A 140,135-nucleotide genomic window follows, 5' to 3' on the forward strand; every position below is an offset into this window, starting at 1 on the left:
ATGTTCCTCCTGCCACACAGAACAACCTCCTCAGTCTGTGCTTATTCTTCTAACCTCCTACATTCAGCTACCAGGCAAGAGCCAAAGGCAGGTCCACCCTGCTGATCCTAGGGAGAGCCAAGTCCCTCCCTTTCCAAGGCATTATGTAATTGAAAAGCCATTGCTCTCTTTCGGTCATAAATATCTGGGAGGGGGGGGGGGGGGGGAGGGGAGGGGGTGTGGAAATCATCATGTGGGACATTAATATATATATATTTGAATTAAAAAAGTAGAAAATCATTATTTTAATCAGATTTTCCTTCTTTCTCTCCTGTTTCTGTCATTTCCAGGCTGCCCATGGGGGAAATAAGGCTACTCATCTACTGCCACACTAAACAGCATGGTGGCTGGTTGCCTTGTCCAAAGCTCACAAGCCAATTAAACTCATTCCAGTGGTGAGAGGCTGGAATGGGCTGTCCAGGGAGGTGGTTGAGGCCCCATGGCTGGAGGTGTTTGAGGCCAGGCTGTGTGAGGCTGTGTGCAGCCTGCTCTAGGGTAGGGTGTCCCTGGGCATGGCAGGGGGGCTGGAACTGGCTGCTCCTTGTGGTGCCTTCCAACCCTGACTGATTCTATGATCATCTAGTTCCAACCTCCCTGCCATGGGCCAGGTTGGATGAGACTCTGGTCAGCCTGCTCTAGGGTAGGGTGTCCCTGGGCATGGCAGATGTTTGGAGCTAGATGATCCTTGTGGTCCCTTCCACCCCTGACTGATTCTATGATTCTAAACCTTCCCCACCTGGGCAGCACAAGACTGAACAGGCAGGCATGGCACTGATGCCTGCCTAAGATCTCCAGTGCTCAAAATACCTTGGCAGAAAGAAATGCTAGTCAAGGAGCTTTGAAGTGGAGGGCAAGGCATCACCAAGGTGTTGTGTACCATAGGAGGCACAGGTAATCTTTTCATCTATACCCTTAGTCACAGGCTGGAATACAGAGAAGAATAAGAAAGCATATTTGATGAACAAGTGGCTCAGAGGTTGGTGCATCCAACATAACTTTGGATTCTTTGATATTGGGGAACTTCATCTTGCCACAGGTCTGCAATCAGCAGATGGGACACAACTATCACAGAAGGGGAGAAGGACCCTGGCACATGAGCTGGCTGGGCTTGTTGAGAGGGCTTTAAACTAGAATGGAAGGGGGAGGGGGTTAAACATGACAGCACCAGAGATAAATCAAAGGGAATTGAGGAAGGTAGGCTAGAGCTAGGAGTAAAAGCAGCAGCCCAGCTGAAGTGCATGTACACTAATGCACGCAGTATGGGTAACAAACAAGAGGAGCTGGAAGCTCTGGTGCTGGAGGGAAACTATGATATTGTCGCCATCACTGAAACGTGGTGGGATGGCTCACATGATTGGTGTGCTGTAATCAATGGCTACAGACTCTTCAGGAGAGACAGGCAAGGGAGAAAGGGCGGGGGAGTGGCTCTGTATATTAGGGATGCTCTGGATGTCATGGAGGTAGAAATCAGGGATGATCAAGTTGAGTTATTATGGGTGAGACTTAAGGCGAAGGCCAACAAGACTGATATCCTGGTTGGAGTCTGTTACAGACCACCCAACCAGGAAGAAGAGGTTGATTTATTACTCTTTAAGCAACTGGAGGCTGCCTCAAGATCACCTGCCCTTGTTCTGGTGGGCGACTTTAACCTACCAGACATCTGCTGGGACTTAAACACTGCAGAGAAGAAGCAGTCTAGAAGGTTTCTGCAATGTGTGGAAGACAACTTCCTATCCCAGCTGTTACGTGAGCCTACCAGGGGGGCAGCCCTGCTTGACCTGCTGCTCACAAATAGAGAGGGGCTGGTAGGGGATGTGGTGGTTGGAGGCTGCCTGGGGTCCAGTGACCATGAAATTATAGAGTGTTCAGTACATGGAGAAACCAGGAGGGGCATCAACAGAACCTCCACACTGGACTTCCGAAGGGCAGACTTCAGCCTATTTAAGGAACTAATTCAGAAAGTTCCTTGGGAAATAGCCCTTAGAAACAAAGGGGTCCAGGAAGGTTGGACCTGCTTCAAGAAAGAACTCCTGAAGGCACAGGAGCAGGCAGTGCCACTGAGCCGGAAGATGAGCCGACGAGGGAGGCAGCCAGGCTGGATGGGCAGGGAGCTGCTGAAGGAATTAAAGATTAAAAAGAGAGTGTATCACCTTTGGAAAAGAGGGGAGGTGTCCCAGGAGAAGTTCAAGGAGGTTGCTAGGTCTTGTAGAGGAAAAATTAGAGAGGCAAAAGCCCACTTGGAGCTCAGGCTGGCCACAGCTGCCAAGGAAAATAAAAAGTGTTTCTTTAAATATATGAATAGCAAGAGAAGGGCCAAGGACAACCTCCAGTCCTTGTTAGATAGAGAGGGGAATAGAGTGACAAAGGATGAGGAAAAGGCAGAGGTGCTTAACACCTTCTTTGCCTCAATCTTCACTAGTGGGACAGGTTGTCTCCAGGACAGCTGGACTCCTGAAGTGGTGGATGGAGTCAGGGACCAGTACAGTCCCCCTCTAATCCATGAGGAAGCAGTAAGGGATCTGCTAAGTCACTTGGATCCTCACAAGTCCATGGGACCGGATGGGATCCACCCTAGGGTGCTGAGAGAGCTGGCAGCTGAGCTGGCCAAGCCACTCTCCATCATTTATCAGCAGTCCTGGCTCACTGGAGAGGTCCCTGAAGACTGGAAGCTGGCCAATGTGATTCCCATACACAAGAAGGGTCGTAAGGAGGAGCCAGAAAACTACAGACCTGTGAGCCTGACCTCAGTGCCAGGCAAGGTCATGGAACAGGTCATCTTGGGTGCCATCACAAAGCACCTACAGGATAGCCAAGGGATCAGGCCCAGCCAGCATGGGTTTAGGAAGGGCAGGTCCTGCCTCACCAACCTGATCTCCTTTTATGATCAGGTTGTTACCTGCCTGGTGAATGTGGGGAAGGCTGTGGATGTAGTCTACTTGGACTTCAGCAAAGCCTTTGACACTGTCTGCCACAAGAAGCTCCTAGCCAAGCTGGCAGCTCATGGTTTGGACAGATTCACTCTGTGCTGGATCAAGAACTGGCTGGATGGCAGAGCTCAGAGAGTGGTGGTGAATGGTGCCACGTCCAGTTGGCAGCCAGTCACAAGTGGTGTTCCCCAAGGATCAGTGCTGGGCCCAGTCCTGTTCAATATCTTTATTGATGATCTGGACGAGGGCATTGAGTCCAGCATCAGTAAGTTTGCAGATGACACCAAGCTAGGAGCAGGTGTTGATCTGTTGGAAGGTAGGAGAGCCCTGCAGAGGGACCTGGACAGGCTGCATGGGTGGGCAGAGGCCAATGAGATGAGATTTAACAAGGCCAAGTGCAGGGTTCTGCACTTTGGCCACAATAACCCCAAGCAGCGCTATAGGCTGGGGACTGAGTGGCTGGAGAGCAGCCAGGAGGAAAGGGACCTGGGGGTACTGATAGATAGTAAGCTGAAGATGAGCCAGCAGTGTGCCCAGGTGGCCAAGAGAGCCAATGGCATCCTGGCCTGCATCAGGAACAGTGTGGCCAGCAGGACAAGGGAGGTTATTCTTCCCCTGTACTCAGCACTGGTCAGGCCACACCTTGAGTACTGTGTCCAGTTCTGGGCCCCTCAATTCAAGAAAGATGTTGAGGTACTGGAACATGTCCAGAGAAGGGCAACAAAGCTGGTGAGGGGCCTGGAACACAAATCCTATGAGGAGAGGTTGAGAGAACTGGGCCTGTTTAGCCTGGAGAAGAGGAGGCTCAGGGGTGATCTTATTGCTGTCTACAACTGCCTGAAGGGACATTGTAGCCAGGTGGGGGGTGGCCTCTTCTCCCAGGTAACCAGCAATAGAACAAGGGGACACAGTCTCAAGTTGTGCCAGGGTAGGTATAGGCTGGATGTTAGGAAGAAGTTTTTCACAGAGAGAGTGATTTCCCATTGGAATGGGCTGCCCAGGGAGGTGGTGGAGGCACCGTCCCTGGGGGTCTTCAAGAAAAGACTGGATGAGGCACTCAGTGCCATGGTCTAGTTGACTGGCTAGGGCTGGGTGATAGGTTGGACTGGATGATCTTTGAGGTCTCTTCCAACCTGGTTGATTCTATGATTCTATGATTCTATGAAAGTTTCAGGAGACAGAGGACTGAACTCTGCTCCAGAGTCCTCTGCCAGTCTCCAGCCCCATAGAATCATAGAATCATAGAATCAAGCAGGTTGGAAGAGACCTCCAAGCTCAGCCAGTCCAACCTAGCACCCAGCCCTGGCCAACCAACCAGACCATGGCACCATGTGGCTTATGAAGTCCTTTGTGGTGTTAATTTGTTCCTCCCATGGAGACCTGTGGAGGCAGATGAATGATTTGTCTTCTCTGCATTGATTTAACCTCTCTCTGGAAACCCCAAGTCTTGAAGCCTCACTGCATCTTCTCAGGCATGGCAGAGTGCCATCAGCTCATGGTTCACATCACATTTGGCAACACAGGCATGAGTCCAACACTCAACCTCCCCAGAGAGGTATCCTGCAGGCTCACAAGTACACACACAACAGCTTAGACACACACACACACAGAGCTCACAGACACAGTCAGGCACAGGCACGTTGACAGAGCCACACAACTTTCAGCTCCTGCTCCTCCCCAGGGCTTGGGCTGGTGCTGCCTGGTCCAAGTCAGATTCACTCAACCACAGGGCTCTCTGCTCAGACACGTGGCAGAGAGCAGAGCTGGGCTGGGGGGATGAGCTGGGAGACAGGACCACTCTGACACAGTCAGGAGGGGTGCTGGCACAGAAGGGAGAGTCTAGCTTTGGGTGTCAGGTGTCCAACGATTGCCATGGGTAGACCTCTTGAGTCCTTACCCTTGTTGGGCTACACCACAGGTGCCTCTCTGCCCTCTGTGCCATGTACAGGCAGATGTGCAGCTGTGTGCACTGAAAGGCAAGAAAATACAGCATCCATCTCACAGCCTGCCAGGCAGGGAGGGCATGCTGTGTGCTTGCCACGAGTCCAAAGCTCTTCACAGCAGCCTTGCTCCCTTTGAGAGTCACACTTCATGTTCATTACACTGAAGTTCCTCTTCTGCTCTTGAAATTCCTCTCTCTGATGGATGTGTTGCTACAGAGGCTCCAGGATTTGCTGGTGCTGCTGTTGGGGGAATATCAGCCTGGGGTGATAGATCTGAGGTGTCTTGGGGGGGTCAGCTACCTCCTTTGCCTTACTGCTTGTGGAGTTAACCAAGCAGTGTCTTGTGGTCACTGCTGACACCGACATCAGGACCGTGTATTGCTCTGAATGGAACTCCTAGGGCACACAGAGGACTTGGGAGCAGTTGGAGTCTCTATAGAAATGTGTCTATGATCTGTCCCTAATCTATACCACAGGCAAAATTAAGCTAGAGTACACTAGACTCAATGGAGCAAGTCAAACAGTGCATCTTCTGGCTGCTTCTTGGGGCTGCATCCTGTTTAACCCATGGTACCTCACTGATCATTTCCCTGCTGGGAGGGCTCCTTGCCAATGGCAATCAGCTTCCCCCTGAAACAACCCCATGGCTGCTGTGCTTGGGCCAGCAGGGGCTGAGGGCTGATGCCTGAGTAGGCACCAATGGAGAAGAGTGATCTGTTTTCTGAAGAGATGGCTCTAGCCTGGGCAGAGGTAAAGGGGGAGAGAAAAGGGATTTAGCTTTGATTTGTGACTGATCTATGACTCCCTCCTTTGATTTTTGAGCACCACCTACCACACTGGAGCTGGGTGCTCTTGGTTATTGCAGGAGGAAGCACAGGAGGAAGACCTTTGCACTTTGGGTGCACATGTTGGATCCAGATGCTCTTCACGCTTCCTCCACATCTCCTTGATGAGCATCTTTGGGCCATATCAGTGCCCAGCTCAGCTGTTCTACCCTGCCACCAACACCACCCGTGAGTTCCCTGTTTGCTGCTGTTCCCCTAGCTCCTCTTTGGCCTTGTATTCTTTTGCCCAGCCATCAGGCAGAGGGAGCCCTGGCACTGCACAGTCCCCTCTCTCCTTCCCCCCCCCAACTTCCCCTCCTGTTTCCCCGTCTAGCACAGTGAGAACCGGCGGGAGTTGATGTTCATCTTGGTGACTCCGATGAGCTTGAGTGGCGTGGAAAGGCTGAAGGAGTTCACAAGGGGGAAGTCACAGAAGAGGTCAGAGAGCTCGTCCCTCTCCTCCAGCTCGAAGGTGGCATCGTTGAGCATGCGCTGGTGCAGGTGGCAGGTCTGCTCTATCTTCAGCTTGTTGATGTCGCTGCGGAGGCGCATGAGCTGCCTGGCCAGCTGCTGGTCCTGCAGGCGCATCTCTGCCTGCAACACAAGACAGAGGGTGGGCACAGAGCAGGGCATCAGCAAGGGCACAACCAGCTGCTCCTGGTGCTGCTCCCTGCTGACTGGAAATGATGCTCACAGATCGTAGAATCAAGCAGGTTGGAAGAGAGCTCCAAGCTCAGACAGTCCAACCTAGCACCCAGCCCTCAACAAGCAACCAGACCATGGCACTAAGTGCCCCAGCCAGGCTTGGCTTCAACACCTCCAGCCACAGAGACTCCACCACCTCCCTGGGCAGCCCATTCCAGTGCCAATCACTCTCCTCTGTGTTCAACATTCTTCAGGCCACACCTTGAATGCTGTGTTCAGTTCAGTTCTGGGCTCCTCAATTCAAGAGAGATGTTGAGGTGCTGGAAGGTGTCCAGTGAAGGGCAACGAAGCTGGTGAGGGGCCTGGAGCACAGCCCTGTGAGGAGAGGCTGAGGGAGCTGGGGGTGTGCAGCCTGCAGCAGAGGAGGCTCAGGGCAGAGCTCATTGCTGTCTGCAGCTGTCTCCAGGGAGGCTGTAGCCAGGTGGGGTTGGGCTCTGCTGCCAGGCAAGCAGCAACAGAAGAAGGGGACAGAGTGTCAAGCTGTGCCAGGGGAGGTCTAGGCTGGATGTTGTTAGGAAGTTGTTGTCAGAGAGAGTGATTGGCATTGGAATGGGCTGCCCAGGGAGGTGGTGGAGTCTGTGTGCCTGGAGGTGTTGAAGCCAAGCCTGGCTGGGGCACTTAGTGCCATGGTCTGGTTGCTTGTTGAGGGCTGGGTGCTAGGTTGGACTGGATAAGCTTATTCGCCTGTGGGATAGTTGCCTGCTGCCCACACTGCTCCTGAGCCAGCCCAGGATGCCATTGGCTCTGCTGCCCACCTGGGCACTGCTGCCTCCTCTGCAGCTCCTCTCTCCCAGCACCCCCAGCTCCCTCTCTGCCTGGCTGCTCTCAGCCACACTGGCCCCAGCCTGTAGTGCTGCTTGGGGTTGTTGTGGCCAAAGTGTAGAACCCTGCACTTGGCCTTGTTCAGTCTCATCCCATTGGCCTCTGCCCACCCCTGCAGCCTGGCCATGTCCCTCTGCAGGGTTCTCCTAGTTGTAGAGAATGAGAAGGTCTCCTGTCAACTTTCTGTCCTCCAGTCCCCTCAGCTGCTCTTCACCAGACTCATGCTGCAGACCCTTCAAGAGGTTCAAAGCCCTCTTTTGTGTCATGCTGCAGACCCTTCAAGAGGTTCAATGCCCTCTTTTGTGCCCTTCAAGGTGCCAGACATTGGTGAGTTTGAGATGGAAAGCATCCATCTCAAAGGCATATTTTACTACTGGGCCAAAGTAAGAACTCTCCAAAGATGTCCCAGATCATAGCAGAATTTTTGTGCTTCAGCCACATTTAGGAGGAAGAGGATTCTGGAGGGCTTCATTTTAGAACTTGTAAAGCCTGAAGAGTGTGAAAAGCAAAGAGGCAAATAACAGCCTGGCCACTGCAGTCCTCGGGGCTGTCACCACACCATGCCTGTGGATGGCTTTACTTTCAGCACTGGAGAAGAACAGCCATACTGGACAGCACAAAGGCAAAAGAAAGGCAGGAGAAGGGAAGTGCTCCAGCCCAGCCCTTGGGGCAGTTCAGCACATGCTGAGTGCTGCAATTTGCTCCTCCACCTACACAGAGCCTCTCAGCACAAAAACGAGAGCAGGAGTCTGCATGCCTAAATAAATCATCTTCTCAGGGCCAGACTCCCAGCAGGTCCCAGCTGCCACTGGCTGGAGCTCAGTGGGCATATGTCACTGCTGCAAACCATGGCCAGAACTTGGTGTGCAGAATCAAGCCCTGGGACAGGTTGTGTGGGGTGAAAGACCAAGAACAGCAGATGCACAGGAAGACCTTTGCTTTGTCCTTTCTCTTCACTTCTGAATGTGAGGAATCATAGAATCAAGCAGGTTGGAAGAGACCTCCAAGCTCAGCCAGTCCAACCTAGCACCCAGCTCTGTCCAATCAACCAGATCATAAAATCATAGAGTCAAGCAGGTTGGAAGAGACCTCCAAGCTCAGCCAGTCCAACCTGGCACCCAGCCCTGCCCAATCCACCAGACCATGGCACTAAGTGCCCCATCCTGGCTTGGCTCCAACACCTCCAGGGACAGCTGAACCTGAACCAGAGCAGACTCTCAAGACACAGAGAGAAATTCCTTCTATCATTGCATTTTGTGTGGACTAAGAGAAATGCTTCAGGTTTAATAGATGACTTTAATTTGAACTTGGACACTCCTGGCCTAGCAACTCACCAGGCAACTAACCCATGCCCATTGTGTAGCAGCACAGGATCATAGAATGGCTTGACTTGGAAGGCAACTTTATAGGGCATCTAGTCCAACCCCTCTGCAGTGATCAGCAACAGAAGAAGGGGTCAGAGTGTCAAGTTGTGGCAGAAGAGGTCTAGGCTGGATGTGAGGAGGAAGTTGTTGTCAGAGAGAGTGATTGGCATTGGAATGGGCTGCCCAGGGAGGTGGTGGAGTCTGTGTGCCTGGAGGTGTTGAAGCCAAGCCTGGCTGGGGCACTTAGTGCCATGGTCTGGTTGCTTGTTGAGGGCTGGGTGCTAGGTTGGACTGTCTGAGCTTGGAGCTCTCTTCCAGACTGGTTGATTCTATGGTTCTATGGTCTGGTTGATTGGCCAGGGCTGGGTGCTAGGTTGGACTGGATGAGCTTGGAGGTTTTTTCCAGCCTGATTGATTCTATGATTCTAGGGTTTAGCTGATAGGACAGGGCTGGGTGCTAGGTTGGACTGGATGAGCTTGGAGATCTCTTCCAACTTGGTTGATTCTATAATTATATGATTCTATGTTCTTCAGCTAGTTCAGGTGGCTCAGAGCCTTCTCCAACCTTACTTGCAATGTTTACCAGGATGAGACTTCCACCACCCTCCACTGCAAACAGTTTCATCCTTCTGTCTAACCAATTTTCCCCTCTTTAAGTTTGAGGCCATCCCCCCTCATCCTGTCACAAGAGGCTGTGCTAAAAGATCATCCTCATCTTTTTTACACACCCCCCCCCCCCCCCCTTTAAGTAGAGAGAGGCTGCAAGAATGCCTCCCTGGAGCCTTCTCTTCTCCAGGCTGAACAACAGTCATGGCCAAAGGGAAGTTTGTGCATATCACTTTCCTGCCTCTACTGGTTCTGGCTGGGATGGGTTTAATTCCAGCATTGGGTGGTCCTGTACAAACTGCCTGTTGGGAAGAGTCCCCAGCATGTGCAGACTCCTGAAGCTCTGTTTGGCAGGGTGCTTGCTGCCTGCTACGTGCCAAGACCGTGCTGGGGCCACACTATTGAAACAACCCAGCCCAACCCTGCTGGTAGCTGCGATGAGGGTTGCACAGTGTGGGTGATGGAGCTGCACACCCTGCATTGTAAAACATGGGCTGGTTGACTTCTTCCCTGGATCAAAAACTCTCCACATGTGCCAGCTTTCAGTCTGTCACTGGGGATGGGTGAATCCTACACACACTGCACTGTCTTCTCCTGAAGGGCTGCATAGAGTGGGGGTGAATTCGCCCTAGAGCAGAGGACAGAGTGGCTGAGGCAGACTTCAACCCAGTTATGACAAGTGGATTATTTTTGTCTGAGCTTCAGAAAGCTGCCTGGGACACTCACCACCTCCTCAGGGCAAAGCTGGGTTGTGTGACCCTCTCATGGCTATTGTCTCTTGCATTAAATCAGGCCAGAAAGATTTGATTGCTTACTTAGAGTGACCTTATTCAAGGTGTGGGGAGTTGGTGTCCTGCCTGGCTGCCCCAAGCAGGATGCTGTCTGAGGGATGCTGCCCTTTCTGGCCTTGCCTTCCAGCTTGAATAAATATCAGAGAGTCAGAGAATGACAGGGTTTGGAAGAGACCTCTGGAGATCATCTGATCTAATCTCCTGCTAAAGCAGGTTCATCTGTACCAGGTTGCACAGGATCACGTCCAGATGAATTTCTAATCTCTGCAGAGAAGGAGACTCCACAACCTGTCTGGACAGCATGGCCCAGGGCTCTTGCACCCTCACAGGAAAGATATTTGTCTTTCTGTTTCAATTGAACCTCCTGTGTTCCAGTTTGTGCCCACTGCCCCTTGTCCTGTTGCTGGACACCACTCACAAGAGTCTGCTCCCACCCTTTTGATGTCTGCTCTTTGGATATGGATCAGCATGGATAAAATCCCCTCTCATTCCTCTCCTTCAGAATAAACAGATCCAAGTCTCTCAGCCTGTCATAGAACCACAGAATCACAGAATCATAGAATCAAGAAGGTTGGAAGTGACCTCCAAGATTGGCATTGGAATGGGCTGCCCAGGGAGGTGGTGGAGTCTGTGTGGCTGGAGGTGTTGAAGCCAAGCCTGGCTGGGGCATTTAGTGCCATGGTCTGGATGATTGGCCAGGGCTGGGTGCTAGGTTGGGCTGGCTGAGCTTGGAGCTCTCTTCCAACCTGCTTGATTCTATGATCCTGGCATTGCAACTAGATGACCTTTGAGGTCCCTTCCAGCCTAAACCATTCCATGATTCTAGAACCACATCCTGCTGTGAAACCTTCCTGATTGCTTTACTCTCACACCACAGGCACAAACAAGGAAAAACCCTGGCTGTGTTGAGACCACAGAATCATAGAGTCAAGCAGGCTGGAAGAGACTTCCAAGTTCATCCAGCCCAACCTAGCACCCAGCCCTATCCAGTCAACCAGACCATGGCACTAAGTGCCTCATGCAGGCTTTGCTTCAATACCTCCAGGGATGGCAACTCCACTACCTTCCTGGGCAGCCCATTCCAATGTCAATCACTTTCTGTGTAAATGACTCTATTTCACTTAAAGTCAGAGCTAAATTTGCTGGAGTGAGCATGGCAGAACTTTCCCCATAGAATCATAGAACCAAGCAGGTTGGAAGAGACCTCCAAGCTCATCCAGCCCAACCTAGCACCCAGCCCTGGCCAATCATAGAATCATAGAATCATAGAATCAACCAGGTTGGAAGAGACCTCCAAGATCATCCAGTCCAACCTAGCACCCAGCCCTAACCAATCAACCAGACCATGGCACTAAGTGCCTCATCCAAGCTTTGCTTGACCACCTCCAGGGACAGTGCTTGTTAATTCCTTGCAAGGGAACTGAATTTCACTCTTGAAGGGTAATGTGAAATGCAGCCTTTGTTTTCTTTCTGTTCCAGCATGCCATGGCCTCACTGTGGTCTTGCTGTTTTCTGGCAGCTCCTACCCAGCAACAGCACTTCCAACGTAGCTATTTGGCTGTGGTCAGTCAAATCCATGCCCTCTCTTTTTTGGGGGGGAAATTGCTCTAAATTACATGAGTCATGCCCAGAGCCAGCAGTATAATTAAGGGGCAGAAAAATGTAAAGCAAGGAGCAGTTGTGGTCTGGTTTGTCCTTTTTTCTTCTCCAATTTAGACTTCTAGGCTAAGCCTGGCTGGGGCACTTAGTGCCATGGTCTGGTTGATTGTTGAGGGCTGGGTGCTAGGTTGGGCTGGATGAGCTTGGAGCTCTCTTCCAGCCTGCTTGATTCCATGATTCTAAGGAGATCTCCCATGTCCCACCCTAGTTGGAAAACATCTCCCATGTGCCAGTCTGGTTGGATACTCTCTCCAGGAGGCTTTGGGGTTTGATTTGTTTGATTTCCCACCTGGCTGTTAGCCAAAGCTCTCCTTGGTTGGATTTGGTGGCGTTTGTTTGATTTTCACTCCTCCCCCTCCCACCCCCACAGCACCTGAGGTCAATTGAAGTCTCCTCCCACCCCAGCTGTGGCCATTTTGCCCTCCCTGCTCAGTGCCCTTTATAAGCAGAGCAGGAGGAGCCCAGCCCCAAGCTGGGCCCATTGTGGGCCAAGGGATCCTCTGCTGGCATCCCAGGTGAGTGCCCATGGGTGAGCACCGGGGTGTGGTGGAGGCTTTCAAAGGCCGGGGGGCCTGGCTGGCCCCCCGGCTAGCTAGGGCCACCTTATGACTACTGACCCACTGCAACATCCACCTTAGCTCACGGGTGCTGAGTCTGTGCTGTTATTGAGGCTGATTTTTCTGTAGGAGATTGGATCCTCAAAGGTTTTGCTCTGGGTTCTGCGATGGATGCAAAGATGGAGCAGGAGCACAAATCCTGATTCTATGATTCCTTGGGCATTTGGAGACTTGGGATTTATATGGAGAGCACTGGGAATTGGAGAGTGCATCACAGATTTTGATCTCAGATCTGGAGCTGAGATTCTCCAAGAGACTTTAGAATCATAGAACCAAGCAGGTTGGAAGAGACCTCCAAGCTCAGCCAGCCCAATCTAGCACCCAGCCCTCAACAAGCAACCAGACCATGGCACTAAGTGCCCCAGCCAGGCTTGGCTTCAACACCTCCAGCCACACAGACTCCACCACCTCCCTGGGCAGCCCATTCCAATGCCAATCACTCTCTCTGACAGGAACTTCCTAACAACATCCAGCCTAGACCTCCCCTGACACAGCTTGAGACTGTGTCCCCTTGTTCTGTTGCTGCTTGCCTGGCAGCAGAGCCCAACCCCACCTGGCTACAGCCTCCCTGCAGGCAGCTGCAGACAGCAATGAGCTCTGCCCTGAGCCTCCTCTGCTGCAGGCTGCACACCCCCAGCTCCCTCGGCCTCTCCTCACAGGGCTCTGCTCCAGAGCCCTCCCCAGCCTTGCTGCCCTGCTCCAAACACCTTCCAGCACCTCAACATCTCTCTGCAGTTGAGGAGCCCAGAAGTGGACACAGTAGATCAAGAACTGGCTGCAGGGCCGGGCCAGAGCGTGGTGGTGAATGGTGCCACATGCAGTTGGCAGCTGTCACTAGCACTGTCCCCCAAGAATCATGAGATCATAAACTCATTTAGGTAGGAGAAGACCTTTCAGAGTGTTGTGTTGCTGGTTGCCTGTCAGAACAGACCAACCCCCTGGGCAGTCCACTGCACCTAGTTGAAGCTGTCCCTGCTCACTGCAGAGGAATTGGACCAGGTGAGATTTAAAGGTCCCTTCCAACCCAAACTGCTCTATGATTGTGTCATCCTATTATATGAACCACAAGTGCTGTCCCAACCTCATGGGACCCTGTTGCAAGCATTGCTGCTGTCAGTGCAGTTTCAGATGCTGGTGGGATTCACAGCAAGAGGAAGCAAGCCATGTGCCATGAGTTGTTTCCAATCATGTTGCATCAGGAACAGTGTGGCCAGCAGGACAAGGGAGGTTATTCTGCCCCTGTACTCAGCACTGGTCAGGCCACACCTTGAGTACTGTGTCCAGTTCTGGGCCCCTCAATTCAAGAAGGATGTTGAGGTGCTGGAACATGTCCAGAGAAGGGCAACAAAGCTGGTGAGGGGCCTGGAGCACAAATCCTATGAGGAGAGGCTGAGGAAGCTGGGCCTGTTTAGCCTGGAGAAGAGGAGGCTCAGGGCTGATCTTATTACTGTCTACAACTACCTGAAGGGACATTGTAGCCAGGTGGGGGTTGGGCTCTTCTGCCAGGCAACCAGTAATAGAACAAGGGGACACAGTCTCAAGTTGTGCCAGGGTAGGTATAGGCTGGATGTTAGGAAGTTCTTCACAGAGAGAGTGATTGGCATTGGAATGGGCTGCCCAGGGAGGTGGTGGAGGCACCGTCCCTGGGGGTCTTCAAGAAAAGCCTGGATGAGGCACTTAGTGCCATGGTCTGGTTGATTGGTTAGGGCTAGGTGCTAGGTTGGACTGGATGAGCTTGGAGCTCTCTTCCAACCTGGTTGATTCTATGATTCTATGTAGGCCAAGTAACAAAGCTTTTCCATTCCAGTTAGGTGAAAGGATGAACTGGAAAGCGTGGTCTTGGTGTCTGCTTGCTCCTACACTTACAAAGAGCACTTGGAATCATCCTCCACTCCTGCAAACAGCTCCTCCAGCAGTCTGGCCTGACTTATTCACCTCATGTGAGCTACAAAAAGGTGAGCTGTACCCACACCTCCCGTGGGAATTATCTCTCCTGGACTGGTTGAGAGCTACTTGGGTCACTGCAAGCCAGCCCAGGCCAAATTTGTGCCAAACCCATGAGAGCAAGACACCACCTTGTGCTAGTTTGAAGCAAGCTGGAATGGTTTGGTAAAAGAACTAGATAATGGGCAGTGAAATGAAAACAATTTTGTCTCTTCTCTCACAGTCATGCTGAGAACTCTGGGAAGAAGAAGTAAACATTCTTCATTTTGTCTCTCACTCTGCCTTTGCCTTCAGACCTAGTCACATCTCCTTAGAATCACAGAATCAAGCAGGTTGGAAGAGACCTCCAAGATCATCCAGGCCAACCTAGCACCCAGCCCTGGCCAAGCAACCAGACCATGGCACTAAGTGCCCCAGCCAGGCTTGGCTTCAACACCTCCAGGGACGGTGCCTCCACCACCTCCCTGGGCAGCCCATTCCAATGCCAATCACTCTCTCTGTGAAGAACTTCTTCCTAACATCCAGCCTAGACCTACCCTGCCACAACTTGAGACTGTGTCCCCTTGTTCTATTGCTGGTTGCCTGGGAGAAGAGGCCACCCCCCACCTGGCTACAGTGCTCCTTAACCCCACTGCCACTAACCTTCCTTCTTAACCTCTTGGCTGCACCTCTCTTCTTCCTGGGAACTGGGGTAAGGTTGAGAGGGGCTGGAGAAGGTGTTGGGGTGGTTTGAGAGCCCCTCCTGGGGACTCAGGTTTCTGGGAGGGGAGTTGTGCTTCTGTATTGTCTACCCTTTGTATATTTCTGTTTATAACTGTATATATTGTAAATAGCTGCCTGTATATTGTGCTGCTTGTAAATAAATGGCTTCATTTATATTCCTGGAGTCCTTTCTGAGTTAGCTGGGGCAAAGACAAAGTGTGGGGGGGTGGGTAAGAGCCCATACCATCACACACCTACGTGATGAGTTTCTAATATCCCTGCCCTGCCTCTGCTTTCTCCTCCTAGCCTAGGTGTAGCTTTTTAATCACAGAAGCAGAGAATGGAAGGGGTGGAAGGCACCACAAGCCCTTATTCTGCCCCTGCACTCAACACCTTGAGTGCTGTGTCCAGTTCTGGGCTTCTCAATTCAAGAGAGATGTTGAGGTGCTGGAAGGTGTCCAGAGCAGGGCAGCAAGGCTGGGGAGGGGCCTGGAGCAGAGCCCTGTGAGGAGAGGCTGAGGGAGCTGGGGGTGTGCAGCCTGCAGCAGAGGAGGCTCAGGGCAGAGCTCATTACTGTCTGCAGCTGCCTGAAGGGAGGCTGTAGCCAGGTGGGGTTGGGCTCTGCTGCCAGGCAAGCGGCAACAGAACAAGGGGACACAGCCTCAAGCTGTGCCAGGGCAGGTCTAGGCTGGCTGTGAGGAGGAAGTTGTTGTGAGAGAGAGTGATTGGCATTGGAATGGGCTGCCCAGGGAGGTGGTGGAGTCCCTGACCCCAGAGGTGTTTAATAGGAAGCTGGATGGGGCATTGAGTGCCATGGGTAAGTTAGTGAGAAGGGTTAGGTGCTAGGTTGGACTTGGTGATCTCAGAGGTCTTTTCCAACCTGGTTAATTCTGTGAGGCTGTGTTAGAATGTCTGTCCTCATCTTTCTTATAGGCTGCCTTTCAAGAACTGAAATGCTGCAATAAGTTCTCCCCAGAGACTTCCCTTCTCCAGCTTGTGTGTCTTGTCATCCTCTCTGTCAAACTACCACTTCAGAGCTGCCAAAAATAAACACAGGTGCAAGATAGGACCCAAGGCTGGGAGAGGGTGACAGAAGTGTGAACTGGCTTCTGAGGAAGCAGGAGCCCACAGATGATAAACCTGTGTAAGGTGGATGAGGAGGGATCTGAGATAAGGTCCTAACCTTATGCATGGAATATTGTTTTTTAGCTGCTACAGGGTGAGAACAAGAGGTTCCCACAAGAGTTTGAAGCACTTGGGGTCACCATGGAAAAATGGTTTGGGGGAAGCAAACTATGTGTGCAGAGCAGGGCAGCAAGGCTGGAGAGGGGCCTGGAGCAGAGCCCTGTGAGGAGAGGCTGAGGGAGCTGGGGGTGTGCAGCCTGCAGAAGAGGAGGCTCAGGGAAGACCTCATTGCTGTCTGCAGAGAGGCTGTAGCCAGGTGGGGTTGGGCTCTGCTGCCAGGCAAGCAGCAAGAGAAGAAGGGGACAGAGTGTCAAGTTGTGGCAGGGGAGGTCTAGGTCTCTTCCATCTAGCAGGCTGGAAGAGAGCTCCAAGCTCAGCCAGTCCAACCTAGCACCCAGCCCTCAACAACCAACCAGACCATGGCACTAAGTGCCCCAGCCAGGCTTGGCTTCAACACCTCCAGCCACACAGACTTCACCACCTCCCTGGGCAGCCCATTCCAATGCCAATCACTCTCTCTGACAACAACTTCCTAACAACATCCAGCCTAGACCTCCCCTGCCACAGCTTGACACTGTGTCCTCTTCTTCCCTTGCTGCTTGCCTGGCAGCAGAGCCCAACCCCACCTGGCTACAGCCTCCCTGCAGGCAGCTGCAGGCAGCAATGAGCTCTGCCCTGAGCCTCCTCTGCTGCAGGCTGCACACCCCCAGCTCCCTCAGCCTCTCCTCACAGGGCTCTGCTCCAGGCCCCTCCCCAGCCTTGCTGCCCTTCTCCAGACACCTTCCAGCACCTCAACATCTCTCTTGAGTGGAGGATCCCAGAACTGGACACAGCACTCAAGCAGTGGCCTGAGCAGTGCTGAGCACAGGGGAAGTTTGGATTAAATATTAGGACAAAATTCTTTCCAGCCAGTGAAAGCCATGGAGAAGACAATGACTGATTGTTGCCTTTTCACCCAGGGCTGAAGGCAGGTAGGAACAAGGACCTGCTTGTTTCCTCAGATCTGCTTTTCCCTTTTTTTCTCTTTCCCCTTTTTACCTCTCAGGGGCAGGAAACCTCTTACCAGTTCCTTCCTGAGCCACGTCAAAGCCTCGTCGATGCTCTCAAAGCCTCCTATTCTGCCTGAGGTAACAGTTGTCCTGTCCTGGTTGGGACTCCCACTGAGATGCAGCTGGACCTTCCTCAAGGGGACAGTCTCCTCCATGGCCTTTTTGGCCTCAGTCACCTCCTCCTCTCCCGATGGCTGGGGGCTCTTCCATGCCTGCTCCTCCAGCTTCGCCTTCCACTCCAAGTAGGATGGGCGTCTGGTTTCCAGCCTCAGCTTCTCTGTCAATGCCTTGAGGCTCCTCAGGTGGTCATCAGGAGGAACAGCACCTCCAGAGCCAATGTCTGCGTTGCCAGGAGCCTCTTCTATTTGGATTTTGGGTAGAGACATTCTTCCCGGGAGTCCAATAGCATAGGAGGGTGCCACAACCTGCCAGGGATGGAGGAGTTAAAACCCTCAAGGCTGGATCAGCTCCGGCAGCTTGAGGAATGCAGCCCCTCAGAGAGCAGCTGTGGTGATGGCAGCTCCTGCTCAAACACTGCACCAGCCCTGGATGCACACCTGGAAGGAAAACAGAGGGTTGGTTCCCGGTCAGAGAAGGAAAAGGGAATGACAAGGGAGAAAGAGCTCTTGTTGCAGTGGAGGGAGCGAGGGCTTTGGGAAAGGCAGAGTACAAGGTGCTCCTAGGGTGTGTTGCTTTGCCTCAGCTATCTGGCTGCTTTTGGGACAGGAACAGACAGGTTCTGGCTTTTAAGGAAGCTCTGGTTACCTGCATCTCCAGTTTTAACTCAAGGGGCCAGGAAAGGGTTGCCAAGGATGCCAGGACTTGCTCACAGACCCCTCTGGGGCTCTATCACAAAACCTGAGGTCCTCTGGAGCCAGCAGTGGTTGCTGCTGGGGGTCAGGGTGTCTCTGCATGCCTGCTTTCTCATTCTCTGGCTGACAAACCTACACAGCATCATGGAATCATAGAATGCTTTGGGTGGGAAGAGACCTTTAAGGACCATTTATTCCTATCCCTATGGGCCAAGCTTCCACTCAGGTAAAACAGGACTAGGTGAAGTAAGAGAGCCCAAAGATCTCCAAGGGGTTTGAGCCAGAAGGAGAGCTGAGAAAAGTGGCTCCTTCATCACCACCACCACTCTGACAGCCCCTGCCCCTCCTCCCAGCTTTGCAGGTTAATTTTTGAGGTCTAGGTTTACTAGAGATGCCAATCCACAGCCAAAAGGTTCAGGTTCCTCCTGTCCAGCAAGCTCAAAGGCAGGACCATGGTCCTCAATCAAGTGTAGAAGTTGCTGGGGTGCTGGCATGATTAGGGCCCAGAGGACTGTGGTGACACTTGGGAGCTTTGGGACTTGTGGTTTCCAACCCTGCACATATCCAGGCTTCCCACTGGGAATGGTCCCAACAGTTCCTTTGAAAACACAATGGTGGAGGATTAGCAGAGAGAAGCTGGTAGGAAGCTCCCAGCTTCCCCTCCTGCCACTGCATGGGGGATTGCAGGAGCACAGGCTCACAGGATGTCAGGGGTTGGAAGGGACTCAATGAATCACAGGATAACAGAATTGCTTAGATTGGAAAAGAACTTCAAGCTCATTGAGTCCAATCATTAGTTTCACACTGACAAGTCCTTGACTAACCCAAATCCCTCAGCACAACATCTCATCACTATGAATCACTCTGGTTGGAAAGGAATTATAGAATCATAAAATCAAGCAGGTTGGGAGAGACCTCCAAGCTCATCCCACCCAACCTAGCACCCAGCCCTGGCCAATCAACCAGACCATGGCACTATGTGCCCCAGCCAGGCTTGGCTTCAACACCTCCAGGCACACAGACTCCACCACCTCCCTGGGCAGCCCATTCCAATGCCAATCACTCTCTCTGACAACAACTTCCTAACAACATCCAGCCTAGACCTCCCCTGCCACAACTTCAGACTGTGTCCCCTTGTTCTGTTGCTGCTTGCCTGGCAGCAGAGCCCAACCCCACCTGGCTCCCTTATCCTGCTGGCCACACTGTTCCTTATACAGCTCCCCTGCCACAGCAGGACCACAAAGTCTAGCTCAGGTCACACAGGAACACATCCAGACAGGCCTTGAAAGGCTCCAGAGAAGGAGACTCCACAGCCTCTCTGGGCAGCCTGTGCCAGGGCTCTGGGACCCTTACACTCAAGAAGTTCCCCCTTGTGCTGAGCTGGAACCTCCTGTGCTGCAGCTTCCATCCATTGCTCCTTGTCCCAAGGGAAGCTGTGCCCAAGCTGAGTTACTTAAATATGGGACTTAGGGGGTCAGAGAATCCAAACAACTCTGCAAGAGCCAAGCTCAGGCAGCTTTTGTATTCATTTGCCTGTAGGATCAGATAAGAGACTTTCTCAAGCTCTTGTGCTCCTCTGTGACTAAGCTAGGAATAGACCCAGAGCTCTCATCTAGACAGACAACAGAAAACACCTTGGCAGCTTGGCAGCATGACATCAAGCTAGCAGCAGGTGTTGATTTGTTGGAAGGTAGGAGAGCCCTGCAGAGGGACCTGGCCAGGCTGCATGGGTGGGCAGAGGCCAATGGGATGAGACTGAACAAAGCCAAGTGCAGGGTTCAGCACTTTGGCCACAACAACCCCAAGCAGCACTACAGGCTGGGGCCAGAGTGGCTGAGAGCAGCCAGGCAGAGAGGGAGCTGGGGGTGCTGGCAGAGAGGAGCTGCAGAGGAGGCAGCAGTGCCCAGGTGGGCAGCAGAGCCAATGGCATCCTGGGCTGGCTCAGGAGCAGTGTGGGCAGCAGGACAAGGGAGGTTCTTCTGCCCCTGTGCTCAGCACTGCTCAGGCCACCCCTGGAGTGCTGTGTCCAGTTCTGGGCTCCTCCATTCAAGAGAGATGTTGAGGTGCTGGAAGGTGTTTGGAGAAGGGCAGCAAGGCTGGGGAGGGGCCTGGAGCAGAGCCCTGTGAGGAGAGGCTGAGGGAGCTGGGGGGGGTGCAGCCTGCAGCAGGGGAGGCTCAGGGCAGAGCTCATTGCTGTCTGCAGCTGCCTGCAGGGAGGCTGTAGCCAGGTGGGGTTGGGCTCTGCTGCCAGGCAGCCAGGGACAGAAGAAGGGGACACAGTCTGGGGTTGTGCCAGGGGAGGTCTAGGCTGGATGTTGTTAGGAAGTTCCTGTCAGAGAGAGTGATTGGCATTGGAATGGGCTGCCCAGGGAGGTGGTGGAGTCTGTGTGGCTGGAGGTGTTGAAGCCAAGCCTGGCTGGGGCACTTAGTGCCATGGTCTGGTTGTTTGGCCAGGGCTGGGTGTTAGGTTGGGCTGGCTGAGCTTGGAGCTCTCTTCCAACCTGCTTGATCCTATTCTACCTTTGAGCAGGGACATAAGCAGCTTTTGAGCTGGATGCACTAAACCAGAGCAATAGGAGTTACTCAGCCATTCTTTCCCCTGCTGTTTCTGCCCACAAAGACGTGTGTAACTCTGAAATCCAGACCATAATTATGCCTCTCAAACCTTTTCAGTGAGGAGATTCAGTTTAAAATAAACACTAGGAGAGAGTCAGATGGATCCCTTAATTGTGTGCAGGCACATGAGCTGAAGGAGGAGTTGATAACACAGAGGCAGACAGTCTGGGGGTGGAGAATTAGTCATGGTGTGGTCTGGTTCCTGCTCCTATTTACGTTAAGGAGAGCGTTAGGGTGAGGGGGAGCAAACACAGACACTGTGGCAGGTTGAAGCCAACAGCTCTCATGCCTGGAGCAGCAGCAGCAGCAGTTTGCTTTCTTCCACTGAGGAAAAAGCTGGGTGCAAAGGAAAGCAAGAGGCCTGCCCTGTCACAGAGTCAGCTCCTGCAGCACCTCTTGCACAGAGCTGAGGGCATGGTGATGGTTTTCACTTGCCTCCAGCTGCAGCGTGCCAAAGTCAATAGAGGAAACCACTTAATGCCTTTAAAGACCTCACCTTGGAGCATTTCTTGCTGCTCTTCAAGGGGGTGGCCATGACAGGCAGCCCAATAGAACTTGCTGCAGCTCTGCACTGGGCTACTAAGTGCCATAGAACGTTTTAGGTTGGAAGGGACCTTTCAAAGGGCATCTGGTCCAACCACCCTGCAGCAAGCAAGGCCATCTTCATCCAGACCAGGTCACTAACCCCTAGCAAAGGTAACATCTTTGTTGTAAGGCTGACTTTTGTGAGTGATGACATTCCTGGTCATTGCAGAGGGGTTATAAGATAGGGTTCAAAGAGTGGTGATCGATGGTGCCAGGTCCAGCTGGAGAGCTGTGACCAGTGGAGTCTCCTAGGGATCAGGACTGGGTCCAGTCCTGTTCAACATCTTCATTGGTGACATTGATGAGGGCACAGGCAGACAGAGTCTGCTCAGCAGGTTTGCTGATGACACCAAGCTGGGAGGCTTGGCTGATCCAGCTGAAGGCTGTGCAGCCATCCAGAGAGACCTGCACAGACTGAGAGCTGGGCAAAGAGCAACCAGATGAGGTTCAACAAGGACAAGTGCAGAGTCCTGCACCTGAGGAGGAAGAATAAACTGCACCAGTACAGGCTGGGAGGTGACTGCTGGAGAGCAGCCCTGTGAAGAGGGAGCTGGGAGTGCTGGTGGAAAACATCCACGGCACAGCAATGTGCCCTTGTGGCCAAGAAGGCCAATGGGAACCTGGGGTGTATTAGGAGCAGTGTGCCCAGCAGATCAAGGGAGGTTCTCCTTCCCCTCTACTCTGCCCTGGTGAGACCTCATCTTCAGTGCTGCCTTCAGTTTTGAGCTCCCCAGTTTCAGAGGGACAGGGATCTGCTGGAGAGGGTCCAGTGGAGGGCTATGAGGATGATGAGGGGACTGGAGCACTGCCTGATGAGGAGAGGCTGAGAGACCTGGGGCTGTTTAGTCTGGAGAAGACTGAGAGGGGATTTAATCAATGTTCATAAGCATCTGAGGGCTGGGGGTCAGGATGGGGGGGACAGGCTCTGCTCACTGCTCCCTGGGATAGGACAAGCAGCAGTGGATGGAAGCTGCAGCACAGGAGGTTCCAGCTCAACACAAGGGAGAACTTCTTGAATGTAAGGGTCCCAGAGCCCTGGCACAGGCTGCCCAGAGAGGTTGTGGAGTCTCCTTCTCTGGAGCCTTTGCAGGCCTGTCTGGATGTGTTCCTGTGTGATCTGTGCTAGACTGTGTGGTCCTGCTGTGGCAGGGGGTTGGACTTGGTGATCTCCTTGGGTCCCTTCCAACTCCTGACATCCTGTGAGCCTGAGCCTGGGCAGTTTATGGCCTTCCAAAAGCACTTCTGTCCTTTCCATGCCTCGGTTTCACTCTCACTCAGTGGACAAGTCATGCAGCTGGCTTCCAGGAAATGAAGCTCTGAGGTTCTTCACAGATGTAAAGAACTAACCTTTAGTGCCCTCAGATCTCTCCATTCCATCTAGGTGCCCATGTTGTCATGGCAATGGCTGCACAGTCGCTGCCATAGAACCATGGAATGCTTTGGGTGGGAAGGAACCTTTAAAGGTCATCCAGCCCAACCCCTCTGCACTGAGCAGGGGCATCCTAAACTAGAGCAGGTGATCCCCATCCATCCTGACCTGCAATGTTTCCAGGGATGGGGCATCTGCTGCCTCTCTGGGAAACTTGTGCTGGTGTTTGAGCACTCCAGTCACAAACAATTCCTTCTTTATCTCTCCTCTGAATCTCTCCTCTTACCGTTTAAAACCATCACCCCTGGCCACGTCACCACAGGCTCCACTAAAAATAATTGTCCCCATTTTACTCAGAGGCCCTTTTTAAGTACTACAAGGCCACTATAAGGTCTCTCCAAAGCCTTTTCTTCTCCTGCCTGAACAACTCCAACTGTCTCAGCCTGTCCACACAGCAGAGGTGCTCCAACCCTCTGATCATTCTTGTGGCACTTGGTTTTGTGGGACGTGGATCCCTTGCTCCAAGGGCTTGCATAGGTGTCCCTGTGTGGGTCATGCAGACACTCCTTGATCCACAAAAGGAAAGCCCAGGGCAAACTCCACCTGCTAACATCAGCATCAAGCTCTGTATGCCCAGTGGTAGAGGATAACCCTGAGCCTGAAACGACAGGCTGAAGGAATGCTAAAGGTGGAGTGAGAGGTGGGGGGATGGTGCCTGGTGTGCCCTCCCTGGGCTAGGAGATGTGTCTGTGCTTTCCTTCTCCAGCAGCAGAAAGAGATGAAGTGGGGATGGTTGACTCCCTTGGAGGTCTGCAGTGGCTTGGCAGTGGGGCAGTGAAGAGGAGATGCTTGTGCAAGGGGGTTGCCATAGCAATGCAGTAAGAGAGGGCTCTGGCTGCTGCGTGGTGGTGGATAGAGGCTCCAGAGCATCCTCTGGGCAGCAGAAACACAGCAACCCTGGGCAGTGGGTGAGGGAAGCAGGGGCCCATACAGGTCAACACTGTAGCTCCTTTTCAGAGAGTCTGTACACCACTCACTCCTTTCCCCCTGCTAAAATGACCACACTCAGGAGGGGAGATGTTGTGCTGTGTGGGCTTCTTTACCATGAGGTCCTCTGCTGTGACCCTCCCCTCCGTGCAGCATGGCTGCATCCTGCAGCTCTTCAGAAGACTCCTGCAGAGAGCAAATCATTCCCTCAGCCAGCCCCCCAGCTCAGGGGAGAGCCAGGCCACTCTCCCAACCAGTCTCTCTCTGCAGCACCCAAAAACTGCCTCTCCAGTAAAATGATCTGGTTTCCAAATGCTTTTCTTGCCCATCCCAAACTAATCTTCAAGCTTCCTCCCCACAAAAGGAGAGTGGCTGAGAGCAGCCAGGCAGAGAGGGAGCTGGGGGTGCTGGCAGAGAGGAGCTGAAGAGGAGGCAGCAGTGCCCAGGTGGGCAGCAGAGCCAATGGCATCCTGGGCTGGCTCAGGAGCAGTGTGGGCAGCAGGACAAGGGAGGTTCTTGTGCCCCTGTGCTCAGCACTGCTCAGGACACCCCTTGAGTGCTGTGTCCAGTTCTGGGCTCCTCAGTTCAAGAGAGATGTTGAGGTGCTGGAAGGTGTTTGGAGCAGGGCAGCAAGGCTGGGGAGGGGCCTGGAGCAGAGCCCTGTGAGGAGAGGCTGAGGGAGCTGGGGGTGTGCAGCCTGCAGCAGAGGAGGCTCAGGGCAGAGCTCATTGCTGTCTGCAGCTGCCTGCAGGGAGGCTGTAGCCAGGTGGGGTTGGGCTCTGCTGCCAGGCAAGCAGCGACAGAAGAAGGGGACACAGTCTCAAGTTGTGGCAGGGCAGGTCTAGGCTGGATGTGAGGAGGAAGCTCCTGGCAGAGAGAGTGATTGGCATTGGAATGGGCTGCCCAGGGAGGTGGTGGAGTCTCTGTGCCTGGAGGTGTTGAAGCCAAGCCTGGCTGGGGCACTTAGTGCCATGGTCTGGTTGCTTGTTGAGGGCTGGGTGCTAGGTTGGGCTGGATAAGCTTCCAACCTGTTTGATTCTATGATTCAAAAGATGCAGTGCTGAGGGAACATGGTTTAGTACCAGACTTGGCAGAGGTGGTTGGACTTGAGGATCTTAAAGGTCTTTTCCAACCAAAATGATTCTGATTCTACATCTGGTGGCTTTACCTTCAGGTGTCCTTGCAGAGCTGTCCATGCTGGCTGTGGCTCTTTAGACACACACAGAGCAGACTTCCAGCCTTACACATGACAAGAGCCCAGGGAGGAGACCTCGTTTCTGTCCCTGGGCTGATCCAGCTTGCCATGGGCTTGCAGGGGTTCGGTGGTCACAAAGCCACACCACACAGTGGGCTGAGATTTGTGTACAGCACACAGCTTAATGGGCTCCTGAGCTATTCCTGTCCATTTACTGTCATGAATAAAACCCACAAGACTTCCCAGACAGCTGGAATGCTAAGGTCAGCATGGGGAAGCAGCCCCTCCTGCTGCTTTGGCCCTTCAGATGTGGACATGGCACAGTCACAGATACATGGGGAAAAGTGGGGCTTTCAATTCAGCCATGACCTGGAGCAGGGTGAGGGTTTGCCTTGGCACATCCTTCTGCCCAAATGACTTCCAGAAAGATCCTTAAACACAGCAGTGAAGAGAAGAGAGCAGCAGGGAGCTATAGAAAACCTGCCAGCCTGACCAGAGGAGCAGAGCAGAAGTGAAGAAGGGAGAGGGGCCCAGTTTGCACTCCTTGCCCTGAGGCACTTCTCCCTGGCTGATCTCCAGCCCCACTGGTAGGGTCAGAACCCATTTCAAGAAGTTAGACTGTACCTTCCTGCCTAGCTACATTTCATCCCTCCTGCATCCCCTGCACAAAGCTCCTTGCAAGGAAGCAGGGCTGAGAGTACTACCCTACCAGCTGCATTTGCAGCTCAGCTCAACTCCCCTCCATCAGCAGATTTCCAGCTGGTTTGTGGGAATCCTGCAGGAAGATGGATATTGAGAGATACTTGGCACCTCTGCAAACCAGTCTTCCAGTAAGAGGGAAGCTGGACAGGGGTCAAGCCTCTCAGCCCAGCAGCCAAGTCGAGGCATGATTACTTTGAGAGGGGAAGAGATTCAAGCAGCAGCAACAGAGGCGATGCTCTCGGTGATGACACTGCACCAACACAGCTCCATCACTCCACGGTGGCGTTAAGCTGATGGTTGGACTCAGTGATCTCAGAGATCTCTCCCAGGCCAAAACAATTCAAGCACTCTCTGATTCCCTCCACCTTAATCGTGCTCTGGTAAGGACTGCCGAGGTGAAACGAGCCATGAATTACGGGAAAAGAGTTGCTTCTCCATGCACTGCCCCAGGGGCTTAGCAGGTTTGGGGAGCCAGTCTTGGAAGTGGCTATGCCTAACCTGACCCCAGAGATGCCTCCAAAGGACCTGTGGCTTGGCAGAGCCACTTCTTTCCTTTATTTTCCCTGCTGGAAACCCGCAGCCGGGTTTCAGCGAGGAAAGAGCAGACGAAGCAAGCAGGGACCTCTGTGCTGGTGGAAGCAGGGTAAAGAGAAGGGCTGCGACGCCTTGGGAAGGAGCCAGGTCAGGCTAAGAAATGCTCCCTTCCCAGGAGACTAGCAGGAGGAGGTTATTCCCCCCTAAATGCAGCACGGAAGACAGAAGGGTGTGTTTTCAAGGGGGGGGAAAAAGGAAAAGCAAACCCCAAACAACCTCTTTTTGCTCTCCTGGGCTTCATTCTGCTCAGCACTGAGCTCCCCCCTGCAGAGGCAAGCTGCAGGGGCCAGCTCCCGTTCCAGACTCCGAGTTAAAGCGCTCGGGGGAGCGGGGACAGCCCCGCGGCGATGCCTTAATCCCCTTTCCACGCTGCCTGTCCCATCCAATTGCCTGCCGTGGTGCTGCCCCAGCAATGATCGCAGCACCTCCGTCCTCAGACCTGCTTCCCTCCCAGCGCTCCGCTCTTCAGCGTTATTTAAGGCGAGCTGCTTTAAACCAGCTCCTGACTCCCTTCCCTCCCCCCCGCCCCCGAAAGGCTGACTATTAATTAATTATTTCTGTTCCCCCTGCAGTGTCTCTGCTACGTTTTCCAAACACCTAATGGCTGCAGAGCTAATGCAAGCCTAGAGCCTGGGGGAAGCCAGGGAGAAGCCCAATCTCTTTTGCTCATACAGGTCCCCTTCATGAGGTGGCACCACTGCAATGGGCATTCAAAAGCAGAGGAGACCTAAGATGCAAATCACAGCGACAGCCTCAGCATGCTGAAATGATGGCTGGCAGGGGGAAAAAATAGATCCACAGCAGCCAAAACGGGCTCATTCCCACTGGGAAGTGGGGAGTCCAGGGGCTGAGCAGACAAAGCCAAAGGCAGCAGCTGGATGTAGCTTCTCTCTGGAAACAAGGCATTTGGTTTGCATCCATTTTAACCCCTTTCTGCTGAGGTCTCCCGTGTAGAAAAGCTCTGTAGGGCAGAGCAGTGCCAAATAATAGAGGAAAGCATCACAGGGAAATAGGAAGGGCTCTCCCTAGCCCCGTGTGGCTGCTCTTCGGGGCTGAGATGTCAGCCTGCGTGCACAGGGCAGGCTGCAGGACGCGGTCAGCGCGGGTGCAGCGCTGCGCACCGCACCGGGGCGTGCTGGCTGGGAGGGCATTTGGGCTGGCAGGGTGATTGTGGCCGTTAGCCCCAGGCTGTTGCGAGGGCTCTGAGGAAGTTCTGGGTGCTTTTGGGGGTTTTCTTTGGTGTGTTTGGTTGTTTTCTTCTCCTCCCCTCGCCTCGACGAGAGCTGCAAGGGCCAGACGTGAGCAGGTGGAACCTGCTCTGCTCAGCGCAGGAGTGCCTGCTTCACGAATCAAAGGTAGCTACGCCCTGCGAGGCCACCAAGCTTCATCCCATTATGTCTGCACTGCACAAGCTGACAAAGTGTCCCAGGGCTCTTGCAAATCTTGGGGAGGGGGCAGAGGGAGCAACAGGTGATCGTCCCAAAACCTGGCCAGACTCTTCCCCGTTACACCTTACCCAGAGCGCAGGAAAAATCCCCCTGAGGATGCCGAGGACCCTGACACCGCTGCCAGCCAGAGCAAAATCCTTAAGCCTCGTTGTAAAGGAGGATTCGAAACCCTGCCCTGATCTCCAGCCTGTCCCAAAGAACGGGGAGCCACCATGCCAGCCATCTGCGGGGGCTTTCAGCAAGGCAGGAGATGGTGGCTGGACCATGCCAGCCCCTGACCCCACGGCAGCAGGGGCGGCACATCAGCCCCCAGCGCTCAGCTCCGGGGTGCATCGAGGTCCCCACCTCGGCGCTCCCGAGGGACCCGATCCTCGCTGCTGCCCTTCGCACGGTGCCAGACAAGCCAGGGGGTCCCCTCTAGCGCTGTGCTTCTCTCGAAGGGCTTCCACCCCGAGGGCAGGGGTGTCCCCAGGGGGCCTGCGCTGCCCTCCAGCCCCAGCACGGCCAAGCCGACGAGAGCAACAAACTCACCGGGGGTCGAGTCAGCGGGAAGGGCGCACGGACATCTTGGCTGCCTCCTCCTGCCTTCTGCATCCAACTTGGTGTTTGCAGAGCGGTGCCACCAGTGCCTCCAGGAGACTGGCTCATCCTCCTCTCTGCCTTGCCTTAGAAACCTCTCTCTCTCGGTGGGGTTTTTCTTTATTTCTTTCTTTCTTTTATTTTATTTAAGGGACTTTTTTTTTCCCTCCTCCAGCGGTTGCGTCAGGCTTGTTGCCTGGAGACAGGCGAGCTATTCCAGTTCGAGCTTTTCAGTCCAGCTTTCCCCTCTCCCTCTCTCTCTCTTTCATTCATACCATCGAGCCCTGAACCTACCTCCCACCAAGCAATAACCCTGGAGAGACCTGAAAGGGAGGAGCTGCACAGCCTGGGTCCTAAACATCCTCCGACTCCAGCACCCAGCCGAAGGAGGAGGGATAGCGATGCCTTGGAAGGAGGTAGCAAGGATGAGGCGGTGCTGTCGAGGGCAGGGACCCAAAAAGGCTTTGGGCAGGGAACGCCTGAAGAGCTGATGTGCTCCCGAAGGAGCCTTCCTGACACGAACCGGGCTGCTCCCGTTGCACGCCATGGAAAGCTATCAGCCCTTCGCCAAGGAGCCTGGGGTTCTTCTGGCACTCGGGAGAGCTTTGGGATAACGTTTTCCAGACGCCACGGCTTTGCCCGAGGGTCAGCGTGTGAGTGTGGAGCGGAGTTTTGCAAGGCAGCATCAGCATCTCCAGGAAGCCCTGGGGTGGGTATCTCCGGGCACCGCGGCTGCTATTTGCTTGCGAGCGCGATCCACCTCTGGACAGAAACCAGCTCCGAAAGCAGCCTTTGCCTGGATGTTGTGCTGGGAAAGCGCCTGTGGCTCCCACGGATCCCCCAGAGGCGCTGGAAATCATTTTAACTGCTTCCAAGACGGTACAGATAGAGGCATGTGTCCCAGCTGCTGGTTGACTTGCGGCCAGAGGCAAAGGCAGGGGACAGGGAGAGTTTCGTTCCTTCACCAGGAGCTGAAAGTTAACCCCTAGAAGCCTGGGGACAGCTCTCAAGAGCATCCCACCCACCTGTCCCCGTGCGCGGCTGCCGCACCTCTGGCGGCTCATGGCCATTGGCTGTGTTCCTGAACCCGGTGGTGAGAGGGGTTAAGCGCTGCACATGGACACCTAACCTTCCACGTCCTGTCCTACGCTCAGCCTTTGTGAGAGAGCCTCCTCACAGCCTCCTTTTGGCTTTGTCACCCTTCCCTTCTCCCGTCTAAACCATCCCTCCTCTCCCCCAGCAGCAGCCAGGAGAGATTTACAACCCCTTCCTGAGTCCAACAAATCACATCACAGGGAGGGGATTTCCCACCCCTCTTCCAATGCCAAACAGGGTGGGAGTGCCCCAGGACCCCACTCCCACTCCCCAGTAATCTGCATGCTGTGTCTGTGCAGCAAGGAGCAGAGGGTGCCTTGCAAGACACAGCCATGCAGATTCAGTGAGGGAAGAGCATAGAATCAGAGAATCAGTGACTGTGGGAAGGGGCCACAAGGAGCAGCCAGTTCCAACTCCCCTGCCATGCCCAGGGACACCCTACCCTAGAGCAGGCTGCACACAGCCTCAGCCAGCCTAGCCTCAAACACCTCCAGCAATGGGGCCCCAACCACCTCCAGCCATGGGGCCTCAACCACCTCCCTGGGCAACCCATTCCAGCCTCTCACCACTCTCCTGCTCAACAACTTCCTCCTCACCTCCACTCTCACTCTCCCCACCTCCAGCTTTGCTCCATTCCCCCCACTCCTGGCACTACTCTGATGTCCTGACAAGTCCCTCCCCAGCTTTTTTGTAGCCCCCTTCAGATGCTGGAAGGCCACAAGAAGGTCACCTGGGAGCCTCCTCTGCTGCAGTCTGCACAGCCCCAACCCTTTCAGTCTGTGCTCACAGCAGAGCTGCTGCAGCCTCTGAGCATCCTCGTGGCCATCTCGATGAAGTCTCATCTGGACCTTCTGAGATGCCTCTGTATCATCTGAAACAGACAAAAATGGCCATTCCTCTAACAAAAACCATCCCTAGAAATACTTAGCAGAGTTGTAGCCATGTTGCTCAGTGAAATGGTTCAGTGGTGGACTTGGAAGTGCTGGGTTAACAGTTGGAGTCAGCCTTAAAGGTCTTTTCCCACCTAAATGATTTCATGATCTCATGACCCTTGGGAACACTGCTAGTGACAGCTGCCAACTGCATGTGGCACCATTCACCATCACTCTCTGGATCCGGCCCTGAAGCCAGTTCTTGAACTACTGTGTCCAGTTCTGGGCTCCTCCATTGCAGAGAGATGTTGAGGTGCTGGAAGATGCTTGGAGAAGGGCAGCAAGGCTGGGGAGGGGCCTGGAGCACAGCCCTGTGAGGAGAGGCTGAGGGAGCTGGGGGTGTGCAGCCTGCAGCAGAGGAGGCTCAGGGCAGAGCTCATTGCTGTCTGCAGCTGCCTGCAGGGAGGCTGTAGCCAGGTGGGGTTGGGCTCTGCTGCCAGGCAAGCAGCAAGGGAAGAAGGGGACAGAGTGTCAAGGTGTGCCAGGGCAGGTCTAGGCTGGATGTTGTTAGGAAGTTGTTGTTAGAGAGAGTGATTGGCATTGGAATGGGCTGCCCAGGGAGGTGGTGGAGTCTCTGTGCCTGGAGGTGTTGAAGCCAAGCCTGGCTGGGGCACTTAGTGCCATGGTCTGGTTGCTTGGCCAGGGCTGGGTGCTAGGTTGGACTGGATGAGCTTGGAGCTCTCTTCCAACCTGCTTGATTCTGTGATTCTAAACCATCTGCATCTTCCCCTTGCCTCCTGGCTTTGGAGGTTTTCTCCTTGCAGGCAACCTTTCCACAGAGCATGGAGAAGCTGGACCTTCCAGAAGGGGAGTGTGGCTATTCCTTAGGGCCATGTGCCAGAAGCATCTTGCAGGAGCATCAATGGTTCCTTCTCAGTTGGTCACCCAATAAATGCATTTTCCCCAAAGCAAAGCCTCTGAGGCTCACTCTGCCCAGGCTGAGGATGTGGAGAGCAGGCTCTCAGCCATCACCATCCTATCCTCCACTCTCTGCAGAGAGGCTTGTCCCAGGAAAAGTCCTCTGGCTCTGCTGGAATGCCACCTGAGAGCCAGCCGACCTGGAAATGCGGCAGAGGCACCTGCAGAGGGCAGCAGGTCTCCAGCTAAAGTCGTCTGCTCCTTACCCCAAGAAAAGCAATGCAAGACCTGCAGGTGTGCTCACCTGGATGCTCATCTCCACGTACCACTGCGGGACCTGGGACTGGCCTTTTGCCCTGTTGCTCTGTTGTTTAATCTGGGGCAGCTTCTTTAAGGGATGGCTTTTCCCAGGTGGGATGGCACAAGGTTTTCTGAGCAACAGAGTGGAAATAGACCCCTGCAAAATTTCCTCCTGCACCCATCTGTTTGGCCCTCATCTGCTGTTGGATGATGATGAGGCAATGGCATCCTGGGCTGGCTCAGGAGCAGTGTGGGCAGCAGGACAAGGGAGGTTCTTCTGCCCCTGTGCTCAGCACTGCTCAGGCCACCCCTTGAGTGCTGTGTCCAGTTCTGGGCCCTTTAATTCAAGAGAGATTTGAGGTGCTGGAAGGTGTTGAGAGAAGGGCAGCAAGCCTGGGGAGGGTCCTGGAGCAGAGCCCTGTGAGGAGAGGCTGAGGGAGCTGGGGGTGTGCAGCCTGCAGCAGAGGAGGCTCAGGGCAGAGCTCATTGCTGTCTGCAGCTGCCTGCAGGGAGGCTGTAGCCAGGTGGGGTTGGGCTCTTCTGCCAGGCAAGCAGCAACAGAAGAAGGGGACAGAGTGTCAAGCTGTGCCAGGGGAGGTCTAGGCTGGATGTTGTTAGGAAGTTGTTGTCAGAGAGAGTGATTGGCATTGGAATGGGCTGCCCAGGGAGGTGGTGGAGTCTGTGTGGCTGGAGATGTTGAAGCCAAGCCTGGCTGGGGCACTTAGTGCCATGGTCTGGTTGCTTGTTGAGGGCTGGGTGCTAGGTTGGACTGGCTGAGCTTGGAGCTCTCTTCCAGCCTGCTTGATTCTGTGATTCCATTCTATGATTCTATCTCCTCCCACCCTGCTGCAGTGATGTGTGTGCTGGGACTGAGTCTTTTCCCATGGAAGGGCTTATCCATCACTGCCTTTAGGCCTCACTTGGAGTGTGGTGCAGAGTAGCTGCCACTCAGTGGGGTGTGACACAGAGAGGAACTGGGCTCTTGGGAATCTGGTGTAATGAGGCAGAGAGTACTGGAGCTGTTTCAGTGTAAAACAGGCTCAAGCAAAAGGGAAGATGTGCCTTGTAAATCGTTTCCCATGACTGCAGTAGGACAGTTGAAGCACACACAGGTGGATGGACCTTGGGTGGACACTGTCAGCTCAGACTTCAGCTACACCATTCTGTGACAACCTCCAACTGATTATTTTGACTACCTGAGTCAAAGAAGGGAAAGGCAAAGAAACCCCACCTCAGACACCTGCTTTAAGTTAGGGTGACTGAATGATGGATAAGCTGCAGCACCCCTGTCCTCATCACACCCCTCTGTACCAGAGTCAGACTCTGCTCACTCCCATGAAAAGAGCTGAGTGAGATCTCATAGAATCCACCAGGCCAGAAGAGACCTCGAATATCTTCAGGGATGGGGCCTCAACTACCTCCCTGGGCAACCTGTTCCAGTGTTCTGCCACCCTCATGGTAAAGAACTTGTTGCTAAGATCCAATCTGAATCTCCTCTGACCAATCTGAATCTCCTCTGACTTCAAACCATCTCCTCTCATCCTATCACTGCAGGCCTTTGCAAACAGTCTCTCTGTAGCCTTCTTGTATCATAGAATAATAGAACCAAGCAGGTTGGAAGAGAGCTCCAAGCTCAGCCAGCCCAACCTAGCACCCAGCCCTGGCCAAGCAACCAGACCATGGCACTAAGTGCCCCAGCCAGGCTTGGCTTCAACACTTCCAGGCACAGAGACTCCACCACCTCCCTGGGCAGCCCATTCCAATGCCAATCACTCTCTCTGACAACAACTTCCTAACAACATCCAGCCTAGACCTGCCCTGGCACACCTTGACACTGTGTCCCCTTCTTCCCTTGCTGCTTGCCTGGCAGCAGAGCCCAACCCCACCTGGCTACAGCCTCCCTTCAGGGAGCTGTAGACAGCAAGGTCCACTTCAGGCACTGCAAGGCTACTATTAGGTCTCCCTGGAGCCTTCTCCAAGCTGAAGTACCCTAGCTCCCTCTGCCTGTCCTCATGGCAGAGGTATTCCAGCCCCTTGATCATTTCCATGGCTCTCCTCTGGACCTGCTCCATCAGGTCCATGTCCTCCTTGTGTTGAGGGCTCCAGAGCTGGACGCAGTACTCCAGGTGAGGTCTCACCATAACAGAGTCCATTGGCAGAATCACCTCTCTCAGTCTGCTGGCCACACCTTCAGTTCAGCCCATTGAACAAGTCCTTAACATGTGAAGATCTGACAGGTTCTTAACATGCAGTGATGAAGAGATACCAGAATGTGCTGCCAGCTGCCTCCTGTAGCTCTTCCCTCTAGGACCTAAATGGCATCGCCTGCCTTGTGCCCACTGGCAGAAGGCAGCTAGCTCCCAGGAGGAACACCACCACCCTCTTCAGATGAGCTTTCAAGCAGAAGCAGAACCTCAAATGTCAAGTGAGGAAGATTACAGCACCGTAACCTCGATGATCAGAAAAGGGGAAACAGCTCAGACTAGACCCTGAGTGGTCCCCCTGAGGATTAGTCTCATGCAATAAATATCTTCACCCCTGCTATTGGTCCAGACTGCTGGTAGCTGTGAATGGCCCAATCTAGAAAAGCCAAGGACCTGTCTTTCCCCTCCCATTTGCAGACCAGTTGGTGGCTTCAGCAGACGACTTTTGACTCACAGCAGCTTGAATAAGAGCGATCCAGGGCACAGTTTGCAGCAGGAAGGTAGGGGGTTTTTTATAGCCTGCTGAACCTTTGTGGCTGAGTTCTTCAGAGGCAGACCCTGTGCTACCATTAGAGCTAAATGAGCAGTGTGGTTCTACTACCAGCCCTTCATTGCTATAAATGCAACACACCACTTCTAATTGTCATTCAGCTGCTGTTGACAGGAAACCACTAACAGCAGCCAACCGACGACGCCAAGGAGAATTAGGCTTTCTCTTTCCCCATGCTCTAAGGATTGAAGCTTCTCAAGGCAAGCTTATGGTCTTCAGCACACAACCTGCCAGGGATTGCTGTTAGCTCTGGTGGACAGCTGGGATTGAGCAGGATATGATTTAACCCGAAAAAAAAGGAATCACCAGGTAAGAGGAAATGATTTTGCAGCCTTTTTGTTCATCTCCTGCCGCCTGTTTGTTGCCTGCAGCTCCTCTGGGTGCATCACCTTGAGTATTGTGTTCAGCTCTGGGCTCCCCAGTTTAAAAGGGACGTTGAGATGCTTGAGCGTGTCCAGAGAAGGGCGACGAGGCTGGGGAGAGGCCTTGAGCACAGCCCTACGAGGAGAGGCTGAGGGAGCTGGGATTGGTTAGCCTGGAGAAGAGGAGGCTCAGGGGTGACCTTATTGCTGTCTACAACTACCTGAGGGGTGGTTGTGGCCAGGAGGAGGTTGCTCTCTTCTCTCAGGTGGCCAGCACCAGAACGAGAGGACACAGCCTCAAGCTGTGCCAGGGGAGATTTAGGCTGGAGGTGAGGAGAAAGTTCTTCCCTGAGAGAGTCATTGGACACTGGAATGGGCTGCCCGGGGAGGTGGTGGAGTCGCCGTCCCTGGAGCTGTTCAAGGCAGGACTGGACGTGGCACTTGGTGCCATGGTCTGGCCTTGAGCTCTGTGGTAAAGGGTTGGACCTGATGATCTGTGAGGTCTCTTCCAACCCTGATGATACTGTGATACTACTATGATATGGTACTATGATACTATACTATGATACTACATCTCCTTAGAGCATCTATAGCTCATAGGATCAGAGAATCAGTCAGGGTGGAAAGGGAGCACAAGGAGCAGCCACTTCTAACCCCCCTGCCATGCCCAGGGACACCCTACCCTAGAGCAGGCTGCACACAGCCTCACACAGCCTGGCCTCAAACACCTCCAGCCATGGGGCCTCAACCACCTCCCTGGGCAACCCATTCCAGCCTCTCACCACTCTCCTGCTCAACAACTTCCTCCTCACCTCCAGCCTCACTCTCCCCACCTCCAGCTTTGCTCCATTCCCCCCACTCCTGCCACTCCCTCACAGCCTCAAAAGTCCCTCCCCAGCCCCCTTCAGATCCTGGAAGGCCACAAGAAGGTTCCCTGGGAGCCTCCTCTGCTCCAGCCTGCACAGCCCCAACTCTTTCAGTCTGTGCTCACAGCAGAGCTGATGCAGCCTCTGAGCATCTCCTGGCCCTGCTCTGGACACACTCCAGCATCTCCACAGCCCTCTTGTAATGGAGGCTCCAGAGCTGGCTGCAGTACTCCAGGTGGGGTCTCAGCAGAGCACAGCAGAGGGGCAGAATCCCCTCCCTGGCCCTGCTGGCCACACTTCTGCTGCTGCAGCCCAGGCTCTGCTTGGCTTTCTGGGCTGCAAGTGCACACTGCTGGCTCCTGTTGAGCTTCTCCTCTAGCAGCACCCTCGAGTGCCTCTCCTGAGGGCTGCTCTCCAGCCACTCACTGCCCAGCCTGCATTTGTGCTTGGGATTTGGCCCATCTCTGTCTATTGTGTATGGACTGGTGATAATTAAGCCCTTAAAGGTTTGGAGTAGTATGCTCAAGGGAATGGACTCTACTGGTGCTGACAGGGGCAAGGTGCATCCTTTTCTTTCCTTCTGAAACTGAAGCACTCTCCAAGGTGGGACTGATGCTTTAAGTCAGAAGCTGACCCAGCAGGCTCTCTGTTTGGCACAATCCTACCTCTTTCTCTTAAAAAATCCCATAAATTTAGATGAAATCCCCTTTGAAAGTGAGGAGTGAATGAGTTTCTTCCAGCTGAATTCCTCAGAAAGGAGAAAGCAAAACCAGGGATCCAATTCCGAATGTAAGGGGTGAAAGTTTGGATGCTGAGGCTCAATCTTTGCTGTGTATCTTTTGGAGAAGAATGGAGGCTTTAATTCTCCTGCCAAGCAGCACACCTGAGGCTGAGGATCTTTCCTTTCTGGTTTTTTCACCCAGCAGATAGGTTGGATGGTATCCTTGGAAGCAGCATTTTGCTTTCACTAACTTCTCCATTTAAGTAGTAGTAGGTTAAGAGTAGCTGAGAATGAAGCTTCTTGGCAAGCTGGAGATCTCCAGCAGGATGAAAGGGCAGTTCAAGGCACTTGGTGCCATGGTCTAGCCTTGAGCTCTGTGGTAAAGGGTTGGACTTGATGATCTGTGAGGTCTCTTTCAACCCTGATGATACTGTGATACTGTGAAGGATGCACTTAGTGCTTCTTCCTCTCATCTACACCACCTCTGCAACTTAGCTAACATTTAGGCCAGACTCAAATTTCTGCAGCACTCTAATTTGGAGCATGTGTATCTCAGAAGCCATCTCCTTGTCTGCTGTGCCTCTTCTGGGAGGGAAGAGCAGTGGGAGCATCTTGTGAACGAAGCACCTTGGGCATGAAGCACCTTGGGCATGAAGGACCTTGTGTGTGAAGCACCTTGTGCATGAAACACCTCCTGTATGAAGCACCATGTGCATGAAGCACGTTGTGATTTGCATCTCAGGCCTCCTCAGCAGTTTACACAGGGCTCTGTGGCCAGTGATGCCTGGCAAGGACTAGGGGAAATGGAGCGAAGCTGGAGGTGGGGAGAGTGAGAGTGGAGGTGAGGAGGAAGTTGTTGAACAGGAGAGTGGTGAGAGGCTGGACTGGGTTGCCCAGGGAGGTGGTTGAGGCCCCATGGCTGGAGGTGTTTGAGGCCAGGCTGTGTGAGGCTGTGTGCAGCCTGCTCTAGGGTAGGGTGTCCCTGGGCATGGCAGGGGGGTTGGAACTGGCTGCTCCTTGTGCTCCCTTCCAACCCTGCCTGATTCTATGATTCTATGATTCTAAGGCAATGCTCTTCAAGATGCTCCAGGTACCCTGCTTGTGCAATAGGGATGTTTCTTTCCTTTATGGCAGGGTTTCTGAGGCATTTAATCAATGACAGACATGTAAAAGTGCAAAATTAGGCACTTAGTGCCATGGTCTTGTTAATTGGATAGGGCTGGGTGCTAGGTTGGACTGGCTGAGCTTGGAGGTCTCTTCCACCCTGCTTGATTCTGTGATTCTATGATGAGTTGGGTGCACTGTCAGCAGTGAAGATTCCTGATGCACAGAGAGCACACACATGAGCTCCCTGCACTGGTACTTGGTGGAAGAGAGAAGGCAGATAAAGATGAAGAAGAAAAAGGGGACAGCTGCAGGGTACTGAACACTCCTTCATTAATATGCATCATTAGTCATTCTGTCAAGGTGTAAGCCATTTTTATGATAAGAATTGAATCATAGAATCATAGAATCATAGAATCAGGCAGGTGGGAAGAGAGCTCCAAGCTCATCCAGTCCAACCTAGCACCCAGCCCTGGCCAATCAACCAGACCATGGCTATAAGTGATAGAAACGTAGAATCAACCAGGTTGAAGTGATGGAATCATAGAATCAAGCAGGTTGGAAGAGAGCTCCAAGCTCATCCAGCCCAACCTAGCACCCAGCCCTCAACAAGCAACCAGACCATGGCACTAAGTGCCCCAGCCAGGCTTGGCTTCAACACCTCCAGGCACAGAGACTCCACCACCTCCCTGGGCAGCCCATTCCAATGCCAATCACTCTCTCTGCCAGGAACTTCAACCTAACATCCAGCCTAGACCTGCCCTGGCACAGCTTAAGACTCTGTCCCCCAGAGCTTATGATTTCTTGCCCATGTTTGGTTTTGTCTCCCAGACTTCCCACAGCATTTTCACTATAGTGATATACAAAAAGCTGAGGGGGAAAAACAACCCCAAACTTCTGGCCCATTTTTGGTTCCTTCTGCCAAAATAGGGCAACAGCTGCGCCTTGAGGGTTATGAAGTCAAAGGCTGAACTTTGTGATGGTGGAGGAAAGATCTGAGATTAGGTGACCTTTAAAGATCACTTCCAACTCAAAGTGTCCTGTGCTTCTAAGGGAAAATTGTGCACAGTTGCTACTGGCATTTATTTATCTGCTTTACTAAAGACTTCTATGTTCTGCTCTATCAGCCTGGGGGGTTCTGGCATCCATTTACACCCTGAAGTCTCAGCTGAGCTGCTGGACTCACCAATCCCTGTTAAAGGTTGTGGAGTCTCCTTCTCTGGAGCCTTTCAAGGCCTGTCTGGGTGTGTTCCTTTGTGATTTGTGTTGGATTGTCCTGCTCTGGCAGGGGGTTGGACTCAGTGGTCTCCTTGGGTCCCTTCCAGCCCCTAACATCCTGTGAGCCTGTAAATAAGCCCATGATAGTCCAGCTGAGCATCCCAGTTCTGCACAACCTGGCCTGTGCATCCATTTCAGACAAGAAGAGCACAGAATCAGAGAATCACAGAACGTTAGGGGTTGGAAGGGACCTCTTGAGCTCACTGAGTCCAACCTCTCTGACAAAGCAGCATCACCTAGGGCAGGTCACACAGGAATGCAGCCAGAAGAGTCTTGAAAGTCTCCAGAGAAGGAGACTCCACAACCTCTCTGAGCAGCCTGTTCCAGGGCTCTGTCACCCCAACCATAAAGAAGTTACTCCTCACATCGAGGTGGAACCTCCTGTGTTCTAGCTTGTACCTGCTGTTCCTTGTCTTACCACTGGGCACTGCCAAAAAGAGACCATCACCTTCACCCTGACACCCTCTTGCCAGATGTTTATAGCCATTGATAAGATCCCCTCTTAGCCTTCTCTTCTCAAGACTAAAGAGCCCCATTTCTCTTGGTCTTTCTTGATAGCAGAGATGTTTCAGTCCCACAGTCACCCTCCAGTGCTCTCCATTGGACTCTCTCCCTGTCTCTCTTGGATTGAGGGAGCCCCAAACTTGACACAGCTTGTTTATTTCTGCTTTGTGACTTTCCTCTTGACTGATGTTTTAGCCTTTTCTTCTCCTTCATGTGCACACCTGAATCCAAAAATGGTCTTGAGGCCATATTTAGGTTGAGAAGAGGCAGGGTGCAGAAACAGACCACTCTGGATTTAGAATCGTAGAACCAGTCAGGGTTGGAAGGGACAATGAGGAGCAACCAGTTCCAACCCCCTGCCATGGACAGGGACACCCTACCCTAGAGCAGGCTGGCCAGAGCCCCATCCAGCCTGGCCTTAAACACCTCCAGGGATGGTGCCAATAGGTTGGACTGGATGAGCTTGGGGACCTCTTCCAACTTGGTTGATTCTATGATTCTATATAAGTAGGTCAGGGCTGAATGATAGGCTGGACTGGATGAGCCTAGAGGTCTCTTCCAACCTGCTTGTTTCTTCACAGAGAGAGTGATTGGCATTGGAATGGGCTGCCCAGGGAGGTGGTGGAGTTACTGTCCATGGAGGTGTTGAAGCCAAGCCTGGCTGGGGCACTTAGTGCCATGGTCTGGTTGCTTGTTGAGGTCTGGGTGCTAGGTTGGGCTGGATGAGCTTGGAGGTCTCTTCCAACCTGGTTGGTTCTATGATTCTATGATCCTGTACAAGTAGGGAGTGCCCCAGGACCCCACTCCCCAGTGATCTGCATGCTGTGTCTGTACAGCAGGGAGCAGAGGGTGCCTTGCAAGACACAGCCATGCAGATTCAGTGAGGGAAGAGCATAGAATCACAGAATCAGTCAGGGTTGGAAGGGAGCACAAGGAGCAGCCAGTTCCAACCCCCCTGCCATGCCCAGGGACACCCTACCCTAGAGCAGGCTGCACACAGCCTCAGCCAGCCTGGCCTCAAACACCTCCAGCCATGGGGCCTCAACCACTTCCCTGGGCAACCCCTGCCAGCCTCTCACCACTCCCATGCTGAAGAAGGGCTCACAGCACTTTCTGAGCAGGCACATATGGACACAAGATAACTCCCCCATTTTTTGGCTTCTCTCCTTCCCCTCCACATTTCCCTTCTGTCCACCATAAAAAGGCCTTTTCCTTGCTGCTCTTCCACTCCTGACAAGACTCTGAAGGCAACCAAGCGTTGAGTCCATGTGGGTGAGCTCCACCCTTGCCAATCATTTCCTGCAAGCCCACAGGTTTCATCTGTGGGCAAGAATTTAGCACGACAGCTGGGGCTAAATCCAGCCCTAGCCCTTGGTAGCCCCAAAGTTTCCATTCCCAGCCTCAGCCTGTGTGGTGCAATCAGCTTCCTCGTTAGCACCGTGGTGCAAGAGCAGAAGTAGCTGAGTGGGTTAAAACAGGATTCAATTCCCTCTAGACAGAGGTCTTGGCAACAGATAATAACCTCAGGCTGCTGCTGCTTGTGGTGGAAGAGGTAGCTGCAGCGCTGGGCATCACTCTGAAACTCAGAAGACATCTCCATGTGAAACAGGATCTACAGGGGCAGGGTTACTGCCTGAAAAAGGGATAAGTCCCGGAACTGGACACAGCACTCCAGGGGTGTCCTGAGCAGTGCTGAGCACAGGGGCACAAGAACCTCCCTTGTCCTGCTGCCCACACTGCTCCTGAGCCAGCCCAGGATGCCATTGGCTCTGCTGCCCACCTGGGCACTGCTGCCTCCTCTGCAGCTCCTCTCTCCCAGCAACCTGCAGGTCTGCAGCTACCTGAAGGGAGGCTGTAGCCAGGTGGGGCCACGAGATGTCCAGGCTGGAGGAAACAGAGGAGGTTTGTGAAGGATGGGATGTGCCCCAGTTGAAATGCAGAGGCAGAGACAAGGTTTCTTAAACACCAAAAAGCTTCTCTGGGGTGCAATAAGCAGACCAGGCCATATCTAAACCTTTTAACTTCTTGCTTCTGAGCTGCTTGAATTGTGGCTGTTGCTGGAAGGGTCTGTGCAGGAGCTTGGCTGAAGCTGCTGGGTTTCCCCACTGCCAGCATCAGGACCAGGTCTCAAATCAGAAGCAGGTTGCTCTCTGGAGCTGCCATGCCAGCACTCTGTTTCCCAAGATGACTTGGCAGCCAGCAGCCTATCTCTAAGCCTTTGCTGCACCTCATGGAGCTGCACCTCACGGTAGCTCCTCCTTCCCACCTCAGCAGTGGAGGACAAGCAGCCTTCTAAAAAGCAGCTTCCCTTTTCATAGGAATAGGAAGTGAAGCTTGCTTAGCAAAGAGAGGGCAGGCACCTCAGATGTGCTCCCCACCAAAGGACCAGCCACTGCCCTAAAGCAGGAAGTGCTCCAGCTAGACCTGAAGATGTCTTCTCCTTCCCCAGCCCCACTTTCACCACCTCCATCTCTGTCCCCTGCCCTTAGCTGGAGGAAAGATGAGCAAAAAAACCAATGCAGACTGGCAAGGGAGAAGTCTGGAAAGTCTGCAGAGGCTTCCTCATTTCTGCACCTCCTTGGTATGCAAAGGGCAGGCCTGATGTCTAAAAGCAGGTTGGATGAGGCACTTAGTGCCATGGGTGAGTTAATTACAAGTGTTAGGTGCTAGGTTGGACTGGATAATCTCAGAGAGCTGTCCCAACCTGGTTGTATCTGTGATTCTGTGAGCTAACATAAGAGCCCAGATGCAGCCACCTACTTTTGACAGGAGCCACAATATTGCCTGCTTTAGTAGCCAAAATGCTGCCTGGCAGAGCTCAGGAAGTCCAAGGTCTCCAGATGGAGGTTGGTAGATTGGTTATAACACATTGGCAGCTCCCAGGAGCAGCTCCTCACTGCAGTTAAGCTTTTCATCTGAGGAAAGGGTGGGCTGCATGAGGCACTTAGTGCCATGGTCTGGTTGCTTGGCCAGGGCTGGGTGCTAGGTTGGACTGGATGATCTTGGAGCTCTCTTCCAACCTGCTTGATTCTATGATGCTGTGACTCTGCAGTACACCTGGTGAGGGGTGATGGAGTGGGTGTCTGTTCTGGATGTCTTCAGAATCACCTTCTGCTGACCTTCAGGCATGAGCCCTCAGTACTTGCAGACCCCTGTTTATGACAGAGTCATCCTTGCAGCCCTCCAAGAGGCTTTTGTCCTTTGCCAGGAGCACAGAGCAGCCCAGAGCCAGGGCTGATTTCCATGAAATCCACCCCCTAGTGGAAAGGACACAGAGAGAGTGATTGGCATTGGAATAGGCTGCCCAGGGAGGTGGTGGAGTTGCTGTCCCTGGAGGTGTTGAAGCAAAGCCTGGCTGGGGCACTTAGTGCCATGGTCTGGTTGATTGGCCAGGGCTGGGTGCTAGGTTGGAGTGGATGATCTCGGAGGTCTCTTCCAACCTGCTTGATTCTATGATTCTATGACACTTCATGGCCCCAGGAGCAGTGTCAGGGCATCAGGCACATGCATCCTGGAGTAGCTGCTCCCATCTCACACAGCCTCACATCCTCAACCAGCCTCGACTTATCCTTGGGTCTTATGGGTGGCAAAGGTGCTCAACCCTGACCTTAGCCTTTGTCAAGCCTTTCCTCTTATAAACACCACCACCAGCCTGTGGGCAACCTTTAAGTTGTGCTTCACACTTTGTGGATGTCAGCTGATGTTTGTCCTCGCTGAGAGCAGCCCACGTACAAGACACATGAGCTCATTCCAGCCTCAAGCTGCCTGAGGCCGAGACCCTTCCCTCCTCCTGCCCCATATAGCACCAAAAATACATCATGCAATTGCCCACAGAGCTTTGCACAGTGGTTTTGGGAGTCTCAACTCTGCAGTAGCTTAAAGGGATACACTGAAAACATCCTGCAGCAGCCAACTCTGCTTCTGGGCATCCTCCAGAAAGCTCCAGGAGTCTGTAGAAAGAAATCCTGACTTCTTGTGCAATATCTGTCTCCCAGGAGGGAGGCATTTCAGCCTCCCTACTCAACCTGCTGAGACAGAATGAGAAAGTCACTTCCTCAGTGTCACCCACGAGTCCCTGACCAGGCCTCCTTGCGTTAGACCATGCTGCCATGGTTCAGTAGGTTCATAGAGGGTTGGGGCTTGCTGGACCTGTGGTTGGATGGAGGCAATGCCAAGCACAAATGCAGGCTGGGCAGTGAGTGGCTGGAGAGCAGCCCTGAGGAGAGGGACTTGGGGGTGCTGCTGGAGGAGAAGCTCAACAGCAGCCAGCAGTGTGCACTTGCAGCCCAGAAAGCCAAGCAGAGCCTGGGCTGCAGCAGCAGCAGTGTGGCCAGCAGGGCCAGGGAGGGGATTCTCTCCCTCTGCTCTGCTCTGCTGAGACCCCACCTGGAGTACTGCAGCCAGCTCTGGAGCCCCCATTACAAGAGGAATGTGGAGATGCTGGAGTGTGTCCAGAGCAGGGCCAGGAGGATGCTCAGAGGCTGCAGCAGCTCTGCTGTGAGCAGAGCCTGAAAGAGTTGGGGCTGTGCAGGCTGGAGCAGAGGAGGCTCCCAGGTGACCTTCTTGTGGCCTTCCAGCATCTGAAGGGGGCTACAAAAGGGCTGGGGAGGGACTTTTGAGGCTGTCAGGGAGTGTCAGGAGTGGGGGGAATGGAGCAAAGCTGGAGGTGGGGAGAGTGAGGCTGGAGGTGAGGAGGAAGTTGTTGAGCAGGAGAGTGGTGAGAGGCTGGACTGGGTTACCCAGGGAGGTGGTTGAGGCCCCATGGCTGGAGGTGTTTGAGGCCAGGCTGTGTGAGGCTGTGTGCAGCCTGCTCTAGGGTAGGGTGTCCCTGGGCATGGCAGGGGGGTTGGCACTGGCTGCTCCTTGTGCTCCCTTTCCACCCTGACTGATTCTGTGGTTCTATGATTTTATGATTCTATGATTCCATTACTCTATCAGAGGCATTTCATTTGAGAGAGCTCTTCTCTTCTCTTCTCTTCTCTTCTCTTCTCTTCTCTTCTCTTCTCTTCTCTTCTCTTCTCTTCTCTTCTCTTCTCTTCTCTTCTCTTCTCTTCTCTTCTCTTCTCTTCTCTTCTCTTCTCTTCTCTTCTCTTCTCTTCTCTTCTCTTCTCTTCTCTTCTCTTCTCTTCTCTTCTCTTCTCTTCTCTTCTCTTCTCTTCTCTTCTCTTCTCTTCTCTTCTCTTCTCTTCTCTTCTCTTCTCTTCTCTTCTCTTCTCTTCTCTTCTCTTCTCTTCTCTTCTCTTCTCTTCTCTTCTCTTCTCTTCTCTCTCTTTGTTCCATCCCAGAAAGGAAAGGTCACTGCAAACCCAGTTGGCCATCTCCTAACACCTGCTGGCCTGCACAGTGGAAACACAGCCCATTCTCAGCCCTCCTGGCTGCTGGTGATGACAGCTGTTGATGGCCTCTGGATTTTACTGAGGGTTGTGTCTGAATTCCCCTCGGAATTCTCACCTTCCTCACTGCTATTTTCACTGGCCAGGTTGTCCAATTGTTGGCAATTTCCACACACCCTCCAGATGATTGATTTTATATTCCAAATAGAGCAAGGAATCCCTGGAGGGGGAGGGGGGAGGAGGAAAGAATCAGTCCTGACACGAAGACCTGATTAAAAAAAGAAAGCCCATTAAAAGCACCTGAGAAAATCAGGCTGCTCCTGCAGCCTGGGGCTGCAACAGTGAGAGCAGCTGGTCCCATGGATGCTGTGGCCCTGGTGGGAACCAGAGGTCTCTAACAGAGGAGTTCTGCAAAGTCCCTCAGCCCCATGGAGCACCTGTCATGGGTCCGGCCAGCGCTTCGCTCAGCCTCGGATCGTGTCTCCAGGAGCAGCAGCGTAGGATGCAGGCAAGTAGGGAACATCCTGCAGTCCATCCACATCCCAGCCCGAGGCTGAGGAGACAGCCAGCAGCTTTTCCTCTGCCCTCTTCCTCTCTCCAATCCTGCCTGTAGATGATGCCCAGCATGCTCTGTTTCCCTTTCTGTGGGGATCCCCAGCCGGGATGGTTTGCATGGATGCTCTTCCCTTGGCTTGCTGCAACAGGAGCAGAGGACAAATCAGTGCCAAAGGTGCACCCTCCTGTCCTCCCCTGTCCTCCAGGGCCTGAGGGGGAAGGGAGGGTTTGTTGCTGTCTACAACTACCTGAAGTAAGGCTTTAGCCAGGTGGGGTTGGGCTCTTCTGCCAGGCAGCCAGCAACAGAGCAAGGGGACACAGCCTCAAGCTGTGCCAGGGCAGGTCTAGGCTGGATGTTAGGAGGAAATTCTTGCAAAGAGACTTCAGAGAGCATCAGGGAACCAAGCAGAAATCCATATCTTGAGTGCTGTGTCCAGTTCTGGGATCCTCCATTCAAGAGAGATGTTGAGGTGCTGGAAGGTGTTTGGAGAAGGGCAGCAAGGCTGGGGAGGGGCCTGGAGCAGAGCCCTGTGAGGAGAGGCTGAGGGAGCTGGGGGTGTGCAGCCTGCAGCAGAGGAGGCTCAGGGCAGAGCTCATTGCTGCCTGCAGCTGCCTGCAGGGAGGCTGTAGCCAGGTGGGGTTGGGCTCTGCTGCCAGGCAGCCAGCAACAGAACAAGGGGACACAGCCTCTAGCTGTGTCAGGACACGTTCAGGCTGGCTGTTAGGAGGAAGTTGTTGTCAGAGAGAGTGATTGGCATTGGAATGGGCTGCCCAGGGAGGTGGTGGAGTCTCTGTGCCTGGAGGTGTTGAAGCCAAGCCTGGCTGAGGCACTTAGTGCCATGGTCTGGTTGACTGGATAGGGCTGGGTGCTAGGTTGGGCTGGATGAGCTTGGAGATCTCTTCCAACCTGCTTGAGTCTGTGATGATGATTCCATGATGATTCTCTGATGATTCTCAAAGGCCAAGGCTGCAGTAGGACTGTAGAGAGGATGATTGGTAGCATTGTAGAATCTTCAAGCAACCTAATCTAGGTTGGACTGGATGATCTTGGAGCTCTCTTCCAACCTGGTTGATTCTATGATTCTGGTACTGGAATATTTTTGTCATTAACACATTACTTCATCAGCTCCCTTCACTGTCCCATTGCTCTGCATTCTCACCTTTTCCAGCTTGCTCTTCAGGAGTGAGGAGATTCTTTCCTCCTCCAGTGCCTGCTCCTTTCCCCAAAAGCATCCTCATTAAAACCAAGTAATTTGTGACCTTCTTTGCAGGATGGGGTTGCTTGGGAGCAAGAACCAGTTGATGCCCAATGCATCTGGAAGCAACCCAAAACCCAAGAGCAAACCTCCTCCTGCCCCTCCCAAGGTAAGCCTGCAGTTGTATGTCCTGTGGGGATCCTCCACACATCAGTCAGTGTCTGGAGTGATGCAGGCCACACTGGTGTGTGCCAGCAGCAAGCTGAGGACTCTTATTTCCTAAAGCTTGGCCACCACTTGGGAAATGTTTGTTCCAAAGGTGGAAAACAAACCTTTATGTCTGGCTTACCCCATGAGCTTCTGTCCAATCAAGCTTTTCTTGCTCTGGGGCTTGTTGCTCTGCCAGAAAAGATGCCACTTTCTTTTTGGAGTTGTGTTGTGGCCAAGAATGGTCTGAGCAGGCTGGTGGTAGCCAGCAGGAGGAGGGAGGTGGTCATGTTCCTGTGCTTGGACTGGTGAGGCTTCATCTTGAATGCTGTGTTCATTTTTGGGCACTTCACTGCATAAGGGCTATGGATGTGCTGGAGAGTGTCCAGAGCAGGGCCAGGAGGATGCTCAGAGGCTGCAGCAGCTCTGCTGTGAGCACAGACTGAAAGAGTTGGGGCTGTGCAGGCTGGAGCAGAGGAGGCTCCCAGGAGACCTTCTTGTGGCCTGCCAGCATCTGAAGTGGGCTCCAAAAAAGCTGGGGAGGGACTTTTGAGGCTGTGAGGGAGTGGCAGGAGTGGGGGGAATGGAGCAAAGCTGGAGGTGGGGAGAGTGAGAGTGGAGGTGAGGAGGAAGTTGTTGAGCAGGAGAGTGGTGAGAGGCTGGACTGGGTTGCCCAGGGAGGTGGTTGAGGCCCCATGGCTGGAGGTGTTTGAGGCCAGGCTGTGTGAGGCTGTGTGCAGCCTGCTCTAGGGTAGGGTGTCCCTGGGCATGGCAGGGGGCTTGGAACTGGCTGCTCCTTGTGGTCCCTTCCAACCCTGCCTGATTCTGTGATTGTGTGATTTTATGATTCTATGAAGGACACTGAGGTGCTGCAGCATGTCCAGAGAAGGGCAGTGAAGCTGCTGAAAGGTCTACAGGACAAGTCTTATGTGGAGTGGCTGAAAGAACTGGGATTGCTTAGCCTGGAGAAGAGTAGGCTCAGAGGGAGACCTCACTGCTTACTACAACCAGCTGAAAGGAGGTCAGCATGAGGTGGAGGTCAGCCTCTTCTCTCTTATATCAGGGGACAGAACAAGAGGAAATGGCCTGAAATTGTGCCAGGGGAGGTCTAGGTTGGATATTAGGTAAAAATCATTTAGTGAAAGAGTGGCCAGGCACTGGAATAGGCTGCTCAGGGAGGCAGTGGAGGCAGTGGCCATGGAAGTGTTCAAGAAACTTGTGGACATAGCACTTTGGGGGCATGGTTTAATGGCCATGGTGGTGCTGGGTTGATAGTTGGGCTGGATGATCCTAGAAGAGTTGCTCTGCGTCTTGTTGAGCCTGGCCCAACAGTTTGCATGGAGAGGGCTGGAAAGCAGGGCAGGAGGCAGTGTGAGAGGTGCAAAGGCCACTGGCTCACTTGGACACTGGGGAGGGTCCTGGAGCACAGCCCTGTGAGGAGAGGCTGAGGGAGCTGGGGGTGTGAAGCCTGCAGCAGAGGAGGCTCAGGGCAGAGCTCATTGCTGTCTGCAGCTGCCTGCAGGGAGGCTGTAGCCAGGTGGGGTTGGGCTCTGCTGCCAGGCAAGCGGCAGCAGAAGAAGGGGACAGAGTGTCAAGCTGTGCCAGGGGAGGTCTAGGCTGGATGTTGTTAGGAAGTTGTTGTCAGAGAGAGTGATTGGCATTGGAATGGGCTGCCCAGGGAGGTGGTGGAGTCTGTGTGCCTGGAGGTGTTGCAGCCAAGCCTGGCTGGGGCACTTAGTGCCATGGTCTGGTTGCTTGTTGAGGGCTGGGTGCTAGGTTGGGCTGGATGAGCTTGGAGCTCTCTTCCAGCCTGCTTGATTCTATGATTCTGTTCTATGACATCCTCTGAGCTGATCCCTCTGTCTTTTAGACAAGGCTGCTGCCCTCAGCAGCCTGCAAACCAGGCTGGGGTTGCTGACTTGCAAGCAGAACAAAGATGAGCCAGATTCAGGCTGCAATTCAGCATTTCAGACCACAAAGGAAACATTATCATCAGGAAGGACAGCAGGTTCACTACAGACAGCCTGCAGCCAGTCTGTGTTGGGGTGGGCTGAGAATGAGAGACACTGAACGTTTGCTCCTCCCTTGGAGGTCATACAGCCTCTGCTTGCACGGACACAGGTCTGCATTCAGGGAACCTCAGAAGACCTCAAACTCCTGGTTTAAATGTTGGAAATCACTTTATCTGTCTGCTGCTCTACAGAGGGCAAAGAGTTGTCTCCTCCTTTCTCACCCTCAGCAACAGCCAGCACAAGAACTGTTCTAGGTGTGATTGCCATGTGAAAATTGCCTTGGGTCTTGAGCTCTGAACGGGGCAGGAGTTGCTTCTCATCACTCTCCTGCTCAACAGCTTCCTCCTCACCTCCAGCTTTGCTCCATTCCCCCCACTCCTGCCACTCCCTCACAACCTCAAAAGTCCCTCCCCAGCCCTTTTGCAGCCCACTTCAGATCCTGGAAGGCCACAAGAAGGTCCCCTGGGAGCCTCTTCTGCTCCAGCCTGCACAGCCCCAACTCTTTCAGTCTGTGCTCACAGCAGAGCTGCTGCAGCCTCTGAGCATCCTCCTGGCCCTGCTCTGGACACTCTCCAGCATCTCCACAGCCCTCTTGTCCCAGGGGCTCCAGAACTGGATGCAGTACTCCAGGTGGGGTCTCAGCAGAGCACAGCAGAGGGGGAGAATCCCCTCCCTGGCCCTGCTGGCCACACTTCTGCTGCTGCAGCCCAGGCTCTGCTTGGCTTTCTGGGCTGCAAGTGCACACTGCTGGCTCCTGTTGAGCTTCTCCTCCAGCAGCACCCCCAAGTCCCTCTCCTGAGGGCTGCTCTCCAGCCACTCCCTGCCCAGCCTGCATTTGTGCTTGGCATTGCCTCGATTCAGTGACTGTTGGTCACTGCTTTTCCATCTGTATAGAAGCACCTAGAAGGGGTTAAACACCTCCTGTAGTCACTGGGTACTGTACCCTGAGCTGATCCCAGGACTGGTGTTCGAAGTTCAGTAGATGCCAATAGAGCCAAAGGTCATTTCCATAGTGTCAAACTCTTAGCCCAGAAAATGAGATGGTTACATCCCAGTTGCTGATGAGATAACTGATAATTGACAAATGAGATGAGGTTTTCTTGTGCCCTCCCAGGATCTGAAGGGGGTCTACACAAAAAGCTGGGGAGGGACTTTGGAGGCTGTGAGGGAGTGGCAGGAGTGGGGGGAATGGAGCAAAGCTGGAGGTGGGGAGAGTCAGAGTGGAGGTGAGGAGGAAGTTGTTCATGATGAGAGTGGTGAGAGGCTGGACTGGGTTGCCCAGGGAGGTGGTTGAGGCCCCATGGCTGGAGGTGTTTGAGGCCAGGCTGTGTGAGGCTGTGTGCAGCCTGCTCTAGGGTAGGGTGTCCCTGGGCATGGCAGGGGGGTTGGGACTGGCTGCTCCTTGTGGTCCCTTCCAACCCTGACTGATTCTATAACTCTATGAGATAGTTGATAAGTGAGATTATCTATGGATAATTGGCCACCTGCAGGGTCTGGACCAAAGCAAAATCAGGATGATGATAACATTTTAGAAGTGTGCCTAGGAGAGCCACAACACTTTGCTGCTGTGGAACTTGCCAACAGAAACACTTCTTAATTTGTTTTGATTTTGTTTTACCACATCCCTTGAGCAAAAGCTATGCCATGAGCCTTGGGATCATCGTGGCAAAGACTATCCTCACCTTCCTGCCACAAAGCATCTGCCAGTTGTCATTTCTCAGTGAGACCTTTCATGGCTCATCCCCCTCTGATCTCAAAACTGGCATCAGTGAGCAAGAGTGAGATGGATCAGGGTCTGTGTGGGTGGGTAGCAGCTTTTATTCAGAGGGAGCCAAGGATTACTCCAGCCAACAGTCAAGAAGCTCTGGACACAGCCCAGCAAAATGTGCTGAGACCACCACACATATGGAGTCAGATGCTAGGGATGGCAACTGACATCCTCTGATCTGTGCACCTGAGAGCAGGACCTCTGCAGACACAGCAAGGTAATAAATGCATCCTTTTTTTTTCCTGCTCTTTCTACCCCAGGGCAGACAATTTATCAACATCTCTCATCTAAACCAAGCTTCTGTACAAGGTAAGAGTTGTGTATTTTTGCTGAGCTGCTGGTTGGTTGGTTTGTTTTCACCTTCCCCTGGGGTCGTGCTTGTACTCAGCACTGCTCAGGCCACCCCTTGAGTGCTGTGTCCAGTTCTGGGCTCCTCCATTGCAGAGAGATGTGGAGGTGCTGGAAGGTGTTTGGAGAAGGGCAGCAAGGCTGGGGAGGGGCCTGGAGCAGAGCCCTGTGAGGAGAGGCTGAGGGAGCTGGGGGTGTGCAGCCTGCAGCAGAGGAGGCTCAGGGCAGAGCTCATTGCTGCCTGCAGCTGCCTGCAGGGAGGCTGTAGCCAGGTGGGGTTGGGCTCTGCTGCCAGGTAAGCAAAAACAGAAGAAGGGGACAGAGTGTCAAGCTGTGGCAGGGGAGGTCTAGGCTGGATGTGAGGAGGAAGTTGTTGTCAGAGAGAGTGATTGGCATTGGAATGGGCTGCCCAGGGAGGTGGTGGAGTCTCCGTGCCTGGAGGTGTTGCAGCCAAGCCTGGCTGGGGCACTTAGTGCCATGGTCTGGTTGCTTGTTGAGGGCTGGGTGCTAGGTTGGAGTGGGTGAGCTTGGAGGTCTCTTCCAACCTGCTTGATTTTATGCTTCTGTGATTTGCAAGGTGTTGGTGGCCCAATAGCAGCTCTTGACCATGAGCCATTGTGTTAACCTTTGGAGGTCCCTTCCAACCCAAAGCATTGTGTGGTTCTGTGACTCTGTGTTGCAGAGAAGCACTTTCTGTGTCATTAGATTTGCCAGGTGCTGAGCTGATCACTGTGTTTGGGAGGATCCAGCTAACATCAGTGTTAACAGCTGCCAGCCTCCCCTCTTCATCAAAGAAATTAAGAGGGAAATGCAGATATTCTACACTGGCTGAACAAAGTGAGACCTGAGGCATCAAGCTCTTTACCATGAGAGTAGTGGAATGCTGAAAGAAGTTGCTCAGGGAGGTATTTGGGGCCCCAGGGAGGTATTTGGGGCTCCAAGGAGGTCGTTTGGCCCCCAAGGAGTTAGTTGGGCCCCCAGGGAGGTAGCTGGAGCCCCATTCTTGCAGATACTCAAAGTGTGGCTCGACAGAGCTCTGAGCAACCTGTTCCAGTGGAGGACATCCCTGCTGACTGCAGAGGGGGTTGGCCTGGCTGACCTTTGGAGGTCCCTTCCAGCCCAGAGCATTCTGTGATTCTATGAACTGGCTGAGATTTCCCTGCCTGCTGGCCTGCCTGCAGGGTGATAACCCGTGGAGGTGACACCCAGTTAGCTGAAGAGTTCAGAGGGGGAATAGCAGGCACCAGAGAGACTACAAAGAGAGCAGGAAAAAAGGGGAGAGCAGAAAATAAGGATGCACTGCTGCCTCCATCCCCCCCTGCAGTTATCTGTGGGTTGCAGATGGTGTTTGGTAGATGATTGTCTGTTAGCAGGAAGCACTTTGCTGCCTCTGCCCAGTCTCTGCCAGCAACTTGTGTGTGTGTATATATATGTATGTGTCAAAGGCATTCTGCAGATTAAGGGGAAAGAGAATCATAGAATCACTCAGCTGGGAAAAGACTTCTAAGATCATAAAGCCCAAGCATAAGCTTCATATTGCCAAGTGCATCACTAAACTGTGTCAGCTCAGATAGCTACACACCTTTCAAATCTCTGCAGGGGTGGTGACTCCATCACTGCCCTTGGCAGTGTGTTTCAGGGCTTTTGGTGGGGAAATGTTTCCTTAGGCCCAGCTGAAATCTCACCTTGCACAACTTGAGGCTGTACTGTCCCTGGAGGTGTTGAAGCAAAGCCTGGATGAGGCACTTAGTGCCATGGACTGTTTGAATGGATAGGGCTGGGTGCTAGGTTGGACTGGCTGAGCTTGGAGGTCTCTTCCAACCTGCTTGATTCTATGTTTCTAAGAGACTCACCCCCACCTATCTCCAACATCCTCTCATCATAGAATCATAAAATCAGTCAGGGTTGGAAGGGAGCACAAGGAGCAGCCAGTTCCAACCCCCTGCCATGCCCAGGGACACCCTACCCTAGAGCAGGCTGCACACAGCCTCACACAGCCTGGCCTTAAACACCTCCAGCCATGGGGCCTCAACCCCCTCCCTGGGCAACCCATTCCAGCCTCTCACCACTCTCCTGCTCAACGACTTCCTCTTCACAGCCACTCTGACTCTCCCCACCTCCAGCTTTGCTCCATTCCCCCAGTCCTGCCACTCCCTCACAGCCTCAAAAGTCCCTCCCCAGCTTTTTTGTAGCCCCCTTCAGATCCTGCAAGGCCACCAGAAGGTCTACCCTAGATCAGACTGTGTGCAGCCTGCTCTAGGGTAGGGTGTCCCTGGGCATGGCAGGGGGGTTGGAACTGGCTGCTCCTTGTGGTCCATGCCAACCTTGACTGCTTCTATGACTCTCTGTTCCTCCATCATTGCTGTTTGCTGTGGGGATGACATTGGTGTAGCTATTCCACCATGCAGGTGTTTCTGTGAAAGGAAACCCTTCCCCAGAAGCTGCAGTTGCTTGTGCCCAATTGCTTTCCTGACACATCACAGTATCACAGTATCATCAGGGTTGGAAGAGACCTCACAGATCATCAAGTCCAACCCTTTACCACAGAGCTCAAGGCCAGACCATGGCACCAAGTGCCACGTCCAGTCCTGCCTTGAACAGCTCCAGGGACGGCGACTCCACCACCTCCCCGGGCAGCCCATTCCAGTGTCCAATGACTCTCTCAGGGAAGAACTTTCTCCTCACCTCCAGCCTAAATCTCCCCTGGCACAGCCTGAGGCTGTGTCCTCTTGTTCTGGTGCTGGCCACCTGAGAGAAGAGAGCAACCTCCTCCTGGCCACAACCACCCCTCAGGTAGTTGTAGACAGCAATAAGGTCTGCCCTGAGCCTCCTCTTCTCCAGGCTAACCAATCCCAGCTCCCTCAGCCTCTCCTCGTAGGGCTGTGCTCAAGGCCCCTCCCCAGCCTCGTTGCCCTTCTCTGGACACGCTCAAGCATCTCAATGTCCCTCCTAAACTGGGGGCCCAGAACTGAACACAGCACTCAAGGTGTGGTCTAACCAGTGCAGAGTACAGGGGCAGAATGACCTCCCTGCTCCTGCTGGCCACACCATTCCTGATGCAGGCCAGGATGCCACTGGCTCTCTTGGCCACCTGGGCACACTGCTGGCTCATGTTCAGGCAGGTATCAATCAGCACCCCCAGACCCCTCTCTGTCTGGCTGCTCTCAGCCACTCCGACCCCAGCCTGTATCTCTGCATGGGGTTGCTGTGGCCAAAGTGCAGCACCCTGCACTTGGAGCTATTGAACTCCATCCCCTTGGACTCTGCCCATCTGTCCAGGCGGTCAAGGTCCCACTGCAGAGCCCTTCTGCCCTCCAACCCAGCCACATCTGCCCCCAGCTTGGTGTCATCTGCAAACTTGCTGATCTCCAATCTGCCAATCCTCTCCTCCCTCCGCTCCCCAGCAGGCATCACCAACTCTTCACAGCGCTTTTATCAACCTTCCTAACCCTGCACAGCAGAAGCTGTCTTCACGGGGGTGGCTTCTACTTCTGCTTCATGCCAGAAGGCAGAAGTGGAAAGGTGCTATAAAAAAATGCCTTCAGCACCACGTTGGCCACTTTCAGCTCTCAGAAACATTTGGGCTCTCCGGGTTCAGTTCCAGTTTCGGAAGGATCTTCGCACCGATGCTCTGCTGAGCTTCTGATTCCTCTCCACCGCTTCCTGAATTGCCACAATGCCTCTGTCCTGCGGGGAAAGCATGGGCTGGGAGGAGCCCTGCAAGAGATCTGTGCTGGCTGAGGTGGCCTCAGGAAAGGAGGCAATGCAAGGGAATCAAGAGGGAAAGCCCCAAATCCAGGCGGCTTCATCCCATCCAACACCCAAACAGCTCAAGCGTAGCCTTAGGAGCCCTGCAAGCTCAGGCAGGCAAAAGCAGTGGGGGCAGAAGTGCAGCACCTAATAGGAAAGCAAAACCTTTCCCTTTCTCTCCTTGCTTTTGCTGCTTTATCTTATTTCATTTTGCTTTGTGTTTTGCTTTTGGTTCATTTTACTTTGGTTTTGGTTCTATTTATTTATTTAGTTTCGTTTTATTTATTTTGTTTCATTTAATTTTGTTTGGATTCATTTTATTCTATTTTGCTTTATTTTGCTTTATTTATTTCATTCTGTTTTGTTTCATTTAATTCTGTTTTGATTCACTTCATTTTATTTTATTTTATGTTACTTATTTGCTTCTGTTTTGGTTCATTTTATTTTGGTTTTGTTTTTTATTTATTTATTTTATTTCATTTTGTTTATTTTGTTTCCTTTTATTTTGTTTTGATTCATTTTATTTTATTTTCGTTTATTTTACTTTATTTATTTTATTCTGTTTTGTTTCAATTTTTTTATTCATTTTGTTCTATTTTGGTTTATTTTACTTTATTTATTTTATTCTGTTTTGTTTCATTTTATTTTGTTGTTTTAAATTTATTTATTTTATTTAATTTTATTTATTTTGTTTCCTTTTATTTTGTTTTGGTTAATTTTATGTTATTTTCGTTTATTTTACTTAATTTTATTCTGTTTTGTTTCATTTTATTTTGTTTTGATTCATTTTATTTTATTTTGATTCATTTTATTTTATTTTCGTTTATTTTACTTTATTTATTTTATTCTGATTTGTTTCATTTAATTCTGTTTTGATTCATTTCATTTTGTATTGATTTATTTTACTTTATTTATTTTATTCTGTTTTGTTTAATTTTATTTCATTTTGATTAATTTTATTCTATTTTGATTTATTTTACTTTATTTATTTTATTCTGTTTTGATTCATTTTATTTTATTTTGATTCATTTTATTCTATTTTGGTTTATTTTACTTTATTTATTTTATTCTGTTTTGTTTCATTTTATTTCATTTTGATTCATTTTATTCTATTTTGGTTTATTTTACTTTATTTTATTCTGTTTTGTTTCATTTTATTTTGCTTTCATTCATTTTATTTTATTTTGGTTTATTTTACTTTATTTATTTTATTCTATTTTGTGTCATTTTATTTTGTTTTGATTAATTTTATTCTATTTTGCTTTATTTTGCTTTATTTATTTTATTCTGTTTTGTTTCTTTTTTTAATTCATTTTATTCTATTTCGGTTTATTTTACTTTATTTATTTTATTCTGTTTTGATTTATTTTATTTTATTTTATTTTACTTATTTTATTCTGCTTTGCTTCATTTTATGTTGTTTTGATTAATTTTATTTTGATTGATTTTATTTTATGTTATTTATTTTATTCTGCTTCATTTTATTTTGTTTTATTTCATTTTATTTTGATTCATTTTGGTTCCTTTTCTTTTATTTATTTAGTTCTGGTTTGTGTCATTTTATTTTCTTTTGTTTCATTTATTTTGTTTTATTTTATTTCATTTTATTTTATTTCAATTCATTTTGGTTCATTTTCTTTTATGTTATTTAATTCTGGTTTATTTCATTTTAATTTGCTTTGTTTCATTTATTTTGTTTTGGTTTATATTGGTTTGTTTCATTTTATTTTATTTTGATTCATTTTGGTTCATTTTCTTTTATGTTATTTACTTAATTCTGGTTTGTTTCATTTTATTTTGGGTTTGTTTCATTTTATTTTGTGTTTGTTTCATTTTATTTTAGGTTTGTTTCATTTTATTTTGTTTAGTTTAATTTTATTTTCTTTTGTTTAATTTTATTTTCTTTCATTTAATTTAATTTTAATTTGGTTTATTTATTTTGGTTTATTTTATTTTGGTTTGGTTCATTTGATTTCATTTTGTTTCATTTTGGTTTATTTTATTTCATTTTGGTTTACTTCATTTTGTTTCATTTTGGTCTATTTTGTTTCTCTTTGTTGTATTCTATTTTATGTTACTTATTTTGTTTTATTTTGGTTCATTTTACATTTTTTTATTGCAGTTTGGTTTGGTTCATTTTTGTTTATTTTATTTTGTTTCATTGTGTTTTATTTTATTTCATTTCATTTTGCTTTGTTTCATTTTATTTTGGTTTGGTTTAGTTTATTTTCTTTCATTTAGTTTTGTTTTCTTTTATTTTATCTTGTTTTGTTTTATTCTGCTTTATTTTGTTTTGTATTGTTTCATTCAGTTTAGTTTTGGTTTGTTTTATTTTGTTTCATTTTACTTTACTTAGTTTTATTTTGTTTTATTCTGTTTTAATTTATTTTGTTTTGTTTTCTGTTGTTTTGTTTTATTTTATTTTGATTTGTTTTGGTTTATTTTATTTTATTTCACTTAGTTTTATTTTATTTTGTTGCATTTCATTCTGATTTATTTTGGTTCATTTTATTTCGTTTCATTTTATTTTACTTTGTTTTATTTTATTCTGTTTTATTTTATTTTATTTTGGTTTGCTTTGATTGATTTTATTTTATTTTGTTTCATTTCATTTTGGTTTATTTTATTTTGTGGCATTTCATTCTATTTTGGTTTGTTTTGTTTCATTTTGGTTTGATTTATTTTGTTTCATTTAGTTTTATTTTATTTTATTTCATTCTATTTTGTTTTGTTTCATTTTGCTTTGGTTTATTTTGTTCCATTTGGGTTTATTTTATGTATTTTATTTCATTTCATTCTATTTTGTTTCATTTTGCTTTGGTTCATTTTGTTTCATTTAGTTTTGTTTTATTTATTTTATTTTATTTCATTTTATTATATTTTGTTTTGTTTCATTTTGGTTCATTTTGTTTTGTTTCATTTCATTTAGTTTTGTTTTATTTTATTTCATTTCATTCTATTTTGTTTTGTTTCATTTTGGTTTTGTTTATTTTGTTTCATTTAGTTTCATTTTATTTATTTTATTTTATTTCATTCTATTTTGTTTTGTTTCAATTTACTTTATTTTGTTTTGTTTCATTTAGTTTCATTTTATTTCATTTCATTCTATTTTGTTTTGTTTCATTTTGGTTTTGTTTATTTTGCTTCATTTAGTTTTATTTTATGTATTTTATTTCATTCTATTTTATTTTGTTTCATTTTGCTTTGGTTTATTTTGTTCCATTTGCTTTTATTTTATGTATTTTATTTTATTTCATTCTATTTTGTTTCATTTTGCTTTGGTTTATTTTGTTCCATTTGCTTTTATTTTATGTATTTTATTTTATTTCATTCTATTTTGTTTCATTTTGCTTTAGTTCATTTAGTTTTATTTTATTTCATGTAATTCTATTTTATTTCATTCTATTTTGTTTCATTTTGCTTTGGTTCATTTAGTTTTATTTTATTTCATTTAATTCTATTTTGTTTTGTTTCATTTTGGTTCTGTTTATTTTGTTCCATTTGCTTTTATTTTATGTATTTTATTTCATTTCATTCTATTTTATTTTGTTTCATTTTGCTTTGGTTTATTTTGTTCCATTTGCTTTTATTTTATGTATTTTATTTTATTTCATTCTATTTTGTTTCATTTTGCTTTAGTTCATTTAGTTTTATTTTATTTCATGTAATTCTATTTTATTTCATTCTATTTTGTTTCATTTTGCTTTGGTTCATTTAGTTTTATTTTATTTCATTTAATTCTATTTTGTTTTGTTTCATTTTGGTTCTGTTTATTTTGTTCCATTTGCTTTTATTTTATGTATTTTATTTCATTTCATTCTATTTTATTTTGTTTCATTTTGCTTTGGTTTATTTTGTTCCATTTGCTTTTATTTTATGTATTTTATTTCTTTTAATTCTATTTTGTTTTGTTTCATTTTGGTTTTGTTTATTTTGTTCCATTTGCTTTTATTTTATGTATTTTATTTTATTTCATTCTATTTTGTTTCATTTTGCTTTGGTTTATTTTGTTCCATTTGCTTTTATTTTATTTCATTCTATTTTGTTTCATTTTGCTTTGGTTCATTTTGTTTCATTTAGGTTTATTTTATTTCTTTTATATTTACTATATTTTTTAGTATTTTATTCACAAGGGAAGCAGAAATGATCTGCAAAAAGCATTCAGTGATGCTTGGCAGAAAGCACTCTGGCAGTGCAAGCCTGGATGCTCCAGGAGACACCTTCCTGCCTTTCATCCCTGGAGGTCTTTAAGGCCAGGCTGGATGTGGCTCTGAGCAACCTGATTTAGTGTGAGGTGTCCCTGCCCATGGCAGAGGGAGGCAGTGGAAGCCTCATTCATCCCTGGAGGTCTTTAAGGCCAGGCTGGATGTGGCTCTGAGCAACCTGATTTAGTGTGAGGTGTCCCTGCCCATGGCAGAGGGAGGCAGTGGAAGCCTCATTCATTCCTGGAGGTCTTTAAGGCCAGGCTGGATGTGGCTCTGAGCAACCTGATCTAGTGTGAGGTGTCCCTGCAGGGGAGATTTGAACTAGATAATCCTTGAGGTTCCTTCCACCCCTGACAATTCTATGATTCTATGATAATATAATCTCCACCTGATGTAGCTGAAGAGGTCCCTGCTGACTGCAGGGAGGTTGGGATGACCCTCCCAACCCCAAACTATTCTCTGATTCGAATCACAGAATCATAGAATCAAGAGAGAGTGATTGGCACTGGAATGGGCTGCCCAGGGAGGTGGTGGAGTCTCTGTGCCTGGAGGTGTTGCAGCCAAGCCTGGCTGAGGCACTTAGTGCCATGGTCTGGTTGCTTGGCCAGGGCTGGGTGCTAGGTTGGGCTGGATGATTCTGGAGGTCTGTGACATAGAATCATAGAATCAAGCAGGTTGGAAGAGACCTCCAAGCTCAGCCAGTCCAACCTAGCACCCAGCCCTCAACAATCAACCAGACCATGGCACTGAGTGCCCCAGCCAGGCTTGGCTTCAGCACCTCAAGGCATGGCAACTCCATCACCTCCCTGGGCAGCCCTCTTGCTGACAGCAGCAAATGAGGCTTGTGTGTCACTGCCACTGTGGTTTTGAAGGCATCCTTATCTAGGACACATTCACCTCGGTGAACCAGCCCATGCCATGCAGAAATGGGAAGCTGGGCCCATTTTCAGCTGGATTTATAGCTCAGTGCCCCCAGCCAGCCCACACATCTGGTGCAAGTTGTCACTGACCAATTGATGGTCCTCTGGGGGACCCTGGCACCATCGCAGCCTGGCTCCAGAGCGAGACTCTTGCAAAGCTCTTCCATTCGCGATGGGGCAGCACTGGCTGAATCACTTCTGTGAATCCCTCATGCTGGCCCTCAGCCTGTGCAAACAGAGCTGGTATCTGACTTCCCTGACAGCAGCTCCAAGCCAAGCTGTCTTTGGCTCACAATCAAAGTCTGCAGGCTGCTAGCACTGTCTGCAAAGCCGTCGCTCCCAGCAGCCCCGAAAGCTTCTCTGCAGAGGAGCTGCTCATGACCTAACTTGATCAACTAGGCCAAGAAAGTCTTATCAGCTCTGCTTCTCAGTGGGGTGACAGACCCAGAGACAGGAAGAGTCACTTTCGTCATGAGCCTGCTGCAACTCCTGCTGGCTTCAAGCAGAAAGAGCTTTTCTTCTGGCTCACTTAAGTGTGCAGTGTTTCTCAAGGTGTACCCTGAGAAGGGGAATAAAAGGCAGTGGTAACATTTATTCACCACAGAAAACCTTTTTTTCTGTCCTTGCTATATTTGCTTTTCTTCATTCCCCCTCTCTCCTGTTTGGTTTTTGTCTCTGTGATGGTTTGGGTGTTACCTGCCCCTCCACTCTTATGAAGGAGGCTCAGGGGTGACCTTATTGCTGTCTACAACTACCTGAGGGGTGGTTGTGGCCAGGAGGAGGTTGCTCTCTTCTCTCAGGTGGCCAGCACCAGAACAAGAGGACACAGCCTCAGGCTGTGCCAGGGGAGATTTAGGCTGGAGGTGAGGAGAAAGTTCTTCCCTGAGAGAGTCATTGGACACTGGAATGGGCTGCCCGGGGAGGTGGTGGAGTCGCCGTCCCTGGAGCTGTTCAAGGCAGGACTGGACGTGGCACTTGGTGCCATGGTCTGGCCTTGAGCTCTGTGGTAAAGGGTTGGACTTGATGATCTGTGAGGTCTCTTCCAACCCTGATAATACTGTGACACTGTGATACTGTGAAATCACCCAGACTAGACTCAGCCCAGCTGAAAATTAAGATGAATTGTAGGATAGAATCACAGAATCAGTCAGGGTTGGAAGGGACCACAAGGAGCAGCCAGTCCCAACCCCCTGCCATGCCCAGGGACACCCTACCCTAGAGCAGGCTGCACACAGCCTCAGCCAGCCTGGCCTCAAACACCTCCAGCCATGGGGCCTCAACCACCTCCCTGGGCAACCCATTCCAGCCTCTCACCACTCTCCTGCTCAACAACTTCCTCCTCACCTCCAGCCTCACTCTCCCCACCTCCAGCTTTGCTCCATTCCCCCCCATTGCCATGCCCAAACACTTGCAGACCCCAGGGGCAGCCTCTGGTTGTGCAAACTCTTTGAAGCCCTCAGAACACTCTCCCCTGTGCTGAGCATCCTCTTGCCCGTACACAGGAGAGTGAGGCTCCGATGAGAGCTCTCACGGATCTCCAATTCCTTCTCCCAAGCCTGAAGGGAGCTGCTCAGGGCTGGGGCTTCCAATGCTACATTTCCTCCCACGCTGACCCGACAGCAAAAGCCAGGCTGCCCTGGAGACTCCTCATCTGGAATGACAAAGGGCCACGCTGGCTCTCCTGCTGCTGGCACTGTTTGCAAAGGTCACAGAGAGGCTGTGGCTTGACAGCCTGCTCTGAAACAGGCTAACAACAGACTGCCTGTGCTCTCCGGGCGCGAATTAGCCTGTGCACTGCGTAAACCCTGCCTCCAGCACAGGCTCTTCTCTGCCTGCCGTTTTACTCTTCTTCTTCTGGCCATTTCTTTGCCTTTGCCTTTGCCTTTGCCTTCCCCTTTTCCTTTCTCTTCTCCTTCTCCTTCTCCTTCTCCTTCTCCTTCTCCTTCTCCTTCTCCTTCTCCTTCTCCTTCTCCTTCTCCTTCCCTTTCCCTTCACCTTCCTTTTCTCCTTCCCCTTCTCCTTCTCCTTCCGTTTCCCCTTTCCCTTTCTCTTCTCCTTCTCCTTCTCCTTCTCCTTCTCCTTCTCCTTCTCCTTCTCCTTCCCCTTTCCCTTTCCTTTTCCCTTTCTCTTCTCCTTTCCCTTCTCCTTTCCCTTCTCCTTTCCCTTCTCCTTTCTCTTCTCCTTTCTCTTCTCCTTTCTCTTCTCCTTTCTCTTCTTCTTCTTCTCCTCCTTCTCCTTCTTCTCCTCCTTCTCCTTCTCCTTCTCCTTCTCCTTCTCCTTCTCCTTCTCCTTCTCCTTCTCCTTCTCCTTCTCCTTCTCCTTCTCCTTCTCCTTCTCCTTCTTCCCCTTTGCCTTTGCCTTTCTCATCTCCATCTCTTTCCCCTTCTCGTTTCCCTTTCCCTTCCCTTTCTCCTTCCCCTTTCCCTTCCCTTTCTCCTTTCCCTTCCCCTTTCCCTTCCCTTTCTCCTTTCCCTTTCCCTTTCCCTTTCCCTTTCCCTTTCCCTTTCCCTTTTCTCTTTTATATTTTCATTTTTCTTTGTTTTTTTTCCTTTTATTTTTTTCCCTTTTCCTTTTACACTTCCTTTTTCCTTTCATTTTTCCTTTCCCCTTCTTGCCTTTTTTTTGTTGTTCTTTTTTTTCTTTGCTTTTAAATTTTCCTCTCCCTTTCCTTTTCTGTCTTTTTTTTTCCACTTTACTTTTTCTTCCCTTTTTTTTTTTCCCTACCACTGTGCTTTGGTTTGCTTTTACTGTTTCTGTGTGCATGCTGATCCTCTTTTCAGAGCCTGAGCTGCTCCTGCATAGCTTTTCAGTTCTGCTTCAGCAGCTGTGAGCCTCCAGAGCACAAGGGAATGGTTGTGAAGCCTCGCAGAGAGCAGCACCAGCACAGCCTGTGCAGGCAAAGGCAACACTTCATCAAAACCAAAGCCCAACTTTTATCCCAACACTGCCAGGTCACCACTAAACCACATCCCTCAGCCTCTCTTTAATCTCCTCGGTGATGCTGACTCCACCAAGTGGTGGAGCAGCCTGTTCCAGGGCTTGACAACTCTTTTGGGGAAGAAATTCAGCTCCAGCCCACAGAGGGCTGCTCCAGCATGGATTAGCAACCTGGTAACACATGTGCCAAGTGGTGGGTTTGTGATCCACAGCATGGCTAGCACGTACCAGAGCATGAAAGTTCATCTTGCTGTGCCAACATTTAGGCTCAATCAACGTGGCTGGATTAAAAGCCACATGGTAAAGTAAGGGAGGAGGAGACAGATTGGCTCAAAACCTCAGTCCAGGTGGGTTGCAAGAGAAACAGTAGATCCAGAACACTGCTTTCATGCTCTGAGGAATGCAAAGTGCATGGGGCCAGTGAAAAGGGATCCCTGGAAGTGATTCTGTTCTCCTCTTTCTGGAGAAAAGAAAGCTTAGAGGAGACCTCACTCTCTACAGCTGCCTGAAAGGAGGTTGCAATGAGGAGGGGAGTTGGGTCTCTTCTCCAAAGTAACAAGAGGAAACAGCCTCCAGATGAACCAGGAGAGGTTTAGGTTGGATATTAGGAAAAAAAAATCATCATGGAAAGGGTTGTCAAACCCTGGAACAGGGAAGTGGTGGAGCCACCAGCCCTGGAGGCATTTAAAAGATGTCTAGATATGGAAATGGTTTAGTGGTGACTCAGTAGCTCTGGGTTAATAGTTGGTCTCTTCCAGCCAAAACAGTTTTGATTTGATGGATTTCAGCCAAATGGAGCAGTCAGATCCTACAGAAGTGATGATTTGAAGGTGACAACTTAGCTTTAACATGGTGGCATGTCTGCAAGTGTACAAAAGGGATGGCAAGACACAGAGCACCTGTAGATCTGGGGCATTAAATCCCAGAAATGGGCTCAAATAACTGAAATGGAGATAACTTTATACCTTTTTCAATCAAGAAAGACTCAACTCCTAGAGCTACCCTGGGAAACTACGCTACAGCACTTTTAACTTACCACTGTGTAGAACTCAAGCCAAGCACTGAGAGGTTATTCAAGACCCTTCTTATTCCACACAAACCATTTTCACCTGCTGACACGCTGGATTTTGTGTGTGGAAGGGGATCTGGAGTGCTTGAAAAACACATACACAGCAAACCCTTTGGTGGATCAGCTTAGCCCCCAGGCAGAGGCAGGAAAGCTGGGGGAGTGGTGGTGGTGGTAGGGGGGAGAAGCTTGGCTTTTGGGGGATAGCCTCTGCTTGTGGGGCATGAAAAGTCCTGGCCACCCCAGTGTGAATCACCTCCTCATCAGGGACCTCACTGGACTCAGTGTTGTTGCTTCTTCTCCCAGATAGTTTGATTGTGGTTGCACTGTATGACTTCAGTGCCTCGAGTGACCGCGACCTGCAGCTGGTCAAGGGGGAGAAGCTCCAAATCCTCTCCAAGTAAGTGACCTACTGCCAAAGAGGAGCTCAAAGATGAACATGGTGGAGCTTGGAAAGGGTAGACCTTGGGATGAGACACCAATTTTCAACTGGTCAGGGCTGAGCCTGTGCTTCAGCTTTGTCCAGAGTGTGGCTCTGGGGACTTTCATTTCTCTGCAAGGTGTCAGCTGCTTGCTTAGGCTTGTCCAGGCTGCTTTCAAGTCAGATACTATCCCTGCCTGGGTACTGCTGAGATGGTTTTTTAATTGCTGGGTGCAAAATTAGCATGAATAACAATAACCTAGCTCCTACTTCATATGGTGTGCTAATGGTGCTATTTAAAAGGATGTGGGTTGGGTGTAGTCAGAGGAAAGGACAGAATTTGGTGGTTTCATTTCACTTTCTTCTCAAACTCAGGAGAGAAGAGGTTGATAGTTCATTTACACACTCCACAACAGAGTAGATGCAGATTTCAGGGGGTCATCTGTCCTTCTAGGGCTGCTCCATACTTGACCTCTCTGTAAGGTGGTGTTCAGAAGGGATATTTCTCACCCTGATGTTGCTGGCTGGGATCCATGGGGCAGGAGAGAGTTCTGGGTTGATTTTGGTGATGGCTGATGGAAGAATCAGTGGTAGGGGAGTAAAGCAGTGAGGTGGAAGGAGCAGATAGGGGAAGCCCTGATGGCCCCATGCAAGAGGCAAAGTAAATCCATGGTAACTCAAATTCCTCTCCTCTGACCTGGGACACAGAGCAGTGGTTGGAGGCTGTGATCACTTCGTGGTAAGACATTGTCAGCTCCAGAAGTCCCTGAGGGACCAGCACTGGTGGGGAAGTAAAGAGGGACCTGTAGAAAGGTTTAAGGAGCATTGGCCTGTTTGCAGTGAAAAAAAAAAACCCAACCCATAAACTCTGGCTTAGGTTGTGATGAAACCTCCTCCAGGCACTCACACTCTCCTCTGCTTGCTTTGCAGCGAGGGGGACTGGTGGTTGGCCAAGTCCCTGAGCAGCGGGAGGAAAGGCTACATCCCAAGCAACTTCGTCGCACAAGTAGACAGCTTGGAAGAGGAGAAGTAAGTCTGCAAGCCCATCAAGGCCAAACACTGCTGTGCTGTTCTCTGAGCAAGCTAAGGGAACAGCTTTACCTGCCACTGCAAGGATGTCACTGGCCAGCAGGGCCAGGGAGGTGATTCTCCTCCTCTGCTGTGCTCTGCTGAGACCCCACCTGGAGTACTGCAGCCAGCTCTGGAGCCTCTGGGACAAGAGGGATGTGGAGATGCTGGAGAGTGTCCAGAGCAGGGCCAGGAGGATGCTCAGAGGGCTGCAGCAGCTCTGCTGTGAGCACAGACTGAAAGAGTTGGGGCTGTGCAGGCTGGAGCAGAGGAGGCTCCCAGGTGACCTTCTTGTGGCCTTCCAGCATCTGAAGGGGGCTACAAAAAATCTGGGGAGGGACTTTTGAGGCTGTGAGGGAGTGGCAGGAGTGGGGGGAATGGAGCAAAGCTGGAGGTGGAGAGAGTGAGGCTGGAGGTGAGGAGGAAGTTGTTGAGCAGGAGAGTGGTGAGAGGCTGGAATGGGTTGCCCAGGGAGGTGGTTGAGGCCCCATGGCTGGAGGTGTTTAAGGCCAGGCTGTGTGAGGCTGTGTGCAGCCTGCTCTAGGGTAGGGTGTCCCTGGGCATGGCAGGGGGCTTGGAACTGGCTGCTCCTTGTGGTCCCTTCCAACCCTGACTGCTTCTATGGTGCTGGGCCATCTCATTTCAACTACACTGTCACCTAGTAAAGCTGGACCAGATGATCCTTGGGGTCCTTTCCAACCTGGCATTCTGTGAAATAAAGGCCAAGTGACTGAACCGTGGTGTTCCTCTGCTGGAACTCAGACTGTTGTGAGACAGCTCAGATTTACCCTACTGATGAAGTGTTGTTGCAATAATAATCCTGCTCAATAGGAGAGGAACCACAGAGTCAGACATTTGGTGCCTGCACTTGGCTGAGGAGCCACTGGAACGAGGCTACCATCTGCAGGTTTATGACTGAACAGCTCTAAATCAGAATCCTGCCTAGATTAGCCACACATCTCATTTTTTAACCCTGGGCTGGCTCAGGAGCAGTGTGGGCAGCAGGACAAGGAAGGCTCTTCTGACCCTGTGCTCAGCACTGCTCAGGACACCCCTTGAGTGCTGTGTCCAGTTCTGGGCTCCTCAAATCAAGAGAGATGTTGAGGTGCTGGAAGATGTTGAGAGAAGGGCAGCAAGGCTGGGGAGGGGCCTGGAGCACAGCTCTGTGAGGAGAGGCTGAGGGAGCTGGGGGTGTGCAGCCTGCAGCAGAGGAGGCTCAGGGCAGAGCTCATTGCTGTCTGCAGCTGCCTGCAGGGAGGCTGTAGCCAGGTGGGGTTGGGCTCTGCTGCCAGGCAAGCAGCAGGAGAACAAGGGGACAGAGTCTTAAGTTGTGCCAGGGCAGGTCTAGGCTGGATGTTGTTAGGAAGTTGTTGTGAGAGAGAGTGATTGGCATTGGAATGGGCTGCCCAGGGAGGTGGTGGAGTCTGTGTGGCTGGAGGTGTTGAAGCCAAGCCTGGCTGGGGCACTTAGTGCCATGGTCTGGTTGCTTGGCCAGGGCTGGGTGCTAGGTTGGGCTGGATGAGCTTGGAGCTCTCTTCCAGCCTGCTTGATTCTGTGACACAGTCGATTATTGCCACTCCCCAGCAGATAAAAACCGTATTTGCTGCTACAAATTCCTCTCAGTTTCAGATTGTGGCAGTGACAAAACAAAGCACCTGGAAAGAATCCAGGGTTGGTAGAGCCCTTTCAAGGAGTGATTCTGCCTTTCCTCTCTGGTTGTTAGATCCCTCTCAGGGAATGATTGTGCCTTTCCTCTCTGCTTGTTAGATCCCTCTCAGGGAATGATTGTGCCTTTCCTCTCTGGTTGTTAGATCCCTCTCAGGGAATGATTGTGCCTTTCCTCTCTGGCTGTTAGATCCCTCTCAGGGAATGATTGTGCCTTTCCTCTCTGCTTGTTAGATCCCTCTCAGGGAATGATTGTGCCTTTCCTCTCTGCTTGTTAGATCCCTCTCAGGGAATGATTGTGCCTTTTCTCTCTGCTTGTTAGATCCCTCTCAGGGAATGATTGTGCCTTTCCTCTCTGCTTGTTAGATCCCTCTCAAGGAGTGATTTTACCTTTCCTATCCCCTAGGTGGTATTTCAGGACCCTGAGCAGAAAAGATGCTGAACGGCTGCTGTTGTCTCCTGGTAACAAAGTTGGCTCCTTCCTGGTCCGAGAGAGTGAAACCAGCAAAGGTGAGATCCACAGAGCGAGGGAAACTCCTTCTCACTGCCACAGCTTGGAGAACCTTCCAGCAGACCTGAGCTGCCAAGTCCAGCTGCATCTGTGCTTCTTGTGGCTGCCAGAGCAAAACTGTACTTGCTAGGCTCAGCAGAAGTTAGCTGGGACTGGGGTGGAGGGGTTGGGAGGTGATGATGTTGCTCATGATGCTCATGTGCAGTTCAGGCTGCGGTAAGGGCGGCTCTTGGTGACAGAGATGCAGCGAGACAGATAAGCAGAGGAGGCTTTTCAGACTGGTGTGTAGGGCTTTTCTGTTCTCCCCAAAGAATTGTTGCTCTTTGGCTGAAAGGGAGTCACCTCTTCTCTCTTGAGGAAGTGCTTCTCCTCCTCTGCAGCTGAAACTTGCAGAGCTTTGGATCAACTCTTTGTGGTGTCTTCCATCTCTACCACAGTGTCTCTCTCTCTCTGTCTCTCACTTGGGTATCGTCAAACTGGGAGCAGTTCTGCAGCCCCCAGCACAAGCAGGACATGGAAGTGTTGGAGCCAGTCCAGAGGAGGCCACAAAGGTGCTCAGAGGGCTGCAGCAGCTCTGCTCTGAGGACAGGCTGAGAGAGTTGGGGCTCTGGAGCCTGGAGAGGAGAAAGCTTCCAGGAGCCCTTGGAGTGGCCTCCCAGGATCTGAAGTGGGCTACAGAAGGGCTGGGGAGGAACTAATGACAAGGTCTGGTAATGACAGGAGGAGGAGGAGGAGGAATGGGTTTGGACTGGCAGAGGGTAGATTGGAATTGGATGTTAGGCAGAAGTTGTTTGCATTGAGGGTGGTGAGACCCTGGCACAGGTTGCCCAGGGAGGTTGTGGAGCAGAGAATCAGCCAATGTGATCTTTGAAGGGAGGCTGTAGCCAGGTGGGGTTGGGCTCTGCTGCCAGGCAAGCAGCAAGAGAACAAGGGGACAGAGTGTCAAGCTGTGGCAGGACAGGTCTAGGCTGGCTGTTGTTAGGAAGTTGTTGTCAGAGAGAGTGATTGGCATTGGAATGGGCTGCCCAGGGAGGTGGTGGAGTCTCTGTGGCTGGAGGTGTTGAAGCCAAGCCTGGCTGGGGCACTTAGTGCCATGGTCTGGTTGCTTGTTGAGGGCTGGGTGCTAGGTTGGGCTGGCTGAGCTTGGAGCTCTCTTCCAACCTGCTTGATTCTGTGATTCTCTTCACTAGCTCCAATGACAGGTTAAGTGTTAATGTTGGCAGTAAGCAGCTGCTAAGTGGACAGAAGGCTGCCTAGTGCTCGTTTGGCCATGCCTTCCAAAGCCAGACCTCTTCACAGGGAAGGCAACTGGATGAAGTCCAGCTTTCCCACTTGTAGGTGTCCTTCCAAGAGTCCTGAATTGCATCAGTGCCCCCTGCTACAGGCTATCAGAAACAAAACTTGCCTCTGGGAATATCTTACACCAAAAGTTCTGGGTTGGGGTTTTTCCCCCCCCCACATTCTGCAAGTTTCTGCTGCTCTGCATCACCACTCCAAAAGATGTGAGATGGTCTTCTAATGGGTCAGTGGGAGAGAAAGGAGGCAGCCCTGCAGGAAAGCAGGTGTTTGGGGTTCAGCCACATGAACAAACAGATCAGGTCTCTCCTTTTCTTCTGATTCTCAGCCTTTAGGCACACATAGAATCATAGAATCAAGCAGGCTGGAAGAGTCTTCCAAGCTCAGCCAGTCCAACCTAGCACCCAGCTCTCAACAACCAACCAGACCATGGCACTAAGTGCCCCAGCCAGGCTTGGCTTCAACACCTTCAGGCACAGAGACTCCACCACCTCCCTGGGCAGCCCATTCCAATGCCAATCACTCTCTCTGACAACAACTTCCTAACAACATCCAGCCTAGACCTCCCCTGGCACAACTTGAGACTCTGTCCCCTTGTTCTGTTGCTGCTTGCCTGGCAGCAGAGCCCAACCCCACCTGGCTACAGCCTCCCTGCAGGCAGCTGCAGACAGCAATGAGCTCTGCCCTGAGCCTCCTCTGCTGCAGGCTGCACACCCCCAGCTCCCTCAGCCTCTCCTCACAGGGCTGTGCTCCAGGCCCCTCCCCAGCCTTGCTGCCCTTCTCCAAACACCTTCCAGCACCTCAACATCTCTCTTGAGTTGAGGAGCCCAGAACTGGACACAGCACTCAAGGGGTGGCCTGAGCAGTGCTGAGCAGAGGGGCAGAAGAACCTCCCTTGTCTTGCTGCCCACACTGTTCTGGATCCAGGCCAGTCCTTGCTCACTGCAGGAGGATTGGCCTAGGTGAACTCTAAAGGTCCCTTCCAACCCAAACCACTACCTGGTGAAGCCATCACAGACTCACAGAGCCATGGATCACCAAGCTGGAAGAGAATTTGAGGATTGTGTAGTCCAATGTTTCTTGGCAAAGCAGGTTCTTGAGAAGTTGGCCAGCACCTTGTCCAGCTGAGTCTTACAGGTGTCTGAAGTGGTGCCACTTCCTTGGGGAGATTCTTCCAATGGATGGCTGTCCTTGTGACACTTTTTCCTCTTGTGTCCCATTGGAATCTTCCCAGCAGCACCTCATAGCCATTACTCATTCTTCCAGCATGACCTGTTGTAAAAAAGAGCCTTCTCCATATTTGTAGCCACCTTTTAAATGGTGGAACATGATGGCAAGGGCTCCTCTGAGCCTTCTTTTCCCCAGCCAGAACAACCCTGTGCTCTCAGCCTTTCCTCACATGGCAGCTTCCCAGTCCTTGGCAAAGTGGCTGAATCCCCATCCCTGGAGGTGGTTCAGAGATGTGGAGTTGTGGTGCTGTGGTCTGTGATTTAGCACCAGCCTTGCTAGAGTTACAGAATGGTTGGACCTGATGATCTTAAAAGTCTTTTCCAACCAAAAACATCCTGTGAGTATAAAGGAAGACAAGGCAGATAGTCCAAGTGCAAGGTCCTGCAGCTGGGTGGAGGCAATGCCAAGCACAAATGCAGGCTGGGCAGGGAGTGGCTGGAGAGCAACCCTGAGGAGAGGCACTTGGGGGTGCTGCTGGAGGAGAAGCTCAACAGGAGCCAGCAGTGTGCACTTGCAGCCCAGAAAGCCAAGCAGAGCCTGGGCTGCAGCAGCAGAAGTGTGGCCAGCAGGGCCAGGGAGGGGATTCTGCCCCTCTGCTGTGCTCTGCTGAGACCCCACCTGGAGTACTGCATCCAGCTCTGGAGCCCCTGGGACAAGAGGGATGTGGAGATGCTGGAGTGTGTCCAGAGCAGGGCCAGGAGGATGCTCAGAGGCTGCAGCAGCTCTGCTGTGAGCACAGACTGAAAGAGTTGGGGCTGTGCAGGCTGGAGCAGAGGAGGCTCCCAGGGGACCTTCTTGTGGCCTTCCAGCATCTGAAGGGGGCCACAAAAAAGCTGGGGAGGGACTTTTGAGGGTGTGAGGGAGTGGCAGGAGTGGGGAGAATGGAGCAAAGCTGGAGGTGGGGAGAGTCAGAGTGGAGGTGAGGAGGAAGTTGTTGAGCAGGAGAGTGGTGAGAGGCTGGACTGGGTTGCCCAGGGAGGTGGTTGAGGCCCCATGGCTGGAGGTGTTTGAGGCCAGGCTGTGTGAGGCTGTGTGCAGCCTGCTCTAGGGTAGGGTGTCCCTGGGCATGGCAGGGGGGTTGGAACTGGCTGCTCCTTGTGCTCCCTTCCAACCCTGACTGATTCTGTGACTCTATGATTCCCTGAGTAGGCTGTCACTTGTCCTCACAGTATGTCCTGCTGTTTACTCTCCAGATTCCTATTCCTTGTCAGTGAGGGATGTTGACTCTGCCCATGGGGACATCATCAAACACTACAGGATCCGTGCCTTAGATGGGGGGGGGTACTACATCTCCCCCAGGATGACCTTCCCCAGCCTGCCTGAGCTCATCCAGCATTACAGCCGTGAGTTGTTTGCCTTCCCTGATGGCTTTGTCTGCTAGCAGAAGGTGGACATGTGTGCAGGAAGAGGAGCAGCTCACCAGCTGCCACCACCACTCCATTCCCTCTCGTGGGCCAAGCCTGCTCCCTCAAGCAGAATTTGCCATCCCTATGCTGGCTTTCATCCTAGGGCACTGGGAGGGTGCAAAGCTGCCTACAGCTCTGCAGCCAGGGAGCAGCTCCCATTAGGAAAGGGATACTGAGGAGGCATGTCTGGGCAGCAGGGTTTGGATCAGCTGGGCAGGAGGATTTGCTCTTCTTTGAGGTTTTTGCTTTCATTTACCCAGCTTTATCCTCAGGGCCTGGGTCCAAGTAGCCAAATGTGTGATTGTGGAGGTATAAAAGAGCCTTGGAATGGTTTAGGTTGGAAGAGACATTAAAAGTCACCTAACTGCAACCCTCCTGCCATGGCTTTCCCCTGCATTGGAGGTCAGCTCTGCTGTCTCTGCCAGGCTGGCTGAGGCTGTGTGCAGCCTGCTCTAGGGTAGGGTGTCCCTGGGCATGGCAGGGGGGTTGGAACTGGCTGCTCCTTGTGCTCCCTTCCAACCCTGACTGTGAACTGTCTGGTGCTTTGTCCTCATGCAGAGAAAGGGGATGGCCTGTGCCAGCGGCTCACTGCCCCCTGCAAATCCCTGGTGCCCCAGAGGCCTTGGGCACAGGATGAGTGGGAGATCCCACGGGAGTCCCTGAAGCTGGTGAAGAAACTTGGCAGTGGGCAATTTGGGGAAGTGTGGATGGGTAAGTACAACTCTCACCCCACAGGAAGCTGGGAAGCTCTTTTGCTGGGACAGGACCAGGCTGGCTGGGGGGATTCTGAAGCAGTAACAGGTTTGTAGGTGCTCACACAGCAGTATCACAGTATCACAGTATCACAGTATCACCAAGGTTGGAAGAGACCTCACAGATCATCAAGTCCAACCCTTTACCACAGAGCTCAAGGCCAGACCATGGCACCAAGTGCCACGTCCAGTCCTGCCTTGAACAGCTCCAGGGACGGCGACTCCACCACCTCCCCGGGCAGCCCATTCCAGTGTCCAATGACTCTCTCAGGGAAGAACTTTCTCCTCACCTCCAGCCTAAATCTCCCCTGGCACAGCCTGAGGCTGTGTCCTCTTGTTCTGGTGCTGGCCACCTGAGAGAAGAGAGCAACCTCCTCCTGGCCACAACCTCCCCTCAGGTAGTTGCAGACAGCAATAAGGTCTGCCCTGAGCCTCCTCTTCTCCAGGCTAACCAATCCCAGCTCCCTCAGCCTCTCCTCGTAGGGCTGTGCTCAAGGCCTCTCCCCAGCCTCGTCGCCCTTCTCTGGACACACTCAAGCATCTCAATGTCCCTCCTAAACTGGGGGGCCCAGAACTGAACACAGCACTCAAGGTGTGGTCTAACCAGTGCAGAGTACAGGGGCAGAATGACCTCCCTGCTCCTGCTGACCACACCATTCCTGATGCAGGCCAGGATGCCACTGGCTCTCTTGGCCACCTGCTGAGTGCAGGAGGGTTGGACAAGATGACCTTTGGGGATCCCTTCAATCCTGTAGGTGCCATTCTGCAGCTCATGTGTGCACAGAGCAGGAGTTTTCTGAACTAGGTGCATGAGAGAGGTGTTGAAGTAGCTATGGAATCACAGAGTGGCCCAGGTTGGGAGGGACATCACAGACCATCTACTCCAACCTCCCTACCATGGGCGTGGATGACTCTCAATGAGACTCAGCTGCTCAAAACCTCATCCAGCCTGGCCTGGAACACTCTCAGGGAGGAGACATCCACAACCAGATGGATCCCAGAATCCCACCTCCCTGGTATGGAAGAACTTCTTAAGATCCAGTCTGAACCTACTCTCCTTCAGCTTAAAACCATTCCCCACTTGTCCTGTTGCTAGACAGCCTTACTAAAAGACCCTCTCCAGCCTTCCTGCAGGGTTTATAAACATCTGAGAGCTGGTCAGGAGTGGGGGACAGGCTCTGCTCACTGCTCCCTGGGATAGGACAAGCAGCAATGGATGGAAGCTGCAGCACAGGAGGTTCCAGCTCAACACAAGGGGGAATTTCTTGAGTGTAAGGGTCCCAGAGCACTGGCACAGGCTGCCCAGAGAGGCTGTGGAGTCTCCTTCTCTGGAGCCTTTGCAGGCCTGTCTGGATGTGTTGCTGTGTGCCCTGAGCTGGATTGCTCTGGCAGGGGGGCTGGACAGGATGATCTCTTTGGGTCCCTTCCAACCCCTGACATCTGTGAGCCTGTGATCCCTTCAGGTGTTGAATATATAATCTCTTAAGATGTGCTCTTGCTCTGGGAATCCCAAGCATGGCTGTAGGATCCTAAGGCCAACACAGCAGAGTACCTGTGTGACACTACCCCACTTCTTCTGCTTCCCTGTTCCACTTCACAACCCAGATCTCATTCCCTTGCACCTCCCTGCCCACTGCTGTTCAGTGGGAGAGGATATGGGGCGAGCTCAGCTTCCTCTGCTGTCCTCCCTGTGGTTGCCTGTTGCCTTGGCAGTTGAGATTGTGAATAGGACCAGACTGTGTCAACATCCTGGCTGCAGACTCCTGCACTTGGATTATTGGAGACCTTAGCTGGTGGGAGTGCCCAGAGCTTTCACCCAGACAGAGCCTTGCAGGGCTGGAATGACTGTGTAGGGATGGGCTGATTGCCTGAGTGTCCCTCTCCCAGAGCAAGGATGATCCCTGACAGAGTGAGTGAGGAGTGACTGAAGGAGCTGGGGATGGTTAGTTTGAGGAAGAGGAGGCTGAGGGGAGACCTCCTTGCTGTCTACAACTGCCTGAAGGGAAATTGTGGAGAAGCTGCTGCTGGGCTCTGCTCACAGGGGATTGGAGACAGAAGAAGGGGAAATGGCCTCAAGCTGAGGCTGGGGAGGTTTAGGTTGGACATTAGGAAATAGCTTTTCATGGAGAGAGTGGTCAGGGAGTGGAATGAGCTGCCCAGAGAGGTGGTGGAGTCACCCACCCTGGATGTGTTTAAAGGTGGTTTGGATGTGGTGCTTGGGGATATGGTTTGAGGTGACTCTTGCAGAGCAGGGCTCTAGGTTGGACTTGGTGACCCTGAGGGGCTTTGCCAACCTGCATGTTGCTGTGGTTCTGTGAAGCCAGATGGATTCAGTTGTTTGTCTCACACCTACTGGCTGCTCAGAGCCCACTGGCATTTAGATTGACCATGAATTTCTTTCTGAGACATTGAAAGCTGTTGCTGTGGTTTTCTGCTCCCTGACCCAAAAGCTCTTCAGCCCCTAACTGCATAGCCTGATAGAGCCTATAGAGAGCTCAAAACTCCTCAGTGCATCATTGTCCATCTCTCTGCAGGCTACTACAAGAACAACATCAAGGTGGCTGTCAAGACCATGAAAGAGGGCAGTATGGATCCTGAGGCTTTCTTGGCAGAGGCAAACTTGATGAAGAGGCTGCAGCACAACAAACTGGTCCAGCTGTATGCAGTAGTCACAAAGCAGCCCATCTACATCGTGACAGAGTACATGGCTAATGGTAAAGAGCATCCCTGAGGCTTTGGTTGGGTTTCCACAAGGTCAGGCCAACAAGCCCACTGGTACCTCCATATATACAATGAGGGATGGGGAAGGAGGGCACTGGACCAAATCTGCAAGCAGAAAGATTAAGTCATCCAGAAGTTTGTTTGTAGTAATGGAAGGGACTTTTTGGGCAGTTAGATCCTGCCTCCTGTGGTCAGAAAGCCATAGAATAGAATCATAGAACCAAGCAGGTTGGAAGAGACCTCCAAGCTCATCCAGCCCAAGCTATCACCCAGCCCTATCCAATCAACCAGACCATGGCACTAAGTGCTTCATCCAGTCTATTCCTGAACACCTCCAGAGACAGCAACTCCACCACCTCCCTGGGCAGCTATTCCAATGGCAAATCACTCTCACAGTTCAAAAGCTGCTGCACAGGATTGTAATGCTCCCTGTGAAGAGGATTGAAAGTTCTCACCACCCCCCCACTGATCTTGCTAGAAGTTTGTTTCAGATTTCAGAGGAGGAATGGGGGGAGATTGAAAGTGGATGTCAGGCAGAAGTTGTTTGCAGTGAGGGTGGTGAGACACTGGCACAGGTTGCCCAGGGAGGTTGTGGAGCACAGAAGCACCCAATGTGATCAAAGATCACATTGGGTGCTTCTGTGCTCCACAACCTCCCTGGAGGTGTTCAAGGCCAGGTTGGATGAATCCTTGAGCAACCTGTTCTAGTGGGAGCTGTCCCTGCCTATGGTGGGGGGTTAGAACTGGCTGAGTTTTGAGGTCCCTTCCAACCTAAACCATTCTATCATGGTCCTGTCACAGCTCCACATCTCTCATCTGTGCTCTGTCAACCCCGATCTCATCTGAGTGAAACAAGTGACTGTAGGAAGAAAGGACTGACAAGGAGATGAGCCACCAAATAGCACCAAGAGATAAATGTCCCTTCTCAGCATTATCCAAGGTCCCCATAGCTCTGCTATTTGCTACAACCCTTTGGCAAGGTTCCAAGCAGCACCAAGGAAAGCAAAGCACAGACTTAGTCAGATGGCTTATAACAGTGTCTCCTCTTTTGCAGGGTGTCTGCTGGATTACCTGAAGACAGAAGAAGGAAGCCAACTGAATCTCCCCAAACTCATTGATATGTCTGCCCAGGTTAGTGAGCAGCCTCTGGGGAGCTGACACAAGCCAACACTTTGTCATTGCCTCAGTGAAGCTGTGAATCATAGAATCATAGAATCAAGCAGGGTGGGAGAGAGCTCCAAGCTCAGCCAGCCCAACCTAGCACCCAGCCCTGGCCAACCAACCAGACCATGGCAGTAAGTGCCCCAGCCAGCCTTGGCTTCAACACCTCCAGGCACAGAGACTCTGTGATCATGGCAGATTTTCCTGCTTTGGACACAGTGGCAACACTTAAATGCAGTGTCCTCATTTGTCATTTTGCTTTCCCTCTGCATCCTTACAAAGGGGGCAGAGAAACATGGCTCAGTGCCTTGTGATAGATCTGTCATGTTGGCAGCTTTAGCTTTGTTATCTGTGAGAGGATCCGGGGCCAGCTGTTGCAGGAGAGGTAAAACACCTCTACCATGAGGGCAGGCTGAGAGAGTTTGGGTTCTTCCATGATGGAAGCCTCATCCCTGGATGTTTTTAAGGTCAGGCTGGATGGGGGTCTGAGCAAGCTGATCTAGCGTGAGGTGTCCCTGCCCACGGCAGGGGGATTGGAATTAGATGATCCTTGAGGTCCCCTCCAGCTCTGACAGTTCTGAGATTCTATGAGTCTATTCTGAACTGACAGTCCCAGAGAACTGGGGCTTGCTTTTGGTTTATTTCTGAGGGGTTGGGTTGGTTTATTTGTCCACCCTTCAAGGCAAAGCACAGCCTTTGCTGTTCACTATCCCACCCAGGTACCACCTCCCCAGAGAAAGGATTCCCACACTTCCTGGGTGTTTCTGGGAGAAGGAAAAGGACAGTCTCTTGAGCTACTTTGCAATCTGTTCAGCTGTGGTGTCAGGGTGACACCACAGCCCACCAGGCACCCACCCTCTCAAGCATGATTTTGAATCATAGAATGCCAGGGGCTGGAAGGGACCTCGAAAGTTCATGTGGTCCAGCCCCTCCCCTGCCAGAGCAGCATCACCTAGAGCAGATCACAGTGGAATGCATCTAGATGGTTCTTGATTATCTCCAGAGAGGGAGACTCCACAACCTCCTTGGGCAGCCTGTGCCAGGGTTCTGTCACACTCACAGGGAAAAAAACCTCTTCCTCAGGTTCACATTGAACCTCCTGAGCCTCAGCTCCCACCCATTGCCCCTGTCCTGTTGCTGGGCATCACCCAGCAGAGCCTGGCTCCAGCCTCCTGGCACTCACCTGCCCGTATTTATGAACATGAATCAGGTCACCCCTTAGCCTCCTCCTCTCCAAGCTCCAAGCCTCACCTCCCTCAGGCTCTCCTCATAAGGAAGATGTTCAACTTCCTTAATCATCTTTGTGGCTCTGTGCTGGACTCTCTCAAGCAGCTCCCTGTGCTTCTTGAGCTGGGAGACCCAGAACTGGACACAATACTCCAGATGAGACCTCACCAGGGAAGAGTAGAGGGGCAGGAGAACCTCTCTACACCTGCTAACCACAGCCCTTCTAATCCACCCCAGAATGGCATTGGCCCTCCTGGCCACCAGAGCACACTGCTGGCTCATGGCCTTCCTTCCACCCACCAGGACTCCCAAGTCCTTCTCCCCTTCACTGCTCTCCAGCAGATCAGTCCTCAACCTATGCTGATTATGGGTGTAAGCTGCAGCACAGGAGGTTCCAGCTCAACACATGGGGGAACTTCTTCACTGTAAGGGTCCCAGAGCCCTGGCACAGGCTGCCCAGAGAGGTTGAGGAGTCTCCTTCTCTGGAGCCTTTCAAGGCCTGTCTGGATGTGTTCCTGTGTGCCCTGAGCTAGATTGTGTGGTCCTGCTGTGGCAGGGGGGGTTGGACTGGATGATCTCCTTGGGTCCCTTCCAACCCCTGACATCCTGTGAGCCTGTGAGCCTGCGATCCATGGGCTTGCTCTTCCCCAGGTCCACGCCTCTACACTTGCCTCTGTTGAACTTCATTCAATTTCTCCCTGCCCAACTCTGCAGCCAGCCTAAGTCCCTCTGAATGGCAGCACAACTCTCTGGTGTGTCAGCCACTCCACCCAGCTTGGTGTCATCAGCAAACAGGTTCAATCCATCAGCATCCGCTGGAACTAAAAATAGAACCCTCTGGGCCGATGCACTTGATCCTGTGGTCAGTCTCTAGTGTGCAAGCTCAAAAGCATGCTGGGCTGGAATGGGCCCATCGTTGGGTACTATCTTATTAACATCAGGACAGGAAATGACATCAACCCTTCCATTTTCCACTGCATGAAATAGCACTTGCCCTGAAGGGCTGTTGCCACAAGTCAGAAAAGCAGTGCTGGAAAGTATGTGTTAGTATCCTGTTTGAAACCACAAGCAAGTCAAGATGCTGATGTCAATCTGCATGGAGTGGAAAATTGCTCTGCCCTCACCCACAGGCCTATAAAAGCTTTAATAGGTCACTAACATTATTAGCAGAGATTGCAGGCACCTACTCAGCCTCCTGATAAATGCCTGACCCACATCTGAGATGCAGCTCAGAGAGTGACTTTGTGATCTCTTTTCTTCATTCTCTCCCAGCATCCAGCAATAAAAGATTGTTGATGTCACTCATTGAGGCTTGTCACACACCCAGCACCTCCCCAGGTGCATACAAGGAAATAAACATTAAAAGGGGATCTCAAGAGCAAGACCCTCCCGAAGTAAAGTTTGGAGGTGGCTGAAGAAGGCAGCACATGTCCACGGCAAAGGATTTCACAGAATCAGTCAGGGTTGGAAGGGACCACAAAGATCATCGAGTTCCAACCCCTCTGCCATGGGCAGGAGCACCCTACCCTAGAGCAGGCTGAGCAGAGCCCTTTGTCCATGGACACTTTCTCCATCCCAGTCATGTTTGTATGAGTATCTGAGTCTTCTGCTCTAATGCATGCTGCAGACATCAGAGGGAACTGTGTTGTGTCCTGGGTCCTAGTCTGGAAAAGAAAACACCAATCTCTTTTTCTCTTGTGGAGGGATCTCCATCCCATCCCAAAGTAGATCAATGAGGGAGAATCATAGAATTAAGCAGGTGGGAAGAGACTTCCAAGCTCAGCCAAGCCAACCTAGCACCCAGCCCTGGCCAACCAACCAGACCATGGCACAAAGTGCCCCAGCCAGGCTTGGCTTCAACACCTCCAGGCACAGAGACTCCACCACCTCCCTGGGCAGCCCATTCCAATGCCAATCACTCTCTGCCAGGAGCTTCCTCCTAACATCCAGCCTAGATCTCCCCTACCACAATATGAGACTGTGTCCCCTTCTTCTGTTGCTGCTTGCCTGGCAGAAGAGGAGAGGAGGCTGCTGAACACCTCTAGTCCTTCTCCTAGACCTGGCCCTGTGACCGAGGGAGGGACAAGTCCTTTGATGATGATTTTTTGTTTGCTTTTCTAATTCACATATTTGATCTGGAGTGTTTGTGATGAAAATGCCAACTAGAGAGGAGAGCCTCGTGGCAGAAACTGTGAATGCATTGATGAGGTTTCAGGTTTGCTTCATCTTTCTGCCTCTGCCTGCAGACACGACTCAGTGCTCTGACTTGTGAGCAATACAGAGAGCAAAGCTTCTGCTCTGCTTGGCTCATCTGCTTCAAGCTTTTGCATTCTTAGAATGGCTTAGGTTGGAAGGGACCTTAGAGACCATAGAATCATAGAATCATAGAATCATAGAATCAACCAGGTTGGAAGAGACCTCCAAGCTCATCCAGTCCAACCTAGCACCCAGCCCTATCCAGTCAACCAGACCATGGCACTAAGTGCCTCATCCAGGCTTTTCTTGAACACCTCCAGGGACGGTGCCTCCACCACCTCCCTGGGCAGCCCATTCCAATGCCAATCACTCTCTCTGTGAAGAACTTCTTCCTAATATCCAGCCTAGACCTACCCTGGCACAACTTGAGACTGTGTCCCCTTGTTCTGTTGCTGGTTACCTGGGAGAAGAGGCCACCCCCCACCTGGCTACAATGCCCCTTCAGGTAGTTGTAGACAGTAATAAGATCACCCCTGAGCCTCCTCTTCTCCAGGCTAAACAGGCCCAGCTCCCTCAACCTCCCCACCATCAGCAGGGGATGCCTCTCAACTAGACTTGGCTGCCCAAGGCCTCATCCAGCCTGACCTTCAACTACTACCTTGGCATCCACCACCTCCCTGGGCAACCTATTCCAGAGTCTCACCACCCTTGTACTGAAGAACTTCTTCCTAAGCTCCAGTCTAAACTTATTCTCCTTAGCTAAAACACTCAGGTTTCTTTCTTCAGGGCTACTCTCAGCCCATTCTGCATCCAGCCTGTATTTGTGCCTGGGATTGGCCCAACCCAGATGCACTTTGGCTTCTTGGTGAATCCTCCCCTTGGCTTTTGGCGAAGCTCCCCTAGCCCTGAAGGCTTTGCTGGGGTCAAACCCTTACTGTTTGATTATTTGAATCACTCCCAGACCCTGGCACAACAGGAGGAGGAGAGCAAGGATTAAACTGCCTGGCAGGATCTCTGCCCTACCAGGACAGCTGGGTGTGTGCTGGTAGAGCTGAACATCTGCACATGTACATGAGCAACCCATCTCTGTATGTCTACCTGCTTGCCTGTCTGCCCACCCAGCCATGGTGCATCTGTCACACAGCTAAAGGACTGCAGAATCACAGAATCAGGCAGGTTGGAAGAGAGCTCCAAGCTCAGCCAGCCCAACCTAGCACCCAGCCCTGGCCAACCAACCAGACCATGGCACTAAGTGCCCCAGCCAGGCTTGGCTTCCACACCTCCAGGCACAGAGACTCCACCACCTCTCTGGGCAGCCCATTCCAATGCCAATCACTCTCTCTGACAACAACTTCCTAACAACATCCAGACTAGACCTCCCCTGCCACAGCTTGACACTCTGTCCCCTTCTTCTCTTGCTGCTTGCCTGGCAGCAGAGCCCAACCCCACCTGGCTACAGCCTCCCTGCAGGCAGCTGCAGGCAGCAATGAGCTCTGCCCTGAGCCTCCTCTGCTGCAGGCTGCACCCCCCCAGCTCCCTCAGCCTCTCCTCACAGGGCTGTGCTCCAGGCCCCTCCCCAGCCTTGCTGCCCTGCTCCAAACACCTTCCAGCACCTCAACATCTCTCTGCAATGGAGGAGCCCAGAACTGGACACAGCACTCAAGGTGTGGCCTGAGCAGTGCTGAGCACAGGGGCACAAGAACCTCCCTTGTCCTGCTGCCCACACTGCTCTGAGCCAGCCCAGGATGCCACTGGCTCTGCTGCCCACCTGGGCACTGCTGCCTCCTCTGCAGCTCCTCTCTGCCAGCACCCCCAGGCCCCTCTCTGCCTGGCTGCTCTCAGCCACTCTGTCCCCAGCCTGTAGCACTGCTTGGGGTTGCTGTGGCCAAATATAGAATGGGTTGGATTGGATTTGACCTTTAAAAGCCATCTTGCCCACCCCCTCTGCAGCAAGCAGGGGCATCTTCAACTAGATCAGCTTGCTCAAAGCCCCAGCCTGACCTTCAATGTCTCCAGTATTAATGTCCATACACATGGAGGCATGTGAGCTACTCTGCCCTGCTGAGGCTGCATCTGGAGTATTGTGTCCAGTTCTGGGACCCTCAGTTCAAGAAAGACACAGAACTGCTTGAGAGAGCCCGGTGCAGAGCCATGAAAATGATTAATAAGGCAGTAGGAGGTTCCATGGAAACTTGAGGAGGATTTTTTTTCCCTGTGAGGGTGCCAGAGCCCTGGAACAGGCTGCCCAGGGAGGCTGTGGAGTCTCCCTCTCTGGAGACATTCAAGAACCATCTGTATGTATTCCAGTGTGATCTGCTCTGCTTGATCCTACTCTGGCAGGGGGCTGGACCAGATGAGCTTCTGAGGTCCCTTCCAGCCCCTGACATTCTATGATTCTATGATTCTAGCATTGTATGAACAATTTCCTTCTGAGGAAAGACTGAGGGAGCTGGGGATGTGCTGCTTGGAGAAGAGGACACTGAGAGGTGACCTCATTAAAGCTTTTTTATATGTATAGGCTGAGTGCCAGGAGGCTGGAGCCAGGCTCTGCTCATGATGCCCAAGGACACAACAAGGGGCAGTGGGGAGAAATTGAGGCAGAGGAGGTTCCATGGAAACATGAGGAGGATTTTTTTTCCCTGTGAGGGTGACAGAGCCCTGGAACAGGCTGCCCAGGGCAGGTTGTGGAGTCTCCCTCTCTGGAGATATTCAAGAACTGTCTGGATGAATTCCTGTGTGATCTGCTCTAGGGGATGCTGCTCTGGCAGCGGACTGGACCAGATGAGCTTTTGAAGTCCCTTCCAGCCCCTGATATTCTGTGGTTCCATCATTCTATGATTCTACCATTCTATCATTCTATGAACATCCTCCTTTTGAGGAAAGACTGAGGGAGCTGGGGCTGTGCTGCTTGGAGAAGGGGACACTGAGAGGTGACCTCATTAAAGTTTTTAAGTATATAAAGGCTGAGTGCCAGGAGGCTGGAGCCAGGCTCTGCTGGGTGATGCCCAAGGACAGGACAAGGGGCAGTGGGGGGAAAATTGAGGCATAGGAAGTTTCATTTAAACAGGAGGAATTTCATCACTGTGAGGGTGCCAGAGCACTGGAACAGGCTGCCCAGGGGAGTTGTGGAGTCTCCCTCTCTGGAGATATTCAACTTCCCCCAGACACATTCCTGTGTGATCTGCTCCAGGGGATGCTGCTCTGGCAGGGGGGTTGGACTGGCTGAGCTATGGAGGTCCCTTCCAGCCCCTGGCAACCTGTGATGATTCTGTGGTTCAGTGAACTCTCTATGCATGCTGGGCTTTGGTAAAGGTGTGTAAGATGCAGCCAAGCTACTTGGTTGTTATGAGGAGGTGACTGATGAAGGTGGATTCTGCCTCCTCTCTCAGGTGGCGGAGGGAATGGCATACATCGAGCGCATGAACTCCATCCACCGTGACTTGAGAGCCGCCAATATCCTCGTCTCCGAGACACTCTGCTGCAAAATTGCTGATTTTGGCCTGGCCAGGATCATAGAGAATGAGTACTTGGCACAAGAAGGTGAGTGTCAACCCCAGCATTGCCTCACCAACACCTTCCCCTCATCTCTAATCCTTCTGCCACACAGGCATACCAAGATGTGGGGCACCCAAAGGCTGGGTGCGATTGCTGGTGCCATGAAACCAGAGCCCCACTGCTGCTGTGGTCAGCATCTAGGAAAGCATCCTGGGCTGGCTCAGGAGCAGTGTGGGCAGCAGGACAAGGGAGGTTCTTCTGCCCCTGTGCTCAGCACTGCTCAGGCCACACCTGGAGTGCTGTGTCCAGTTGTGGGCTCCTCAATTCCAGAGAGATGTTGAGGTGCTGGAAGGAGTCCAGAGAAGGGCAGCAAGGCTGGGGAGGGGCCTGGAGCAGAGCCCTGTGAGGAGAGGCTGAGGGAGCTGGGGGGGTGCAGCCTGCAGCAGAGGAGGCTCAGGGCAGAGCTCATTTCTGGCTGCAGCTGCCTGAAGAGAGGCTGTAGCCAGGTGGGGTTGGGCTCTGCTGCCAGGCAAGCAGCAAGAGAAGAAGGGGACAGAGTCTCAAGCTGTGCTGTTCAGGCTGGATGTTAGGAGGAAGTTGCTGGCAGAGAGAGTGATTGGCATTGGAATGGGCTGCCCAGGGAGGTGGTGGAGTCTGTGTGGCTGGAGGTGTTGAAGCCAAGCCTGGCTGGGGCACTTAGTGCCATGCTCTGGTTGTTTGTTGAGGGCTGGGTGCTAGGTTGGAGTGGCTGAGCTTGAAGCTCTCTTCCAACCTGCTTGATTCTATGATTCTATGATTCTATGAAACAGGCAGAGCAAGCAGCAGAGACAAATGCTGGGTCCTAGGAGAGAAAGCATCACTTGGAGATAATAAAGAACAAGTGAGGTTTGCAGAGGAAACAGGGAAAAAGTCTTTTGGTACTGTCTGGAGAAGTCTGCTGAACCTCAGGTTATGTTCTTGGACAGGAGGAAAAACTTAACTTTGAGGGTGATAGAACTCTGAAACTGGCTGCCCAGAAAGACTTTGGAGTCTTCTTCTCTGCAGAGATTCCTAACCTGCTTGAACATGATCCTGGACAAGCTGCTCTGAGTGAAGCTTCTTTAGCAGCAGGGCTGCACTGGGTCTAGTTGATTGGCCAGGGCTGGGTGCTAGGTTGGGCTGGATGAGCTTGAAGGTCTCCTCCAACCTGGTTGATTCTTTGATTCTATGATGATCTCTAGAGGTCACTTCCAGCCTCCACCACTCCATCATTCTGTGATTGTGTATATTGGAGAGATGTGACCTCAGTGACTGAATCCTGCTGCCCATGCCTGCATTCTCACAGTGAGTCAGCCCAAAGGGGAGGAAATAGCAGTGTAACTCAGTCATCACACTGCAGAGGAGAGCTGGAGCCACAAGTCTGGACAGCTTCCAGATGTCCTAGGCAAACCAAGCCCAGACCACATCAGATCTCTTCCCACAAGAGAGGAACAGAGCATGGGAAAGGGTTTGGAGTTTGACAGGTGACAGGGGAAGAGAGCACCTTGAGCACTTAAAAGAAGCCAGAAGGGCATTAAACCCCCCAGGATTTCCCATGCTGATGTGAAATCCCCTTATGACTCCACCTGCAAAGCCAAGCCCTTTGCTGGGGCCGAGTACCTGGACTGGTGGTAGGCAGGTGAACGTGGGCTTGAGAGTTGACAACTGCTTTGGCTGGTGCAGAGGTCTGGCTACAGCCATTTGACAACAGGGTTAAGTTGAGGGGGGGGGGGATTCTGCCCCTCACTCTGCTCTGCTGAGACCCCACCTGCAGTGCTGTGCCCAGCTCTGGAGTCCTCAGCACAGGAAAGACAGGGACCTGCTGGAGCAGGTCTAGAGGAGGCCACAAAAATGATCAGAGAGCTGAAGCTCTTCTGAAGCTCTTCTGCTGTGAGGACAAACTGAGAGTTGGGGTTGTTCAGCTTGGAGAAGAGAGGGTTCTGGGGAAACCTTCTTGCTGCCTTCCAGTAGTAAAAGGGGGCCTAGAAGAGAGATGAGGACAATGCTTTTAGCAGGACCTGTTGTAACAGGACAAGGCTTGATGCTTTTAAACTAAAAGAGGGAAGATTTAGACTACATATAGGCAAGAAATTGTTTACACTGAGGTTCTGGTGAGAAACTGGCACAGGTTGCCCAGACAAGTGGCAGACATTTCATACCTGGAAGCATGCCAGGTCAGGTTGGGCTCTGAGCAACCTCCTCTAGTTGAAGATGTCCCTGCCTGGGACTAGATGCTCTGTAAAAGTTCTTTTCAACCCAAAGCATTCTGTGTGATTCTATGAAGCTCTTCTGGCAGCAGCTTTTCTCCCTCTGGACTGAGCTATGTGGTTAGCTGTGAGACTGTGTCACTCAGATTGCAAAGAGACCTCAGAGAGCATCAGGGAAACGAGCAGAAATCCACACCTTGAGTGCTGTGGCCAGTTCTGGGCCCTGCAATTCAAGAGAGATGTTGAGGTGCTGGAAGGTGTTTGGAGAAGGGCAGCAAGGCTGGGGAGGGGCCTGGAGCAGAGCCTTGTGAGGAGAGGCTGAGGGAGCTGGGGGTGTGCAGCCTTCTGTTTCACCAGGCCCTGCTGAAATGACCATCCTCTGCTTTCAGCTTTCTTATAGGCTCCTCTTTAGGTACTGGCAGAGTGCAATGGGAGAAGACCTGGAGCCTTCTCTTCTCCAGGCTGAACAACCTCAACTCTCTTAGCCTGTCCTCAAGGCAGGGGTGTTCCAGCCCTCTGACCATCTTTGTGGCCTCCTCTGGTCCCTCTCCAACAGGTCCACATCTCTCCTGTGTTCATAGAATCAGGGAGAGTTGGAAGGGAGCACAAGGAGCAGCCAGTTCCAACCCCCCTGCCATGCCCAGGGACACCCTACCCTAGAGCAGGCTGCACACAGCCTCACACAGCCTGGCCTCAAACACCTCCAGCCATGGGGTCTCAACCACCTCCCTGGGCAACCCAGTCCAGCCTCTCACCACTCTCCTGCTCAACAACTTCCTCCTCACCTCCAGCCTCACTCTCCCCACCTCCAGCTTTGCTCCATTCACCCCAGTCCTGCCACACCTGAAGGTGCTGAGGAGCCCAGAGCTGGCCACAGCTCTGCAGGTGTGTGTGGGGGGTTCTCACCAGAGCACAGAGGGGCTGCAATCCCCTCCCTCAACCCCCTGGCCACACCTCTTTGGATGCCACTCAGGATGCAGCTGGCTTCTGAGCTGTGAGCACAGACTGCCAGCTCCTGCCCAGCTTCTCATCCACCAGCACCCCAGAGTCTTCCTCCAGAGGGCTGCTCTCAATCCCACCCTCCTCCAGCCTGTGTGGGTATCAAACCCACCCCTGCACAGGAGGCTCAGGACCTCGCCTGGTCGAACCCCGTGAGATGCTCTACCCCTGCATGCTACTTCCCTTCCTTTCCTCTGGACAGGTGCCAAATTCCCCATCAAATGGACAGCACCAGAGGCCATCAACTTCGGGGTTTTCACCATCAAATCTGATGTGTGGTCCTTCGGCATCCTGCTGACGGAGATCATAACCTACGGCAGGATCCCTTACCCAGGTACCGCACGCTGCGAGCACGGGAGGGCTGGGAGGAGGCTGCAAGCCCTCTGCTGCTGTGTTCCTCTCTAGGGAGGCACACACCCAAGTGTGCACATGTCTGCCCACACTCCCACACCCATGCCTTCACTGTGACATCAAGCTAGGAGCAGCTGTGGAGCTGCTGGAGGGTAGCAGAGCCCTGCAGAGGGACCTGGCCAGGCTGCATGGGTGGGCAGAGGCCAATGGGATGAGATTGAACAAGGCCAAGGGCAGGGTTCTGCACTTTGGCCACAACAACCCCAAGCAGCACTACAGGCTGGGGCCAGAGTGGCTGAGAGCAGGCAGGCAGAGAGGGAGCTGGGGGTGCTGGGAGAGAGGAGCTGCAGAGGAGGCAGCAGTGCCCAGGTGGGCAGCAGAGCCAATGGCATCCTGGGCTGGCTCAGGAGCAGTGTGGGCAGCAGGACAAGGGAGGTTCTTCTGCCCCTGTGCTCAGCACTGCTCAGGCCACTCCTGGAGTGCTGTGTCCAGTTCTGGGCTCCTCAGTTCAAGAGAGATGTTGAGGTGCTGGAAAGTGTTTGGAGAAGGGCAGCAAGGCTGGGGAGGGGCCTGGAGCAGAGCCCTGTGAGGAGAGGCTGAGGGAGCTGGGGGTGTGCAGCCTGCAGCAGAGGAGGCTCAGGGCAGAGCTCATTGCTGTCTGCAGCTGCCTGCAGGGAGGCTGTAGCCAGGTGGGGTTGGGCTCTGCTGCCAGGCAAGCAGCAACAGAAGAAGGGGACACAGTCCCAGGTTGTGGCAGGGCAGGTCTAGGCTGGATGTTGTTAGGAAGTTGTTGTCAGAGAGAGTGATTGGCATTGGAATGGGCTGCCCAGGGAGGTGGTGGAGTCTCTGTGCCTGGAGGTGTTGCAGCCAAGCCTGGCTGGGGCACTTAGTGCCATGGTCTGGTTGGTTGGCCAGGGCTGGGGGATAGGTTGGGCTGGCTGAGCTTGGAGGTCTCTTCCAACCTGCCTGATGCTATGATTCTCTGGTTCAGGCTGGGTTTCCCCAGGCTCCCCTGGGCCCCAGTTATACCTGTGCTAGGCAGAACTGATGGAGGGAAGTCAGGGAGGGCACAGAGGGGTGGAGCAGAGAGCAGAATCCTGAAGAAAGGATGTTTCCAGGTACAATTGCAGCCCCTTATGCTCCTCCAGCTCTGCCTGGATGTAAGCTACTGGAATCACCGAGCTCCACCTCCAGGCTGCTGAATAACTCCTGCTGGGTTGTCTTTCCCTCCAGGCATGACCAACCCCGAGGTGATTCGCAACCTGGAGCGGGGCTACCGCATGCCCTGCCCGGACATGTGTCCCCTGGAGCTCTACAATATCATCCTCAAGTGCTGGAGGAGCAAACCCGAGGACCGTCCCACCTTCGAGTACCTGCAGTCTGTGCTTGAGGACTTCTACACCGCCACAGAGAAGCAATACGAGCCAGAGCCTCATCAGTGAGTCCCTCTCCCTCTGTCCCCCGGGGGCAGACCTGCAGCTAAGCCACCCCCCAGCCATGGCTCATTTCAGACCTTTCTCTCCTGCTCACCACGATGCAGTCAGAGCCCGGGAAGGAGAGGAGACATGAGGGTGATGGATGCTGCCAGCTCTGTGGTTAGCATGGAGACTGTGGGGTGGCTGAGAGCTGGCACAGCTCCATCCTCGTCCACCTTGGAGGTCTCTACCTGCTTCACAGTCATCATGAAGAACAGCAAACTCCTTCGTGACCCACCTGAAGACAGCAATGCTCCTCAGCCCCACAGCTGCAGCCCTAGGAAGAAGGGGCCCTGGTTGGGGTGGTGGTGCACAATCTCACCCCCATTCTGTTGCCACTGCTGGCAATACTACATCTCCCTTCATGCCATGAGCTGGGGTGGAAACAGGTCCTGTCTGCACCTCCTTGGGCCACACACAAGCTCTGGAGCCATGTTTCCAGGTGGTGCCACTCCTCTGCCCCAAGGCAATAATAAAGAACTGGAAATGGCCATTTCCCATTTCTTCATTCAGGCAGCAGGGTGAGAATAGGACCTCAGAGCTTCCCATCCCCACTGGAATCACAGAATATCAGAATCACAGAATCAGCCAGGTTGGAAGAGAGCTCCAAGCTCAGCCAGTCCAACCTAGCACCCAGCCCTCAACAATCAACCAGACCATGGCACTAAGTGCCCCAGCCAGGCTTGGCTTCAACATCCCCAGGCACAGAGACTCCACCACCTCCCTGGGCAGCCCATTCCAATGCCAATCACTCTCTCTGCCAACAACTTCCTCCTAACATCCAGCCTAGACCTCCCCTGGCACAACTCCAGACTCTGTCCTCTTGTTCTGTTTGCAACCCATGGAGGAGAAGGGGAGAAGCCATGGAGCTCCCTTCACCACAGAACAAGGGGAGCTGGTTTTAAACTAAAAGAGGGGAGACTCAGAGAAGAAAGAAGGCAGAAATTGGTTACTCTGAGGGTGGTAAGGCACTGCCACAGGTGGCTCAGAGAGGTGGTAGGTGCCTCACCCGGGGCAGCAGCCCAGGTGAGACTGTGTGGGGCTCTGAGCAACCTGCTCCAGTTGCAGGTGTCCTTGCTCGCTGCAGGGAGGTGGGAGGAGATGCTCTTTAAAAGTGCCTCCAAGCCCAAACCTTTCTGGTATGCAGTGCCCGCAGGCTGGGGAGATTTTCATGCTGTGGCCACGAGATGTCCTTCCTTCCCCGTGAATCTGTGTGGCTTCTGCCACCCGACTGCTGGGGAGGAACTAAACACTTCTGATTGCTTGCCTGAGACCTTCACTGCACAAGCTCCTGCTGCAGCATCCCTGCGTTGTGCCAGCCCCCAGGGTGGGTGCCACGCCACAGACAGCACCAGGAGGGTTCAAACATCATTTCTTTGATTTCTAGTGCATGTCTGAGCAGCAGATCTGGTGGCAATGTGCATCTCAGGCTGCTGGGTGCTATCCAACCAACGGTTCAATTGGGCTGAGGAGTGGAGGATGAAGAAATAAGGCATAGACAGCACGTGGGAGGGATGTTTGGCCCAGAGAGTGGTGGTGAATGGTGCCACAGCCAGTTGGCAGCTGGCACCAGTGGTGTTCCCAAGGATAAATGTTGGGCCCAGTCCTGTTCAATATCTTTGTTGATGATCTGGAGCAGGAGATTGAGTCCAGCATCAGTAAGCTTGCAGATGACACCAAGCTAGCAGCAGCTGTGGAGCTGTTGGAGGGTAGCAGAGCCCTGCAGAGGGACCTGGCCAGGCTGCATGGGTGGGCAGAGGCCAATGGGATGAGACTGAACAAGGCCAAGGGCAGGGTTCTGCACTTTGGCCACAACAACCCCAAGCAGCACTATAGGCTGGGGCCAGAGTGGCTGAGAGCAGCCAGGCAGAGAGGGAGCTGGGGGTGCTGTGAGAGAGGAGCTGCAGAGGAGGCAGCAGTGCCCAGGTGGGCAGCAGAGCCAATGGCATCCTGGGCTGGCTCAGGAGCAGTGTGGGCAGCAGCACAAGGGAGGTTCTTGTGCCCCTGTGCTCAGCACTGCTCAGGCCACCCCTTGAGTGCTGTGTCCAGTTCTGGGCTCCTGAATTGAAGAGAGATGTTGAGGTGCTGGAAGGTGTTTGGAGAAGGGCAGCAAGGCTGGGGAGGGGCCTGGAGCAGAGCCCTGTGAGGAGAGGCTGAGGGAGCTGGGGGTGTGCAGCCTGCAGCAGAGGAGGCTCAGGGCAGAGCTCATTGCTGCCTGCAGCTGCCTGCAGGGAGGCTGTAGCCAGGTGGGGTTGGGCTCTGCTGCCAGGCAAGCAGCAACAGAATGAGGGGACACAGTCTGGAGTTGTGCTGTTCAGGCTGGATGTTGTTAGGAAGTTCCTGGCAGAGAGAGTGATTGGCATTGGAATGGGCTGCCCAGGGAGGTGGTGGAGTCTGTGTGCCTGGAGGTGTTGAAGCCAAGCCTGGCTGGGGCACTTAGTGCCATGGTCTGGTTGCTTGTTGAGGGCTGGGTGCTAGGTTGTGCTGGCTGAGCTTGGAGATCTCTTCCAACCTGCTTGATTCTATGATTCTCTGTTTGCTGGGCTGAGGACTCCAGAGCTGAACACAGCACTGCAGCTGGGAGCTCACCAGAGCAGAGCAGAGGGGCAGAGTCCCCTCCCTCGAGCTAAATCCAAGTGTTCCTACCAGCTCCACAAGCCCAAGGTGCCTGCAGCTTGTCAAGCTGTTAGGAAAAAGCAAGGCAGGGCCCCCAGGGAAGGGAGGTGGTGAGGAGCCCTCACCTTGGTCTGTTTTACCTCCACCTACACAGGGCAGAGCAAATATCCCCAGGTAAACACTGCAGAGCAAACAAGAGCATCAATGTTCTGCCAGCCTGAGCCTTGGGCTCCAAAGCTGCTTGAGCAAAAGCAACAGTGACTACTTTTGTGTCATGTGGGCCCCCTCCCTGGGCAGGCAGCTACCTAGCCTAATGAGTTGATTGGCTAGGGCTGGGTGCTAGGTTGGGCTGGATGATCTTGGAGGTCTCTTCCAACCTGGTTGATTCTATGATTCTATGATTCCAGCCAAAGGAGACTTCATCTAAGTGCTTCTCCAAGTAGAAACATTGGTTCAAATCATCCCCAAGGGGCCAATGGTGCTGGGTTTTGGGTCTGAAAGTTGTGGGTGGCCACCTGTGAGCACCCTCTAAGCAAAGGAAAGGCTGAAGCCATGTGCCACAGCCAGGCTGTGTGGGTGGAGGAGAGCAGAGATGAGTTACTACTGTGAAGAAGAGAGAGAGTTCCCTGCAAATGTGTCCAAAGGATCCCTCCATCCATGTTGGACACTCAGTGCAGCATCTCATCTCCAACAGCAGCCAGAAAAATCCTCCCTGGAGAGCAAGAATCAATGGGGACATTTTCTTCATACTCTGAGAACCCATGGATGGCCCAGAGAAGCCTGTGGGGTGTCTCAGGGGGACTCTTCACTCCTGCTGGGTTGCAGGCAGGAAAGCTGAAGTTGTTTCTGGGTGATTGCCCTTCCCTCAGGGCCCAGAGAGTGGTGGTGAATGGTGCCATAGCCAGTTGGCAGCTGTCACCAGTGCTGTGCCCCAGGGATCAGTGTTGGCACAGTCCTGTTTAATGTCTTCACTAATGATCTGGAGGAGGAGATTGAGTCCAGCATCAGTAAGTTTGCAGGTGACACCATGTTGGGAGCAGGTGTCCATGTGCTAGAGGGCAGGAGGGCCCTGCAGAGGGACCTGGCCAGGCTGCACTGATAGGAACAGTCCAACACCATGAGGGCAGGGTTCTGCACTTTGGCCACAACAACCCCAAGCAGCACTACAGGCTGGGGACAGAGTGGCTGAGAGCAGCCATGCAGAGAGGGAGCTGGGGGTGCTGGCAGAGAGGAGCTGCAGAGGAGGCAGCAGTGCCCAGGTGGGCAGCAGAGCCAATGGCATCCTGGGCTGGCTCAGGAGCAGTGTGGGCAGCAGGACAAGGGAGGTTCTTCTGCCCCTGTGCTCAGCACTGCTCAGGCCACCCCTGGAGTGCTGTGTCCAGTTCTGGGCTCCTCAGTTCAAGAGAGATGCTGAGGTGCTGGAAGGTGTTTGGAGCAGGGCAGCAAGGCTGGGGAGGGGCCTGGAGCAGAGCCCTGTGAGGAGAGGCTGAGGGAGCTGGGGGTGTGCAGCCTGCAGCAGAGGAGGCTCAGGGCAGAGCTCATTGCTGCCTGCAGCTGCCTGCAGGGAGGCTGTAGCCAGGTGGGGTTGGGCTCTGCTGCCAGGCAAGCAGCAAGAGAAGAAGGGGACAGAGTGTCAAGTTGTGTCAGGGCAGGTCTAGGCTGGATGTTGTTAGGAAGTTGCTGGCAGAGAGAGTGATTGGCATTGGAATGGGCTGCCCAGGGAGGTGGTGGAGTCTGTGTGGCTGGGGGTGTTGAAGCCAAGCCTGGCTGGGGCACTAAGTTTAGTTAACTGGAAGGGTTAGGTTTGACTCCATGATCTCAAAGGTCTTTTCCAACCTGGTTAGTTCTGTGATTCTGTGACTTGAGTGAGGTGTGGTGACACCTGTGATGTGAGTTGTGGTGACACCATCCCTGGCTCTCAAAGTCTCTAGGCTGCTGATTTCTTTGTTCTGCTCTCCTTGTTCTCTCCTTTGTCCTTCCCATGGCACCTGCAAAGGCCCAGATGGGCTATGTCCTGCCACATTGCTCCTTTCCTAGGCTGCCTCCAGACCTCCCTTCTCTTCAAGGTCACTGCTAGTTAAAATTGGCAGCTTACTCATCATTGGCAAGAGGAGATGGACAATTTTCCTGGGCTGCTTGTGATCCTGGGAGCTGATGCCCAGGCATGCAGCTCTGTTTGCTCTCCGAGGTGGGAGAGTCAGTGCTCACTGGCCTCACAGTCACAAGCAGAGGACTTGTAGCCAGCTCACCCTCTCTGCCTTAAATCCAAGCTGTGCTGGCAAAGCAGGAGGGAAAACCATCTCCCTGGAGCCTTCAGGTCCCACCAGCACCTTCTGAATGACAGGTGTCACCCCTGCTGTACTCAAGGCAGACATTCTGGTGATTGTGCCTTGGTGACAGCAAGAGAGCTTCCCCAGCCTGTCAGAGCTATATTTAACTCGTCCTCACCTGATCCCTCCTCCTGGCCTCCTTATCTGCCTTTCCTTTTCATCCAGGGCAGGCTGAAGCCACAGGGTGGAGGCAGAAGGATTGCAGCCATGGCAGAGTGAGGGAAGTTCTGATGTGATCAGTCCCCTCCCTGGGTTGGGGGTCAGAGAACCATAGCGTTGTAGGATGATCTCTGCTCTGCCCTGCTGAGACCTCATCTTGAATACTGCCTTCAGCTTTGGGCTCCCCAGTTGAAGAGGGACAGGGCTCTGCTGGAGAGGGTCCAGCAGAGGGCTGTGAGGATGATGAGGGGATTGGAGCACTGCCTGAGGAGGAGAGACTGAGGGACCTGGGGCTGCTCAGTCTGGAGAAGACTAAGAGGGGATTTAATCAATGTTTATAAACATCTGAGGGTTGGGGGTCAGGAGGGGGGGACAGGCTCTGCTCACTGCTCCCTGGGATAGGACAAGCAGCAATGGATGGAAGCTGCAGCACAGGAGGTCCCAGCTCAACACAAGGGGGAACTTCTTGAGTGTAAGGGTCCCAGAGCCCTGGCACAGGCTGCCCAGAGAGGTTGTGGAGTCTCCTTCTCTGGAGCCTTTGCAGGCCTGTCTGGATGGGTTCCTGTGTGCCCTGAGCTAGATTGTGTGGTCCTGCTGAGGCAGGGGGGGGTTGAACTTGATGATCTCCTTAGGTCCCTTCCAATCTCTGACATCTGTGATCCTGTGATCTGGGTTGGAAGGGACTTCTAAAGCTCATCTAATCCAACCTCCCTGCAGTGAGCTGGAAAATTTTCAACTAGAGCCAAGTGCTCAGAGCCCCATCCAACCTGACCTGAAATGTTTCTGAGGATGGGGCATTGTGACAGGCCTGGTTTGGAGTTGATATTGGAAGAGATTTTGTCACTGAAAGGGTTGTCAAGCCCTGGAATAGGTTGCCCAGGGAAGCTGTAGAGTTGCCATCCTTGGGAGGATTTAAAAGCCATGTAGACGTGGTGCTGGGGGACGTGGCTTAGTGGTGACGTGGCACTGCTGGGTTAATGGCTGGATTTGATGATCTTAAAGGTCTCTCCCAACCTTAGTCATGACTCCACAGCTAAGGCAAAGCACCTCTGCCATCCATGGACTGTCAAACACTTAATCCTGGGTGTTTAGGTGCTAACAGAGGTTCCCAACCCAGGACCTATACCGCAGAATCATAGAATCAACCAGGTTGGAAGAGACCTCCAAGCTCATCCAGTCCAGCCTATCCCCCAACCCTATCCAGTCAACTAGACCATGGCACTAAGTGCCAGGAACCCTCTGTGTAGACTGTATCTGTAGATCTCCTCGCCTTGAAGCTGTGCAAGATTGCCACACAGCTCATGTCACACCCTAGGTGGTCCTCCGGCCCCACCGCATGGTCGCTTCCCTCTGATAACTCTGAGGTCTTAAAGGTCAACCCAAGGGCAGTGGGTGGACATGTATCAACCAGCTTCGACATGCTGCACTCCAGGAGTAGCTGTGTTTAGACCCAGAGACTCTCTGATCTTCAATAACCTGGCAGCAGCTTGTAAACAGTGGGCTTGATGTGATAGCATCCTCCGTGAGCAATTTACACCCCTCCCCCCCTGCCCTGGTCCCCATAGCTCTCCTCTTCTCACTCCCACAGCAATGGAAGCCTGAGGGAGAAATATTCCTTGCTAAGAGAGGCTCAGTTTGTGGCTGAGTGTCCACTGTGGTGGGTTGTGGAGTCAAGGAAGGCTGAAGGGATGGGAGCAGTAATGTGTGGGAGTGCTCTGCATGCACAGCTTTGCCTGCTTGGTGCTAGAGAAGCACATTTAGGTGCTTCTGAAATATTGCTTTGGTTTCCTCTCCTGTGGATTTTGCCTAAGAAGAGTGGAAGACTGTAAAGCCTTCAGCTTGTGCCTCTAACATCCTAACCCCAAGGTGTGACCTGCAGATCTAAAGCTATTTGTTGGGACAAAAAGCAACACTCCCCCAGGCAGGTGATCTGAGCAGGTCTCCTGTTTCCCAGCCTCAGCTCCTTGTACACAGGTGGGGAAGGTCTGAGACCCAGGGGCAGGCAGTGTTGTACTCAGTGGGTCTCTCACAGCCTGGTCCTCCTTGGATGCAAGAGGGCAGGATATCAGCTTGGTTCACTGCAGAGCAAATGCCCAGATCACACTCACTCTGAAGCAGAAGGAGCTGACAAAGATAGGTGCAGGGAAAGGAGACCACCACATTGCTCTGTCTCACACTGAAACATGGAAAAGATACTTTGAACCTCCACATTGCCCACACAGCTGAGTGTGGGACAGGTCTGGCTTGGCCTGGCTAGCACTGACCCAGAGAAATCCAAGGGGATATCAGAGGCCAGGAGCCATTACACTTCTGAATGTGGCCACCTTTAGCTGAAGATTAAGAGAGCTCACAAACCACAGAATGGCAGCAGGCAGAAGGGGAGTCTTGAGACCACCTAGTCCAGACCCCTTACTAAAGCAGGGCCACCCAGAGCAGGTTGCCCAGGATCATACTCAGGCAAGTTCTGAACCTCTCCAGGGAAGACTCCACAACCTCTCCAGACAGCCAGTCCCAGTGCTCTGGCACCCTCACAGGAAAGAACCACAGAATCATAGAATGGGTTGGGTTGGAAGGGACCTCAAAGAAGGGACCCCTGCAGAGGGACCTGGCCAGGCTGCATGGGTGGGCAGAGGCCAATGGGATGAGACTGAACAAGGCCAAGTGCAGGGTTCTGCACTTTGGCCACAACAACCCCAAGCAGCACTACAGGCTGGGGCCAGAGTGGCTGAGAGCAGCCAGGCAGAGAGGGAGCTGGGGGTGCTGGGAGAGAGGAGCTGCAGATGAGGCAGCAGTGCCCAGGTGGGCAGCAGAGCCAATGGCATCCTGGGCTGGCTCAGGAGCAGTGTGGGCAGCAGGACAAGGGAGGTTCTTGTGCCCCTGTGCTCAGCACTGCTCAGGCCACTCCTGGAGTGCTGTGTCCAGTTCTGGGCTCCTCCATTCAAGAGAGATGTTGAGGTGCTGGAAGGTGTCCGGAGCAGGGCAGCAAGGCTGGGGAGGGGCCTGGAGCAGAGCCCTGTGAGGAGAGGCTGAGGGAGCTGGGGGTGTGCAGCCTGCAGCAGAGGAGGCTCAGGGCAGAGCTCATTGCTGTCTGCAGCTGCCTGCAGGGAGGCTGTAGCCAGGTGGGGTTGGGCTCTGCTGCCAGGCAAGCAGCAACAGAAGAAGGGGACACAGTCTCAAGTTGTGGCAGGGGAGGTCTAGGCTGGATGTTGTTAGGAAGTTGTTGTCAGAGAGAGTGATTGGCACTGGAATGGGCTGCCCAGGGAGGTGGTGGAGTCTGTGTGCCTGGAGGTGTTGAAGCCAAGCCTGTCTGGGGCACTTAGTGCCATGCTCTGGTTGGTTGTTGAGGGCTGGGTGCTAGGTTGGACTGGCTGAGCCTGGAGGTCTCTTCCAACCTGCTTGATTCTATGATTCTACGAAAGCTCAGCCAGTTCCAAACCCCTTCCATAGGCAGGGACACCTCCCACTAGAACAGGTTGCTCAAGGTCTCATCCAGCCTGGTCCTGAACACCCCCAGGGAGGTTGTGGAGCACAGAAGCACCCAACGTGATCTTTGATCACGTTGGGTGCTTCTGTGCTCCACAACCTCCCTGGGCAACCTGTGCCAGTGTCTCACCACCCTCAACCTGTGCCAGTGTCTCACCACCCTCACTGCAAAGAACTCCTTCCTAACATCCACCTTCAATCTCCTCTCTACCAGCTCCAACCCATTCCTCCTCATCCTGCCATTACAACTCCAAGAAGCTCAACAGCTTCACGGCTACAGAACAGATCCAACCTGTTCTGCTCTGCCTGCCTGTGAGACCAAAGGACCCTTCCACCTGAGAAGAAACTGAAGCACGAAAGCAAGAGAAATCAAAGCGCTCCCCAGCCGAGTCCTCCCCTTTGCTTTCCCCTTAGCAAAGCAACAGGGTGAAGGCCACGGGACAGAGCCCAGCTGTGCCGGCTATTTCCAGTGCAGTCTCTCCCCTGCAGTCCCTGCTGGCCTCCTCCTCCTCCTCCTCCTCCTCCTCCTCCTCCTCCTCCTGCTTGGAGCGGGACCGCAAAACAAGCCGACCGCATCCCGAGCGGCTCCGGAGCCGCTCCCCGGCGCTCAAGGTAACAGGCAGCGCACATCTGCGCCCTGCTCCTCTGCCCACCCCTCACCTCCCCACGGGAATGTTCTGTACCCGGCAGCAGCAGCGTCACGGGGGGAGAGCTGCCTGCGTCAGGCTCTCCTGCCGCGGGGACCTTGACTCCTGTCTGGGAGTGAGAAGGACAGGCAAGGGCTGCGGTAACAGCGCCGGGGCTGGGATGCTGCTCTGCTCCGGAGAGTCCGAGAATCACCGAGTCAGAGAATCAGAGAACCCAGCAGCTTGGAAGAGACCTCCAGGCTCAGCCAGTGCAACCTAGCACCCAGCCCTCGACACTCAACCAGACCATGGCACTAAGTGCCCCAGCCAGGCTTGGCTTCAACACCTCCAGCCACACAGACTCCACCACCTCCCTGGGCAGCCCATTCCAATGCCAATCACTCTCTCTGACAACAACTTCCTCCTAACATCCAGCCTAGACCTCCCCTGCCACTGCTTGACACTCTGTCCCCTTCTTCTGTTGCTGCTTGTCTGGCAGCAGAGCCCAACCCCACCTGGCTACAGCCTCCCTTCAGGCAGCTGCAGACAGCAATGAGGTCACCCCTGAGCTTCCTCTTCTCCAAGAATCCCTGCAGCAAGCAGGGGCACCTTCAACTAGATCAGGTTGCTCAGGGTCTCATCCAACCTGACATGGAATGTTTCCAGGGATGTGGCATCTAACTCCTCTCTGGGTGTCCGGGGCCAGTGTCTCACCTCCCTCAGTGTAAAAAATGCCTTCCTTCAGGGAGCTACAGACAGCAATGAGCTCTGCCCTGAGCCTCCTCTGATGCAGGCTGCACACCCCCAGCTCCCTCAGCCTCTCCTCACAGGGCTCTGCTCCAGTCCCCTCCCCAACCAGGGATTGGTCTCTCCTCCCAGACCACCAGCAATAGAACAAAGGGACACAGTCTCAAGTTGTGCCAGGGCAGGTCTAGGCTGGATGTTAGGAGGAAGTTCCTGGCAGAGAGAGTGATTGGCATTGGAATGGGCTGCCCAGGGAGGTGGTGGAGTCTCTGTGCCTGGAGGTGTTGAAGCCAAGCCTGGCTGGGGCACTTAGTGCCATGGTCTGGTTGCTTGTTGAGGGCTGGGTGCTAGGTTGGGCTGGCTGAGCTTGGAGCTCTCTTCCAACCTGCTTGATTCTGTGATTCTATGACACCAAACATTGATCACTCTGTGGTTCTATGTCTAACCAGTCAGTGCTCTAAGGCTCTTAGCACAACACTTGGCCCACACCACCCTTTTGGTGCAGTGCAGTGCCTGACCTGCCCAGGAATCCCTTCTTTCCATTCCCTCACACCTCCTCCTGTTGTTTCAGGAGATGGCTCCATATCTGTCTGGCTTGTGAGCTGCCTTTTCTCAGCACAACTCAAGAGCAAGAGAGGTTGGCAGCCACGCTGCTGAACGGATATGGGTTGGCAAGAAGCTGTTTGGCAGGGAGAGCTGACATTAACTGCTCAGGCTATTTAAAAAGGGTGATTTAATCAGCCAAAGTATTTCTGCCCAGCTCCGTGCACAGAGTACATTTGGCACTTTGCTGGCATCGGACCAGGGTCTTTTATCAAGAGGAGTGAGGAAGGGAAGGGAAGGGCAAAGCAGATGTGGGTGTAGATGAAAAAAAAAAGAGGTTTTCCAAGGTTCTTCCATAAAGAAAAGCAAGGAAGAGAAAACATAGTTAAAAATACTATCATGGCATGTTCTGGGCAGAGATACCAGTGTCCCAGGGAAAATATACGTGGCTGTGGTTTGCCAAGAGGGGAAGAAAAGGGAGGATGAGGGAGGGTACTGAGGCTGTTCTTTGATTTGAGAATGAAGCAAGGCCAAAGAGCAGAGCTGGGCTTTGCTGGGATTGTTCAGCAGAAGTTGCATTTTACAGCCAAAGCAAACCAGGCTTGAAACCTGCCAAGAGCAGAGATTTGCTCCTGGGGAGAAGGGCCAGATCTGTTAACGTCCTGTGGTGTGCTACCAACTGCTGCTCCAACAGCACTGGGGAGGAGGCTATGCAAATCCTTGGAGAGAGGTGAAAGGAGACAGTGTGAGCTTTCTTTCTGGTCTCAGAGACCACTGCTTCAGTCCCTCCTGCTGTCTAAAGCAGTTGTCACTATGCAAGTATGATGGGGCAATGTCATCCAAGAATTCAGTAGTGACTCTCCATCGTTGGAGAGCCAGTTAGGGAGATGCATTAGAACCATAGAATCAGTCAGGGTTGGAAGGGACCACAAGGAGCAGCCAGTTCCAACCCCTCTGCCATGCTCAGGGACACCCTACCCTAGAGCAGGCTGCACACAGCCTCATCCAAGCTGTTTCCTCTCATCCTCTGGTGAGTTAGATGGGAGAAGAGACTCACCCCCACCTCTCTCCAACTTCCTCTCATCATAGAATCATAGAATCAGTCAGGGTTGGAAAGGACCACAAGGATCAGCCAGTTCCAGCCCCCCTGCCATGCCCAGGGACACCCTACCCTAGAGCAGACTGCACACAGCCTCAGCCAGGCTGTTTCCTCATGTCCTCTGGTGAGTTAAATGGGAGAAGAGACTCAGCCCCACCTCTCTCCAAGCTCCTCTCGTCACAGAATGGTATGGAAATGATTTGTTGGATCCACCCAAGAACCTGAAAGCAAAGGTGGCTCATTTTGTGATTTGGCTGGGTTAGGTTGGGGATTGGAGCTGCCCTCACAAGCAACCACTGTTGGTGTGATTTGGGCTTGACCTAGAATCATAGAATCAGTCAGGGTGGGAAGGGACCACAAGGAGCAGCCAGTTCCAACCCCCCTGCCATGCCCAGGGACACCCTACCCTAGAGCAGGCTGCACACAGCCTCACACAGCCTGGCCTCAAACACCTCCAGCCATGGGGCCTCAACCACCTCCCTGGGCAACCCATTCCAGCCTCTCACCACTCTCCTGCTCAACAACTTCCTCCTCACCTCCAGCCTCACTCTCCCCACCTCCAGCTTTGCTCCATTCCCCCCAGTCCTGCCACTCCCTGACAGCCTCCAAGTCCCTCCCCAGCTTTTTTGTAGGTCCCCTTCAGATACATTCCTCCCAGGAGCTAACCACCAAGGCTTGTCTGGAGAGACTTTTGCACCATTTTCACTTTATCTCTTCAAAACAGCTCTGGGTTTTGTCTCAGCTGGCTGAAATTTTTCATGACCATCATTAATTCACTGAAAAAATGCAGGGGGTTTGGCAGATCAAGTCTCCTTGCAAGCTCAGGCCTAATTTGGCAAGCTGCTTCAGCCAAGGGAAGAAGAAAAAACAACAACAACAGAAGAACCCCACCAAAAATCAAGGGAGAAAACTCTGAAGCATTTTGTGCTGAGTTTCAAAAGGAAATTTCTTGCCTCCTCTTTCATGTGCAGAGGTTTTGCCTAGAAACTCAAGTGTGAGCCTCTTGTTTGACTCTTAGTGAGATTAGAGAGGAAAAGAAAGAGGGGGGGGGGGGGGGGGGGGCGGAAATCAATGTTTGGTATCATTTAATTCACCTAAAAATAACAATCTGAATTCTCTGTGGGACAGTGAAGGGATTTGTCTCCTGGGTCATAGAATCATAGAATCAACCAGGTTGGAAGAGAGCTCCAAGCTCAGACAGTCCAACCTAGCACTCAGCCCTCAACAAGCAACCAGACCATGGCACTAAGTGCCCCAGCCAGGCTTGGCTGCAACACCTCCAGCCACACAGACTCCACCACCTCCCTGGGCAGCCCATTCCAATGCCAATCACTCTCTCTGACAACAACTTCCTAACAACATCCAGCCTTGACCTCCCCTGCCACAATCTGGGACTGTGTCCCCTTGTTCTACTGCTGCTTGCCTGGCAGCAGAGCCCAACCCTACCTGGCTACAGCCTCCCTGCAGGCAGCTGCAGACAGCAATGAGCTCTGCCCTGAGCCTCCTCTGCTGCAGGCTAAACATCATCCCCTCTATCTCTGAGAGCTGTGTGGGTCATGTAGTCATCTCCTAGACCTGAGTTTCTGGTCTTTGCAGCCCAAAGCAGAGGTGTTTTCATTCAAATGTTGGCCTGAGATACAGGGGCGAGGTGTTATTAGGATGTGGTCCTCTGGATCCTTGAGGGCACCAAGGATACTTTGGGGTCCCATACCCTTGTTTCACAGAAGAGTATGATATGGCCATGAACAGAGGACAAGACTGATCACAGCCCTCCAAGTAATCTGGTCTTTGCCAGACAGAAATACCCCATGTCATTGTTGCCTCCAGCTGGGGACATGAACCCCATCATGCAAAGGGCACTGCTGGCAAGTGGGACCACAGAGCTGAGATGCTGAATTTGGCAGGCTCCATGACATAGTACTTGGAGAAACTCAGCCTGAATGACTCCATCTCTTGTCCCCATGGATGCTATGGGGAGTCTAGTGCCACCCTGGTGGTGAAAGAACCTGTTCCTGTTTCTGTCTACAACTACCTGCAGGGAGGCTGTAGCCAGGTGGGGTTGGGCTCTGCTGCCAGGCAAGCAGCAACAGAACAAGGGGACAGAGTCTGAAGTTGTGGCAGGGGAGGTCTAGGCTGGATGTTGTTAGGAAGTTGTTGTCAGAGAGAGTGATTGGCATTGGAATGGGCTGCCCAGGGAGGTGGTGGAGTCTGTGTGGCTGGAGGTGTTGCAGCCAAGCCTGGCTGGGGCACTTTGTGCCATGGTCTGGTTGATTGTTGAGGGCTGGGTGCTAGGTTGGGCTGGCTGAGCTTGGAGGTCGCTTCCAATTTGCTGGATTCTATTATTCTATTACTTCAACCTCCTTGATTCTATGATTCTATGATTCTATGACTTCAACCTGCTTGATTCCATGATTCTATCACTCAGTGCCATGGTCTGGTTGATTGGACAGGGCTGGGTGCTAGGTTGGAGTGGGTGAGCTTGGAAGTCTCTTCCAACCTGATTGATTCTGTGACTCTATGATGAAAAGCAATGATAAGCAACTCCTGCCCCTTTCAGAGCTCAAGACCCAAGGTAATTTTAACATGGCAGTCACACCTAGAACACTTCTTGTGCTGGTTGTTGCTGAGGGTGAGAAAGAAGAAGACAACTCCGTGGCCTCTGATCCCTTTGTTGTCTTCATCTCTTCTTCTTCCCAGCCAGCAAGCTCAGGTTCTAGTTGTCACAGGTGGTTCTGGAGCATTTCTTGGTTGGGATAGGTTTGTTTCCAGGAGAGTTAAAGGGACAATCAGCTCCTGTTTTGTTCTTGAGGATTAATGTTCACTGCAGTCAGCCCTGAGTGACAAGAAACAGGAAGAGCAGTGAACGCTGGGGTGCAGGACCAAAATGATGATGTTAAAAATGCAGAGGCATTGCCAGGAAACACTCAGAGGATATCTGAAATGCAGCAGGGGAAATGAGATGGGAGCAAGGTCTAATTTAGGGATGAACTATCCAATTTGCTTTTATTGTCCTTACCCCCTCTTCCTCTGCCTTCCATTTGACTGTTTTTAGATCCAGAACCTTTTTTTAGGCTCTCAGATATTCATGGTTTGTTTTCATCTTTACTCCAGCCAGTCACAGGAGAATAATCCTCTGTGATTTGCTGCCTGGGCAGAAACCAGAGGTGAGCAACATCTGTACAGTAAGGGTCACAGAATTAACCAGGTTGGGAAAGACCTTCGAGATCATCGAGTCCAACCTATCACCTAACACCTTCTAATTAACCAGACCATGGCACTGAGTGCCTCATCCAGCCTCCTTTAAACACTCCCAGGGACAGTGACTCCACCACCTCCCTGGGCAGCCCATTCCAATGCCAATCACTCTCTCTGTGAAGAACTTCCTAACACCCAGCCTAGACCTGCCCTGATGCAGCTTGAGACTGTGCCCTCTTCTTGTCTCCCTGAGTGCCTGGCAGCAGAGCCCAACCCCACCTGGCTACAGCCTCCCTGCAGGCAGCTGCAGACAGCAATGAGCTCTGCCCTGAGCCTCCTCTGCTGCAGGCTGCACACCCCCAGCTCCCTCAGCCTCTCCTCACAGGGCTCTGCTCCAGGCCCCTCCCCAGCCTTGCTGCCCTTCTCTGGGCACCATCCAGTACCTCAACAATGAGGGTTGACCTCATTGCTGCCTACAACTACCTGAAGGGAGGCTGTAGCCAGGTGGGGTTGGGCTCTGCTGCCAGGCAAGCAGCAACTGAACAAGGGGACACAGTCTTGAGTTGTGCCAGGGCAGGTCTAGGCTGGGAGTTAGGAGGAAGTTCCTGGCAGAGAGAGTGATTGGCATTGGAATGGGCTGCCCAGGGAGGTGGTGAAGTTGCTGTCCCTGGAGGTGTTCAAGCACAGCCTGGTGGGGCACTTAGTGCCATGGTCTGGTTACAAGACCAGCCACCCTCTTGCCTGGCTGTTGGGTGCTGGAGTCTCAGCAGCATGCAGCAGTGTGCTCCTGCCTCAGTCCATGATGTGGAGTTGTTAGCAGTCATTTATTCAACTAAATAAGCCAGAGAACCTCTCTAGGTGCTCCATGGTGAGGGAAGAGACAGTGACACCTCCCAGGGGCAATTCAACACTCTGCTCTCTACCATCCCCTGGCAGACCCTGGTGCCAGTCACTGTGCCTGGAGGTGTTGAAGCCAAGCCTGGCTGGGGCACTTAGTGCCATGGTCTGGTTGACTGGATAGGGCTGGGTGCTAGGTTGGACTGGCTGAGCTTGGAGCTCTCTTCCAACCTGCTTGATTCTATCACTCTGTGACTGGAAGCAGCTGAGAGCAGCCAGCTCACTGCATGCAGAGCCCTGACTTGCAGCTGGGAGAGAACCAGCAGGAACTGGATCCACTTTGCCTTGCTCTCAGCCTTCTACTCACTCATCAGCAGGCTCAGAAAAGAGATGCAAGCCACTTGCAAAGAGCCTGGCTGATTTAGGGGGTTTGGGGGGGGAGGGGGGGGCAGGAGATGGGACGAAATCAGTGTTCTCTCATAACTCCAGACAACGTGTATATCACTTTAATTGATGTCAAACTTTCAACCTGACATGCTTTATAAACCATGGGCAGCTTTGATCTCCTTGTCTTTGCCTATAAATGCAAGGATTACAAAAACATTCCCCACACCCCCCACACCCCCCCCCCCAAAAAAAAAAAAAGAAGGGCACCAAAAAATGTCTTTCACCAAGGTACTTTGCTCCAGCAGATAAGGCTAATAAGCAAAGAAACTCCAGGTATTAGGAAATGAGGCTCTGTCTCTATTTTTTTTTCCTTTCAGGACTATCCTCCGGAGTGGAGAGAGGAGGGGAGGGGTGAAAAGACTGAAGGGTATTGATGCCTGTGCTCCGCCTGGCGTTATCCCGCAGCACTGTTTACATCCCTGGGATGTGGATAAAGGTAGCTGTCACTTCTGGCACCGCTCTCCCTGCCGGCAGATTCCAGCCAACTGTGGCTGACACTGCCCAACCTTGCGCTGACTGACAGCCCCCCCCCACCCCGTGGCATGGTTACTGTCAGAGCCCTCAGAGGCCTGGGGGTGCCCAGCTCTGTGCAGGGTGGGGAAGGGCAGAGGGGTTTCTAGAGGGCAGTGGCTCTGCTCTGCCTCGGGTGCAGCAGCACGCAGCAGGAGGCAGCTCCTCTCTGTGCAGCGCTAGCAGGGTTGAGGGAAGGGGTCCAGAGAAGGGCAGCAAGGCTGAGGAGGGGCCTGGAGCACAGCCCTGTGAGGAGAGGCTGAGGGAGCTGGGGGTGTGCAGCCTGCAGCAGAGGAGGCTCAGGGCAGAGCTCATTGCTGTCTGCAGCTGCCTGCAGGGAGGCTGTAGCCAGGTGGGGTTGGGCTCTGCTGCCAGGCACCCAGCAATAGAAGAAGGGGACAGAGTGTCAAGTTGTGCCAGGGCAGGTCTAGGCTGGATGTTAGGAGGAAGTTCTTCACAGAGAGAGTGATTGGCATTGGAATCATAGAACCATAGAATCAAGCAGGTTGGAAGAGATCTCCAAGATCTTCCAGTGCAACTTATCCAACCTATCCATCCAGTCCAACCTATCCAGCCAAGATCATCCAGTCCAGCCCTCAACAATCAACCAGACCATGGCACTAAGTGCCCCAGCCAGGCTTTGCTTCAACACCTCCAGGCACACAGACTCCACCACCTCCCTGGGCAGCCCATTCCAGTGCCAATCACTCTCTCTGACAACAACTTCCTCCTAACATCCAGCCTAGACCTCCCCCAGCACAACTTGACACTCTGTCCCCTTCTTCTGTTGCTGCTTGCCTGGCAGAAGAAACCAAGACCATCCAGTCCAACCTTTACTCCCCCGTGGTACTCTTAGACAGTTTAATCACCTGAAGAGCAGCACTGAGACTGTCTGAAAGCAGCTGAGATGTCAGTAGAGGCTCAGAAGATGCAGCACAAGACTCACACCCATCTGAGTAGCAGCAGAATCTCCAGCTAGAATTAACTTATCCATCCACATGATGTGGATGTCTAATGATGTGGGTGTTTAAGATAATCCTTAATCCACAAATCCCACCCCAGTGGTGAAGCCACCACAGCTACTGGTACCCACGGAGGTGGTGGAGTCACCATCCCTAGAGGTGTTGAAGCCAAGCCTGGCTGGGGCACTTAGTGCCATGGTCTGGTTGCTTGGCCAGGGCTGGATGCTAGGTTGGGTTGGATGAGCTTGGGGGTCTCTTCCAACCTGCTTGATTCTCTGATTCTGTGGTTCCACTCAGCAGCAGGGTTTGGTTAGCTGGATGACTGACCTGTGGACTCTGAAATGTGGGGTGTCAAACCTGCAGACCAAGAGCCATCCCCAGGCTCCTTTCATAGTGGGAACCACTTTTCCCAGTCCCTGGGAAGGGTCTGAGCCTTTGGGGAGCTCTATAGAGTTAAGGCATTATCTGTGAAGTGAGCTATGAAATTATGTCCTTGGTGCTAAGGTCTCCACAAGAGCACTGAGACCTCTTCTGCACCTTGGGCTTCAAGGGAAAAAAGGCTGGGGACAGCCCAGGCCCCAATGCAAAGAGAATGACTAAAGGAGAAGAAATAACAGATTGAGGAGGATGCCCTGGAATTGGTGAGTCTGCAGAGATGCTTGAGGAGCAACATTGCTTTGTGAAAGGTGAAAGAAGGGAGGGAGGAAGGGAATTTAATGGCAAGCTCAGGGAAGCCTGGGAAGGAGAAGCTGCCTGGGAAACTCAAGCATCCTTCAGAACAGCATCTGACAAGGAGAAGTAGGCAGATACAACTGAGTCTGCCTTGGGGCAGCAGAGTGGGTGAGATGCCCTGGAGGAGCCCCTTCTAGCCCAGCAGTACTTTGACCCTTGTCTGTCAGGGCTGTGGCAGCTGCCATGGGATGTGACTTGCTGCAGACTTCTCTGCACCTTGGGGCTGGAGGAGGGAGCAAGACCCATCTCTGTGGGCGCCCACAGCAGTGTCTGGCTGCAAGGCCACCCTCTCTATCTGCCTGTGTCTGTCAAACAAACTGATTAAACCATCTGAGGAAAGCAAAAGCCAGGGGCTGGGACTGGCTTTTGATGGCATTGCTTGGGTCACACTGGGTGAACCCTCACAGACCTTGTCAATTAAAATGTCCAGCCCTGCCTGCACTGTTCCAGCCTTTGCCATGTTTCTGCAGGACATTTCCCCTTCTATTTAGCCTCTATTTAGATTAAAGCTTCTATTTAGCCAGACAAAACCACTGCCAGCAGGGTTTGCCACTCTCACAAGACAGAGGAATGCAACTACACTGCCCACATGATGGGTTTTGATAGGAACATCAAGGAAGAAGAACCCACCCAAAACAGATATTAATGTGGATTAAAACATTGAATCACAGAGTTGATGTGATTGGAAGAGACCTTTAAGATCATCAAGCCCAACTGCTAACCCAGCACTGCCAAAGCACCACTAGAATCATGGAATCAGTCAGGGTTGGAAGGGACCACAAGGAGCAGCCAGTTCCAACCCCTCTGCCATGCCCAGGGACACCCTACCCTAGAGCAGGCTGCACACAGCCTCACACAGCCTGGCCTCAAACACCTCCAGCCATGGGGCCTCAACCACCTCCCTGGGCAACCCAGTCCAGCCTCTCACCACTCTCCTGCTCAACAACTTCCTCCTCACCTCCAGCCTCACTCTCCCCACCTCCAGCTTTGCTCCATTCCCCCCACTCCTGTCACTCCCTGATAGCCTCAGAAGTCCCTCCCCAGCTTTTTTGGAGCCCCCTTCAGATCCTGGAAGCCACAAGAAGGTCACTAAACCACGTCCTTAAGCACCACACCTCCATGGCTTTTAAATACCTGCAGGAATGGTGAGCCCAGCACTTGACACTGCTAATTAACATGATTTAAGCTGGCAGGCCAGCTAGAAGGGACATTAACTCTCCTGCTTTTGGGGTTGAAAGCAAGCTCCAGTTTTACAAGTCCAGATAAGTCTTCTTTGAGAAATGGGACTCTGGCTCCTAAATCAATTAGGCTGCCAGCTCTACAAAGGGAAATCTCTAACAGAGCAGAGAATTAACCCTGGACCTTGCAAACCGTGTGCCAAGCTGCTGAGCGCTGCCTCTCGCCTCTTCACCTACCACGCACATGGCCCGAAGAGAGAAATTACTTTGCAGTAATGCTGTCAGAGACCAAAGCAAATCTGATGCCCCCAGACTTGTGGAGGGCAAAGGCCTTGACCTATGACTGTAACCATCTGCAGAGAATGGATCCACCCACCCGAGCGTGAGAGGAAACCAAAGTGTGCAGCATTGCTGGGTTTTGCTAACGGCCTCTATGCTCAGCCTGAGCTGGCTGGGTGAGGAGCCCTGGCAAAGCCCAGGGTTGTTCTAAGAGCCACCAGCATGGCCCTGGACTCAGCTTTAGACACATCAGCTGTGCACATGAAGGATAGAGACCCTTCAAGGAAGCATGCTGGCACGTTTCCTTTGCCAGATGTCAAGAGCAGGCAGTGATGGAGGACTCACAGGGTGTCTAAATGGTCTTGTCTGTATGTCCTTGAGTTTGCTTCACAGCATTTGGTAATGTCTCTTCAGGAAGCAATGGATCCCTCAGCAGCCATGGGAACAGAAATCATCAGCCAGTGGCATCCTGGCCTGGATCAGGATGTCATTGGCTCAGGATCACAATCATGGATCAGGAGCAGGAGCAGTGTGGGCAGCAGGACAAGGGAGGTTCTTCTGCCCCTGTGCTCAGCACTGATCAGGACACACCTTGAGTGCTGTGTCCAGTTCTGGACTCCTCAATTCAAGAGAGATGCTGAGGTGCTGGAAGGTGTCCAGAGAAGGAAAGTAAGGCTGGGGAGGGGCCTGGAGCAGAGCCCTGTGAGGAGAGGCTGAGGGAGCTGGGGGTGTGCAGCCTGCAGCAGAGGAGGCTCAGGGCAGAGCTCATTGCTGTCTGCAGCTGCCTGCAGGGAGGCTGTAGCCAGGTGGGGTTGGGCTCTGCTGCCAGGCAAGGTGCAACAGAAGGAGGCGACACAGCCTCAAGTTGTGCCAGGACAGGTCTAGGCTGGATGTTGTTAGGAAGTTCCTGGCAGAGAGAGTGATTGGCATTGGAATGGGCTGCCCAGAGAGGTGGTGGAGTCTGTGTGGCTGGAGGTGTTGAAGCCAAGCCTGGCTGGGGCACTTAGTGCCATGGTCTGGTTGATTGGCCAGGGCTGGGTGCTAGGTTGGACTGTCTGAGCTTGGAGGTCTCTTGCAACCTGCTTGATTCTATGATTCTATGAGTGTCAGCCAACTTGGCCTCAAGTCTGACTTTGGATCCACTTTGTCCCACTCATGCACACAAAACTTGATCAGCTTGGATGGGATACCCAGAGCCCAAGTCATCTGCTTTGAGTTTAGCAGCTTGATTCAGCTGCACCTTAGTAGGCATCAGGTGATATTCTAGAAGCTCTTAGCCTCTTGAAGCTGCTCTTCAAGACCTGCATAGGTAACCCACAGAGCTACTATCATATCTTTGTGGCAACAGATATATGTAAATGTCTCATGAAGAAAAAAGTCTTGGGGTTGGAATTAGATCACAGGGTCAAAGGATCACTGGATCACAGGCTCACAGGATGTCAAGGGTTGGAAGGGACCCAAACTGGTCATTGAGTACAACCCCCCTGCCAGAGCAGGACAATACAATATGTCTCAGGTCACATACAGGCCTTGAAAGGCTCCAGAGAAGGAGACTCCACAGCCTCTCTGGGCAGCCTGTGCCAGGGACCCTTCCAGGCAAGAAGTTCTCCCTTGTGTTGAGCTGGAGCCTCCTGTGCTGCAGCTTCCATCCATCGCTCCTTGTCCTGTCATCTTTATGGTCCATTCCAATCCAAACCATTCTATGATTCCATAGTAACACTAGAAGATCTCAGAGGCCTTCATGTGTGCAGCCAAATGGATGCTTCTGTTCAAGCTAATCACAGAGAATCATAGAATCAACCAGGTTGAAGAGACCTCCAAGGTCACCCAGCCCAACCTAGCACTCAGACCTAGCCAGTCAACCAGACCATGGAACTAAGTGCCCCAGCCAGGCTTGGCTTCAACACCTCCAGCCCAACCTAGCACTCAGACCTAGCCAGTCAACCAGACCATGGCACTAAGTGCCCCAGCCAGGCTTTGCATGAACACCTCCAGCCCAACCTATCACCCAGCCCTGGCCAGTCAACCAGACCATGGCACTAAGTGCCCCAGACAGGCTTTGCATGAACACCTCCAGCCCAACCTAGCACCCAGCCCTGGCCAATCAACCAGACCATGGCACTAAGTGCCCCAGCCAGGCTTGGCTTCAACACCTCCAGGCACAGAGACTCCACCACCTCCCTGGGCAGCCCATTCCAATGGCAAATGATCCCTAGGCTCCCTTTGCAGTCGCTTGCAGACAAGCAGGCATGAATCGTTTGGCCTCTTTGAGATGTCTGCCTCAGGCTGAGAGAAATCCTGCTTTGGAAGTTGCTGTCTAATTCTGCCTGCAAAGAAAGCTCAGGGTGATTAGCTCAGCTCTGGATGTTTACAATGCACATGGCAAAATGTGACCAGAAGACTCTCACCCTTGGGCCTTTGCTATTCTGCTTGTCCCTGTGTCCCTTCCAAGGCTGGGTGAAAAACAGAGGGAAAAGAGGAGGACAAAGAGGCCCTCCCACTCTGTCTGTGCTGGCATCCTCCTTACACTGCATGGAGAGGATCCTAATAGGATCTTTAGAAGAGGTTAACTCTTCAGAAGCCTCCGTCTCTGCCCTCCATCCTGGACGCCTGCCAGAGCAAAGCCAAGGATAACAAACCAGCTTTCCTTCAAGTATTCTGAGCCAATTAAAAAAGACAAATTAGTTTGGCCTTATCTTTCCCTCCTCCTCCCCCTTTCCACCCAAGAGACAAGAGGGGATCCGCCGAGGAATGTTTCTCCTCTGTGATGGCTCTGCCTCGCTGAACTCTTCAAGGTCTATGATGGATGAAAGCTCTCCCTTCCATTACGCTTCCGACAGCCCACGGGGTCCTAATGGGATGGGGGGCAGGGGCAGCAGTGGGGGGACTGGAGCAGCAAAGCAGGGAGAATGCTCTGTGTGGGGAATGGAGGCGATGCAGCAATCATAGAATCATTGAATCAACCAAGAGACCTCCAAGATCATCCAGCCCAACCTATCCCCCAGCCCATCTCTTCCCCGTGCAAGCTCAGCTTGAGGAGCTGCAACCTGGCAAGCTCCAGCATGAGATAAACAGGAGCTACCCTGCTCTATCTGCCCAACTCTTTTGTTCCTCTTTCTTTCCCTGCAGCTGTGCTGCCAGGTGAAACTCTGGCACGGCTTGGGTATGTCAGGAGGAGGAAAAAAAACAAAGCCAAAACCAGCAAGAAAGGCTTTTGGGGAAGGAATATCAGGTTGAGCTCCGGGCTTTTTGAAAGCTCTCACGTGCTGGTTTGACCTCTGCCACTGCTCTGAGCTCATCTGCATGAAAAGCAGGGCAAAAACATCTGAGCAGCCTCAATGAGTCAGAGCAGAGCCCTATCTGCTTACGCACTCTTTCCCAACCCTGGCCACTAGCAAATGTTTATGTAAAGAGCTCAAGAAGCATCACAAGAGGAGTGATACATCGACAGGCTCAGCTGCACTCTGTCCACATGCTGACTGCGCCCAGGGTGGGTTCAGACCACAGAACCATAGAATCAAGCAGGTTGGGAGAGACCTCCAAGCTCAGCCAGCCCAACCTAGCACCCAGCCCTGGCCAAGCAACCAGACCATGGCACTAAGTGCCCCAGCCAGGCTTGGCTTCAACACCTCCAGCCACACAGACTCCACCACCTCCCTGGGCAGCCCATTCCAATGCCAATCACTCTCTCTGACAACAACTTCCTCCTAACATCCAGCCTAGACCTGTCCTGGCACAACTTGACACTCTGTCCCCTTCTTCTGTTGCTGCTTGCCTGGCAGCAGAGCCCAACCCCACCTGGCTACAGCCTCCCTGCAGGGAGCTGCAGACATCAATGAGCTCTGCCCTGAGCCTCCTCTGCTGCAGGCTGCACCCCCCCAGCTCCCTCAGCCTCTCCTCATAGGATTTGTGTTCCAGGACCCTCACCAGCTTCATTGCCCTTCTCTGGACTTGTTCCAGTATCTCAACATCTCTCTCACCCAAAGGTGCTCCACCAGAGCATTGTCTGCTTGAGGCAGCATCCCTGTGCTCAGACCACAGAGACATTGTCCTTTGCACATCCAGGGTGGCTTAGGTTGGGACTAATTGGGTGAGGCTAAAATTGTGCCAAGCGTCGTGCCAAGGGTGCAGGCGATCGAGTTCCAGTACCTGTGCTTGATGCTCTGATTTATTAGCAGAGCTGTGTCCTGTGACAGAAAAGATCATCTCAGTGCCAGGATTAGAAAGCCACTTGTGCTTGTTAGTCATGATAACACTGAGCTCCTTTTATCCCACTTTTACACTGCCCTTATTTCACAGCTGGGGAGAGATGTGAAGAGATGCTGCAAGGAGGGGAGGGTAAATCCCATCTCACTTCCCAAACTAACTCTTCACTCACTGTGTAGCTAAATATGTCCTGGGTGGATTACTCATTGCTTGGAGAAGGCAGGGATGGGGCATAAGAAATGCTGGAGGTAATCACAGAAATCACAGAATCAGTCAGGGTTGGAAGGGAGCACAAGGAGCAGCCAGTTCCAACCCCCCTGCCATGCCCAGGGACACCCTACCCTAGAGCAGGCTGCACACAGCCTCACACAGCCTGGCCTCAAACACCTCCAGCCATGGGGCCTCAACCACCTCCCTGGGCAACCCAGTCCAGCCTCTCACCACTCTCCTGCTCAACAACTTCCTCCTCACCTCCACTCTCACTCTCCCCACCTCCAGCTTTGCTCCATTCCCCCCACTCCTGACACTCCCTCACAGCCTCAAAAATCCCTCCCCAGTTTTTTTGTAGCCCCCTTCAGATCCTGGCAGGCCACAAGAAGGTCACCTGGGAGCCTCCTCTGCTCCAGCCTGCACAGCTCCAACTCTTTCAGTCTGTGCTCACAGCAGAGCTGCTGCAGCCTCTCAGCATCCTCCTGGCCCTGCTCTGGACACTCTCCAGCATCTCCACAGCCCTCTTGTCCCAGGGGCTCCAGAGCTGGATGCAGGACTCCAGGTGGGGTCTCAGCAGAGCACAGCAGAGGGGGAGAATCCCCTCCCTGGCCCTGCTGGCCACACTTCTGTTGCTGCAGCCCAGGCTCTGCTTGGCTTTCTGGGCTGCAAGTGCACACTGCTGGCTCCTGCTGAGCTTCTCCTCCAGCAGCAGCCCCAAGTCCCTCTCCTGAGGGCTGCTCTCCAGCCACTCATTGCCCAGCCTGCATTTGTGCTTGGCATTGCCTCCACCCAGCTGCAGGACCTTCTATAATAACCTCTACATTACCTAGCAAGTAGAGCCAGAGCTGTGCACAGCTCCAGGGGGGCCACTCTACATCATTCCCTAATGTCACCTCTTTTAAGGATGTGGTCTCAGCACAGTGCTGCAGCAGCAGTGACTTGGCAGAGACATAGGCCAAAGACTGGGCACTGCTTTCCCAGGGCAGAGCTGTGACTATAACCTGTGGGCAAAGTGCCAGGAGGGTTTTCTAGGAACCACTCAAAGGACCTGTGGGGGCTTGAGGTCAATGCTGCAGCTCTTTCATGTCAGTGCCATGGATGGTAAGTACCAAAGACTGACAGAAGCACAGGGGCAGTGCCTTGGAGGGGCTTTGGCCAGGCTATAAAAGGAGCTGGTCTCTGCTAAATTCCACAGGGAGGGCACATGTTGTAATTATTCTGGTGCTGACTGACTCAACAGTGGCACAAACCAGAACCTTCCACTTGTGTGATGGAGAGCAACAGCCAAAAAAAAAACCCCACCAACCCTTAAAAAAAAAACCAACTGCTTTGTGCCCTTGAAGCAGGGAGAGTGCAAATTAAAGTTTAGTCTGAAGCTGCACTCCTCTGCAAGCTCAGCCCTGGCCTTGGAAAGGAGGTTGTGCATGTGGGCTGCTGGGAGAGAGAAACAGTGGGAGCAAAAGCAGGAAAGGGAGAGGTGGAGGGGGAGATGCAACAACGAAAAGGAAGATTTAGGATAAACATATCCCAGCTAACAAGCCATCAGGGTCAAGAAGGAGGGGGTGGAAAACCTGCTCAGGGGGCTTCCTTTGCTTCAACCATGTGATGAAAGGCATCAGGGTTTGTCTAGATGCAAGAGCCCACAGCCCCTTGCTGCCATGCCAAAGGCTGTGCACACAAGGGGTGCAACACTCAATGCTCCCCAGGGTAGGTGGCTTAACAAAGCTGGAAATGGGTAGATTCAGACTGGATGTTAGGAAGGAATTCTTCACCATGAGAGTGGTGAGACCCTGGAATGGGTTGCCCGGGGAGGTGGTGGAAGTCCTGGAGGTGTTTAAGGCCAGGATGGAATAGGCTCTGGACAGCCTGATCTAGTGTGAGGTGTCCCTGCTCATGGCAGGGGGGTTGGAACTGGCTGATCATAGAATCATGGAATCAAGCAGGTTGGAAGAGAGCTCCAAGCTCAGCCAGCCCAACCTAGCACCCAGCCCTCAACAAGCAACCAGACCATGGCACTAAGTGCCCCAGCCAGGCTTGGCTTCAACACCTCCAGCCACAGAGACTCCACCACCTCCCTGGGCAGCCCATTCCAGTGCCAATCACTCTCTCTGACAACAGCTTCCTCCTAACATCCAGCCTAGACCTCCCCTGGCACAGTTTGAGACTGTGTGTGACCAAAGTGCAGGATCCAGTGCTTGGCCTTGTTAAACCTCTTACAGTTGGCCTTAGCCCCTGGATCCAGCCTGTCCAGAACTCTCTGAGTGTCACATCTGTGAATCTCCAGTCAGCTGGGACCTCACCAATCATTCAGGACTGCTGGTGCATGATGGACAGTGAGACACTGGCCCAGGACACCCAGAGAGGAGTTAGATACTGCATCCCTGGAAACATTCCATGTCAGGTTGAATGAGACCCTGAGCAACCTGATCTAGTTGAAGGTGACCCTGATCACTGCAGGGATGCTTGGAGAAGAGGAGGCTCAGGGCAGAGCTCATTGCTGTCTACAACTACCCAAAGGGAGGCTGTAGCCAGGTGGGGTTGGGCTCTGCTGCCAGGCAACCAGCAACAGAACAAGGGGACACAGTCTGGAGTTGTGGCAGGGAAGTCTAGGCTGGATGTTGTTAGGAAGTTGTTGTCAGAGAGAGTGATTGGCATTGGAATGGGCTGCCCAGGGAGGTGGTGGAGTCTGTGTGCCTGGAGGTGTTGCAGCCAAGCCTGGCTGGGGCACTTAGTGCCATGGTCTGGTTGCTTGTTGAGGGCTGGGTGCTGGGTTGGACTGGCTGAGCTTGGAGCTCTCTTCCAACCTGCTTGGTTCTATGATTCCATGATCTCTTTACTAAATCCTCTTTCCCCCTGTGACCCTTCCATCCATGGAGGTTGCCCTGTATTCTCACCAATCCTCAGCTCCCAGTGAAGAGCTTCTCTACCAAAATACTGTACTGTACTCTTGCTAAAGTTCTCTGGTGGTGATCCAGACCTGTTGGAAATCACAGAACAGCTTGTGTTGGGAGGTCATCAAGTCACAGAATCAACCAGGTTGGAAGAGACCTCCAAGATGGTCCAGCAGTCATTCTCTCTGGCAACAACTTCCTCCTACCATCCAGATCCTGTGTGCAACAAGCTAGGATTGAACAACTGGAGCAGAAGAGGACCTGCATTGCAAATCCAAAGCTGAGCATGAGCCAGGTGGTACAAAGGAGTTTAAGCCCACACTGAGAAGTGTTGCTTATGCATAACCTGGGACACAAAAGGTTCAGAAGGTTGGCTTAGTGCTGGAGCACAGCACCCAGCCTGGGGCATCAGGTGGCAATAAGGGAATGGGTGGGGGGGAATACAGAAGGGATTAATGGGGAAGAGCAGAGAAGTGGAAAACAGAGACGAGGAGGAACAGTTGAAGGCCATGGAATCTTCTGCTCAAAGATAAGGCATAGGGTAAATGTGATATGTACCTCATTCTCCCATCCAGGGAGGCAGTGGAGAGGAGGAACAGTGTCTACATCAGCAGTGGTTTACAAGAACAGGCTGCACAAGGAGGAAAGGTTATTGAGGTCTAATCCAGATGAGGGAGGAGTGTTTGGGCTGGTTGAGTATTTCAAGGGCCCCTTCCTGTTACAATATCCTTCAGCCCTCTTCTGTTTTTATTCCTCTGTTGCTGATGATTTGATGAAGATTTGCTCAGGTTACTCTCCTGATGGTCACACCTTGCAGCCTGTAGCCCAAATGGTGAGTTTAGACCCTACTTAGCTGCTGGCAGCTTTCTCCAGTGAAGATCCATCCAGAGGTTGTTCTCAGAGCAGCAGCCAGAGGAAGAACAGAATGAATACTACAGACAAGACAAGTCCATTTTGAACTCATACATTCTTCCTGCTCACTTATGACCTGCAAGCCCAGCAGGGTCAGCATAGTGATGTCGATGTGAAAGCACAAGAAAACATTCCCTGGATGACTCCAAGTTTTCCTGCTGTGAATTCTCACACTGCTTTCTCTATCATCACCTTGATTTGCTGTGCTGTTAACCTTAATTTAAGCAGAAGCTCCATGACCAGGAATAAGCTCTTAGAATCATAGAGTCAAGCAGGATGGAAGAGGCCTCCAAGCTCATCCAGTCCAACCTAGCACCCAGCCCTGTCCATGCAACCAGACCATGGCACCAAGTGTCCCATCCATAGAATCAGAGAATCAAAGCAGATTAGAAGAGACCTCCAAGCTCAGCCAGTCCAACCTAGCACCCAGCCCTGGCCAATCAACCAGACCATGGCACCAAGTGTCCCATCCAGTCTTCTCTTGAACACCTCCAGGGATGGTGACTCCACCACCTCCCTGGGTAGCCCATTCCAATGCCAACCACTCTCTCTGGCAACAACTTCCTCCTCACATCCAGCCTAGACCTCCCCTGCCACAACTTCAGACTGTGTCCCCTTCTTCTGTTGCTGCTTGCCTGGCAGCAGAGCCCAACCCCACCTGGCTACAGCCTCCTCTTACATAAACACTTCCTGAGCTGCTCAGTGAGTAGTTTCCAAGTCTTCCTCAGCAATCCTTCCAGGTTTGCTGAAACAAGCACAGCTGAAATCTCCACCCACCAGCTGGGGAATGAAAAATGAAGGAAAAAAAAATCTTGCCCATGTCCTTTTCATAAATCATAGAAACATAGAATGGTTTAGGTTGGAAAGGAACCTCAAAGCTCATCCTGTTCCATAGGCAGGGACACCTCCCACCAAAACAGGCTGCTAAAAGCTTCATCCAACCTGGCCTTGAACACCTCCAGGGAGGTTGTGGAGCACAGAAGCACTCAATGTGATCAAAGAACAGGTTGCTAAAGATCTCATCCAACCTGGCCTTGAACACCTCCAGGGAGGTTGTGGAGCACAGAAGCACCCAATGTGATCTTTGATCACGTTGGGTGCTTCTGTGCTCCACAACCTCCCTGGGCAACCTGTGCCAGTCTCTCACCACCCTCACTGCAAACAACTTCTGCCTGACATCCAGCTTGAGTCTCCTCTCTGCCACTTTAAACCCTCTTCCAGGACCTTCTAAATCTTTCTTCACTTCTCATGAATCATAGCATTCAAGGACTCTATGATCTCACCTCCCATACAGCACAGCCCCTTACATTTCACCACCCTGAGAGTGATATTCAGCTGTAGCTCCTGCCCATAACTCAAAGGCTTGCACTTGAACTAAAACATTGCTTCCAGAAAGGAGTCTGCTCTTAACTTAAGCATCCATGGATGAAGAAACTGAGTAGCCCTTTGACAAATGATCCACAAGCCTGAGTGGTTGGGCTCTGCTTTGCAGCCACATGGAGGCCACTTTGTGATAGATTAAAGAAATCTTTCTCATCAGGCCTTTTCTCTCCACAAGCAATTCCTCTCCAGTCACCTCTCCATCTCAGCTTCTGATAAGCTGACCAGAACAAGCTTTCTGAGCTTGTCACACCAAGGCTTTCTCTTCAGATAATTCCTGCAGCCCTTTTTTTCCCCCCTCATGCTCCTTTCCCATTTTTCAGCATCGTCTTTAAAGCAGCAGCGTGGCTTTGTCAGTGTCTATCTCTGCCTTGACAGAGAGAAGACAGCCCTGGTTGAAGCTGTGGGACCTAGGGAGAAAGGACAGGAGAAGAGTCAGGTGTTTGCACAAAGGTAAAGAATGTGGGAATATTTTTATCTGTCCTTTTCTAGCATTTTCCTTCCTGCTTACAGTGAAAACTCATAAAAGACATTGGGCTTCAGCATCCACATGGGGAAACACACAAATCTCAGAGGGAGAGCACAGAATCAAGCAAGTTGGAAGAGACCTCCAAGTTCAGCCAGTCCAACCTAGCACCCAGCCCTGGCGAAGCAACCAGACCATAGAATCATAGAATCAAGCAGGTTGGAAGAGACCTCCAAGCTCAGCCAGCCCAACCTACCACCCAGCCCTCAACAAGCAACCAGACCATGGCACTAAGTGCCCCAGCCAGCCTTGGCTTCAACACCTCCAGCCACACAGACTCCACCACCTCCCTGGGCAGCCCATTCCAATGCCAATCACTCTCTCTGACAACAACTTCCTAACAACATCCAGCCTAGACCTGCCCTGCCACAACTTGACACTCTGTCCCCTTCTTCTGTTGCTGCTTGCCTGGCAGAAGAGATCAACCCCACCTGGCTACAGCCTCCCTTCAGATAGTTGTAGACAGAAATGAGGTCTCCACCACCTCCCTGGGCAGCCCATTCCAGTGCAATTCACTCTCTCTGGCAAGAGGGGTGATCTCTTTTCTGTCTACAACCCCCTGAAGGGAGGCTGGAGCCAGGTGGGGTTGGGCTCTGCTGCCAGGCAAGCAGCAACAGAACAAGGGGACAGAGTGTCAAGCTGTGTCAGGGGAGGTCTAGGCTGGATGTTAGGAGGGAGTTGTTCCCAGAGTGATTGATGGATGAGATCTTCCCAGCCTGCATATCACAGACTGATGGTTTTCCTGTCCCTCTGCCATGCTGCTCTTGAGAGATCTCTGCATTCCTGTGCTGCTGCTCTAGGATGGGGTTGGGGAAATCAGGATAAGTTTGAGGTTGGCATTAAAACTTGGGATGGAAGCAGAGGAGATCATCTTGCTGGTAGTGGCTGATTTCTGCACTGCTTCTCCAGGTCAGCTTCCCAGCCAGGCTCTGCTGAAGATGTCAAATGGAGAGAGAGAGCAAACACTGGGCAGCATCTTGGGTACTTCTCTTCTAAACTTAACATCCTGTGATTCTCTGAAAGAACACAAAGGCAGAGCAAGTACAGAGCAATGCATCACAGAATCAGTCAGGGTTGGAAAGGAGCACAAGGAGCAGCCAGTTCCAAGCCCCCTGCCATGCCCAGGGACACCCTACCCTAGAGCAGGCTGCACACAGCCTCAGCCAGCCAGGGACAGAGCCTCAACCACCTCCCTGGGCAACCCATTCCAGCCTCATGCTCAGCTACTTCCTCCTCACCTCCATTCTGAACCTGCTCATCTCCAGCTTTGCTCCTTTCCTCCCAGCCCTGTCCCTCCCCAGTGCCTCCCCAACGCCCTCTTGCAGCTTGCAGCAGGCTGCTGCCGCATGGCATCCCCAGCTGGATGTGCTGACCTCACGTTCAGTGGCCATCCAAAGACTGCTTTCCCTCCACCCCACCGTCCAGTTGCTTATCTGAACCCTCGTGAACCTCCCTCTGGGTTGGAGTTCAGGTTGCTGGGTTGGATCCTGCGCCCTGGTGTCAGGCCAAGCTCGTTGCAGGCGCTGGGGACGGAGGAGCCCTATCAGCCTGCATGCACCGCTGAACTCCTGCTGACACCGAGAGGAGCCGGCCAGGCTCCCCGGGATGCTGAGCACAGGGAACGGCGCTGGCCACATCCCGGACAAACAGGAGGGGAAAGGCAGAAACGGGTCCCTGTAAAAAATGAGAGGGGGAAGTAAGGGGCAAAGCCAGAAGGGAAACGTCTGATTCATTAAGGGCTTGTTTGGCTTTTGTCTTCTCCAAGGAGGAAGAGGATGGAGCGCCGTCGAAGACAGAGACAGAAGGTTGTTTCCTGGCCCAGCCTGGGAGAGGATCAGATAATGAGCAGATAACAATAGAAATGATGACTGAGACAAAAACGTAGCCACTTGCTGGGCAGAGAGAGCAGCAGGCTCCACCACAGGCAGCCAGAGGCCTGAACACAAACAGCTCCAGTGCATGAGCTGGCTGGGCCAGGTGGGAGCCCTGAAAGCTGAGACTCTCCTGCACTGCTACATGCCCCCATAAGAGGGATGTGGAGATGCTGGAGCGTGTCCAGAGAAGGACCAGGAGGATGCTCAGAGGGCAACCACCAATAGAACAAGGGGACAGAGCATCAAGTTGTGCCAGAGGAAGTACAGGCTGGATGTTAGGAGGAAGTTGTTGGCAGAGAGAGTGATTGGCATTGGAATGGGCTGCCCAGGGAGGTGGTGGAGGCACCGTCCCTGGAGGTCTTCAAGAGAAGACTGGATGAGGCACTTAGTGCCATGGTCTAGTTGATTGGATAGGGATGGGGGATGGGTTGGACTGGCTGAGCTTGGAGGTCTCTTCCAACCTGCTTGATTCTATGATTCTGTGATTCTATGACAGGTCTGGTTTGGTTTCTCCCTTGCAAGCAAAACATGCTGTGGTCTTCATGCATCTCCAGGGGTCAACTCGCAAAGTACTCATCTGGTGCATGCAAACAGAGATGCAAAACTACAGGCAGGCAAATGCCAGAGTCCCAGGCTGAAGCCTGTTCTGTGTGAGTGAAAAGTGCTGTTATTTACATCTGAACTAGTGGTAGATGTGACACACTGCTGTGTATGATGTGTTTTCAACAGCAGACTTCTGCAAGGTGCCAATGTCCATACCAGCCACCTTCTCCTTTGGGCACAGCAGGCTGTGTGTGAGCACTCCTGCCATCTCCATCACTCCCCAGGCTCTATCATCCCCCAGCCCAGAGGATGATGCTCACTTGTGTGCAAAGAGTCTTCCCAGGGTTAGTATACCTCTGGAAGGTGTCCAGAGAGTAGCAGCAAGGCTGGGGAGGGGCCTGGAGCAGAGCCCTGTGAGGAGAGGCTGAGGGAGCTGGGGGTGTGCAGCCTGCAGCAGAGGAGGCTCAGGGCAGAGCTCATTGCTGTCTGCAGCTGCCTGCAGGGAGGCTGTAGCCAGGTGGAGTTGGGCTCTGCTGCCAGGCAAGCAGCAACAGAAGAAGGGGACAGAGTGTCAAGCTGTGGCAGGGGAGGTTCAGGCTGGATGTTAGGAGGAAGTTGTCAGAGAGAGTGATTGGCATTGGAATGGGCTGCCCAGGGAGGTGGTGGAGTCTCTGTGCCTGGAGGTGTTGAAGCAAAGCCATGGTCTGGTTGATTGGATAGAGCTAGACTGGATGATCTTGGCTGGATATGTTGGACTGGATGGATAGGATGGATAGGTTAGACTGGATGATCTTGGCTGGATATGTTGGATTGGATGGATAGGATGGATAGGTTGGACTGGATGATCTTGGCTGGATATGTTGGATTGGATGGATAGGATGGATAGGTTAGACTGGATGATCTTGGCTGGATATGTTGGATTGGATGGATAGGATGGATAGGTTAGACTGGATGATCTTGGCTGGATATGTTGGATTGGATGGATAGGATGGATAGGTTAGACTGGATGATCTTGGCTGGATATGTTGGATTGGATGGATAGGATGGATAGGTTAGACTGGATGATCTTGGCTGGATATGTTGGATTGGATGGATAGGATGGATAGGTTGGACTGGATGATCTTGGAGGTCTCTCCCAACCTGGTTGATTCTATGGTTCTATGATTCTATGCAGTCTGCTGTAAGTTCCTTTTATCTGAAGGATGAAATCCTAAGGGATGCCAATAGATTCTGGGTAGCTTTTTGGAGTTCCCAGGCTCTTCCTGCATATCATAGAATTCTTTGGGTTGGAAGAGACCTTCAAAGAGTATCTGGTCCAATCCTCCTGCAGTGAGCAGGAACATCTTCAAGCAAATCATGGTGCTCAGAGCTTCATCCAACCTGGAAAGTTTCCAGGGGTGAGGTAGGTGGTGGAGTCACCATCCCTGGAGGTGTTTTAAAAGGAGACTGGATGAGACATTTAGTGCCATGGTCTGGTTAATTAGAAGGTGTTAGGTGATAGTTTGGACTCAGTGATCTCAAAGGTCTCTTCCAACCTGATTTAATTCTGTGAATGAGGTTTCTACCACTTCTCTGGGCAATCTGTGCCAGTGTTTCACCACTCTCACTGTACAGAATTTCATCCTCAGCTCCTGAATTGCCCCTCTCTGAGTTTAAAACCATCACCCCTTGCCCTCTTCCAACTGCCCTCTTATAGATTGTCCTTATATTTCCTATAGCCCAGTTCAAGCACCACAGCAAACCTTTTACTCCTGACTCCAGCTATTAAATGGGAGCTGAGGGGTCCATAGCAAGACACATGCTTGCTTATACTCCCACTTCAAATAAGCCTGTTGAGGTGAAATCAGAGCTGCTGAGCCACTAAGGTGGTGGATGTGCCTCAGACACCTATATAGGGCCACAGGACACAGCCCCTCAGCTGGGGTGAGTCACTCAATAATTGAACCCAAAGTCCAAAATCAATGCTGTCCTCTGCTTGGTCATGCTGTGAACCAAAGAGAAGTGAAACAGCCAAAGGATGACTCAAACCTGACTGTTATTAATAGCACACTAATTATCATACAGCTCTGTGCAGGCTGTGAGTGGTGGCTGTGGGTACTTGATGAAGATGTATGTTGGCTGGAGAAGAGGAGGCGCAGGGCAGACCTCATTGTTGGTTACAGCTACCTGAAGGGAGGCTGTAATCAGGTGGGGGTCAGGCTCTTCTGCCAGGCAAGCAGCACCAGAACAAGAGGACACAGCCTCAAGCTGCTTCTAAAAGAGAGGAGAGAAGGAAGGCATTTTTTACACTGAGGGAGGTGAGACAATGGCCCAGGACACCCAGAGAGGAGTTAGATGCCACATCCCTGGAAACATTCCATGTCAGGTTGGATGAGACCCTGAGCAACCTGATCTAGTTGAAGGTGCCCCTGCTTGCTGCAGGGATGCTTGGAGAAGACGAAGCTCAGGGCAGAGCTCATTGCTGTCTGCAGCTGCCTGCAGGGAGGCTGTAGCCAGGTGGGGATGGGCTCTGCTGCCAGGCAAGCAGCAACAGAACAAGGAGACAGTGTCAAGCTGTGGCAGGGGAGGTCTAGGCTGGATGTTGTTAGGAAGTTGCTGGCAGAGAGAGTGATTGGCATTGGAATGGGCTGCCCAGGGAGGTGGTGGAGTCTGTGTGCCTGGAGGTGTTGAAGCCAAGCCTGGCTGGGGCACTTAGTGCCATGGTCTGGTTGATTGGATAGAGCTGGACTGGATGATCTTGGCTGGATAGGTTGGACTGGATGGATAGCTTGGATAGGTTGGACTGGATGGATAGCTTGGATAGGTTGACCTGGGTGATCTTGGAGGTCTCTTCCAATCTGCTTGACTCTATGATCCTAACAGAGAGAGACAGCCCAGGAGGGGACTGACTCCCACCTTCCTGAGATGCTGTCATGTGTAATGCTGAGCTGCAATCTAGAAGAACTCCTCTTTCCAAGCAGAGAGGAGGTTTCCAGGCACCTCTGTTAAGTACCTGGTGTTAATTGCATGTTTAAAATCATATGGTGTCAATGAAAGGCTGGGAAAGTTCAGAGGAGGAATCCATGAGGGTTTCCAAGTCTCTGGATAAGGAGTTAACGTTTTAATTTGCTGTGAGCTGCTGAGCAGAAATTATGTTCATTACATTGCTGGCTGCAAAGAGTCTCCTCAGCTCAGGCTGGTAGCCCCCCTCCACCACCCAGCCAGCCCTCCCTCCCTGCTCCATGCAGGAGAAGGGCTCCTATCTCCTGAGAATCCTGATAAACCCTCCTCTCGCACCCTCCCCTTCCCCCCTGAAATAAAAGTGAGCTGTCTTAGTGCTAGGATGCAGAAACCACTTCCAAGCCAGCATTACATCAACATTGCAGCTGATAAAGGGATGCACAATGGAGTGTTAGACTAATAGAAAAACACAGCTCAGATAAGGCAGGCTCCTGATAGCCTGGGCTGATGTAAAATGCCATTGTCTCCCCTTCTGTCAGCTGAGTCACCGAGTGATAGGGAATTCCAGTGGCAACGGGCAAGTCAGGGGTCAGAAACCACAAGCCCTGGGTGATGCAAATGCCCTGCTGTGGGCACCGGTGGGTAGATGGAGCTGGGGAGGGAGGATGTGGTTCAGGGGTGCAGGTGGTGGCAAATGCCTCTGTGGCTGAGGGCAAAGAATGGGAAAGGAGCAGGCTGCAGGACTGTGCCAGGCTCTTTAGCCAGGGATGTAACCACAGCAGATCTCTTGGTGCCACCAGCCTTGGCATGGGATCCATCAGTTTTAGTGGCTTTTCTCAGCTGATTCACTTCCCTGCCCATCTCCTGTATTTTCTGCAGTACTCTGGAGTCAGAGAGGGTGGGAAGTCAGCAGGAGAGTGCAGAGAGAGGATGCTGGAGGCACTGCTTTGGGTAACTGCAGCTGCAGAATGCAGGGAGAGGATGCTGGAGGCACTGCTTTGGGTAACTGCAGCTGGAGAATGCAGGGGAGACAATGCTGGAGGCACTGCTTTGGGTAACTGCAGCTGGAGGATGCAGGGGAGAGGATGCTGGAGGCACTGCTTTGGGTAACTGCAGCTGCAGAATGCAGGGAGAGGATGCTGGAGGCACTGCTTTGGGTAACTGCAGCTGGAGAATGCAGGGAGAGGATGCTGGAGGCACTGCTTTGGGTAACTGCAGTGTTCCAAGTTCCTCCATGAAGGAGAGACCTGATCTAGTTGAAGGACATTGAACCGTTGGAGTGAGTCCAGAGGAGACCACAAACATGCTCAGAGGGCTGCAGCAGCTCTGCTATGAGCACAAGCTGAGAGAGCTGGGGCTCTGCAGCCTGGAGAAGAGAAGGCTTCCAGGAGACCTTGGAGTGGCCTTCCAATATTTGAAGGGGACTACAGGAGGGACTATTGACAAGGTCTTGTAATGACAGGAGGAGGAGGAGGAATGGGTTTGAAGTGGCAGAGGGAAGATTGAAAGTGGCTGTTAGGCAGAAGTTGTTTGCAGTGAGGGTGGTGAGACCCTGGCACAGGTTGCCCAGGGAGGTTGTGGAGCACAGAAGCACCCAATGTGATCTTTGATCTTTGATCACATTGGGTGCTTCTGTGCTCCACAACCTCCCTGGAGGTGTTGAAGGCCAGGTTGGATGTGACCTTGAGCAACCTGTTCTAATGGGAGGTGTCCCTGCCTATGGCAGGGGGGGTTGGAACTGGCTGAGCTTTGAGGTCCTTTCCAACCTAACCCATTCCATGATTCCATGACTCAGTGATTCAATAATTCAATGTCCCTGCCCAGTGCAGAAGGCTTGGACTGGATGATCTGTACAGGTTCCTTCCACCACAAAACATTCTATGTCTCTTTAAGATGTTCTCTTCCATGGGCCTTGAACACCACCAGGCACAAGAGGGGCTGCACCTTGCCTTGTGTCACCATCTCACACTAGGCCCATGATAAGGTGGGAGAGGCACAGAGGACACCATGCCCACACCCCACTGGGTGCCCAGAGCCAGAGGATGTCTGTCTCCATCCATCCTATGAAGGGCAACTCCCAAAGCCCACTGAGGGCTGTGATTAGTCCCTGGGGAGGGGTGAGAATGTTTTTTTCCCTCTGTGGGCTCTGCTCTGGTTTTCCTGTGCTGCCCTTTGATCTCCTCTCACATGGCCCCAGCCCAGGAGGCTGCCCTAAAGGAGGAACTCCAGATTGTGTGCCAGGGTTATGTCATTTTTCCAGCAGACATGCTGGCCTGGCTCTCAGTGCTGAGGGCTTTTTTTAGTGCTGCCACTGCTTGCCTTTGGCCTGACAGGTCCTAGAGAAACCCTGCAGTGGGGATGCTGCAAGGACCTTGTGCTGAGCCAGCCCTGGTGCATCTCTGTGTGCTTGCTCACACCCCCGTGGGAATGTAAGGGGGAGCAGAGCCTGCCACAAGCCAGCTGGGGCCAGAGCAGCCCTGACTGAAGCCTCAGTGTAAAGGCAGAGCACAGGTTTTAGGCTGGGGAATGGGTGATGCCTCCTAAGCAAAGCCTTGGAGGGGGAACAGAGCTACACGAGCATTCCACAATGAAACTCCAATGAGGAGGAATCCAGATCTGGCTGCAGATCTTCACAGGTTGCTCTTCTGTTCCATCAGAAACTGAGACTCCTGCTAAAAAGTAAACCAGCAAACACATTCTCTTTTCTGTAAAGCTTGCTGACATGTTTTTTGCTTCTGATAGACTTCTAATGAAAACCTTTCACTGCTCCACACACCAGCTGGGCTTCCTCACCATGCTGGAGTGAGTACTGCAAAGGTCTTGGTCAAAGATCTATACTGAAAGAGTCAGAAACCTAAATTTAGGGCTTAAGGTGGATGCCCATACTGAAGATGTGGACACTCAGGGGTGACCACACAGAGGATGTAGACTCAGGGGTGACCTCGTTGCTGTCTACAACTACCTGAAGAGAGGTTGTAGCCAGGTGAGGTTGGGCTCTTCTGAGACCACCACCTCCCTGGGCAGCCCATTCCAATGCCAATCACTCTCTCTGACAGGAACTTCCTAACAACATCCAGCCTAGACCTGCCCTGCCACAACTTGGCACTCTGTCCCCTTCTTCTGTTGCTGCTTGCCTGGCAGCAGAGCCCAACCCCACCTGGCTACAGCCTCCCTGCAGGCAGCTGCAGACAGCAATGAGCTCTGCCCTGAGCCTCCTCTGCTGCAGGCTGCACACCCCCAGCTCCCTCAGCCTCTCCTCACAGGGCTGTGCTCCAGGCCCCTCCCCAGCCTTGCTGCCCTTCTCCAAACACCTTCCAGCACCTCAACATCTCTCTTGAATTGAGGAGCCCAGAAGTGGACACAGCACTCCAGGGGTGGCCTGAGCAGTGCTGAGCACAGGGGCACAAGAACCTCCCTTGTCCTGCTGCCCACACTGCTCCTGAGCCAGCCCAGGATGCCATTGGCTCTGCTGCCCACCTGGGCACTGCTGCCTCAGCTTCAGCTCCTCTCTGCCAGCACCCCCAGCTCCCTCTCTGCCTGGCTGCTCTCAGCCACTCTGTCCCCAGCCTGGAGTGCTGCTTGGGGTTGTTGTGGCCAAAGTGCAGAACCCTGCCCTTGGCCTTGTTCAGTCTCATCCCATTGGCCTCTGCCCACCCACCCAGTCTGGCCAGGTCCAGAGGGACCCTCCATCAGCTCCACAGCTGCTCCTAGCTTGGTGTCATCTGCAAACCTACTGATATCTTAACAGACTGCTTCTTCAATCACATTGGGTGCTTCTGTGCTCCACAACCTCCCTGGGCAACCTGTGCCAGGGTCTCACCACCCTCACTGCATACAACCTCTGCCTAACAGCCACTTTCAATCTCCCCTCTGCCACTTCAAACCCATTCCTCCTCCTCCTGTCATTACCAGACCTTGTCAATAGTCCCTCCCCAGACCTCCTGTAGCCCCCTTCAGATCCTGGAAGACCACTCCAAGGTCTCCTGGAATCCTTCTCCTCTCCAGGCTGCAGAGCCCCAACTCTCTCAGCCTGTCCTCAGAGCAGAGCTGCTGCAGCCCTCTGAGCATCTTGGTGGCCTCCTCTGGACTGGCTCCAACAGTTCCATGTCCTGTTTGTGCTGGGGGCTCCAGAGCTGCATGCAGTACACAGTACTCATCCTCTCCTTCATGAACTGCCAATGGGAAGTAATCCTGGAGTGGAAGGTCCTGGCACAGAAAGAGACTGGGGTGAGCAGGCACAAGCTGGGATTGAGGATGGTCAGAGCAAGGGGAGAGGCAATCTGTATCGATTGGTGTGTGAAAGGCCTTCCAGGAGCCCTGTTGCTGAGAGACAGCCCTGGGAGATGCAAGGCTGGAATTAATAACTGCCCCATTGGGGCCCTGTTTGCTCTCCTTGCCCAGAGCCAGAGGACTTTGGTCACAGCTTATCACCTAGCCGAAAGCCCCAGGAATGCAGGCACAGGCAAATGTGCCTGTTCACACGACATCTATTAATCAAACACCTCCCCCACCCTTTAACCCCTTGCAGACCAGGGAAGGGGCAGGAGGTGAGCATTGCTCTGCTGTGTCTGAAGTCAGAGTCCCAGCAGCCTCTTTTCAGCAAATGAGGAGAGGCTGAGGGAGCTGGGGGTGTGCAGCCTGCAGCAGAGGAGGCTCAGGGCAGAGCTCATTGCTGTCTGCAGCTACCTGAAGGGAGGCTGTAGCCAGGTGGGGTTGGGCTCTGCTGCCAGGCAAGCAGCAAGAGAACAAGGGGACAGAGTCTCAAGTTGTGGCAGGGGAGGTCTAGGCTGGATGTTGTTAGGAAGTTCCTGTCAGAGAGAGTGATTGGCATTGGAATGGGCTGCCCAGGGAGGTGGTGGAGTCTGTGTGGCTGGAGGTGTTGAAGCCAAGCCTGGCTGGGGCACTTAGTGCCATGGTCTGGTTGCTTGTTGAGGGCTGGGTGCTAGGTTGGGCTGGCTGAGCTTGGAGGTCTCTTCCAACCTGCTTGATTCTATGACAGAGACCCCAGAAAAACATTCCATGTTGAATTAAATGCTTCAATCTGGCCAGGATGGGCACAGTTTCATTGGTTACCCTGAGATGTCACCTCATCCTTGCCAACACCTTGAAACTCATAGGCTGGATCAACAAGTCAATTAAGCAAAGGCAGGCTCCAAACAGACCCTTCAGGAGGGCACCAAGGATGTTCCAGAGCCACAAGGGACACATAGAATCATAGAATCAAGCAGGTTGGAAGAGAGCTCCAAGCTCAGCCAGCCCAACCTAGCACCCAGCCCTGGCCAAGCAACCAGACCATGGCACTAAGTGCCCCAGCCAGGCTTGGCTTCAACACCTCCAGGCACAGAGACTCCACCACCTCCCTGGGCAGCCCATTTCAATGGCAATGAAGCTGGGAAATGTCAGCTGGGCATTAGATGTCTCCTCCAGAAGAACAAGGCTCAGAGACAACCTCCCAGGAGCAATCAGATGGGGCATGAAGCTCACTCAACCTGTGGATGGACTCTGAGCAGCTTCTGGTGTGGTGAGCTAGTGTGGAGGCTGATGCTGCTCCTCCCTGTGCTGTGTCCCCAGCTCCTGGATAAACAGTGCTGAGAGATAAGCTACCCGTTTGGAAAAGGGGTGGGGACTGAGCAGCCTCAGAGCCCTGTGGTCAGCTCCCCATCACCTGAAGCTTCCACTCAGATGGGCATCTCCTTCCCCACTGCCACCACCAGCAGCTGTGTGGGGTGGCAGGGTGAGGTTGTGGCTTGTGCCACAGGCCAGATCAGGCTGGATGATGAGATGGGTGACCTTCAACCTTCCTGCAGCAGGAAGGAGGACAGGCTGCTGTGCACCATGGCTTCAGAAGTCTTTGGCCAAGAATCCTGCCTTCTGTACCTTGTGGCAAGAGGAGGAGCATGAGCTGAGGAAGTGGTTTGAGTGAGGATGCAAGGCACCACCCCAGAGGGGGCACTTGGGGTATTTTTACCTGCATTTGAGTTCCTAAACTAATCAATGGGATCTCCCAGGCTTGACTCCCAGGCTCTCACAAGCCAAAGGTGCCAGGGCAACCTCCATCACCTGTTGAGGGCAGTGATGGAGACAAAAGACATTGCTGTCAGCTGGCATTTTCAGGCATGCAAACTCTTGGGATCTTCTTAGCTTCCAGAGAACCAAGCACATAGAATCATAGAGACAGTCAGGGTTGGAAGGGAGCACAAGGAGCAGCCAGTTCCAACCCCCCTGCCATGCCCAGGGACACCCTGCCCTAGAGCAGGCTGCACACAGCCTCAGCCAGCCTGGCCTCAAACACCTCCAGCCATGGGGCCTCAACCACCTCCCTGGGCAACCCATTCCAGCCTCTCACCACTCTCCTGCTCAGTAACTTCCTCCTCACCTCCACTCTCACTCTCCCCACCTCCAGCTTTGCTCCATTCCCCCCACTCCTGCCACTCCCTCACAGCCTCAGAAGTCCCTCCCCAGCAGCTTTTTTGTAGCCCCCTTCAGATGCTGGAAGGCCACCAGAAGGTCCCCTGGGAGCCTCCTCTGCTCCAGCCTGCACAGCCCCAACTCTTTCAGTCTGTGCTCACAGCAGAGCTGCTGCAGCCTCTGAGCATCCTCCTGGCCCTGCTCTGGACACTCTCCAGCATCTCCACATCCCTCTTGCCCAGGGGCTCCAGAGCTGGCTGCAGTACTGCAGGTGGGGTCTCAGCAGAGCAGAGGAGGAGAATCCCCTCCCTGGCCCTGCTGGCCACACTGCTGCTGCTGCAGGAGGTACATCTTGAGCTGAGTCAGTTCGTTTCTGAAGCATCACCACACTTCAGCCTTCTTTGAGTCTTGAAAAACTCCTCTTTGAATCCAACTCTGCCTACAAACCTGGAGCCCTTTTGAATGAGACTGACCCAAAAGGGGCACTACAACTGCTGGAAGATATTTTCTTGTCTATGATCAAAGCATGGCTGGTCCAGAGTAAAACTCTGCTGAAGTGTGTGATGTAGGCTTCACATGCACAAGAGATTTGGCTGCACTGACTCACTTCTCCACAGCCACCCCCTGGCTGATGTAGTGTTTCTTCTTGCTCTTCCACAACCCATTGCAGAAGTATTGTGTGTCTGTGAAGCACCTGAAGCAGAGGAACCTCCTGTGTCTTGGGCATGAAGGACAAGTGCCAATCAGAGTCACAGAGTCATGGAATGGTTTGGATTGGAAGGGCAACAAGGCTGGTGAGGGGGCTGGAGCACAGCCCTGAGAGGAGAGTATGAGGGAAGTGGGGGTGTGCAGCCTGGAGGACAGACTGAAAGAGTTGGGGCTGTGCAGGCTGGAGCAGAGGAGGCTCCCAGGGGACCTTCTTGTGGCCTTCCACGACCTGAAGGGGGCTACAAAAAAGCTGGGGAGGGACTTTTGAGGCTGTGAGGGAGTGACAGGAGTGGGGGGAATGGAGCAAAGCTGGAGGTGGGGAGAGTCAGAGTGGAGGTGAGGAGGAAGTTGTTGGTGATGAGAGTGGTGAGAGGCTGGAATGGGTTGCCCAGGGAGGTGGTTGAGGCCCCATGGCTGGAGGTGTTTGAGGCCAGGCTGTGTGAGGCTGTGTGCAGCCTGCTCTAGGGTAGGGTGTCCCTGGGCATGGCAGGGGGGTTGGAACTGGCTGCTCCTTGTGGTCCCTTCCAACCCTGACTGATCCTGTGATACAATTCCACCAGGGAGGGTGAAGGAAAGATCCATATCCTCTAGCACTGTATAACAGAATGGCTTGGGTTGGAAGGGACCTTTTAACATCATCTGTCTTAGAATCACAGAATCAAGCAGGTTGGAAGAGACCTCCAAGCTCATCCCCTCCAACCTAGCACCCAGCCCTGGCCAAGCAACCAGACCATGGCACTCAGTACCTCACCCAGGCACCTGTGATTGAATGATTCTAATTCTGCAGCCCAACCAACCTCCAGCAAACCAGGTGGTGAGGAAGAGAAGGGGAAGGGGGTACAAAACCCAATCAATTTCACATTTCTACCTGTAAATAATGATGCATCCAAACCCTAGTGCTAAGCAGATGGCTGTGCCCATGCAGGTTAAGACCCTGCTGAAGAAGCAAACCCTTTTTGCTTCTCCTCAAAGGCCTTATTGTACCCAAAGAGTTAACAGCAAAGCAGCTCTGCAATTACCCGGGAATAATGGGGTGTGATTGGGGCACTAAAGAGCTGGAATTGATTTTTTTCCAGGCTTTCAGCCTCAGAAGTCCCTCCCTGACTTCCTGGTAACTCATGACCAGCAGGGTCAATAGAGCAGAAATCCTTCTAAAGGACCAATCTGTATCTGAATTACTTAAACAATGTAGTACAGCCAAGTTAAATGAGGCTTATCAAACGTTACACCTCTTAAAGCACCACTGGAGGCAGAAGGATATTAGCTGCTGAATGCTCCACTGCTGGCCAGAGAGAGGGGAGGAGAGAAAAAACAGGGTGGGGGGGAGAGACCACAAAAGCAAGGTGGGCAGGGCAGGTTGGGTTGTACAGGCAGGTGAGCAGGTGCCTGCACTTGAGTCTGGGATTGTCTCTCTTTTCCTTCTGGACATCCCCCAGCTGGGGTTGGATTTGCCATCCTGACCCAAGGGAATTCAAAACCCAGGCTTGGGGATTTTGAGTGCTTAATATGCACCTTGTGTGTGTGTCCCACACCTCAGGATGACAGCAGGTAAGCAGCCTAAGCTAATGGAAGATGTCCCTGCATGATCCAGGGAGGATGAAGTAAGTGAGATTGAACAAGGTCAAGTGCAGAGTTCTGCCCTTTCAACCCAAGCCATTCTGTGATACAGTGCTAGAGGATATGGATCTTTCCTTCACCCTCCCTGGTGGAACTGTATCAGAGAATCACAGAAGCAGTCAGGGTTGGAAGGGAGCACAAGGAGCAGCCAGTTCCAAGCCCCCTGCCATGCCCAGGGACACCCTACCCTAGAGCAGGCTGCACACAGCCTCAGCCAGCCTGGCCTCAAACACCTCCAGCCATGGGGCCTCAACCACCTCCCTGGGCAACCCAGTCCAGCCTCTCACCACTCTCCTGCTCAACAACTTCCTCCTCACCTCCACTCTCACTCTCCCCACCTCCAGCTTTGCTCCATTCCCCCCAGTCCTGGCACTCCCTCACAGCCTCAAAAGTCCCTCCCCAGCTTTTTTGTAGCCCCCTTCAGGTCGTAGAAGGCCACAAGAAGGTCCCCTGGGAGCCTCCTCTGCTCCAGCCTGCACAGCCCCAACTCTTTCAGTCTGTGCTCACAGCAGAGCTGCTGCAGCCCTCTGGAGCTGCAGGCAGGGTTTGTCTCCATGTCACAGTGGGCTGGGGGTTATTAGCCCCATGCACAGCTCAGGGTGTGCACTTTGCCCAGAGAAGGGCTGAGACACAGATCTGAGGATGGAGCACAGTGGAAAAAGAGACAGGGAGCTAAACCCCAACATAAAGCAGGATTGTCCTCCAAATTTGAGAGCCAAACCAAAACCAAAGCCCTCATCTGCTGAGAGGGTCTAATGAAAACTAGGGGAAAGCACAGCTTGCTGAGCTGCCCCAAAAACATGGCATAAAATAAAGCACTGAGCTTGAGTAGGTTTGCAAGCCAGGAGTTAGCCCAGGATGAAAAACCAAACCCTGCTCTTGTGCTTCCTACAGAGGTGAAAGCAAACACTAATCCACCTGGATGCTTTTCTGGCCATTGCTCCTGCTCTACCCCTACCACTCTGTGGTGTTCCAGGTGCATTGGGAAGCTCAGAGGCTGCCTGATGGGATGCAGAGGGCAAAGAGTTCACAGGCAATTCACACACTGACATTTTCACATGACTTATTTGACCCAGGGAGAGAGCAAACATGTTTGCAAGTAAGAAAGTGTCACCTGCCCACAAACTGCAAACAGACCCTACCAGAGCCCAGAGGCAGCAGATGATGAATGGATGGGCAAGGAACAATTCAGCCACCTACAACTGTGCAGAAGAGGGGAAAGGATATGGAAGGAGGGGATTTGTAAATGATCCATGGCCTGAAAATGTATAAATGTTGGGTACTTTATCATCTTTGAGTGCTGTGTCCAGTTCTGGGCTCCTCCATTCAAGAGAGATGTTGAGGTGCTGGAAGGTGTTTGGAGAAGGGCAGCAAGGCTGGGGAGGGGCCTGGAGCACAGCCCTGTGAGGAGAGGCTGAGGGAGCTGGGGGTGTGCAGCCTGAGGAAGAGGAGGCTCAGGGCAGAGCTCATTGCTGTCTGCAGCTGCCTGCAGGGAGGCTGTAGCCAGGTGGGGTTGGGCTCTGCTGCCAGGCAAGCAGCAACAGAACAGGGGGACAGAGTGTCAAGCTGTGCCAGGGGAGGTCTAGGCTGGATGTTAGGAGGAAGTTGTTGTCAGAGAGAGTGATTGGCATTGGAATGGGCTGCCCAGGGAGGTGGTGGAGTCTGTGTGGCTGGAGGTGTTGAAGCCAAGCCTGGCTGGGGCACTTAGTGCCATGGTCTGGTTGATTGGCCAGGGCTGGGTGCTAGGTTGGGCTGGCTGAGCTTGGAGCTCTCTTCCAACCTGCTGTATTCTATGACCTTTGGAGGTCCCTTTCAACCTAAACCATTCTCCAGCTTTGCTCCATTCCCCCCACTCCTGCCACTCCCTCACAGCCTCAAAAGTCCCTCCCCAGCTTTTTTGTAGCCCCCTTCAGATGCTGGAAGGCCACAAGAAGGTCCCCTGGGAGCCTTCTTTTCTGCAGCCTGCACAACCCCAACTCTTTCAGTCTGTGCTCACAGCAGAGCTGCTGCAGCCTCTCAGCATCCTCCTGGCCCTGCTCTGGACACACTCCCAGGCTGAACTCCAAGCTCGACAGCAGCAGCCTGGGGACCTGCTGCCAGCCAGAGCCAGCCTGGAAAACCCAGAGGGAAACATTTCCTGTTGCAAAATGTTCTCCTATCCAAAGTGGAAGGTTTCAGGGGAGGTTGCTGATTTCACTGAGCTTGTGATGTGTTGGTTTTTTTTTCTTTAGAAGAGAAAAATACAAGGAATTAAAAGGCAAATAATGAGGGGAAGGAGAGGGGAATTTTCCTGACTCTGTTCCATCCCTTTTTATCAGAGGTTAGGAACACAAGAAGGTGCCTGGCAGCTCAAATCCAGCCCGGTGCTATCTCACTATTTGACATTATTTGTCATTTGGGGAAGAATTTCAAAATGTTTAGATTTCCTTACAGTTCAGAATGAAGCCTCACACTCAGCCCTGCCTCCCTCTCCTCACCAAGGGGCCTGCACCATCCTTCCCCCCCCAGCCACGCTTTTAGGACCTCAGTTTAGTGTTGGAGGGGGCCAGGGTCTAAAACCTCCAGCTCTAACAAACCCAAACTGGATTTTCTCACTCAGATCCAGCCCCAGGTAGCCCTCTGCATTCTCATGCATGTGGGGGTGGGGGGGTTCTGTCCCCACTGGCTCTGGAAGTCACATCTTGAGTGACCTGTTCTAGTGGGAGCTGTCCCTGCCTGTGGCAGGGGTTGGAACTGGCTGACCTTTGAGATCCCTTCCAACCTAAACCAGTTAAATTATGGCAGGGGAGGTCTAGGCTGGATGTTGGGAGGAAGTTGTTGTCAGAGAGAGTGATTGGCATTGGAATGGGCTGCCCAGGGAGGTGGTGGAGTCTCTGTGCCTGGAGGTGTTGAAGCCAAGCCTGGCTGGGGCACTTAGTGCCATGGTCTGGTTGGTTGGCCAGGGCTGGGTGCTAGGTTGGGCTGGCTGAGCTTGGAGGTCTCTTCCAACCTGCTTGATTCTGTGATTCTGTGATTGTATGAAATGTTGGTTTAATCATCTTAGAATCAGAGTCAGAGGATGATAGGGGTTGGAAGGAACCTCCATAGATCATCGAGTCCAACCCCCCTGCCCAGCACATTCCTGCTCTCTCCTACTCTTACATAAACTTAAGCTATGACCAGGGTAGCTTTAGGGTCCTGGGGACCATAGACTCATAGAATCACAGAATCATAGAATCACAGAATCAGTCAGGGTTGGAAGGGAGCACAAGGAGCAGCCAGTTCCAACCCCCCCTGCCATGCCCAGGGACACCCTACCCTAGAGCAGGCTGCACACAGCCTCAGCCAGCCTGGCCTCAAACACCTCCAGCCATGGGGCCTCAACCACCTCCCTGGGCAACCCATTCCAGCCTCTCACCACTCTCCTGCTCAACAACTTCCTCCTCACCTCCACTCTCACTCTCCCCACCTCCAGCTTTGCTCCATTCCCCCCACTCCTGCCACTCCCTGACAGCCTCAAATGTTGGCCAAAGTCCCCTGGGGACAAGCAAAGCTTATTGTGCTGTGAATTAACAGGGAAGGAGGAACGACAACAACCAAAAGAAACAAACCATAGCACTTAAGGGATTTTCTATACACAGTTTTTTTCCCCCCCTGGCTTTGGTTGGCAACCCCAGGGTCAGAGCAAAGCTCTGATTCCAAACAACTGCGTCCTCAGTGATCCTGTTTATTCCAAGTGTCTGCTGAGGCTCTGACTCTGAGCTATTAATGCAGAATAAATAATTTTCACACGAGGCTGTTTTCAAATCTCCCTTGCCAGAAAAATAAAGCCAGGAGGCCTCAGGATTGACACAGCTCTGGGAGCAAAGAGGGACCTGCAGGCTGCTGCAGCTTTCTGGGCTGCTGGATGGCGCAGGGAGAGCTGCTGGTGAAGGATGAAGGATGCTTTTGTGCCCTAGGAAACTGCCAGGGAGTGGCAGGCTGTGGGTTTTATGGCATCCAAATCCATTGCTGTTTGAAAGGGTTTGAGACCTGCAATAAAGGCAGCTTAGCCCCTGAGAGCATTAGCCCCAAAAGGTGCCCACAGCAGAGTCTGCCAGGCAGATGTGCACCCAGATCATAGAATCATAGAATCAAGCAGGTTGGAAGAGAGCTCCAAGCTCAGCCAGCCCAACCTAGCACCCAGCCCTGGCCAATCAAACAGACCATGGCACTAAGTGCCCCAGCCAGGCTTGGCTTCAACACCTCCAGGCACAGACACTCCACCACCTCCCTGGGCAGCCCATTCCAATGCCAATCACTCTCTCTGACAACAACTTCCTGACAACATCCAGCCTAGACCTGCCCTGGCACAACTCCAGACTGTGTCCCCTTGTTCTGTTGCTGCTTGCCTGGTAGCAGAGCCCATCCCCACCTGGCTGCAGCCTCCCAGGTGGCAGCTGTGATGGCACAAAACCCTGTGGCTGGTACAGATGCCTTCAGAGGACTTTACTGCTGTGGGACTGAGGGCAAGTATGGGTTTCTTGCAAGCAGTATCCCACTGAATGGTAGAGAGCCACAGAATGGATTAGGTTGGAAGGGACTTCAAAGCTCATCCAATTCCAATCCCTCATCATAGTCAGGGACACCTACACCTCCCACTAGAACAGGTTGCTCAAGGTCTCATCCAACCTCCAGGGAGGTTGTGGAGCACAGAATCACCCAGGGCTACAGGAGGGCTGGGGAGGGACTATTGACAAGGTCATGTAACGACAGGAGGAGGAGGAATGGGTTTGAAGTGGCAGAGGGGAGATTGAAAGTGGTGTTAGGCAGAAGTTGTTTGCAGTGAGGGTGGTGAGCCCCTGGCCCAAGTTGCCCAGGGAGGTGTTCAAGGCCAGGTTGGATGAGGCCTTGAGCATCCTGTTCTAGTGGAAGGTGTCCCTGCTGGCCACACTTCTCTTGATATCCATCACCTGCAACTTTAGAGGCAGAGGGTCTGCCCCTGCAGAAAATCACTACAGGCTCACCTCAGTTTCTTTTCTTTTTCATCCACAAACATTTCCTAACAGCCTCTACTTCCAGTTTGGAGGAAAGAAATATATACAAAGCCTGTAACTGTCACAAATGATTCATTTCAGGTTCTCAAGTTAGGCAAAACCTGAGCTCAGCATAGTCCTGGTGCAAAGCACCAGCTGGATTTTACTGTCACCCTTGGAGACGTCAAGTAGCTGAACCTCTGTCCTGTTAATAAGGTTGTGGACTCAGCAGAACACTTAGGCACCCCATAATAAGGCTAAACACCAAATAAACCCATAAGTATTCAGTCAATCATTCCTGGTAGTGCTTAGGATCTGCAGCACCCCAAAGAAAACCCAGGAATAACCCAAATCTGAGGTCACAGAATCAAGCAGGTTGGAAGACACCTCCAAGCTCATCCAGTCCAACCTAGCTCCCAGCCCTGTCCTACCTATATAGAACCATAGAATCAGCCAGATTGGAAGAGACTTCCAAGCTCATCCAGTCCAACCTAGCACCCAGCCCTGTCCTACTTATATAGAATCAAGCAGGTTGGAAGAGACTTCCATGCTCATCCAGACCAACTTAGCACCCATCCCTGTCCTACCTATATAGAACCATAGAATCAGCCAGATTGGAAGAGAATTCCAAGCTCATCCAGTCCAACCTAGCACCCAGCCCTGTCCTACTTATATAGAATCAAGCAGGTTGGAAGAGACTTCCATGCTCATCTAGACCAACTTAGCACCCATCCCTGTCCTACCTATATAGAACCATAGAATCAGCCAGGTTGGAAGAGACCTCCAAGCTCATTCAGCACCCAGCCCTATCCAATCAACTCGACAAGGTCCCATCAGGACAAAGCAGGAGAGCCAGAGGGGGCCAGCTGGCTTTCCCAGGCCATGAGCTGTAGGCATCTATTAACAATTAGCTTTTTGGCTCCACTAAGTGCACTCAGCCTGACTTGGTTTTATTGGCATCACCCATCTCCCAGTAAATGTGATAAGGGAGTCTGATTAGTGGCAGCATTCAGACTGGGCTCTGAGCTAGGCTCCAGCACAGCTGTCTGAAGGCTACTTAACCACACACACTTTCCAAACCACACTTCCAGGCCTGGGAGGGTCTAATGAAGATTGTCCCTGGACTTCATTGTTTACTTTTAGGCAAGTATAAGTATTAAGCTCAATTTAGTTGCCTCTTCTTTTCCTTTTCCCTTCCCCCCCCCCCCTCACCCAGCTCAGTCTAAACATGCATCTCAAGAAAGAGGCTTTGTTTTTTACTGCCAAGACAACGTGTGATAAGGAAAGATCATCTGTCTGCAAGGAAATTACTTCTGGGGGGGTTCAGAAAGTGGTCCCAAGGGTCTGATTCCAGAACAGGCAGAGCCCCTGGAGAACATTAAAGAATTATAACCCCCAACGATAAGGGCACTTTCTTTGATAGCTTTTGATTTCATAGCAATAGTCACAGCTCAAAGATAAGAACAGCAGACATTGTGTTTAACCAGGCTCTTGTTCCTAGCCCTGGGGCTCACTGTAAGCTGGCATCCATCAAACTCCTTTGTGATTTAGATGAATACCTGATCCTTCTGATAAGGGAATGTGTAAGTCAACACGGTTCTGTTGTAATTGGGTGTTACCTGTTTAGATACTGCACTGTTATCTCAGCATCAGTCCACAGGCAAGCTCGGCTTTACCTTTCCCTGCTTGGTGCACAGAGAATGTCTCTTGGGCTTGCATTGGCCCCTAGGTGTTCATAGAATCACAGAATCAAGCAGGTTGGAAGAGAGCTCCAAGCTCAGCCACTCCAACCTAGCACCCAGCCCTCAACAAGCAACCAGACCATGGCACTAAGTGCCCCAGCCAGGCTTGGTTTCAACACCTCCAGGCACACAGACTCCACCACCTCACTGGGCAGCCCATTCCAATGCCAATCACTCTCTCTGACAACAACTTCCTCCTAACAGCCAGCCTAGACCTCCCCTGGCACAACTTGAGACTCTGTCCCCTTCTTCTGTTGCTGCTTGCCTGGCAGCAGAGCCCAACCCCACCTGGCTACAGCCTCCCTTCAGGTAGTTGTAGACAGCAATGACGTCTGTCCTGAGCCTCCTCTTCTCCAGGCTGCACTCCCCTAGCTCCCAGTTGCATCAGTCTGCTTGCTGGGTGCTAGGTTGGACTGGATGATCTCAGAGGTCTCTTCCAACCTGGTTGATTCTGTGATTCTGTGCTTCTCTTGGTAGGACAAATGGAAAGGGCTTTGTGCCAAGGTTGTCATGCCTGGAACAGTCTGTCCAGGGAAGTGGTGGAATCGTCAGCCAGATGGGGTTGGGCTCTGCTGCCAGGCAAGCAGCAATAGAACAAGGGGCCAGAGTGTGAAGCTGTGCCAGGGCAGGTCTAGGCTGGATGTTAGGAGGAAGTTCCTGCTAGAGAGAGTGATTGGCATTGGAATGAGCTGCCCAGGGAGGTGGTGGAGTCACCCACTGTGGATATGTTTAAGGGTGGTTTGGATGTGGTGCTTGGGGCTGTGGTTTAAGGTGAATCTTGTAGAGTAGGGTTAGAGGTTGGACTTGGTGACCCTGAGGGGCTTTATAACCTGGATGTTTCTGGGGTTCTGATTTCCTTAACAAGAATAACTGTGAACAACAACAACAACAAAGAATGACAGACCATGAACAGCTTGAATCCCAAGCCTGCAGGCTTTGAGAGACAGAGGGTTGAAGAAGTGAAATGCAAATCATTAAATCAAACTTAATTTTGGAGGAGAAGTACCCAAGATGCTGCCCAGTGTTTGCTCTCTCTGTTTGACATCTTCAGCAGAGCCTGGCTAGGAAGCTGACCTGGAGAAGCAGTGCAGAAATCAGCCACTACCAGCAAGATAATCTCCTCTGCTTCCATCCCCAGTTTTAATGCCAACCTCAAACTTATCCTGATTTCCCCAACCCCATCCTGGAGCAGCAGCACAGGAATGCAGGGACCTCCCAGGAGCAGCATGGCAGAGGGACCAGAAAACCATCAGTCATAGAACCATAGAATCAATCAACCAAGTTGGAAGAGACCTCCAAGATCATCCAGTCCAATGTGCAGGCTGGGAAGGTCTCATCCAAGGGATATCACAGAATGTCAGGGGCTGGAAGGGACTTCCAAAGCTCATCCAGCCCAACCTCCTTGACAGAGCAGGGTCACCTAGAGTAGCCCACACAGGAATGCATCCAGGCAGGTCTTGGATACCTCCAGAGAGGGAGACTCCACACCCACCCTGAGCAGCCTGTTCCAGTGCTCTGTCACCCTCATAGGGAAAAAATATCCTCCTCACAAGGCACTTAGTGCCATGGTCTGGTTGCTTGGCCAGGGCTGGGTGCTAGGTTGAGCTGGAGGAGCTTGGAGCTCTCTTCCAACTTGCTTGACTCTATGATTCTGTATTTACATGGAACTTCTATGCCTCAAAGAGATCTTTGAATGTGTTTCCCCCCCAAAATGAGTGCTTAGGGGAGGTTTTTGTCTGCTCTAGTGAGGACACATCTGGACTACTGCATCCAGTTCTGGGCTCCTCAGTTCAAGAGAAACAAGAAAATGCTGGAGAGAGTCCAGTGGAGGTTATGAGGATGCTGACAGGGTTGGAGCATCTCTCTTATGAAGAAAGGCTGAAAGACCTGGGCCAGTTTAGCCTGGAGAAGAGAAGATTAAGAGGGGACCTTATCAATGCTTGTCAATATCTAAAGTGCAGGTGTCAAGAGGCTGGGGCCAGACTCTTTTCAGTGCTGCCCAGTGACAGAACAAGGGACAACAGACACAGACTGGGACACAGGAGCTTCCATCTGAACATAAGGAAAAGTTTCCTGTGAGGGTGATGGAGCACTGGAACAGCCTTCCCAG

At 52.3% G+C, this 140,135-nt stretch overlaps 2 protein-coding genes across 3 annotated transcripts; one reads left to right on the forward strand and one right to left on the reverse strand.

Annotated features, from left to right (window-relative positions):
* Positions 1 to 4,299: 4,299 nt before the first annotated feature.
* Positions 4,300 to 28,450, reverse strand: FAM167A (family with sequence similarity 167 member A). The gene is made up of 3 exons (XM_064146690.1): positions 28,017 to 28,450; positions 17,192 to 17,734; positions 4,300 to 6,327 (listed from the first exon to the last, which is right to left on the reverse strand). Exons 2-3 carry the CDS (start codon positions 17,561 to 17,563, stop codon positions 6,064 to 6,066), a joined length of 636 nt encoding a protein of 211 aa, XP_064002760.1. The 5' UTR covers positions 17,564 to 17,734; positions 28,017 to 28,450; the 3' UTR covers positions 4,300 to 6,063.
* A 5,830-nt stretch (positions 28,451 to 34,280) lies between these two features.
* Positions 34,281 to 87,819, forward strand: BLK (BLK proto-oncogene, Src family tyrosine kinase). Of its 2 annotated transcripts, none has more exons than XM_064146824.1 (13): positions 34,281 to 34,312; positions 45,998 to 46,091; positions 50,170 to 50,218; positions 63,442 to 63,535; positions 64,487 to 64,585; positions 66,696 to 66,799; positions 70,520 to 70,669; positions 71,291 to 71,443; positions 74,019 to 74,198; positions 75,260 to 75,336; positions 82,179 to 82,329; positions 85,711 to 85,842; positions 87,093 to 87,819. In XM_064146824.1, the coding sequence occupies exons 2-13, from the start codon at positions 45,999 to 46,001 to the stop codon at positions 87,299 to 87,301; spliced, it is 1,491 nt and encodes a 496-aa protein (XP_064002894.1). In that variant the 5' UTR covers positions 34,281 to 34,312; position 45,998; the 3' UTR covers positions 87,302 to 87,819. The 2 variants fall into 2 exon arrangements, with proteins under 2 accessions (XP_064002894.1, XP_064002895.1); XM_064146825.1 differs by lacking the exon at positions 34,281 to 34,312 and adding an exon at positions 44,525 to 44,679.
* Positions 87,820 to 140,135: the final 52,316 nt, after the last annotated feature.

This window comes from Pogoniulus pusillus, chromosome 7, assembly GCF_015220805.1.
Source record: "Pogoniulus pusillus isolate bPogPus1 chromosome 7, bPogPus1.pri, whole genome shotgun sequence".
NCBI lineage: Eukaryota > Metazoa > Chordata > Aves > Piciformes > Lybiidae > Pogoniulus > Pogoniulus pusillus.

Bases quoted from the DNA above. Each gene is read 5' to 3' on its own strand.
- BLK (XM_064146825.1), top strand. From the start codon at position 44,600: ATGGAGCACCTGTCATGGGTCCGGCCAGCGCTTCGCTCAGCCTCGGAT. The intron at 63,536-64,486 runs GTAAGTGACCTA...CTTGCTTTGCAG, and splicing joins AAGCTCCAAATCCTCTCCAA to CGAGGGGGACTGGTGGTTGG. The intron at 74,199-75,259 runs GTAAAGAGCATC...CCTCTTTTGCAG, and splicing joins GACAGAGTACATGGCTAATG to GGTGTCTGCTGGATTACCTG.
- FAM167A (XM_064146690.1), bottom strand. From the start codon at position 17,563: ATGTCTCTACCCAAAATCCAAATAGAAGAGGCTCCTGGCAACGCAGAC. The intron at 6,328-17,191 runs GTAAGAGGTTTC...CTTGTGTTGCAG, and splicing joins CGTGGCTCAGGAAGGAACTG to GCAGAGATGCGCCTGCAGGA.